At 29.6% G+C, this 144,179-nt stretch overlaps 17 protein-coding genes and 1 pseudogene across 21 annotated transcripts; 8 read left to right on the top strand and 10 right to left on the bottom strand.

The window, feature by feature from the left end:
• Nucleotides 1-11,716: 11,716 nt before the first annotated feature.
• On the top strand, nucleotides 11,717-12,163 carry LOC113873506 (ethylene-responsive transcription factor ERF098-like). Its single transcript, XM_027511654.1, has one exon. It carries the CDS (start codon nucleotides 11,717-11,719, stop codon nucleotides 12,161-12,163), a length of 447 nt encoding a protein of 148 aa, XP_027367455.1.
• Nucleotides 12,164-29,401: 17,238 nt separating this feature from the next.
• Nucleotides 29,402-30,101, bottom strand: LOC113873299 (ethylene-responsive transcription factor 1B-like). The gene has a single exon (XM_027511359.1). The coding sequence runs from the start codon at nucleotides 30,059-30,061 to the stop codon at nucleotides 29,402-29,404; it is 660 nt and encodes a 219-aa protein (XP_027367160.1). The 5' UTR covers nucleotides 30,062-30,101.
• Nucleotides 30,102-34,628: 4,527 nt separating this feature from the next.
• LOC113870718 lies at nucleotides 34,629-40,063 on the top strand (annotated as a pseudogene).
• A 10,460-nt stretch (nucleotides 40,064-50,523) lies between these two features.
• Nucleotides 50,524-52,056, bottom strand: LOC113870717 (ethylene-responsive transcription factor 1B-like). The gene is made up of 3 exons (XM_027507141.1): nucleotides 52,047-52,056; nucleotides 51,230-51,237; nucleotides 50,524-51,144 (listed from the first exon to the last, which is right to left on the bottom strand). Exons 1-3 carry the CDS (start codon nucleotides 52,054-52,056, stop codon nucleotides 50,524-50,526), a joined length of 639 nt encoding a protein of 212 aa, XP_027362942.1.
• A 2,532-nt stretch (nucleotides 52,057-54,588) lies between these two features.
• LOC113870715 (ethylene-responsive transcription factor ERF098-like) lies at nucleotides 54,589-55,014 on the bottom strand. The gene has a single exon (XM_027507126.1). The coding sequence runs from the start codon at nucleotides 55,012-55,014 to the stop codon at nucleotides 54,589-54,591; it is 426 nt and encodes a 141-aa protein (XP_027362927.1).
• Nucleotides 55,015-60,337: 5,323 nt separating this feature from the next.
• LOC113873240 (protein DOWNY MILDEW RESISTANCE 6-like) lies at nucleotides 60,338-62,186 on the bottom strand. Its single transcript, XM_027511286.1, has 4 exons — nucleotides 61,962-62,186; nucleotides 61,429-61,679; nucleotides 60,920-61,238; nucleotides 60,338-60,656 (listed from the first exon to the last, which is right to left on the bottom strand). The coding sequence occupies exons 1-4, from the start codon at nucleotides 62,160-62,162 to the stop codon at nucleotides 60,405-60,407; spliced, it is 1,023 nt and encodes a 340-aa protein (XP_027367087.1). The 5' UTR covers nucleotides 62,163-62,186; the 3' UTR covers nucleotides 60,338-60,404.
• Nucleotides 62,187-64,604: 2,418 nt separating this feature from the next.
• LOC113870711 (RING-H2 finger protein ATL16-like) lies at nucleotides 64,605-65,676 on the top strand. The gene has a single exon (XM_027507117.1). The coding sequence runs from the start codon at nucleotides 64,605-64,607 to the stop codon at nucleotides 65,646-65,648; it is 1,044 nt and encodes a 347-aa protein (XP_027362918.1). The 3' UTR covers nucleotides 65,649-65,676.
• A 1,423-nt stretch (nucleotides 65,677-67,099) lies between these two features.
• On the bottom strand, nucleotides 67,100-70,802 carry LOC113872979 (protein KINESIN LIGHT CHAIN-RELATED 1). Its single transcript, XM_027510902.1, has 2 exons — nucleotides 69,089-70,802; nucleotides 67,100-67,743 (listed from the first exon to the last, which is right to left on the bottom strand). The coding sequence occupies exons 1-2, from the start codon at nucleotides 70,708-70,710 to the stop codon at nucleotides 67,509-67,511; spliced, it is 1,857 nt and encodes a 618-aa protein (XP_027366703.1). The 5' UTR covers nucleotides 70,711-70,802; the 3' UTR covers nucleotides 67,100-67,508.
• Nucleotides 70,803-71,695: 893 nt separating this feature from the next.
• Nucleotides 71,696-79,373, bottom strand: LOC113871119 (autophagy-related protein 9). 4 transcript variants are annotated; one of them, XM_027507914.1, is made up of 10 exons: nucleotides 79,222-79,372; nucleotides 77,350-77,997; nucleotides 76,930-77,250; nucleotides 74,774-74,996; nucleotides 74,107-74,286; nucleotides 73,793-73,999; nucleotides 73,584-73,661; nucleotides 73,395-73,465; nucleotides 73,165-73,275; nucleotides 71,696-72,820 (listed from the first exon to the last, which is right to left on the bottom strand). In XM_027507914.1, exons 2-10 carry the CDS (start codon nucleotides 77,922-77,924, stop codon nucleotides 71,998-72,000), a joined length of 2,589 nt encoding a protein of 862 aa, XP_027363715.1. In that variant the 5' UTR covers nucleotides 77,925-77,997; nucleotides 79,222-79,372; the 3' UTR covers nucleotides 71,696-71,997. The 4 variants fall into 4 exon arrangements, with proteins under 4 accessions (XP_027363715.1, XP_027363713.1, XP_027363716.1 ...); XM_027507912.1 differs by having other exon boundaries at nucleotides 78,982-79,360; XM_027507915.1 differs by having other exon boundaries at nucleotides 71,697-72,820; nucleotides 77,350-78,027; nucleotides 78,982-79,373.
• Nucleotides 79,374-81,255: 1,882 nt separating this feature from the next.
• LOC113872651 (CDT1-like protein b) lies at nucleotides 81,256-88,222 on the top strand. The gene is made up of 7 exons (XM_027510358.1): nucleotides 81,256-81,589; nucleotides 81,672-81,791; nucleotides 81,990-82,224; nucleotides 82,369-83,232; nucleotides 83,760-83,955; nucleotides 84,045-84,135; nucleotides 84,241-88,222. Exons 1-7 carry the CDS (start codon nucleotides 81,264-81,266, stop codon nucleotides 84,296-84,298), a joined length of 1,890 nt encoding a protein of 629 aa, XP_027366159.1. The 5' UTR covers nucleotides 81,256-81,263; the 3' UTR covers nucleotides 84,299-88,222.
• LOC113870709 (WAT1-related protein At3g18200-like) lies at nucleotides 85,114-87,099 on the bottom strand. Its single transcript, XM_027507116.1, has 7 exons — nucleotides 86,894-87,099; nucleotides 86,585-86,647; nucleotides 86,368-86,484; nucleotides 86,021-86,249; nucleotides 85,615-85,773; nucleotides 85,377-85,528; nucleotides 85,114-85,300 (listed from the first exon to the last, which is right to left on the bottom strand). The coding sequence occupies exons 1-7, from the start codon at nucleotides 87,097-87,099 to the stop codon at nucleotides 85,114-85,116; spliced, it is 1,113 nt and encodes a 370-aa protein (XP_027362917.1).
• A 3,812-nt stretch (nucleotides 88,223-92,034) lies between the features above and the next one.
• LOC113870707 (CDT1-like protein b) lies at nucleotides 92,035-95,171 on the top strand. The gene is made up of 7 exons (XM_027507112.1): nucleotides 92,035-92,360; nucleotides 92,443-92,562; nucleotides 92,761-92,995; nucleotides 93,138-94,001; nucleotides 94,528-94,723; nucleotides 94,813-94,903; nucleotides 95,009-95,171. The coding sequence occupies exons 1-7, from the start codon at nucleotides 92,035-92,037 to the stop codon at nucleotides 95,064-95,066; spliced, it is 1,890 nt and encodes a 629-aa protein (XP_027362913.1). The 3' UTR covers nucleotides 95,067-95,171.
• An 854-nt stretch (nucleotides 95,172-96,025) lies between these two features.
• On the bottom strand, nucleotides 96,026-98,017 carry LOC113870706 (WAT1-related protein At4g08300-like). Its single transcript, XM_027507111.1, has 7 exons — nucleotides 97,812-98,017; nucleotides 97,500-97,562; nucleotides 97,283-97,399; nucleotides 96,935-97,163; nucleotides 96,527-96,685; nucleotides 96,289-96,440; nucleotides 96,026-96,212 (listed from the first exon to the last, which is right to left on the bottom strand). The coding sequence occupies exons 1-7, from the start codon at nucleotides 98,015-98,017 to the stop codon at nucleotides 96,026-96,028; spliced, it is 1,113 nt and encodes a 370-aa protein (XP_027362912.1).
• A 5,296-nt stretch (nucleotides 98,018-103,313) lies between these two features.
• LOC113870705 (transcription factor EMB1444-like) lies at nucleotides 103,314-108,688 on the top strand. The gene is made up of 11 exons (XM_027507110.1): nucleotides 103,314-103,408; nucleotides 103,987-104,157; nucleotides 104,244-104,328; nucleotides 104,439-104,480; nucleotides 104,615-104,674; nucleotides 105,553-105,669; nucleotides 105,880-107,013; nucleotides 107,116-107,236; nucleotides 107,788-107,909; nucleotides 108,085-108,210; nucleotides 108,602-108,688. The coding sequence occupies exons 1-11, from the start codon at nucleotides 103,314-103,316 to the stop codon at nucleotides 108,686-108,688; spliced, it is 2,160 nt and encodes a 719-aa protein (XP_027362911.1).
• LOC113873144 (1-aminocyclopropane-1-carboxylate oxidase homolog 12-like) lies at nucleotides 107,003-111,450 on the bottom strand. Its single transcript, XM_027511142.1, has 3 exons — nucleotides 110,812-111,450; nucleotides 109,983-110,304; nucleotides 107,003-109,653 (listed from the first exon to the last, which is right to left on the bottom strand). Exons 1-3 carry the CDS (start codon nucleotides 111,357-111,359, stop codon nucleotides 109,411-109,413), a joined length of 1,113 nt encoding a protein of 370 aa, XP_027366943.1. The 5' UTR covers nucleotides 111,360-111,450; the 3' UTR covers nucleotides 107,003-109,410.
• Nucleotides 111,451-114,790: 3,340 nt separating this feature from the next.
• Nucleotides 114,791-117,559, bottom strand: LOC113872587. Its single transcript, XM_027510256.1, has 5 exons — nucleotides 117,369-117,559; nucleotides 116,260-116,374; nucleotides 115,640-115,729; nucleotides 115,437-115,535; nucleotides 114,791-115,305 (listed from the first exon to the last, which is right to left on the bottom strand). The coding sequence occupies exons 1-5, from the start codon at nucleotides 117,434-117,436 to the stop codon at nucleotides 115,207-115,209; spliced, it is 471 nt and encodes a 156-aa protein (XP_027366057.1). The 5' UTR covers nucleotides 117,437-117,559; the 3' UTR covers nucleotides 114,791-115,206.
• Nucleotides 117,560-120,538: 2,979 nt separating this feature from the next.
• On the top strand, nucleotides 120,539-125,868 carry LOC113872490. Of its 2 annotated transcripts, XM_027510083.1 has the most exons (9): nucleotides 120,563-120,701; nucleotides 121,614-121,776; nucleotides 122,093-122,401; nucleotides 122,849-123,048; nucleotides 123,197-123,547; nucleotides 123,634-123,834; nucleotides 123,994-124,064; nucleotides 124,468-124,607; nucleotides 125,285-125,805. In XM_027510083.1, exons 3-9 carry the CDS (start codon nucleotides 122,140-122,142, stop codon nucleotides 125,629-125,631), a joined length of 1,572 nt encoding a protein of 523 aa, XP_027365884.1. In that variant the 5' UTR covers nucleotides 120,563-120,701; nucleotides 121,614-121,776; nucleotides 122,093-122,139; the 3' UTR covers nucleotides 125,632-125,805. The 2 variants fall into 2 exon arrangements, with proteins under 2 accessions (XP_027365883.1, XP_027365884.1); XM_027510082.1 differs by lacking the exon at nucleotides 121,614-121,776 and having other exon boundaries at nucleotides 120,539-120,701; nucleotides 125,285-125,868.
• A 12,120-nt stretch (nucleotides 125,869-137,988) lies between these two features.
• On the top strand, nucleotides 137,989-138,827 carry LOC113870704 (LOB domain-containing protein 29-like). Its single transcript, XM_027507108.1, has 2 exons — nucleotides 137,989-138,267; nucleotides 138,390-138,827. Exons 1-2 carry the CDS (start codon nucleotides 137,989-137,991, stop codon nucleotides 138,825-138,827), a joined length of 717 nt encoding a protein of 238 aa, XP_027362909.1.
• The last annotated feature ends 5,352 nt before the right edge of the window (nucleotides 138,828-144,179 follow it).

Below are 144,179 nucleotides of genomic sequence, written 5' to 3'. Positions count from 1 at the left end.
TCAGCATTTTCGACAGATACCTGCTTATATAACATCTATGCACACCATTATTACGGTATCTGTTTTCCTAGCATCTCTGTCCGCAAATAATTCTAATTTATGTACATTTTTATTCGAAACTATATAATATTATAAAATTTTATTAACTATAGAATATTATTAATTTTATTAAACACAAGTTAAAAATTAGTTACATAATATTATCTTCTCCAAAAGTTATCACATCTCTAATATTACGTTATGACGATATGACATTACAGGAGTTGGAGTGCAATGGTGTGTCTCTGAGTGCAATGGTGTGTCTCTGAGAGTTCCTTTCGTTCCAAGAACCTGCCTCTGTCTCATCCAAGTTAGTAAATTCCCTCTCCAAAACTTGTGGGGCCCAATAACACATGCCACGTCACGTCAGCCGCCGGCGTGCCCTGTTTTGCCCGTAATATCCAGGGCATACGATACAAGCTTTTTTATTTATTTTTATCCTATTAACTATTTCAATATTTTCTATAAATAACACTTATTGCAAATATAATATTAGTTACTTACACAGTCTCCTGTTAACCATTGTTGAATTTCAATATTTTATTTACATTATATATAGAGACAAAAAATTACTTAAATAATTTATTACTGTAAAAAAATAATAAAAAATAAATTGTTAGGTTTTATTTAAAATAATTTTTATAATATCTTATAAATTAAGATGACATTTTATACCTTTTTACATGTGAAGCAATTATTATAGTTAATTTTATATTAAATATGTATAATTGGTAATAAAACTTAATGGTCTATTTAAAAAATACAAAAAAATTTTAATATATCAGAGAAATATAATTTCTTTTGATTTAAACTTTGAAAAGCAGTATGAAAAAAGATGAGAATGATTCTGAAAATGGGGATGAATGATTGAAAGATATATATTATATTGGGGATATATGAACAAGTTGCAATAAAGCATTATGCCACTTGCATGATATTAAATGTATGGAAATGAGTAATAAAGGAAGAAGGTACATGCATCCATGCATCTCTGATCTCTACAACTTGCATTGTCCCAACCAACGGCTTATTTGACATTTGGCTTCTATGATAAGTACTCATTGTTTATCATTTTAAAATTGCTTAAGACAAGAATCGTCTACACTCAACTTCAAAATTCAAAGTCAAGAGGAATAACATATAGAAGCCTTTGTTGAACATATTACCTTTCTTGCATTATTTGAGAAGGGTGTATAAACAATCATTCTCATTTTTCAGAATCTCCTTCCAAATATATTCTAACTTTTAATTCATTAAACATTTTTAACAAAGCTTCTAGCAGTAAAAACAATAGTTAAAAAGTAATCAATATATTAAAACATATTTTTAATGTTACAATAGACCAAATAAGTTTCATTTAATCTGATTCTAAAATTTACTTTTCAACAAAATCTTGAATCCTAAATTAAAATACTATAACGTATAATAGAATCAATATTAAAAACAAAATAAAATCATCAATATTTATAAAAATGATAACTATATATAAATCATAAAAATATTTTAGAATAAAATTTTATATTCAATTCAAAAAAGAGTTTAGTCGCCTATAACGTCTATTGTAATAAGAGAAAAAAATAAAGAAAAATTCTTCAATTTCTAATGACTCCAAGGTATGTCTTACTATTTTTGTCTTCTTTTTTTACTTCTACACCTAACACAAGCCAAAAGAAAGCATTATCGTTTGAGTGAAAATAAGATAGAAACTCAAGTCTAATATACATTTTTTTTCTTAAGCAAAAAATTATTGTTTGAACAAAAAAGAATTTGAGTTAATTTTTTTATTTATCTTTTGTCTTCATTTTCATTGAGCTCATGTGAATCAATAAATTTGAAAAAAAAAATTAAAACAAACATTAATCTTAATTTCTATCAAACAAGTTACTTAAATTCAAATTTTTTTAATTAAAAAAAATTGAAATCTAAATTTAACTCATGAAAGTAATTAGATACTCAAATTCATGCAAAACTTTACTAAAACTTAACACTAACCAATTACATAACTTTAAATTTACTTTTAAATAAAATTAGTTAGGTTTTTAAAAATCATTAATATATAAAAATATCACTGTTTCTTTTTATTTTGGTTCTTATAAAAAAAATTCAATTTTTATCTATACATTTGACAAAAACGCATATATATATATATATTTATTTATTTATTTATTTCTTTTAGAGATTAATAATAAATAAATTTTTTATAGGAACTAAAATAAAAATATGATATTTTTAAAATTTAATTTTTTAAGTAAACAAAAATAATTCTATAAAAATTCGTTCATATTCAAGTTTAAAAACGCTGCTCCAAAGAGACAAATAGTTAATATTATGATAAACTTCATATGCCATATCTGCCGAATATTCAATATTTATATTATATATATGCAATTGCTATATAATATAAGTTAGTATTTAAAAAATTTTATTAAATGAATAACTATCCACGTAATCTAAATAATAATTGGATAATATATGTGAAGTGAAGCAGAGATGGTATTGAATACTTAAAAGATAAAATAATGAAACAGGTGTTTATTAATAAAAAGAAAATGCAAACAAATCAGCATACAACGTGAGACTTAAATATATTTGTCTTTTAACTTATTTCGGCAACTTTACTCATAATATGACAAGTTTCCACCTAATGTCATGAATTCAATAATTGATTAGTGTGGTGGGAGGCACCGCAAGACTTTATTACAGGTTAATTGATAACATTTTCTAGTTTTTTTAAATTATTTAAAAAAATGTCTATCATATGAATATGAAAGGGACAGATTGAATAAATTTTGAATCAAATCATAATTAACAGAAAAAAAAAACCATTAACCAATTTTAATCCATTAAAAAATTAAATATATCTGTAACCTATTTAATAAAAGTATATCTAACCTATTCATTAACCATTTTTGTACATAGAAACTCAACCATCAATTTAAATATATTGTATTTTATTTTATTTTAATAAAAATTTAATATTTATATATATTCATTGCTACAGAGTTTAGCATCTATCCTTTTAAAAATCTATGTGCAACTAGTAGATTTTGAACTACTTTATGTAATATATTATAAAATATTGTAAAATAATGATCTAATCCAACAATCCTTTAATTTGTATTTTTATAATTGAATAAATTAATTAAATTTATGCATGGATAAATTGCATGATTAATGAATAAATGAATTAAATTATCATCTTTAATCTTGCTAATCTCCATCAAATTTGTCTAATTATAACATGGTATATATGATACGTTAATAGTGTGTTTAACAGAATATTTCAACTAATCGAAAGTTTATTTTGCCAATTAAAAAGTTTGTATAATAAAAATACCTCAATTTGGTAATAAAGTTGAAATAGGTAGTTGCTAACATTTTTTACTATATTTTTTTAAATGCTATTTTAAGCTATTAATTGAGGGTGAGTTTTCATTTTTGTGCCTACTATTTTCTTAATGATTTCCCGTTTTCCTCTCAGTTTTCAAAACACCTTTACCTAATTCACACTCAACTTTTTAAAAATGTTTTTGTTGTAAATTTTATTAAAATATAATTAAACCACTGAATCGTATCTCATTTTATTTATAACAAATATTTTAAAATAAAAATAAATTTATAATTATTTAAAAATATATAATTTTAAATTTTGGAAAAATTAATGATGTGTCTTTTATTTTTTACTTTTATCAGTTTGTTCGATGACTAATTTTAAACTCACCATGAGTATCAATGTAATCCACATTGACTTCGGACTTTTCTTTTACTCGAGTTTCATTCAAAAAATCACTTGCACACAAAATTACGCTTTCTTACCTATTTTTACATTTATTAATTTTGTATAATATTTTAGATAATTTTGTAATTTTTTTAATAAATTTTATGTCAAATCATTAAAGTTATTCATTTTTAAGTTTTACATGATCTATACACTATATTTGGAATTCAAACAGCTTCCGTTGTGCCAAAAAATAATGTCTAATTCTATTTTTATTTAAATAAAAATGAAAAAAATAATAAATTTTTATAAGTAAGATTAATTTAAGCAAAATTGTTTGAGCAAATATTTATTACTTAAGTGAATTTTATATTTTAATCATTTTTTTATGTACTTAACACTTATTATTCAACTTCTATGTTCAACCCTCATTCTCTTCTCATACTTAATTCTTCTCTTTTTTTTCTTCTACCTCATATTCAACTCTCCTATTCTTTTTCTCATCCTCCCTTCATTTCACCCTTATACCACCTCTCTCTCGTTTTTTCATATCAAACTCCTCCACCTTCCTCTCCTTTCACCATCACCTTTATACTATTTACTCTTTTATCATCACTCATTCTAATATCTTCTTCTTTCATTCTTAATATCTCTTTTTTTAAGTGTATAAAATTTGCTTAAACCATTAAAATTTGCTAGAATCAACAAAATTTGTTTAAATTAATTTTATATTAAAAAATTATCAACTTTTTTTCATTTTTGTTTAAATAAAAATAGAACTAAAAATTTCCGTCACAATAGTCAGAAATCTGAACCTTACATTTGACAAAAGTTAGACATGATATAAGATGAATTCAACAAAAATTAACGAGAGGGATTGAAATAATTAGTTTTTAATAATTTTAAAGATAATGAGTGTTTATAATGTTAGAGTAAAATAATTAATTCTAGACATATTTAATAAAAAAAATTTTCAATTTCACAAACAACAATGTTTAAAGTTTAATATCTACTTTTAAAATTTTAGAAATAAATTACCGAACATTCATAATTTCAAACATTATGATAGTATATTACTCGTTGAAATCTACTTGAGCTTGTCACTATATTGTCTTTTTGCGGAGACAACAAAATCTAGTTATGGATCTAATGGTGCTTTGGTCAAACTGATTCAATATTGGGATCCTCCACTTTTTTATTAAGTTTTTACTAATCAGAAATTTGAGAAAAGACATGATTAATAATAATTAATACACAGACATAAAGAAATATTTGATACCATTAATGATGATTATATTTTAGATCTGCTATGAGCAATAGAAAATTCTATGTAAACATGATATTTAAAAATATCTTCCGTTCTGAAAGGCTTTGTTTTATTAATTCGGGAATAGAGAAAAAATTCAAGTTTCCCCGAATAATTAGGTACATATGATTGATTGTCTTCTGCATGAGATTTTATTTAAATCAATAATATAAAATAAAATCATATATGAAATTTAAGATCTGCTAAATTTTTTTCAAGAGAAATTATAATCCTTTTAGTAAATTTTCACGAACTTTGAATATATACTTAAAAAAAACCGATAAAATAGACCAATTTGACTGAATTAACTAGAGTAAACTTGCTACACATTGAATTAAATTTTTAAATTTTAAATTTTAATTATTTTAAACTTAATGTATCTTAATTTTTTCAATCAAATATGAGTTAATCACTTGATTTAAATATAAAATATAAGTCTGGTATAAATTTAAATTTTATTTTAAAATTGAAATGAAACTAATTTTTTGTTCCAACCTAAATTTTAAGACTTTGTTTAAGAGTTTAAATAGGAAAAAATTAAAAATGTTTGAAATATAAGGGAAGAGAAAAAAAAAAAAGAACGACCCGATACAAAATTTTTTAAGTTAGAAAAATTTAAAAATATGAAATAAAAATATTTATAGACTTTTATATTTTTATTTAAAAACTCTTAAATAAAAATAATCATCACATAAATCTTTTAATTTTTTTTCTCTTTTCTCATAAAAATTAACTCTTAAATAAAACCTAAAATTCTATATTTATAGTTGTTAAAAATTAAATGAAAATATATTTTTCCACTCTTAAAAAATGTCTCATAATATAAATTCATCTTCTGTGTGTTATAATTGAGTTTAAACAGTAATACAAACAAGTACCAAAAGCTTATTTGATAGGAGTGTAGTTGGATTTAGTTAGTTTAAATTGGAAGAAAAATAATGTTTAAATTTATCAAAAACAATAAATTTATATCAGTTAAATTTTTGTAACTACTTTTACAAATTCGATTGGAATCAATCTAATAAAATTTAAATTGGATCATTATTTTTTATTAAAAAATAAAAATACTATAAAATAGAAAAAAATTACCAAAATTATTAAATGTTACAAATTTTTTTAAAATTTAAAATTTACCACAATTCAATGAATTTATAAAAATTTTAATATTTTCAAATATAACTATACTAATCTTTTACAAAAATAAAATATTAATATCATCATAAATCTTAAGTAGTGTTCGTTTGAGATTTCTTTTATTATAAAATCATATAAATCTTTATTTTTTATTTAAATAAATTCAATTATTTAAACTGACTTGTTATTTTGTTATTAGTGTGGATTATATTGATTGAATATCTCTTTACCTGCTTACAACCTTATGGTAAGATACTACTAGTAGAGTTGGGGACTTCATTTTTGAATTACGAGCTCACAGAAACAAGATTCAAAGAAGGTGAAAAAAAAATTTAAAATATAAGTTACAACAAATAAATAAACACACTTTAAATTAAGCCAATTACCATTTTGGCTACGCTAACAGTATATATTTGTATAAATTTTGTTACAATGCAGACATTTAAAAAAATAAAAGTGATATAATGAATAATATAATAAAAAATTTAGCTATTATTAAAAATGATTATTAAAAAATTATAAGTTATAGCTCTATAGAAAAGTCAACAATGGAATAATGTGCTGTGGCTGTGAGTAGATAATTAATTAATTTAATTTGGATTGCAATTAAAGTCATAATAGTCTGTTATCTGCATAATCTTAATTATGGGCAGCCAAGTGGGTCATGATGATACCATATTGTGACGTCTATATATATGCCATAATGTTATACACTGAGTGAGATTACTGTTATCAATAATTTAAACATTATGGCCCTGCAATTATCATTTTTTAAATATTCTTCTAATATTTTATTACTCAATTGTTTGAAAATGATATAAATTTATGCTAATTTACTGCTTATTTTACACAATATAATTTTATCATTGTAGTTTGATACTTTTTCCATTTATTTTCTCTAGGATAAAAGTATTAAATTACTATTAAATTTAACATTTTCAAATTAATTTTAACACAGGAAAAATTAAACAATTCAAAAATAATAATTAATTTTAAAAAGTAAATTTTCTGTCGAATAAAATATTTTAATTATTGTAATATTAATGTAAAGTTGGAAAAATAAGTCTATCTAATTAGAATAATCTGAATCTACTCCATAAAATATAGAATTTAAACTTCAAGTTTTTAAGTTAAAGTAAATGCACATTTTTATAGTTAGATTAAAATCGGATGCGCATTAAGCTTCCAAATTTTTTTTTAAAAAAAATAAAAAATTAAATTTAAATATATTTTTTAACTCACTAAAATTCGTTGCCAGCACCAGATTGACCTAAATATATAAAATCATCTAGTTTGCTTATTCTATATTAATGTCCTAATTTATTTGAGAAATTTTAAGATTAATTTAAGAGTAGAGAAAGTTAATTGATCATATGTCTTGTATCAATTTTTTTTATTTGTGTAATATTATATATAAAAAATTATATATAATAAATATGTATTTAATATTATAACATTATATAACACTAATGCATTAAATTTTTTAAAATTTTAATAAAAAGTATTATATAGACTTTTTTAAATAAAAAATGTTTTTATATGTATAAAAAGGCTAGAAGCCTAAATGTTAATTAACCATTTTAAGATTGCCATATTTTTAAAGCTTTAATAAATGTTTGTAGAGATATTTTCATGTAAATATTAGGTGCAAACTTGTTTGATCTAACCAGTAAGCATTTATTTATTATTTAAAAGTTTTGATGGTACATTACATCCCATCTGAGACTACAGAACAGTAATATATTACGATAATTGTAAATTTGACAGAGTATAATATACCTTTTTAAAAATTATCAGTTATAAATGTTTTAATATTTTATAAATTAAAAAATATTAATATTTTTTAAATAAATCATAAATTGTATTATTTATTATACATATTAATATAAAATTAATAATTATTATTTTATATGTATAAAAATATAAAATATGTTCTTAATTTATTAGACACCGAATTATATATTCCTTTGGGCCGTCACATTGCCGTCACCTATTACGTTGCTCAGGCAAACGACACAGCGCATTGGCATTTTCAGAACACATTTTCTAGACTCTAAATTGGCTTTTTTTTGTTGTGGTAAAGCGTCATCTCTGCGTCAGCCAAAGCTACACTGTTAAGATTATTTTTATTAATATAAATTAATCCAACAAAATTTAAAACATTAACTTAAATATTTTGAATTTATATTTTTTTCTAAATCAAAAATATTTTTTACTGAAATTAATTTTATTGATTAAATTGAAATAATTTTTACCAATTAATTTACGTATTTTGTAATATTTTAAATTTATAATGATAATGTATTATATTATTATATTAACATTTTTTTGGGTGGAAATATTATATTATACCAACACTTAAAATATAGATAATATGGCTTGATATTTTATATTAAAAAATAAAAAATATACCACGTAAGAAGAAAGTGTATAATTTTTTATCAAAACGAAAATTATGTGTGAAGATTGATGAAATTGAACAGAGAACAATACGTTGAAATATTTCTATTAGATTAACAGTGATATGACTGATATATATATATATATATATATATATATATATATATATATATATATACTCTCTTTTTTACTATTTTTTTCTTTCTCTCCTCATTTGATACTTAAAATGAGATGAAATAAATCAATTCTTTATTCATCATTTAACTCATAAAATTATATAAGAAAAAATTCTAGTCACTTTCTAACCGTTCTAGTCACATTTTCTAATCTCTAAATTGTTTAGTTATGGCATGGCTAAGTGTCATCTCAGCATTGAATAGCCAAGAGGTGGTTTGATGTCATTGCAAATAAAATAAATAATGCCCTAGAATATTCTATGCATAATTTTGCATTAAATTTTTGTTAATGAGTGATTTTAAGAGAGAAATAAAGAATGAAAAAAAATATTAAAATTTATGTTAAAAATATTTTTTTAAGAATATGATAAGTATACGTTAATAAGATTAGTTTTAAATTTCTTTTTTTTTTCCCTTTCTAATTAACATTTGTCATTGTATTAAAATGAAATTTAAGGTAGAAGACCGATGGCATTGAAGTCTAACTAGACAACTAAGAGTTTAACAATAAGAATAAAGTGGATTTAAATACTAAAAAGAAAATCTAAGAAAATTCACTATTTTTTCCAATGTATACAAAGAAACTACTCTAGTGTGCAAAGATATATATTAAATTATAAATGAATGAATATAATACGAAATATTTTTATAAAGACAGTAAAAAGCTTAATCTTATATAAAAGTTCATTGTTATGTACTATTATTGATAAACAGTATTTCCATAAGACAATTATTGAGAGTCTAATCAGGAAAGTTTTAGAAAGAGTAGTTTATAATCTTTTGAACCAAAATCATATATCATTGTGGTTGCAAAGATTTTGATTTAACATTTCCCCCCCTCATTATCCATGATCTTTTAAAAATATATATAACACGAAACTTCATTTATAAGGATTAAGCATTTTTACTTTTTCTTATTTTATAAAGGGAATTAATTTTCTATTTATGTGACATTCTATTCTTTTTATTGTTTCATCGTAACAAATTAATCAATATAGAAAGCGCTAACCTCTCAGGTTTGATCATCTAGCCTCATTCACTCATATTTATATACACTTGTGAAACTCTTCTACTAATTTAAGCATAGATTTAATTATTTAATCTCTTTCACTCATATTCATATAAACTTATAAAACTCTTTTATTAATTTAAGCCTTAAAATGTCTTTGTAGTTATTGTCGTCATTCGCAACCACTAAATATTATAGAACGCATGATAGGAGTCACTTGGGTTCTAACACTCATAGGATTCTAGGTAAAAACACCAATGTCATTTAAGGAAACATGTAAACAAATCTCCTCCAACATGTATCACACCTGAAAAACTAACATTAACTAAAAAGAGACCAAAATCATTTGAACCCTATAATACTGAAAAAAGGCTAAGGACAATGCCTTTGAAAATGATTCACCTCCTTACAAGAAAAGAGAAATCTCTTCAAAGTACTGAATCCTTCAAAACTAGGGAGACCTTACAAACATTAATGTACTCGGGTCTCAGGCCCATCTGATAAGAATAAATTGACACTACATTTATGGTTTAAATTTATTCAAATATTTTCATTTTTTACATCTCATGGTTTCAATTACATTATAGATGACTATGGTGACACAATCTGAGCAATCTCCAAATAGAGCATTCCTTGTAGTGTTTTATAATTACAGTGGTTTGGGGAAAACTATTCCTTGATGAACTATATAATCTTTACAGTACTTAATCGCGCAATTAATAAAAGTCTGATAAAAATGATCGCGCAAACCACACGTCACTTATTTGGTTGGAAACTTGAAAGACGCCGAGTAACACTCGGCGCGCACGTAAATTTTTATTTATAATAAATAAATAATTTATCAAGATCAATAAATAAATTATATATTATAAATGTATCTTATACTCTAGAAATATTTATATTATTAAACATAAAATTAATGACCAATATATTAAATCAATAATTATATTTATTTATATAGAGATAATTGGTGAATGCTTCTTGAACATAAATTTTACAATATAATATTTTAATAAATAATAATGTATAATATTAATTTTTAGTGATAAGGATAATAAAATTTCAATAAATAAATAAAAATTTTGTTGGAAAACTATACTGTATTTTAAAGCTGAATGTATGATGAGAATGATCCAAATCAATTAATTACCTGAAGTCTGCTATTTGTTGGCAGACAATAGCTTTTATTGCACGTTTGAATGTAGACTTCAGCTGTTCCACTTAAAATTAAAGGTCCTGCTAATAATTATTTTAAAGATAATATTGAATTATTAAATAAAAAATTATATTAAGAGTATACTGAAAAAAATACAGAGAGTATAGTATTATATCTTTTACTAAAAAGATTTTTTTAAATTATTTTAGAGTACTGGTTAACATTTTTTAAAATGAACAAATTTGTCAATTTTAACTTGTAGAGTGAATTTTGAGCATTTAAAAATAATATTTATTATATTGACAATATAAAGATATAATAAAATTTATTTATAATAAAAATTAATTTGAAAATAACGCATGTTATTTAGTATGACTTGAATATGTAATCTTATTGTGAAAAATTGTTTATAAATACTCAGAGAAGCGAACTTAACGAATCCACGTGCGCGGCCAGCAACACGACAAGTGCGAATAAGCGTTGCGCCAAGTCTTCGTCATGCATGCATCTGTGTTCGTACCTAATGAGGTCAACTTCAACACACTAAATTTGATATATTATATAGTTATATGGAATTGATTCGAGTTGAATTCAAACCGTCACATGCGACCAAAGGTCAAGGCTAACCCAAAACGCATACATAAATATTGGTTATATCATTTGTCCCCATCCAATAACATAATTTATCAACTAAAAGAGTATACCAAATACACATATTCTGCAATAATCTTTTTCTCTTTGGTTCTTTTCTAGTTTGAGTTTCTAAGCAAAGGGTACAATGGAAGGTGGAAGATCAGTTTCAAATGGCAATGGAAATGGTGAGGTTCGGTATAGAGGGATTAGAAGGAGGCCATGGGGTAAGTTTGCGGCAGAGATTCGTGACCCTACAAGGAAAGGGACTCGTATATGGCTTGGAACTTTTGATACTGCTGAGCAAGCTGCAAGGGCTTATGATGCTGCTGCTTTTCATTTTCGTGGTCACAGAGCCATTCTCAATTTCCCAAATGAGCATCAAGCTCCTAATCCTAACTCTTCCTTACCTATGCCTCTCACTATGTCTCCTCCTCCTCCTCCTTCTTCTTCTTCTTCTTCCTACTCTGGTCAGGGACTTGTCATTCCTGGAGCAATGCAAGGTTGTGATGATACTGTTGAGTTGGAATACTTGGATAATAAGTTGCTTGAAGAACTCCTTCAAGTGCAAGATAATAGACATCTTTTTAAGTGAATAACAATTAGATAGAAAAGGGTACTGTTCCGGTAGCATGTTTTGCAGATGATAAACTTTGATGAAATAAGAATTTGTTGTTTATTTGATTTGTTTACAATAATTGTAAGAATTTAGTTAAAATAATAAGATGATGGAGTTTCTGTGTTTTGGTATGTTCACACCCATACCTTTTCTGATTTTTTTTCCCCCGTCTTACTAACTTGAGCAATGCATTTATTTCTATTAATCGAAACTAATATATAGGTAAATGTAGGTTTAGGATGTTAATTTAATTAATGTAAATTGTAAAATATGAATCGAGTGACAAAACAAAACTACTTCACAAAAATTAAGGAACTAAACTCTGGATTAATTTGGGATGTACATAAACAGAATCAATTACGCATTGCAATAACAATGGAGCCAAACAAAAAGGCATATCACATCAGCATACACGACAGCTATACTTTTAAATACAGTGGACAACAATTTTTTATTAAAAGAACACTGGATTAGAGCCGGTATCTATACTCAAAGGTCTGAATTTTTTATTTGGGAGTTGGGACACACAAACACACATGTTTGTTTGTGTCTACTCACTAAGGGCTGTGTGCTTGTTGTCCATCGTCAGCCATGGAAATCTACTCACTAAGGAGTGAAGTTTTAATTAGTTAAATTCTTTTGCTTAATAACATCTTGTATAAATCAATTTTTATTAATTCAAACATTGATGTAAGAGTTTTCAATAAATCAAGTTTATAAAATTTTATGAATTTTTAAAATTATTTAAAAATTTATTAAATAATTTATTTTAATATACAATATAATGTTAATAAATATTGGCTAAATATGTGTTTGAATGAGGAATAAAGTAAAAAGAAAAGAAATAAAAAGATGAGAAATATAATTTAAAAAATGTGTTAATTGGATGACTTAAAATAAGAGCAAAAAAAAAGAAAATAGAAAAATAATTAAATTCTATTAAAAATAATAAAATATTTCAATCTAAATATTTTAAATTTATTATACTATTATCAACATATTATTTAATAAATCAGAAATAATCTATCTATCTATATATATATATATATATATATAAAGTAAATCATTTGTAGCATTTTGAATGCTTTTACTGACTTCATTGGAATGAAATGTAAGATTGTTAGTTCCGGTGATTATCTTAATTTTATTTCATCTCTCTTTTGAATTACAAACAAACTACAAAAATATCCTATTAAATACCACTCAATTTTCGTATTTCATCCTATTTGAGCCTTTCTCATTTCATATCATACAAATGCAGTAACATAACATACATGATTAAAAAAATACATTCCATAATTTAATAATTAGATTAATAAAAATTAATATTATTAAAAAAAAAACCCTTTAGTTAGTCTTTGACCTTCAACTGAAAAGCTAACTTTCAAAATACAACATAGAAACTCTACCCAACGAAAAATTATTAGGTGATCTGATTTATGTAATTTCAGTCACTAATAATATATTATATGTCAAAATTTTATAATTAAAAAAATACATAAATATTGTTAACTGAATAGTTGAAACTATATAATCCCAAAGGATTCAAAATGAATGGGAAGCTTTGCATGCAGAGACTGCAGGAATCTAAACCCTTACATGTAAAGACAAAATGTTCTATTAGGCTCATATGTGTTACACATATATTCAATCATTACCGGCATGTCAATATCCGTACTAATATATTTGTGTGGTGACTATAATAAAATTTTTGGATTTAGATTTTCTAAAGTCAAGGTAAATGAGCAAATAAGCATATTTAATTTTTTATTTAAATTTAAGTATTTATTATACATAAATATTTTTTAAATTAAATATATGAAAAAATTATTTTACACATTTTATTTTAGAGAATTCAAATTTAAAATTATTTTATGAAGTAATAGTGTTTTTAATTTTCTTAGCGATACTTCGTTTCTTTAAAAGCAAATAACAATTAACAAAAAAATATATAGAAATCTTATTTTTAATTAAAAAATATATTTTTTGCTTTCTTCACATGCTGATTAACAAGGCCCATGATCTTAAGAAAAGTAATTTGTATAATCAATAAAATTTTATTAAAAGAACATAATTGACTATAGGTAAAATAGACAATTTGAATCTGTCAGTACTACGTCTAAGTAATGATATTTTATTTTTTGAGTAATTTTTTTGCTTTAATGAATAATTATAAACATTATAAATTTTTTTTTTAAACTTTAATGATGTGTATAGAAATAAGTTAATATTTTTTTACCATGAAATAAAATAAACTAGTAAAATAATGTTTTTGTAATTATTTATAAATTCAAGTTAAATAAATCTATTACTTTCTTTTACCTTTTTTTTTTCCTACCAAACAAAGACAAATTAAGTCAAGATCATATATTTGTGACTTGTGAGCATCTTTTAATGAAAAAGACAACCAGCTTCAAATAGAAAACAACCGTATCATGTGTCCTATTCCAGGGACACGGAGCCCTTAATTATTGATTTGATTTGTCCCAAAGAGTTTAGTAAATGGGCTCCACGGAGGAAATTTGTGATTAATTATACACAGATGTCTCAATCGTCTCCAATAATGATCAGTCCACGAAGAGTATTGTAGGATAGTGTAGAGAAAAAAATAATACTAGAAAAAAGATAAACAGTATTATAAAAAAAAAAATCAAAAGCAATGTGAGAAAAAATGTAAAAAAAGTCAAAATTATATTATCTTTGAGTATATTTTTATTAGATAAAGGATGATTATGAATCATGATGTTTAATGAATAGAGAAATTAAAAAAAAAAAGTAAATAAATAATGGAGGATGTGATGAGAGGGAAAAAAATACATGTAAAATAATATGATGTATTTAGTTAAGGATATTTAGTAAATATAAAATAAGAATCTGTCTAAATTTTATTATATTATATTTATCATATTTTTCATCCTTTTTTGTTGATCAAAATTTATCCTATGTATTGTAAATATAGAATGAAGTAAATGGACAAGGCAAAGATCATAGAAAGGAGACATAAACCTAATCAGTAAATGTCTTGAATTAAGGGACAATGACAAGTCTACTAATGGTGTATTAATATCCTCGTTAAATCCAATTCTTTTCAACATAGGAAGCACTAATTAGTAATTACTTATATTAATTTCTCACATATTTTCTCTCAATTGAGTGCCTTATACACTACTTTGCATGGATGCATGCCTTTTTCAAGTATTTTCAACAATAAACAACTTTTTCTTAAATACACACTTTTTCAAGAATCATTGGACTAAGTTACTTACTTGTACTGCACTTCAATAACCAACGTTTGTCAAAATACTCCTACCAATAAACCATTTCAATGAATTATCAACTCAAAACTTTTTAATCCAATCACTCTCTCTCACTCTTGAATTAGAGGCAGGTTCAAAACCTTAATACACTTCAAATAATCTTTCAACTAAGTGAATTCTTCACCGGAATTAATCAATATTATGAAGCCAGAACATTACCAGATACTAAACATTTAAACGATCTTAAAATTTGCTCTCTGGGAATCAAAATGAAGCGTAGGTGAAAGAAAACGAGAGGCTAAAAATGGAGTGTCTCCTCTTAGAAGTAGAAAATAGCAAAATAGAAAAGAATGCATAGTATCAGTCAATGCAAGTGAAACATGACTTGTTGGGCCTGGGTCTTATGGTAAACAATTTGGATTGGATCATTAAGCTCTGTACATTTTTTTTACTATCCTTTCGAAAATTAAATTTTATTTTACCCCCCAAAAAATTATTTTTATATTTTGTTTTTAAAACATACAAAAAGGCAGTGTAAATAAAAAATATATATTTTTCTGAAATATCCGTAAATTTGAGAAGATATTTTTTTTAAAGTTAATAATTGTAATTCTTCTAATATCTTAAAAATAAAAGTGTATTAATATTTTTTAATTAAATTACTAATTTAATCATCTATTTATATAAAATTAATAATTAAGATTTTTTCATGTATAAAAGAGGATATCAAACTCTTTTAATTATAAAAAAATATCATATATTTTATCTTAAAAAAACGTGAATTGACAATAAACATTTAAGAGGGGTTAAGGTGATGATATCAAAATTGTAAAAAAAAAAAAAGAGGAGGGTTTATCTAAATGTTATATGTTCCTTTTTTGTTTTATGACTGCTTGCTTTGTAAAAATTTAAATTAAGATAGACGTTAATTGAGAAAAAAAATTAATTGAGAAATAGGGCATTTTTCTCACTTTTTTTTTTTACTTTAAAATTAACCTGCATGATTTAATTATTTTCAAGAGTTAAGATTTAATTTGGGTTGAAAAACTAAGCACTTATTTTAAGGGAATAAAAGAGATAAGTAATAAAATATTTTATAATAATTTAATTTTAAGTGATCATTGTGTTCTGAAAATTATTTTCAAAACAGTGAACGGGATTACATTAAAATATTCATATATTACGGATCAAAGTGAAATTGTTAATATAGCAAACAAATATGGATGTAACCACCGTTAATTTATTAAAAGAGCGTCATGACTTTAAGATACTGAAATGTAAGTATAAATATTTAATTTTGACTTATTTATACTTTTAATTTCAATATTTTAATTTCCATGTGATTTTAGTTTTTTTAGTTTTAATTATTTATGTTTAATTTTAAATTTATTATTTATTATTTTGAAATTTTTAATTTTTAATTGTTCAAATTATGTCTCTCACCCTCAATATTTTATTAAATAATTAATAAAAATATAATTAAGATATAGCATATAATTGCTTTATACAAACTCAAAAAATAAAATATATATATATATATCTCAATTAAATAAAAATTAAATTTTTTTATTATATTTTATTCTTTATTTTTTTAAAAGTGTATACTTTTTTATTAATTTATACAAATCAATAATATTTTACATTTTTATTATATTGTTACTAGTTTTGGATGAAATTTTAGGATGAAGGATTTAATTTGAATAATTAAAAAATTAGAAAGACTAAATAGAAATAATTAAAACTAGAAAAAATAAAATCACATATAAAATAAAGTATAAGAACTAAAAAGATAATTATATTATTATTTTAGTTGTTCACGCTACATTTATTTTGAATTAATGCTTTTGAAATTTCGATTAACATGTAACGATTCATTTATAAGGAAATAATTGTTGTTGAATGTATTAACTATTTATTTTTTTTCATTTATATTTATTCTAAACTTATTATACTCAACAAATACTTTGAATACAGAGAAAATATACTAAGAAAGGACAGTTTTCTGAAAAGAAAGTCACGTAATCAGCATTTCTTTCAGAAAAAAGAAAGTCAACAGTGCAAATATTGATTGTGATGTTTGTTGACCAAATTAGTCGTGAATCTAGAAATTTTCCGCTCTCAAAATGCACATTTTTTATTACTATTATTTTGGCGGCTAACACCGTGTTTTATATCATTTTTAAAAATTGTGATTTTTTTAAAAATAAATTATTAATTTTACTATTTATTTATATAAAATTAATAATGATAATTATTTTATGTGTAAAAGGGTATAAATTACTTTCTTGATTTACAAAACAAATATATTAAAAACATTTTTTTAAAAAATAATGATATATAATATGATGTGTCGAATTGACTAAAATAATGTTATAGATTATAAATATTATAAGCATTAATAGTTTGAATGACAAATTTTATTTTGTTGATGTAAACTACAAGATTCATTTGTTATAGACAATTTTATTTGAGTAAAGTAAAATTAATATATATTAAATTTGAGATCACATATGCTAAGTTGAAATAGTTTTTATTAATTGATTTATATTTTCGATATAAAACGATAAAATTTATTTAAACAAATTATTTCATCAATTTAACACTTAAGTTATTTAATCTTAACATATTTTTTATACAATTTTCACATGATTAAAAATTATTAAATTTTATATTTAAAGTAGTTTTTAATTAGTTGATAGTATAAAAAGTTTTAAACTAAAAATATATTCAATTGAAATATTTTTAAGAAAATCTTAAAATATATAGTTTGAACAAAATATTAGTATATTCTACAAGTTTTGTCAAAAACAATTAAAAATTTGAAGATTCGAAAAACAAAATGAATCATGGGAATAAGTGTTGTTTATTTTCAAAGGTTAAATCAAACACGTGAGTCAAAAGAGTAGAATTAGTTATTAACATATTGAGAAATATGGTTGCTGATGCTAATATAATAGCGATTTGCAATTCCTTAACAGAACGTGGGTACAATGAACATGTCGAAAGTTCGAAACATTTTAAAGATGATTCGAACCAGATGCGCAGTATTGTGTCCATGTCACCAACTTTATTGTTTTTGATGTTTGTGTTCTTTCCATTATGAGTGGAGCAGCCAAAGGATCTAGTGCAATTGTTCATGTCTTCGTGTTCGTCCTTTTCTCAATACTTAATTATCTATTTATAACAAAATTATTAACGTCATCATTATCCATTAATGATGCAGTAGTATCCATGAATCTGGTCACTACATATCAATAAATTAACAAGATAAAGTAAATGGAACTGCGCACGTGAGCATTCAAATTATTTTATGCAATGAAACGAATCAACTTGCTGTTAAATAATTAACAACTTGCTTAATTAACATTAGTGCCTACTATGGTCTATAGCTTTTCATTAATCTCTCTTCCCACCCTCTTTAGTATTTGAATGTGCATCGTATTGTTTAAGAATCAAGGGACGCATGTAGATACTTAATTAGATACATGAACATCAAAGAAAGGGAAGCAGATACATGAATTAACATTTTCAATTTGTTATCCATTTCTATGCTTAATTCTTGCTTTTCTCGTCACTATTGTTTATTGCTTTAAGCTTTTGTTTAAAGATAAGCATTTTGGAAGTTCTTACGTTGCGTCCTGCACTGTTGGAAGCTCAAGTGCCATTGTTAACTGTATATATAATAATTATAATAAAAAAATACTTCAGATTAGAAAAGAAAGTATCAGACTGATAAAATAATATTTATAAACTTTCCTAGTTATAATAAATTTATAGTTTAGGGTTTCTCTCACATAAGAGTTAGGTAAAAATAAATTAAAAAACATATATTATCTTCTTTTATATCTGATATATATTGAGATAAAAATAAATATATTACGATTTTTTTTATATTGACTGTTTCTTAACTTAATTTATCTTTATGATATACAATTTACATTTTAAAATAATATAATAGATCCATAAAAAATTATTATATTCTACTAATTAAACAAGCATTAAAAATAAAAAACATCTTATTATATTTCCCTGAATCTTTAAAGTTTTTAATCAAAATTATCAACGGTAAATAGCATTATAACTTTTGAAAATAATGCATATTAAACTTAGGAACATTTTCCTATAAGAGAAAATTAAAGGAAACCTAGGACAATCGAAATTAGCTAGTCGAAAAATAATAATAAATAAACCTAGGATCGATGAACAGAAAACAGCAAGTGTTTGTTTGGATAACGCGGCTAAAAAAAAAATTAAAAAATTATTGATTAGTTAATAAGCAAATCCATGGTAGCCACAATAACTGTCCCAATTAGGAGCATAATCAGAACTACAGTGTTAATTAAACTTTCCCATTTCTCTTTCCCTGTCGAAAAGCTTAGGTCCAGTAAGGTTTCAACCTCCTAAATTTATTTCCTCTTCATGTTAAAATAATAAGCATGCATCTTATTTATTGCATGAATATTTTTTTCATTTAAGTAAGATTTTTAAAATTAAAATTAAACTTTTTACTATTCCTACCTACTTTATTTAATACTGATTTTTTATAATAAACATTAAACATAATTGCATACTTAAAATCACATTAAGACAGCATGCTATCAATTAAACTACTTTTAGAGATTTTTCAAAAAAATAAATGTTTTGAACATTTTGCATGCAACACATAAGTACATTTTAATTTTAAATCAAGTGCATATTTAATTTAATTTTCCTAAAATTATTTTTGAAAGTATTATTCCGGTAAAAACTTATTAAAAAAATAACTCTAAAACTAACCTGAACATATTCTAGTTTAGGGCGCAAAAGCTCTTTTGACAATTGTATTTTTACGATTTAAACTCGAGAGTATCAATTAAAGTTAGACTAACTTTTTATTAATTAATTTACATGTTTGATGACGATTTAGAAGGTATTTATATAATTTAGTGGCTTATAAATCTTTTAAGTTATTTTGTTTTAATAAATTTGACCAAATTCACAATATAAATCGTCATGTAAATTTTACTTAATCAATACTCTAGTAAACTATTTAACAAATTGCATCCTAAATCAATATATAAATAAGTGAAAAGTAAGCGAAGATCACAGTTACACAAAGTCACAAGTTAACCATAACCGAAGATTAAATATTATTATAATGCGACATTGTCATTGCCCAAGAAGTTCGTGCGTTTTGGGCCCTCCCCAAAAAAGAGAGAGTCCTAATTTATGTAGTAGTCCTTTCATCTATACAAATCGTTCTTCGTTTTGTCTTATAATTAGTTAATTAATATGCTATGCTGTCACAAATATACTTGTAAAAAAATGAAAGAATCCTAGTAACTTTCTGAAACAACGACTCAACATGTAATTTGTTATTTATTAAAAGAGAATCGAAGAAATAGGCAACCAAGATCACTCAGAATCTGCACACGTTTCAATAGAATTGTTAAAATTGGAGTTGAATACTGGAAATCTGGATACATTCATGGTACTGGGTAATGCACAATAATTCATCATCTCAGCATAGCTGTTCCACCTATTAATCAGTCTCAAATTAATCATTAATGGGGTTATTTTTCATTTTTGTCTTATTTAAGAAGAAATTACAAAATCAAATTGCATTACTTTGCAGGATTTACACCCAAATACATTAACCATGAGTCAAATGTATCTGGTCACGGAGAGAAGCGCAGCCTGTCATCATCACTGTCACATTTCATTTTTTCCAATGTTGGAGATGTATGCATGCACTTGTCGAATTACCCTTCTTTTCAAATTCATATAAGTGTATGTATATAACACCTCCGGTTATATACATTGGTTAATTTCCCTGAACTTGGGTGCTAATAACTTGTGCAATTGAGTGATATGAGAATTGAGAATGGAGAATTTCGTTTCTCTAAATGATATGTTTCCACTTTCGAGATTGATGCATGAAAAAATTTAACGAGGGCGCCAAAAAGGTATATTTTACTCACTACTAATCTCATATTGATGGCTCTTTAATTTGTCATCTCTCTGTCTTCTGTGCTTTACTAGTATATGTTAATTTGTCATAATTTTCAGCCACATGAAGAGAACCAACTATATGCTATACTGGGACCTGCACTTCCAGCACAGCAACAGTATAAACATGTAAGTGCCCAAGAACATTTGCAGAGTTACTTCTAATTTTATTTGTTTAGTACCTTCTAATTACTTCAAACCCTGTTAGATATCTCTGTAGGAATAAAGACATGATTAAGAGGGTGAGAAGTTGAGTCTATATGATAATATTTGTAATTTGATTGTGTTGTTGTTATTATTATTGTCACTAATAAATTAAATTTAAGAAGTCAACTGTATGTCGTATGCTGAAAACCCTATGCTGATGCATATTGAGTCCTTATAGAAAATTTGCTTGCCATATGCATATGTAGTCAATATGTAATGCCAAAGGAGTTTTAAAGCATAGGAAATGTGTTTCAGGCATGAATTATGATTGGAAGAAATTTCCTAAACATTAGTATATTTATAAGAGCTACTATTACCTTTTATTTAAGAGAATGTTTGGTATGTAATTTTTTTTTTATTGTTAACAATTATGTTTCTGAATAATTATATTTCATAAAAAATTATGATTTTGAAAATGTTATAAATATGTTTGATATACTTTAAAGATTCTTTAGAATGTTTTCATTAATAAAATTATATATATATATATATTTTAACTCACGTATGGGAAAGGGGATTAAAAAGGTTTGATTTAATCTCAAATCCTTAAAACTAACATTAAAAAAGAAAAAAACTATATTTTACCAGTTTAGTCCGTATTATGAAAAATGTTAAACAAAAGGATACAAGACACGCATACAAAATATTATGTGTGAAATTACATAATTAACCTTGAAAAGGGACTATACGGCTATACTCTCAAGCGTTTTATTTGTTAACAATGCCATTTTCTGGGGGCATATGAGGAAATTATCCTGACAACAGCATTGACTACCCTGTTGTGCTAAGCTAACCAGTAAAATTTTAAACAAGATACCCCTTTTGTTAGATCAATTTTCATCTTACTCCTCTATCTTTGGGGTTGTTTGGGGTCTCTAATCTTTGTTTTATTTTTGGTCGAACTTTGTCTTCTTTTTATTTCTCTGGGTCAAAGAATCTTTGTATTGTTTTTTATTTTTTATTTTTGGTCGAGAATCTTCGTATTGCTTAAGCAAGCTAATTTTACCCTAAGTTAATTTTGCACTTTTTCTTGGGCTTTTAGCCATTCTCAGACGTAGGTTTACTTTTCCTAATTTCTAGATAGAACTCAAGCCGGCCCTCGCTACTATTTACCCTATCTTTCATTTTCATTTCAACCATATAAAGCCCCTTTTTCTGTCTTCTTATGCTAATCCAAATTGCTTCAAATTTTACACTGATTCAAAGTTACTGAATCCCTCTCGTATCCGTGTGTTTTGGAGGGGGAAATAATTTCATGGAAAGATTGTGGATAATTTGATTTCATTCGATGAAAGAGGTATTTATGTGATTTCATTTTTAAACTAATTTAGTTTTAAATTTAAATGCCATTTAATTCTTAGACATTGTGGAGTGAGAATCCTAAGTTGAACAACTTACATTATTTATTTAGTTTGTATTTTTCTTTTAATGAAACCTAGTAGAACAATGTTATAGACACATTAGTATGCATCTGATAAATAGTAAATCAATAATTATTTTATATATTGAAAAATAAAAGAATGAATTTTGAATTGAAAATATTTCCACAGCATTATTAATTAACTGAAAATTAGAATATGAATTTAATTTAAAATGGCATTTCCATAATTTCTTTGCTTATTTTGAGGTTAAGGTTCGTTTTTCCCGTTTTGCCTGATTTCTTCCCTTGATCTTATGCTTTATAAGATGGAAGGAAGAAATGTATCGAACTATTTTGTGTCTACTTCGGCTTTTAATTTTTCAATTTATATTTGAAGTACTTGATACCAGCTTTTATATGTTATTGTTTAAAAAGAGAAAAAAAAGAATATTTTCTGGTCTATGATATGCCTAAAAATAAACAAGAGATTCATTGTTTGATTTATGCATTTTAGTTTTCAACAGATTGGCTATTTAATTGTTTAGCTGGAGAAAAACGAATATATTTTGTATGGTTTTTGGGGATCCATTATTAACATATAGCATTTATGGTATGCTTTTCCGCTGAACAATTTGGCTTTTATTGAAATGAAACTATTTTCAAAAAGGCTAGTTTTTATTTTTACCTCGATAAATGTTTTGATCAGTTGGTTCAAATTATGTCCTAATTGTGGATTAGAGCTAATTTTGAAGGGATTTTTTTTATTGGATTTTAAATCCTTGGATTTATTTGAATTTGTGTTGCTGATATACCAAATAATGTTACTCTTTGTAAAACATTCTTTAATGAAAAAAAAAATTACATTATGATGATTGTGGAATATTTCATAAGAAAAGATATGGCAATATATATGCACTCAAAAACAAGATGGAAAATAAAAGTTGCTGGAATTGGAATAGTAATGAGAGTCTTGAATAATATGCGTGAGGCAGTAAACTTCATTACTAGTGTTGTAAAATAAATAAAGATGCAAATGAATATATATATACGTGGCTTCAATTGATTCATTGTTTTATATTATCTTTTGGAAAATAAAAACAAAACCGTTCCATTTTTAATTAGTTGATATCCTGAGCCTTTATTTGAATGTCTTCTGTCTGAATCTTTGACCCCTTAAGTGGTACCTTATAAATTATGTATTAAACCAGTCTCATTATCTTCCAAAATTGCCATTGTGTTTTTCTTTTGCTTATATTTATTTATTTAAAACAATTGAAACTGATAATGCCCTTACCTTATACATTTAGTTCTGTGTATAAAAGATGAGTTTATGCTTCTTGATATATGTAATCCAAATGTAGGCAATGAGTTTGTTTTCCATTTTTTAAAATTAGTTTGTAGACAAATAGAGGAGAAATTTTACTCAATTACTGGATATCACATATCTGAGTAGTTAGAGGGCATTTATAGACTTGAAATTTTGAGCCGTTTCTGAAAATTTTATGATATTCTCTTTGATGCAGAATGGCCTTTGTGAAGGGGAAATTGTTGGACGAACTTCTTAAGCCACAAGGTAAGCAACACCTCCCCATATATAATTACTGATCAGTAAGAGTCCTGTAATGTGTTGCAAATGGTGAAAATCTTTGGTTTATTATTAATTGGCTTAATTAAATGTTTAGTCTTTACAGAATTGTATAATTTAAACTTATTTATTTTTTCATAAATTATTATTTTTAATTTCTTTAGCTGATACAGTACTTTGAGTTATTGTTAAATGCTAATTTTTTGTTAGACTACATTAATTAAAGGGAAAAAAATAATAGGTCGTTAAAAAGTAGAATTTATGTGACAAAACATTCAATTAAATCTTGTTAATTCTTAGTGTCCTATTTAAATAGTTTTTGAAGATTGGAGAATGTAAGTAACATGCCAGGGAAGAAAAGCTCAAGGGCTTATGGTTGTTGGAATGTAACTTCTTGCCCACAAAAAGTAAATAGTTGTACTTCTTGATGATTGGAATGGGATAAACACTGTTTACCTCTGATTTCAAGTATTTAACATTTTACCTTTACTGTCTTGTCTGTGCAAATTAAATGTCTCATGCATTGCATTAATGTTCAATATAGGTAAGAGCACACTTTGTTTGACCAAAGGGAAGCTATACTTATACAGTGGGTTAGGCTTCTTAAATCTCTTTCAAGACACAGTCTGATTTAATGCCTCAAACGAAAAATGTAAGTTGTTTTGAAATGATCTATATCTGTTTGTTTTTACTACTATACATGCAATAGCAAACATGGATGTTTCAATAAAGGAATTCAAAACTTTTTTTTTTCTCGTTCAGTTACATTGAGTTCGTGTTGTATATGTAGAAAAACTTCATGAAATTACATATGTTAAAGATGAAAAAGGGATTATAGTTAACAGCCAAAAGGAAGAAAAGATAGACGACACATAAGATATTCATAAGAACTTATGCTTAAAGAAAAAAAAAATAATTATATTTAGAAATCAAATAGTTACGTGTAAGAATTATTCCATATAATTTCAATTTTAATGAGTTATACAACAGGGTGAGTGATGGTGTACTTCCCAAACAACAAATACTATATGTATCAATTACTTTTCAAACTATAAGTTGTTCTATTATTATCTTTAGCGGTGTAGTTTTGTTCATGAACAGCCAATCAAATTATTATGCAATTTATTTATAATATTGCTAAACTTTTCCTTCACGTCAATGTCATTCGTGTCTTAGGTGCAAACGTCAACAGTACAAAGTGGATACATTTTGGTTTTATTTGAAATGGGTGATTTTGGACACTTTGATCCTCGATCTCCTGCAGATTTTTTATGCCGTCAACATCTTACAACAATTTCAACTATTAATATGATTTTGCAGAGTAACTAAAAAAAGAGAAAATATAATATATATATATATATATATATATATATATATATATATATATATATTTATGACTTTGGCTGCAGAGAAAAAATGTTGCAGAGGCTGAAATGGAATATCTAAGAATGACTTTGGGGAACGATTCTAAAGAAATGAATATAAAGGTGAAAATATCGAAACCTTGTTAATGATTTGGGAGCATAAAAGGGAAGAAGTATTTTGGATAATTTTTTTAAAATACTTTTTGTGGGTCATGATTATTACAATAGATGTCTTTTATTTAAAGATAAAAATATTGATTAAATATATAAAAATTTAATATAACTATTACGTTATGATGAAACCTTTCATTACCGAATTTTTAAAACATTAGAAAATGAGAATTTTTATGTTCAATCCATTCTATATTGCAAGTCCAAACAAAAAACAAATAGTAATATCAAATTTTTCTTCTTTTGTTTTCCCACTTTCTTTACTTTATTGTCACATACTCTTCGCTTTCTTGCAAGTGTTGGCGAGAGAAGTGTGGAGAAAAGAAAGTGACAGTGAATAAAATAACAGAAGAATAAATGATAAGCAAAGTGGGATTTTTAGTCATTTTGTATTCTGAGACACAAACATTGTATTTTGTTGCCTTTTTTAACTGTCGGATTCGGACACGAAACTTGCTCTTCTCTCCCTTCCTCTTCCGCCTCCTTTAAACCCTATCCTTCACACCCTCAAAACACAATTTACTTTTCCATCAAAACTAAAATTAATGTTTAAAGTTTATACTGTTTATAGGTTGTTGGTCTCCAGTTTTCAGCTGAATTTTTGGTAAAGGAAGATATTTCAGCAAAAATGGTGGAACCGGAAACAGTGTTTGATAGGTATGTGTGAATTGTGATTTCTGTCTGTCCTTTTTTTTTTTTTTTTTGTAAAATTTCTATTGTCTGGCATTTCTGGAAATGGAATTACCTTGATCACAACAAAGATGAGGTTGCATTGTCTTTGTTTAGGAATTGTCCTTTTGATTCGGATGATAAGAATGTGTTGGGTTTGATTGATCCTTTGTGTTGTTTTAGACTTCTTACTCGACATAAATGCTATAAATATAGCAGTTAAATATCAACTTATAAATTATTAAACACTAGCATTAATGCTACGGATTTATCTTAAAATGTATTGTATTGCACGATAATTTGACAAATATGGTGTTTAATCTGGATGTTATAAACTTCAATTCTCTTCTGTGGACGAGTAATTTTTCATATATGCCTTCAAATGTTAGACCAACTCTCCACTTCAAGTATTATATGTTTAAGCTTTCATATATTCATTTTTAAAAAATAGTACTAAAACCTTGATATGTCTGTCTTTAATTCAGCAAGATTAAGATCATTAGAACGTCTCTTGACGAAATTTAGGTAGAGCAAATGATTGATGTGATAATCTTGCGTATATATACACGAGTGTTCAAGATCAGCTCATTCTTATTTTCCCTAGAAACTCATGAGACTAGGATAGGGAAGGATAAAATAAAAACGTTGCATCTTGCAAGGAGTAGAACTGTAGAATGGCTAGTGCTTAACATCAATATCGCTTTTCCTTTAAAAATTTCATTCTTTATCTCTTGTAAAAATATACTAGAAATAATTTTAGCTTCAACTTTTTCCACATTAAGTGACAAACTGACAAGTTGATTACCCAATGTGGTTGACAAGTACAATATGCATACGTGAAGCTTGTGATCTATTTGCCTTTTTGACCAAATACATGTATTGAATTACAAATAGTGTTGCTTATATATGTGATATATGGATGAACTATCTTTAATTGCTTCCAATTGCAGCGGCGCCCCTTAATAGACTAGCATTGTCAAATATATTAACAACACACTTAAAATATGACGTCTTTGCTAGTTATTGTCATATGTAGTTTTAGTCTCAGGTACTAAGTCTTAACACCTGTGAAAATATTTTGTTTTTATCTTTTATTTTAATAAATAATCGTAAAAATGTTACTTGATTGTCATTTTTTTAAACTTATACAAAATAATAAAGTATGTATTATCATTTAAGGACACTAAAGTTGTAGTTTGTCAAATATGGAATCACATGTTTTTTTATGAAGTTACGACTTTTGTTATTTTATGTTTTTGGAAGTGTAATGAACGGAATATTGTTAGTGTGTGTTGTATAATTTCAAACTGAATAAGGTATTTGTGGTATATGTATTGAAATTTTTATTGAAGATAGTAAATCACTAGTTATCTGTATCTTTGTGAGACAAGATTTTTTGTTTCTTCAGGCAGGAATTCAAGGCTTCCTGTGTTACATTTGATGTATTTAACGAATTTAAAGATTCTTCTCGTATTTATGACTTTTTTTAATTGATCTATATTGAATGCTTTTCTGGTTGCTGTGGTTGTAAAATCCTCATTTGCTTTTAGTGACTAAAAGTGCGATGTAAAGAAAGGGGAAGAGACAGACATGAGATATAAAACAAAGAAATTAAGGTTCCTGATTGTTGGTATAAATTACTATCTGCTATCTTGATCTAAATCTTTGATCGTATTTGTGACGCTGTATGATTGTATCAGACAATACGTAGATATGCCAAGATGAGTGTTGCTATAATATCCAGGTCGTAAGCGATGTAATAAACTTACCTTTTTTAGCATTTCTTGAGAATTTTTAATGGAAGATAATGTTCAAAGATTAATGTGAAGAAAATGAAGCTCTGCAGGGTATGAAGGACATTATTTGGTGCAAGAATGGATTCAAAACACTTGAACACAAAATCATGAAAAATGATTTACCGCACAAATTAATTTGGGAGAAAGAATCCAGGCTCAACTAAAGAAGACAGTCAACAAGTTGATACACTTCTAAAGGCAGAAAAATTCATAAACTCTTAAGCCTCCACTTGTAGCATACTTGACAGCCTAATGATTCTCAATTGCTCAGGTAAGAAAGGAATCAGTTCAATTTATTGAAAAAGCTGATGTGGTTTTTTGTAGGGTGGTATATATACCATCATAGGAATCAACTGACTTCTTTTCTAATGCTATCAGTTGAATCCTCATTCAAAGCATTCATTCACCATTTTATGAATGCTGTTTAATTAATATTCGTGTTTCATTGCAAATGTTAGTATAACAGTTCTGAAGTTTTGTTGAAAACTGTATCACACGTGTACGTGATTAGACTTATTTGGTGGGTGGGATAGATTTTCTGTTACATTAGGAAAATTAATTTGTTTACTATAACACAACGTTAGAAAGGAAAAGGGATTAGCAGTATATATCTTCATTTTGTTTCATATTTCGTAAAAAAAAAAACTGATTGACCACATTTTCTTTCTCGGTGGATCTAACATCATTAGAGATTTTCTTAGTGGATCAAAGAAGAAAAATGGTGCAAGGCTTATTAAAGACCACAATTACCTACAAGAAGTTGTAAAAAAAGCTAAAAATAAACAAAGAAAGAAAAAAGATAGTAGCACAGGTTTAATTAGTTGAAGTAGCTAGGGCTTGCACTTTGGTCGGATATGCTGAGAAGTTGCTCTAAATATTCAACACCCAAGTCCTCTAACACCACCATACACGAGGTTGTTGCCTCTGATTTCTCTTTTCCTTTACACCTTTTAGCTTTTAATGACAACTTTCTCTGGACACAGTGCCTCTCCTTGAGTGCAAGTGCGGGTGAAGAGCCATTGCAGCAACTATATTGAATCTCTTGCAAAGATTCTTTGACCCTTTTGACAGGAAAATTGAGAACAGCGTTATGACCTCTCATGGAGAATGCAGCTTGATCATAAGCTAAAGCAGCAGCTTCAGCACTGTCAAAGGTTCCAAGCCAAACCCTTGTACCGTTTCTTGTTGTGTCTCTAATTTCAGCTGCATATTTTCCCCATGGCCTTTTCCTCACACCTATATATGACCTTTCCTTACTCTCAGCTTGTTTTGCTTCAGACTTCACAACCAATTGCTTTGCCTCGTTGTGGTTTTCTTCTGTTGGTAGAGATGAACCGGTGGAGAAGTCAACCATGTCGAAGGAGAGAGAATCGTGGATAGGGTCATTGAGAACATTTGTTGATGATGATTGGAACAAGATTTCAGAAGGGTCTTGAAACATGTCCCAATCTGTGTTCTGAAAGAATGGAGAAGTCATTTTAGGCAACTGCTTTCTGTCGCTTCTTCATCTGATTAAGCATCTTCCCACTGCTGCCTATAAATTATTTGCGTCAAACCCCACCGTAGATTACTGTTCAAATATCAATTTGGGTTAGGTTATTAATTTAATGTTGAGTTCTTAATTTATTATGAGCGTTGTTGTGAAATTTGTGATAGATTCAGAGATCTTGTTACAATAACTAATTTAATAAATAAAGGTCTCTCTAAGTTACAATCTGCGGTATCATAAATAATCATATTTTAAAAGTAAACTAGCGGAGTTAAGATACTCCATTGAAAATTGTATTACTTATAAAATTTTATTACTTCACTTAGGATGAGTTTATTTTATTCTATGTTTTTAATGTACACTTAAGGGTACTGTGAAAATTTATGCATAATAATTTTTAATTAAAAAACATAAGATATCACAAAATTAAATTATTAATATAAATGTTACAAATTTCAAAAAAATATTTATTGATATTTTATTGTGTATCATTGAATAAACGTTTAATATATATATATATATATATATATATATATTTATTTAAACTATTGATAAATTTCTAATTAATTATATTGCAATGTAATCCAATATTAATGTAAATAAACTTAACGGCAACGAACTATTATGAATAAGGTTTTATGGACAATTATTTTAGTTTTTTTTTATAACTTTAAATATTACATGAAGGTAGTTAATTTTGAACGACTGATTATTAATTTTAAGGCTATAAAAAATGAAGTAGCAGTTTGAATGCCTATACTATATAGACTTTAGAGCCCCGTTCAAAAGTACTATTCCAATTATAAACTTAGATGATAAAAAATAGAAATTAAAAAATATTTGTCAATAATGTGTGGATCGCATTATCTGAACGATATATATACCTAACTTGTTTGTTTTATAATAAATTAGAGTGTAACATATATTTATTTTTCAAGAACATAACATTTAAAATTAAAAACAACACAACTCAAGCATCTCTCCACTTAAAATGATTTTATCTATAAAACCCATCATACAAAATTAGTTCTTTTAAGATTGAAATGTAAATATGTGTATGTTGAAATTGACAATCATATTAAAAGTTTAAGCGTCAAAGTGTATGGCAAATTTTACATATAATAGAATATTAATTTTATATTTTATATCTCCAAGAAACAAAACAATTGTTTTGGATGGTTAAAGAAATAAAATAAAAGAATGAAAACTATGAATTAAGAAAAGTGGCATATGAGCCAAAAAAATGTGTCATCATTACAACCGACCTCAACAGCGACTCAACCGAAATCAATGGTTTGTGTACGCTGTTGAAGATTTTGTCAAAACATTTTTCTTCGGTAATATTATTAAGACTTTGAATCTTCATTTATACGGCGATAACCAAAAACGAATTTTCATTCAAATTTGGGATAATAAACATTAAGATACTTTAAATGAGATTATATTATATATATTTATTGGAACTGAATATTTTAAATTTAATGTTAGAATAAATTTATGAGAAAAATAATTTTAATATTGGGTAATAAATTTTTATAATTTTTTGAAAAAAAAAGAAAAATTATAGATATCACTTAGAGGAGAGGAGACAGCGGGTAACTACTGTTTGTGGCCGCCGCCCTTGCTGACGTTCCTAATCCAAACAAACCACCATATGCCGACACCTTTCTGTCTTCTCAGATGTCGTACCATTTTTTATTTTTTATTCAAATTTAATATTATTTTTACACTTTTTATAAATTATTTGCTTAGACATGTCAAATTAACATAATAATCAAAATAAATCGATAACTCTTAAGTATTAGTAAAAATGAAATTTATAATCAATAAGATACAAACAAATTATCATCATAAAAGAAAATTAGTATTTTTCATATTACTTTAAAATAGATTTATTAGCACCACAATAATCACTATCATTTCTCAATTTTATATTTAAGTTGACAAAATGCTAACAAGTATTTTTAAGAAACTGATTAAAGAATTTAAAATAAAATCATTTTATTAAATAAATAAATAATATTCACCCATTTTAATTGCTTTAATAATGCATTATAATATATATATATATATATATATTAATTTTGTAACTAATGTATTTAAAACTTATTAATAAGACCCTTGCATGCTTGTTCGAGTTCATCCGATAATCATTTTTGAGACAATAAAGAGTGTATTAATACAGTAAAACGTGCATCACTGCACAATACACCATGATCATCCATGTAGAATTTAATTTCGATTACAAAAACCTCTAACCTTAAACCAAACACATCCAAGTTATTAGCATATTATGTTAGATAAAGATTAATTGAAAAATAAAACATGTATTAATTCTAAATTCCTTTCTAATTTTAGTGAGTATTAATATTGATGGTATTGACTAATTTTTAAAATTAAAGGTATGAAAAGTAAAAATAAAATATAATTATCTATTAATTAGAAATATTAAATTATATAAAATTAAATTACTTTTTAAATGCATTAATTTTCTTTAAAAAAAATTATAGATAAAACCTATAGTTGTTACATCTGTTTAAAGAAAAACTTTAAAATTAAATTACTTAAATTATATTCAAGATGAATTGTGTTGTAAGATTAATTAAATGCATATACCCTCACAATTATCGGAGAAGACCACAATAAAAGAAATGTTAACTTATATCGCAAGTATTTTTATTCAAATCACAGTCAAAGAGTGTTGTCCAGTATTTACGGCCTTGGGAAATTATTTTTAATTGAGTTTTACTATATTCTTTTAGGGTTTTGATATACTGAGAATTTCATTAAAAATTTCATTGAAATATACTGAAAATCATAGGAAATTGCATATTAATAATGTTTTTTATAATTTTTTAAATTTCTTAACTAGTATCGATAAGACATCATTTCTCAGTCTTTTATATAATTTTTTAATAATTTTTTTGTTACTTTATAAAATAATATACTTTTTTCTTTGCTTTGCACAATCAAACAATGAAGCGTTCAAGAAAAGAAAAAACCCAGTTGGCACATACAAATTATGAGGAAACAACTAACTACTCTCCATTAATAAAAGAGCCATTTTTTTTCTATTGAAAACTAAATAATGGTATAATTTTTAATTAAAATTAAAAATTTGCATTTAATATTTTTAGAGATGAAAATATCGTGTAAGAGAATTGTAGGGATTGAAAAACAAGACAACTTGAGGAACTGTTAATAGCTTTCAAAATTTTCACTTTAGGCTATAAATGAATTTCATATTTAAAAGAGAAGAGAAAAGAAAGAGAAGAGTTAGTCAAACTTAATACTTATTTAAGAATTAATTAATTAAAAAAATGATTAAAACTTTTTCTAAACCCCAGTCTTCTTAATGTTGGTTTTCTGAATTTTTCATTATAGGACTATTTCTATTTTCTATTCTTTTGTACTCTTTAATAAGTAGAATTTTTTTTTTAAGATATGTTAGTTTTTAAAGTGAAATTTTTTAAAATTATAAAAAATAAAAATATTAATTTTTAGAGAGAAAAATGTTTAATTTCTTTTTTTAAAAAATAAAAAAATAAAACTAAAAAAAAATACAAAAGACAATAATGTTATTTACATGGTTAAAGTGGCCCCTCCTCTATATTAAACATTCAAAAAATATAAAAGCTTAATCATCTTTTCTCTTCCCTTTTTTTATCTTTCAAATCATTTCCTTCCCTTCTCCACTAAACATTTCAACAAAGATTATTACATATAAATGTTTTCAGATATTTTTTAGGGATACAATTGCTTTCTGAATTTGTAAATAACTTTGTTTATAATATTTTAAAACAATAATTAACTTATATGCTAAGATTATTATATATAAATATTTTCAGATTTTTTTAAGGAAAAAATAAAGAGGGATTAATTAATTAAAAATAGTTAATTTAAATAAATACCTCTAATAAATTTTAAAATAAATCTAAATTTTCCTACTCTTTATTCTTAGGAATTTTTAATTACTAAATAAAAAAATTATTTGATGTGTTTTATATTTTTAACACAATAATAAATAACTACTTTTATTTAAAACTTGTTTTATAAAGTAGTAAACGATTGTTACATAAGTCTTAAATTTTATGATTGGCACAACGTGAGCTAATATCTTTAAGAATGTCTCACCATTGACATCCCTGAATCCAAATTTAAAAGATTATTGTTATTTGACACTGACATTTTTATGTTTATTGTACACCAAAAACAAATTTTTTTTCATCAATTTTATATACTTCTAAACTCTAAACCCTAAAACTCTAAGTGTGAAATAATCAAATTCCAAATTTAAGTAAAGAAAATATTTCATAAATATTTATGAAGGGATTTGTATTTGAAGAGAAAAATAAAATAAATAAATAAATATCATAGATAATATGATATGATAAAAAAAAAGTATTCTATTACACCCACGAATTTAAATTGTGGAGGTTTTGATTTGAACCCTTTGCGGTGTTGAGCAATGGAGTCTCTGCAACATTTTATTTTCTTTCTTTTTTTAATTTGCATTTTTTTCGGTGTTTTCTTCATAAACTTGATCGTGTAAGTAATGCTTGGATTGAAATTGGCGAGTTTTATTTTGTTTCTTTTAGTTTTAGCAGCACAACCACAACAATCATCCAATGCGTCTAAGAAGAGGGAAAGGAAAACTGTGAAGCGAGGTGTGGATGATGGGAATCCTGAAGATGACGTTCATCCCGAGACTCCATTTGGTGATAAGAAAAGCATGTCTCTCCGAATGGAAAAACAGTGTAGTCCAGCTGATGCGGAGAAATCGTGTGTGTTAATTCCGTCTTTGTAAAATCATCTTTATGATTTTTACATGTTGATTATATGAAAAGCTTATGTTTTATGTTTGGCGCAATTTAGGTGGCATGAATGGTGGGAGAAATCAAGGTTTTTTGTGGCGGATGCTAGCAGCTCTAAACCACCTTTTGTTATTTTGAGTGTCTTGTTGAATCTATATACTTTGGTTTCTGATGGCATCTGATGTTGATTTTGATTCAATTTTTGCAAAGGTTGGTCTTTCTTATTACTATGAACTACAGTAGAAGCCAGTTAATTGGTAATGAACTTTACTAAAGCTAGGAAGGTTCAATTTTCTGATTTTTGCAGAAACTTAAAATCTGCAGAACTTAAGTTATAATAACCCGAACAAGGTAATTCTTGTAGCTATAGAAAGCTTGTGTAATGTATTTTCTTGTGTTAAATTGCAGATTTTAATTCGAATTGAGTTGAGAGTGGTGTGTGTACAAAGTTTTGACTTTGCATTGCACAAAGTTGTGTGATTGAACCAATTAGTAATTAAACTTTGGTAAAGTAACACGTGACAATTTCTATGATGTTGGATGAATCAATTTAGCTTTAATGTAGTATGAAGGTGTGTAATGTAAAATAAATGGTTAGGATCTTTGACTTTACTCTCAATTGTATTAAAATTCATTCTTGTTAATTTTTAGTGCTTCATACGAATCTATTTTCTTTCTATTTGTTCTCTATTGTTTGTTTTTTTAATGACCAGAATAACATTAGTTGTACGAAATTGTTAATTGTTCATTTTCTTTACTGTCTTGATATTTAAATTGAAGAAATCATCTGGATACGATGTTGAAGCTATCCATCTATATATTCTGTTTGGCTTCTTTTGCATGTTGTCATAAGCATATTTTGTCACACTTCGATGTCTGGTACTCTGGTTGATGAGTAAATTGAATCACTTAGGCCTTTATGGCGTTCCGATTGATTACATGAAATTTTCAGTATGATTTGTTACTCTTTTATGTTATGTTAATTGATATGATTAGACAAGCCTTTAACATCTATAGTTTTCACCTGTCAATTGCAATGATATGGCAAAACAGGCTCTTGATGCTGCCTGGAATGAAGAAAACAAAAAGCTAGAGATTATTCCAAAACAGTATTTGGCTGATTGGAAGAGGTGAGTATAAATTCTGTTTGCCTTTTGCAATTTCTTATTATGAACAAACTTATGCTTCAGAACACTCCAAAAATGTGTCTTGGGTTTTAAACCACAACTCAATGAGTTCCTCCCCTTAGACATTTTTTAGCATTGCTGGATTCTGTTCAATAATAGTATTATTATCTTTGTAATTATCAATGAGAAATATTTTGAGATTGAGTTTGGCTGTGTTTGTCTGAGCTCAAATTCAATTAATTGTCACTCCTTTCCTTATAACAGAATAATATTCAGAAAATATCACAATATCATTATTGCATCATAAAATGTAGTATAGTAACTTAGATGATCTCTTAGTGTGGTTTCCATATTTAACTATATTTCATGATATGTTTCCTCGTTCAATTAGGATTTGGAGTCCGTTATCAATATAAATAGGAGTTAGTGAATTTCATTTGTAACACATCGATACACATCATGTATCAGTATTATATTTTATCATTCAATGTTTGTTCTCTCTTTTCTTCCTCTCCAATATCTCATAACTTCAACACCTTTCAATTTATACACTCAACTGAGTATTGGGCGAAACAGAAGGCAAAGTGTTGAAGGGTGCAATTGTCATAAATGGATTGAGAGTGGGGTTAATTTATCATTAAATTAAACACACTGTTATGGTTGGCATGCTGTCAATCTAATTTTCTTCTCATTTTCCTTAATTGCTCTTGTAAATGTATGATATAAACATGTCTCAAATCAAGGTGTTATGTTTTACAGATGGCTAGAAAACATACGTGATTGGTACATATCACAGGAGCTATGGTAGGCTCACCCAATACCTGCATGGTATGTCACTTTAGAGGATTGAATTCTGCAGGAATTTGGGGTTTACAATGATCATTGGGTGGTGGCAAGAAATGAAGAGGCGGCCTGATACAGACCCAAATGCATATGGGCCTAATGAGCCATTGATCCAAGAAGCTAATACACGTAGATGGGGAAGGATGTATGAGAGGAAGAAAACTTGAAAAAGTGACGTGGCAAGCTATAAGAAATAGGTTGGTTAGACAAGAGAGAAAAAGAGAGATCTCCATTGTATTTAGGATCAGGTGTGGGGACCAATGAGAGCATTCTGTTTTGTTGATTGTTTTGGGTGAAGGGCCATTGTGGTTGCTCTAAAGGAGCTTACACTCTAGGCAGTGAGATTTCTCATCCTTTTGTATTTCTTGTTTTCAATCAAATAGAATCAGTTCGTCATTTCTTCTCATTTGTCGTGCATTCTCATTTTTATTGCGTTGAGTTTCCTATTATGGCCCAAGATGAGGCTAACCAAAGGTGCTTAGGAAAAGAGTTTCATATAAGCTGTGATCCTGAAGTTCTTGATACATGGTTTTCTTCTGGTCAGTTTCTGTTAACTGTGCTGGGATGGCCTGATGACACGGAAGACGTTAAGGCATTCTATCCAACTTCTGTTTTGGAAACTGGCCATGATATCCTCTTTTTCTGGGTTGCTCGTATAGTGATGTTAGGAATGAAGTTGGGTAGTGATGTGCCTTTTAGAAAGGTGAGGCTACTATCTTGTGCATAATGAATTTTGTGTGTGATACACAGCGGTGTTCTCACACAGTCAATAAGAACTATGGTTTTTGGTCATGCATTCCTAAGATTTTTCTTTTTTATAAAATCATAAATTCATTAAGACAGAAGAAAATTATAAAGAGGTTGAGGGGATACGAGATCCTCTGTAAAAAACAACACCAAGAGCAAACAATGAAAACATCAATGAAGTATAGTCAGTCCCTCATCTATGCCTAAAAAAATTCTGATCAATGGCCTTCTCACAGACAATTTTATGCAGATTTATTTGCACCCCATGATTCTCGATGCTCATGGACATAAGCTGTCCAAATCCAAGGGGAATGTCATTGATCCCATTGAAGTGATAAATGGGATATCACTGGAAGGTCTTCGTAAGAGGTTAGAAAGTAGTAACCTTGACCCCAAAGAATAGCTTTTGCCATAGAGTCAGAAGGACTTTCCAAATGGTATTGATGAATGTGGTGCTGATGCTCTCCGAGGTTTGCACTGGTTTCATACACAGCTCAGGTGTCAATCCCCAACCAATGTTCATATGGCTATTTTTTTTCATCATTTTTGTTTTTTGTAATTTAATTCTACTGTTTTCATTCATTTTAGTCTGGCATAATTAACCTAGATATTCAAAGGGTGGTTGGGTATCGCCAATGGTGTAATAAATTGTGGAATGCAGTACGATTTGCTATGGGCAGGCTTGGAGATGATTATATTCCGCCTGCAAATTTGACTTCAGAGGTTCTCCCATTTAGCTGCCAGTGGATACTCTGTTGAATAAAAACCATATGCAAAACATTGAAGTCTATTTGAGTTCACAAGCTACCACTGCTGTGTATTCTTGGTGGCAGTATCAATTATTTGATATTTTTATTGAAGTGATTGAGCCTTACTTTACTGGTAATGATCCCAAGTTTTCTTGTGAAAGACGCTTCAACCAAGATACTTTGTGGTTTTGTCTGGACAATGGCCTGCGATTACTTCATCCTTTTATGCCTTTTGTCATGGAAGAATTGTGGCAACGCCTTCCTTCACCCAGGGAATGTAAGAAAGCAGAATCTATCATGATATGCAATTACCCATCAGCTAAAGAGGTGTTTGTTTTAATATTTTTCACTTTCAAATATAAGGTACATCTTTGTTTATTTTCAGATCATTCCTTGTGTATATTCTCTTTAATTTACTCAGATCGAATGAGTACTAACAATGAGAAGGCTGTTCACCATCAAATGGATTTGGTTAACTATCCACAAAAAATTGTTGGTGTTTAGGTGTTGTACTTTTAGTCTTTTTTTTTAAAATTAATTTTAGTTTTCAAATAAAGTTTTTTTTTTTTTTTTTTAACTTGTAATAAAGGAATACACGTTAAAATGGATACTTGCTGTAACTAAAAATAGTCGATACTGACTGACTGGGTATGGATAGGGGGCATGAAAATTGTTGGTAACGTGTTTGGTAAGGTACGTCTTTTTTTTTTTTTTCCTCCTTAATATGGGTATGAGCCAGGTCTTTCAGTATCCTATACACTCTGTCATCCCTAGGAATATGATATATGTAATAGAATTGCTTATGCCCCTTCCCCATACAATAAAACATTTAAGGAGGTTATGACCCCTGCATTATTTTGTATTTGTTTACTTCGATATGCTTTGTAATTCCAAAAATGATGGTTATGTTGACAGGAGGCCAGCTTTTGTTCTCTGCTGAACACGGTTGCAGAGATTATAAACAGCCATCAAATGGAGATTATAACTCTTGCTAATTTAGTGTCTTTGACTGTAAGTTGCACAAATTGCTGTATTGTGTTCTCATCTCATGCATTCCTTGTATTTTATCGCAAGATTTTGTCATTAATCATGCATCCTGTGTTCACTTCACTTTGATTAACACGTTTTTCACATTGATGCATGATATGATTCACTAGGTAATCACTGAAATTGAAGCTGTTCCATGTGGATATGCTGATACTGTGGTGAATGAAACCCTTTCTGTCTATTTCGAGCTTCAAGGAATTAATTCTGCAGAAGCAGAGTCAGGAAAGATCAAGAAGATAGATGGTCTGAAGAAGTATGTTCATCTCAAGTTGTTTTCGAGAATACATTTTAGCATAGCTAGTCATAAAGTATATATGTCTGTGCATTTTGACTTATACCAACTTTGGCTAATAAAATTGTTATGTATGCTTAGCTGGTAATTCTATGTGGAGTTTCCATATTGGGTGCGAAACATCTGAATGCACTTGATTTTCTTTTACTAAAATTGATTGTCTTTTTTGCATAAAACCTTTTTTCCTTTAAACACTAGAACTGTTTAATGACTGGAGCATTTATTATGCAGGCAAATAAAAAATTGAAGATTATGAATGCTCCAGGTTATGAAGAGAAGGTTTTACCAAATGTTCGAGCCAAGAACAAGGAAAAGCTTGATCTTCTAAGGAGCGTTTATTGCTTGAGGAAGCGGCTGGACCAAGTTTCTAGGTTCAAAGTAATGAACTAGATTGATCATCATTCACTCCTCTTCAAAATATCGATATATCTTTAAGTATTTGTTATTTAAACGAACAAAAAAATTATGTAATCTCGCCCTCTCTACCAATAGCCAAGTATTTGAAGCAACTCTCTTTACCACAGCTTTGAGCATGGTACTGTTTTTACTTATAAAAAGAGGTAAAATAAATCACATGCGGCTAGAAATTGTACTCTTCATCCTACCAATAAATATCCCCAATCAATTTTTCGCATTAAATTTAGAAAATAATTAAACAGCCAATTTTGCTGTTAAATCTTGGGTGCATCATAATATTTACCCGCAAATCCACGAGTCTCATTCACTTTCTAGAATGTTTTATTGTTATTTGGAAATCATTTGAATTTTTAAATTATAATATTTATCCACTTCACATTTACAAGATATTTAATTGAACCAATGTTTTCATATTTCATAAAAATATCAATATACTATCATACATCTCAATTTAATTTTTAATTTTACAGAAAAATAAAATTAGATCTAATAATTGTTATAGTATAATATATACTATTAACAGTGCGACTTGAACTTCAACAAGGCAGCAACGTACCAACTTTCTAATTACTTGTCTTAAACTCTAAAACTTCTTAACTGCTCATCTTTAAACATCAAATATCAAGGAACAATCAAAATAAGCATAAGAAAAAACAAAATTAAGCATTACTATAAATAACAAATTCAAAATATTAATTCATGTATTTGCTTTCTTTCTTTGATGTTCATGTATCTAAATATCTGCGTGCGTCCCTTAAACAACACTGCGCATATTCAAAATGCGCACGTGCGTGAGAAGTTGGATTGATGAATGCAATAGACCAAACTAGGCCCTAATGCTGGTTAAGCAAGTGGTGCATTATTTAACTAATAGTTGATCAATTTTACAGGATAAAATAATTTAATGCTCACATGCCCAATTCCTTTTTTTTACTTCTTTTAAATGATATATAGTGACCAGATTCAGGGATTCAATTGCATCACCCATTGGAGATGATGACGATAATAATTTAATGATTATATAAACAAACAAGAAGACATGACCAATTTCACTAGATCCTCTGGCTGCTACGCTGAAAATGGAAACAACACAATATCAAAACCCAAAAAGTTTGTGATACGGACACATTGCTGCGCATATCTTGTTCCAATGACCTTTAAAATGTTTCGAACTTTCGACTTGTTCATTGTACCTGTTTTTTGTTAAGGATTTTCAATTAATTCAATTAGCACCAGCCACCCCATCTTTCTAAATAGTAATAATAACTAATTCTATTCTTTGACTCACGTGTCTGATTTAACGTCTTTGAAAATGAGTGGGGGAATAACCTAGTGAAATTAATGTTTGGACAAATATTATAAAAGATAGATTCATGTTCAAACTATATTTTAAAATTTTATGATACAGATATGGGAATTCAGTAATTTTCAAAAATTATAGAACACAACATGATTATAATACAAAACATAAATTTAGTAAAAAAATAATATAAAAACACAAATCTTAAAGTAAATGAAAATTTTAGTTTTAATATAAGTCATATACACATGATAAAATAATATCATTTCCATAATTATTATAACATTCTTATCTCTATTGATATTAAAGTTCATTTTTTTTAAAAAAAATTGCAAAATATAAATAAAAGTGTTTTCAAAGTGTCTAACATAAATAGGTATCCGATGCAATACAACATGGATATGACTACTATTTTGAAGTATCCGTGCTTCCTATAAAAACATTGTGGCTTTACCACAATATATAGTAGTAATAAAATATGCATTTGAATAATTATTTTGATTTAAACAATTTATTATTCTTTATTTAGTTAACATATTTTAACTAACATTAGGTGTAATTGTATATGCTTAAAAATCACCATAAAATAATTTTTTTGATTAAATTTTTTAAAATTTTTTTAACATTAAAATTTTGGACATATGATTTTTTTAAAAATGTGTATACTTTTTGTAAAATTTTTTGTTGATTAAACTTGAAGGGAGTTTGGACCAATTTTTTTTTCTTTCAAAACTCTAATGATTTTTCTAATATTTTATATTTTTTTGTATTTTTTATGTTTTTATGCTTCATAAATTTTGTAGAAAAATAAGTGTATTAAAATATTTTATAAGTGTTGGTTTCATATTAATTAAGATTTAATTGATGTATTTTTTATTATTAAAAATGAACTAATATAAAAAGTCATAAATTTTATATCAGTTCAAATTTAAAGTGATGTATAAAATATTTTTTATATCAGTTTTCTGGTAATCAATTTTTAAAAGTTTATATTATTTTAAAAAACATCACAACTTTTTTGTTAGATTAATTAATTATTAACTATTGTAAAAAGTTAATGTACATAAAAAATATCAATAATTAATAAATTTTATTAAAAATTATAATACTTAATATTATCAATGCATTGAATTTAATAATATCATATACTTTTAAATAAAAATTTATCATACATAAGTTCCTGTGAATTTAAACATATGTTAAAGAATCTATTTTTTATAAGAAAATTTCCCATTTTTATAAAATATTTAATATTTTTTGTATTTATTTTTAATAAATAAATTTGATGAAAGCTTTAATTATATTAAAATTGACAGTGAGGTTAAGTTTAATGACATTAATTAAAAATAAATTGTTATATCTTTATATTTTTTAAAAATAAAAATTGAATTAATTCTAACCTTTTATTAATTAATTTATATAATTGAATTAAATATATATTGTAAAAAAGACAAAAGTGTATAAGTTATTAATCCAAAAATTTTGGTACGAGTGTGTGGGCTTTCCGCGCCATAAACTCCCCAAAAGAGAGTAGTAGTACGTTGATGAATACAAATTGTTTTTCTTTTCGTCTTATATTAATTAATGCGCTGTCACAAACATACTTTATCTTATTATAAATGGATGAACACATTATTCAAAGAGAATAGCTACTAGTACAACGTTTTCCAACATTGAATTCTGCATACATGCATGGTCAATATTTCATCAATTCAAATGGGATTTTTTTTCCCTTTTGTCATTTTTAAGAACAGATTATAAAATCAATTTGGTTTGCATTGCAGGGTTTGATCCTGAATACATGAACCAAGAGCCAAATGCATCTGGACATAGTAGCGCAGCATCTCATTATCACCATCATATTTCATATTTTTCAATATGTTAATTCTAGAATGCATGTATGCATATGATCACCTGTCTTAATACCACCCGTTTTCATATTCATAAAAGTGCATATCAGACTATTGGTTACATTAATTTGCATGAATCCGAGCAATGGAATGACATGAGAATTTAAAACGATATCTTAAAGGAAGCAAAACAACTTAGACGAGAGAGTCAAAAGGGTATATACTATAGTTCTAGTCTCATATTGCAGGCTCTTTATGATCTGTCTTCTTCTTTGCTAGTAAATGTTTGTCATAATTTTCAGCCAATGACAGTTACTTTGTGTAATGAAGACACTTCAAGCACAGGATGAAGGCCCTGGCAACCGTTTATTTATCATGTAAGTGCTAATTAACAAATTACAAGCGTTACTTCTAATTTTATTTGATTCAACACCTTATAGTAGTTCCCTTGAACCCCGTTTGACATTTCTATTGGAATAAAGGCTTAAGAGGTCATAATATATATATTTTCAATCTGATTGTGTTGTTGGCTTTTTATTATTATTGTTGTTGTTTAATCATCCAACTATAGGTCATAACTTGTATGCAGAAAACCTTGTGGGCTTATAATTTACCAAATTTTCCACACTGACTTGTTCTTGATCAAATTTGCCCCACATGCATAATGAGCCAATAGATTAACAGAGGAAAATGGAAGAAAGTGTTCTTTTTTAAGTAAATTTGTTCAATAATTTTATGATCCGTTTATAGGAGAGTCCGTTGCTTATAACATTATGCTAGAGGAAGTGGGTTTTGCTGTTCTTAGAGAGGACCATATTGAAACTCAGCCACACATAACAATTGATCCACAGAGTAGAGAAATTGTATGAGAGGAATAAGTGAAGAACTCTCCATCTGTTGCATAAGACGGATTTGATGTCGTTGCATTTAAGATTCCTCTTCTCAAAGATTTGATTTGGTATGAATCCTGTTCAATAGAATCATCCATGCAAACACGCTATCACTTCAGAGAATATAGATTTAGCCCAAAATTTCTTTAATTACAGAAAGCCTTGTCAATTGGTTCAGTCTTTGTGGTGAAGAAGTGAATATACTGATTTTAGGTTAAAAAATATTAATAACATATTTTTAATACACTCTTTGGCATATATGTTTTTATTATAGGATAGAGTTTATTAAAAATTATAAAATTGTGAGTCTTAATATTAAATTCATAATTCTTACTTGTATTTTTATAAATTTTAACCAATAAAAAAAATTATGTTTCTAGTGATCCTCTTTTACAGTATAAGTTCCTGAGTTTCCAAGAATCTCCATATGAATTTGCTCAAGAGGCACTGAGTTCATCAAATTCATAGATTAAAAGAAAATTTGACTTTTTCATACAAATAGATTCCTACTCCAACCTAATTTCCATAATAGCTGAGGCAGCTGATATCTACTTGTCATTTTCTTAAGTTGTATGTCTTTTTTTTAATGTTTATTCTGCACGTATAATTTTGAGTAACACACACAAGGGACATTAGAGCAGTTAATCTTAATCATTTATAAATGATGAAGGTTATTTCGTCTATTTTAATTATATAATTGACTCATTTTTTATGCTTTTATTTACTACCGATAACACTAATCTTCACAATAAACAATTGTAAATTTATTAAAAGTTTTGATGTATTTTTAGTATACTTTGAATCAGACCAGTATGATTAGATTCCTCTATATTAAAAGTAAAATTGATAACTAAATAATATTATTACATAAAAATTGTTCTCATTTTTTTCTTTTGCTACATAAAATAGTTATGTCAATTTTAAATTTTTTTCAACGCACATAGAGATGTACCAATGAAGTATGAATATGCTTTATACAAATTATTTTATTATTATTATTATTATTATTATTATTATTATTATTATTAATCTAATTCCATTAGAATATATTGGTTTTAAAACAAAATTTTGTTCACTTTACAAAAAGAAATCTCATTTTCATTTTTGTGTGGGTAAATACTAGTTTTTTTTTTCTCATAAATATTTGGATAACGAATTTCTCAGAATTCAAGTGGGATTTTTTTTCTCTCACTCACGGGGAAGGGGATAAATAAAGGCAAATTTTAATCTCAAATCCTTACACTTAACATTAAAAAAAAAAAAAAAAAACTCGTTGAGTCAGTCTATTAAAAAGAAAAAAACTTAAACAAAAGAATACAAAAAACATATACTAAAAATTTATATGAAGTCACTTAATTAAACTTGAAAAGGGGTTTGTTTATAAGTTTACTACTTTCTGGCTTTTTATTTAGATAGGTCTAAATATATGAGGTGAGAACATCATGGACAAATTATTTCGATGACAGCATCGACTATCCTGTTTTAGTTAGTACAATTTTAAACAAGATAACCCTTTTTCTCTCTCTCTCTCTCTCTTTTTATGGGCTTTTAGCCATTCTCACACATTGGTTTATATTTCCCAATATCTGTAAGGAACCCAAGCCGGCCCTCGCCACCCTTTCTTTCAGTTTCATCCATACCAAATCCCTTTTCTATCTCTCATACGCTAATCCAATTTCTGAGTTTTACACTGTTCCAAAGTTAAGGAATATCTCTCTTACATGTGTGTTTTAAGTGGGAAACCATGGAAAGATGGTGGGGATGGAAAGAGGTATTCATGTCACTTCATTTATATTAATTTTTATTAATGAAACTCTCATTTAATTCTTAGGAATCTTATTTATTACTGTTATTGAGTGGATAGATTCCAAATGTCATTTGTATCACATTTGTATTTATATTAGTTGAATATTTGATTTTCTTTTAATCTTTCTTAAATGAAAGCCCAGTGAAAATTTGTATAGCTATACTGCTATAGACACCGTAGTAAAAAGAATGTAGTAATTGTCTTTATATATTGGAAAATGGAAGAACAAACTTAATTGTATTATTCCACAGAACTTAATTGTCTTTATACATTTTCCACGATTTTGTTTGTGTATTTTGAAGTAAACGATCGGCTTTTCCATTTTGCCTGATTTCTTCATCTCATCTTATAATTTATCTCAAAGAAGGAAGAAATATGTGTCGAAATGTTTTTTAAAGTACCTGATTAGTTTTTAAAATTTATTTTTCTGAAGTATTGAAGATTTCCGTATAGAATGATGCCTAAAAGTATATATAACATAGATTCATTGTTTGATTTATGCCTTTTAGTTCTAAACAGATTTGCTCTTAATTTTTAGCAGTAGAAAAACATATTTCGGGTGGTGCTTGGATATCCATTTCTTAACACAAATTAGCTATGATACACTTTTCTGATGAAATTAATGTGCCTATTGAATTGGATGCTATTTTAATTAACAACCTCGCATATCACTAATACAAACACATGCAATTCGTGAATTCTTATATCTGATTGCTGGCCATTATATTTACCTTTTAACTTGTATGTCCTTGATTTTCTTTTTATTTTTTGATAGGAACTTCTGAATTAGCTAACGTGCCTGCATCTGTTAGTTATTGGTGATATCCCTTCTTTGGCCATTCACTATTTAGCTACAAGTGACTGCAATCAGAATACATAGTAATGGGACTGAATTAGTTTGAAACTTATCTAGTGAGAACATTAAATTTACACCATACAATCATCAAATATTAGTCATTTCTATATAACTATGTATAATTTATATTTGAGTTTATGCTTTATGATATATGTAATTCAAGAATCAATGATGGGCGTCACATCTTCATTGTAAAGTAATTTGTTGATAGATAATTTGTCTTAATTACTGGACATGACCTGCATGTTTGCGTATGCCAGTTAGCCATTAACAGATTGAAAACTTTGAGCTGTTTTCTGAAATAAATTTTCTGATTTTCTTTTTGATGCAGACTGGTCGTTGTGAAGGGAAATTTGTTGGACAACCTTCTTCGTCCACAAGGTAAGCAACACCTCCCCAATATATAACTATTGATAATAAGAGAAATCTGTAAGCTTTTTCGTAACATATATGTGCTGTAACGTGACATAAAAATGATGAAAATATTAGAGAAAAATAAATTAAGTGTATTTATGTTTATGAATGTTTCAATTATCATACATTTATGTTTATTTTAATGTTATTTATATTTAGTGATAACTCAATTATGGGTTAATATGCTTTTAAAGCTCATTTAAACTTGGTTCCAACCAAGTTATAAATATCTCATGCATTGCTTCAATGATGGATAATAATGATGCACTTCCTTTGATAAACCTAAGAAACTAGTTATACACAATGGGATTAGGATCTCTTGTATTTCCTTTAAGACACAATCATGGTTTAATATCTCAAACAAAAAAATCACGAAGAAAGTTGTTATGAATGGTCTTTGCTTGTTTTTTTTAAAAGTGCAAGCAAATACTAGACCTTGTTTTGAAATGCGGAGCAGTTTTGTTATTTTTAAAATTTTGAAAAAGTATTTTTGAAATGTATATATAAAAATATAAATAAATAAAAAGTATATATAAAATCACAATTAATTGATATTTAAATAATGCAAATATTTTAATATGAATTCCAAACAAAAAGTAAAGAGTAATATCTAATTTTGTTTTATAATTTTATTGTCCCATTTTCTTTCTTTCATTGTCATAATATTATTCAACTTCTTTATTTCCAGTGGAACCCAAGTGTTGGCCAGAGAATAGATGGGGGGGGGGGGGGGGGGGGGGGGGGGAGGGAATGACATTGGTTACAATAATAGAAAGAATAAGTGATAAACAAAGTGAGGCACCTTCACATTTGGTTGGGTTCTCTTCACTGTTGGATTTGGTCACAAAACCTACACTCCTCTCTCTTCATTCCTGCTCCGCCTCGTTAAACCCTATCTTCCTACCACAGAACAAAACAGTACACTATTTACTTTTCTCTCAAATTAATGTTGTGCATAAATTTATATTATTTTTAAGTTATTGGTCTCTATTTTTCAGCTGTTTCTATCGTATAGAGGAAAATATTTCAGGGAAAGATTGTGGACAATGGGTACAGCGCTGCATAAGAGATACGTGTGTGATTTCATTCTTTTGTGTTCTTTGGGAAAAATAATTCTGTCGTTAGGCATTTGGGAAATGGAATTGCTTTGATCATCATAGCGAGCAGTTTGCATTGTTTTTGGTTGAGATTGTGGGGGGTATTGTCTTATTGATTCAAATGATGAGAATCCGCATCAGTTGGATCGGTGTATTTGTTTAGTTGGATTGATCCTTTTTGTTGTTTTTGTTTTCTTCTTACTGGACATAAACTTTATGGATACAGCTTTCAAATAGCAATTTATATATTGTTAAATATTAGAATTAATACTAAAGATTTACCTTAAAATGGATTGCTATGCCTAGGCATCATGATTTGAAGATTTGGTGTTTAACCTGAATACTATCATCTTCAAAAAAAAAAAAAAAAAAAAATTCTACGGACGAGTAGTTTTTTACTTGAGCCTTTAATCTCAACATTTTGATTTCTGAGCAGACTTTAATGATATATCTATTTCTTTATAACAACAAAAAATATATACTTTTGGTTAAACCGTGCCACTGTTCAAGTTTTATTTCTCAAGCTTTCATATAATTTTTTGGAAAGTTCTATAATCTTAACAAACACGTGTTTAATTCAGAAATATAGTATTATTTCCTTAAGTGTTTACATCAAATCTTTAGAATGTTTTTAACGATATTTAGGCAGAGCAATTGATCGATGTGATATTCTTGAATAAATGTGTGCTCAATGTCACGACCTCATTCTTATTTTCCCAAGCAACTCATGAGACCATGATGCACAGGATATAACAAATAAACTGCATCTTACAAAAGTAGAACCGTAGAACAGCTGAGTGTTGACATTAATATCGTTTTTCCCTTAAAAACCAATATCGGACATATATTTAGTTTGAACATGTTCCAGATCAGGTGACAAAGTTGTGATGCATACTGGTTCATATGTGTATTTGTGTGAAGTTTCGACATTTGTTATTAATTTCGTACTTTGTATGCATTTCTGGTATGTAAATATGGTTGAAAATTTATTCGAAATGGTAAATAACAACGTCTATCATTGTTAAACAGGACTGTTTTCTTCAAGCAGCAGGCATTGAAAGATTCCTATGTTATACTTCTCTGAATTTAAGGATATTTCTTTGATGTATCATGTATTATTTTTTATTATCCTTATTATCTTCCCCTAATATTGAATGCTTTTCCGATTATTAATTGTAGCGTTTTCAATCTTCATTTCCAACTTCCAATGCAAGTTGAGTGGAGGGAATGTAGAATGTGAAACCAATCAAGCCTGTAAAGTTCCTATTCGTTGATTAATTATTGTATACTATCTTGTACTAAACCTTTAATTCTATTTGTGATGCTGTATGATATTAGACAATATATTAGCCGTATTTGCTTGCAATTATTCGTTGTTAAAAAATTTAGAAGTTTCTAACTGCAACTTGAAATCTTATATAAAATAATTTTGAATTTTTATAATGCATTTTGCTTTAAGCAAGTTTTGAAGAACAATAGTTATATATTTAAAACGGTACATATACAATTGTATATATTGTGTAATATATGTATCTCAAGACTAATGAAGTTAAAACACTATATAAAAATTGTATCAAATTTTTATTTAACTCTTTATAAATACAATTTACTAGTTCGAAGTTAGCTTAGACAAACCTATATTATAAATATGCCAAGATAAGTGTCATTATAATATGTAGGAAGTGATGTAATTAATATAAAACTTATCCTTTTTAGCCTGTTTGGTAATTCCTTTTTGGCAGATACCGTTCAAAGATTGTGAAGATAAAATGTAAAGCAACATCAAGAATGAACCTCTGCAGGTTGAAGGAAAATATTTGGTGCAACAATAAACAGATTGAAAACACATAAAGGAAAACTAGTACGACATTTATAATTGAATTTAGCTTGGGAGAGAGAATACAACTGGTTTAATCTAAAGAGAAGCGTCAACAATTTATTAAGACACACCTCAAGGCAGCGAATTCATGAACTCTCCGGCTACGGTAAGAAAAGAACTAATTCAATTCATTGACAACATTTTCTCTCTGTGAGTGGATCAAATTTTATTAGAGATTTTCTTGGTGGATCATCAAAGAAGAAAAAGGTGCAACACTTATTAAAGATCGACACACGCGCCCTAGCTGGACATTGATGTTGTAAAAAAGCCAACAACAAGAAGGAAAAGAAAGGAAAAGTAAATAAAAATAATAACACAGGTTTATTGGTTGAAGCAGCTAGGGCTTGCACTTTGATCTGATATGCTGAGAAGTTGCTCAAGATATTCAATTCCCAAGTCCTCCAGCACCATCACACTTGGCGTTGTTGCCTCTGATTCTTCTTTTTCTTTACACCTTTTAGCTTTTGATGACAACTTTCTCTGAATGCAGTGCCTCTCCTTGAGTGCAAGTGCGGGTGAAGAGCCATTGCAGCATCTATATTGAATCTCTTGCAAAGATTCTTTAACCCTTTTGACAGAAAAATTGAGTACAGCGTTGTGACCTCTCATGGAGAATGCAGCTTGATCGTAAGCTAAAGCAGCAGCTTCAGCACTATCAAAGGTTCCAAGCCAAACCCTTGTACCGTTTCTTGTTGTGTCTCTGATTTCAGCTGCATATTTTCCCCATGGCCTTTTCCTCACACCTATATATGATATTTTCTTACTCTCAACTTGTTTTGCTTCAGACTTCACCACCAATTGCTTTGGCTCGTTGTGGTTTTCTTCTGTTGGTAGAAATGAATCGTTGGAGAAGTCAACCATGTCGAAGGAATGAGAATCGTGGAGAGGGTGATGAACAACTTTTCTTGATAATGATTGGAACAATATGTCCCAATCTGTATTCTGAAAGAAAGGGGAAATAGTGTTAATTATTAGGGCAGTGCTTTCTGTTGCTGCATCTTCCTCCTTTTTCCAATACTTTATTTACCTCAAAACCTACCACAGCCCACAGGTTTTCATTAAAATATTTGTCAATGATAAAATTTAGATGCAGATTTCTAAATGTTTTTAGTATTTTAAAGAAAAAATTATTTCAATAATTTATTATAACTTTAAATATTGATCTTTTACTAAAAACTTTAATTTTGGCTAAAAACAAAAATTAAATGTAGTTAAAAAATTATTTCTAGCTAGCTTTGGTCTATTTACTAATTAGTTTTTGTGAACTAATTTTTATTGTAATTTTCTTTTGTTGGCTACACCCAAGACTTAATTGACACATTATGAGGACAGCATTATTTTGTATACTATTTGATGTGATATAAGATAAAGTTAAAAAAGTTTATATCAAAAATATAAATATTTAAGTGAGATTTTCAAATAACAGAATTAATGAATAAATTGAGAAAAGTTGCATAAGTGCCAAAAATATCTGCTGTCGTACACAACAGCGACTTAATCGAAACTAACCAATGATAAAGTAAGCTAATGTTTTTTAAAACCATTTTTGGCAACAATTATAGGGCCTTGAAGCATGCATGTTACACACAGGAAAATTATTTTATCATATTCTATTTTTAAGTAAAAATCAGGTGAAAGAAGAGAAAAATACAAAAAAGACAAGATTAATATGCCAAATAATACAAGAAAAATAAAATAAATATTGATAAAAAGGGAATACAGCTCTAAACAAAACACCATGTGCCTACAGCTATGTGCCTTCTTACGTGCCATACAATAAATTATTAATAATTAAAAAACTCCAATTTATGGTGTATATATGATGATCTAATTATACATACAACCTTGAACCATTCAAAGTTAACTGTTTTTGTCGGGGCATTTTCAATTTATATAAATAAAAATGTTTTATAATATTTTTTTTGGGTTTTATGCTAATGAAATATAGGAATTAAGGAGACATAAATTTTTAGTTTTTTTTAATAAGATTATTATAACTATCAAAATTCTCCTTGAAAATATTTAATACGGCTGTATTTATTAGAATTTAAAATTACATATTAAACTAAAACAATTTCCTATTAGTTTATATGATTAAAAAAGAAACAAACATAATTAATAAAAATTTATTTTAAACGAGTGTTGATATTGTTTGTATATTTATATATCAAAATTGTTATATAAATATAATTGATTTATTAAATGTTTGTAACAAACAGAAAATTATATGAAATACAAATTAATTGATATAAAAAAAATTACTATATATTAATAAAAAAAATAAAGAAACTTGTAACGAAAAAAAACATATTTACTAATGTGAAAAAAATTGATAATATATATATAGAGAGAGAGAAAGAAAGACGTATTCCTTATTTCAAGATCTTGATCACATGCAAATTTTCATTTCATAAGTTTACTTTTGAAGTTGATTAAGATAACATTGCTTTGTTTAGAGATAAAACGAGAAAAAAAATAAAGAAAAACATATTTTTCTATATTTTTTATAAAGAAAATGGAAAATAGTTAATTTTATTTATTTATATTTAATTGAAACTAAAAAAATAATCATATTAAATAAAATTTTTATTACTTCACTATAATAATCTGTAAATAAATAGCTGAGTAAATTTATCATTTTAATAACTAACACGATTTTTTCCCTTTCAATCAATGTGATACCAACTAATGGCCAAGATCAGTCGATGAATTCCTCCTCGTATTATATGTGATGCTCCGAAAAGTTCACGGATGAACTTTATTCATTTACTTATTTATAAGTTACTGTGTTTTTTAATTAAATATTATTTTAAAATATAATGATTATATAATTACTTAAAGAAAATACACATTTATATTTATATTTTAATTATTTAAATAAAATGTAATAACTTATATTTATTAATTTCATTAAAATTTAATTCTAATGCATTATTAATATAAAAAAAATTGTGTACAGATAAATAATTAAAATAAAATATAAATAGCAACAATTCTTACTTATACATCGATTCATAAATAATTTTTACACAGTTAATGTATTTAAATAATTTTTAAAATTTTACTGTATGTTTATTTAAATCTATATTTTATAGTAAAGAAATTATTTTAGTCTATGAGGATAATTTAATCATATTTAATTTATTTTTTGGACGCATAATTTTAGCCAAATGTTGGGACTTTGAGTGAAGAATGGGGTCTCAGACCCCTAAGAAAAGAAATATGAAAATGGTTACAACTTTCTCACGTGTGCTAACAAGATTTTTATTGCTATTTAGTCCTCAATGAAAGATTTATTATTGGTGCTTTCGAATAGTAGAATTTCATCCTAGTCCTTAAGAATAATTGCAAATTGTTTTGTTATCATCCTACTCATGATGTTCATCTTTTCCTCGTCATGCACGCCAATAATATAATAACTATGAATTTTTATATTAATATATTTTATGGTAGATATTAATTTAAGCATGTCAAGAACTTGAAACATGAAAAATGTTAGATAAAACCAGAAAAAAAAGGGGGCATGCCTGAAAAGTGAGTAACGAAAACGAAATAACGGAATGATTTGATTACATGTCGAAAAAAGTTAATACAATTCCTTAATGTGGCTTACTTCAATATGATGCTGACCTCTGAAGTGACTGAAATGATAACTAATCGATTCCTTCCACATTTTTTATATTGTTTTTTTTAAATGAAAATATTAACCTTAAGATTAAATTTAAACATTTAATAATATTTATTATATTTTTAGTATAATATCTTTGATAAAAATTTGTTATTTTTTAAATATTTAAAATTCAATTTTCAAATTAAAAATAATTAATATATATAAATGTTGATAAGGTAAGCATGGGATTAATAAAAGCAAGAACCGGTTACCGGTCTTAATTGAATAATAAAGACCATTGACAAGTGCTTTCAGTTGAACTCTCAATTTATTACGTATTCCAATAATAAAATAAATTATAAAAAATACTGTATAAACATCTTTAAGATTTTCGTTGTCTTTTTATTTTTGTTTTAAAACCTTATATACTTCCTTATTTTTTTTATTGATTAATAAACTTTTAAAACTGACAGACAAATAAAAAAAGACTTTCTTTGAAATATGGAAAATAAAAAACAACAAAAGAAATACTAAACTAAGGAAGATACGGTATAATTAAGAAAAACAAGACAAAAAGGATAAGCTTTTTATATTAGTATTTGCAGTCCTATTCATAAGGAGACGTAGACCAAACTAAAAAGTATGAATCATATCTTTCTCAATTCTTCTTACAAACCATACTTAGAAGAAATTCACACTACTAGTTTTGCTATGAGGTCAATATAAATTCAAATGCGATCATATATATACCAAATTAATGTTCAATTCTAATGAAGCTACTTAGGGAAGTCTTTCTCGAAGGCATTTTCATCACAATCAAGAAGATCCTCTAACAATTTGTCATCCAAACACTCCAATTCAATAACATGTTTACCATGATCACTTTTAACCATTGAAGAAGAGGGCATTGATGTTGAAGTGGAAGGTGGCAGTGACGAAGGGGAACTCATAGAAGAGCATGAAGGATACTCATTTGGAAAATTGAGAACGGCTGTAACACCTCTCATTTGAAAAGCAGCACGATCATAAGCTCTTGCAGCCTCCTCCGCCGTGAGGAATGTCCCCAGCCACACTCGGGCACCGTGCCGAGCCGGGTCTCGAATCTCGGCAGCGAACTTCCCCCACGGCCGCCGCCGCACTCCTCTATACCGAGCCTCCTTTGGTGACTCTTGCTTAGTGTCTTTCTTTGATTCCTCTTCCATTTTGTGGTTAGCAATAATACAATTAACCTATGCTCCTATAGCCCATTAATTTATACTTGTTACACACTAAGGACCTAGCTAGTTAGTGAGTGATCACGTGCCAAATTCACCATAGGTTCAATGGATGGAAAATTTATCAACATGCTGAGACCCCATGATGGAGATTGTTTTTGATAGTTCAACGAATTTGGATATACCAGAGAGTTTGGTGATGGCTAAAATTAAGGCCTGCGGAGGGTCACTTCAAGAAGTTTTGTTTGGAATTATTTGTAAATTATGTCTCCATTTTGAATCTTGATTCTCAACCAGATTGAAGATGAGGTCACAAGGATATTAGATAGCATGGTTATGCCACGCCATTCTCTCTAGGCAATACTTAATGGAATGTTGGAAATTTAAAATTAACCATTTATCCTCTTTCGGCCACTTGTTGGAAGATCAATTTTGCTTTATAGTTTTCATTAGCTCACCCTTCTTATGTGTTTTTCTTTTGTTAAATATATTGTTGTGAATTAAAGGGTCGATAGAGACCAGAAATTAAAATAATAACTTTGATTCACCACGTGGGTAAAATATTATTCTAAGGTGAAACATTGAACGCTTCAGTAGCTGTAGCATCATGCCTTACATCATTGGATTTGGGTTGAAACCGGACAAGTGCTGATCGTTTGTTGTATTTGGAGACACCACAAAAGCAAATTAATATGAAGCTTATCTTGCTTTACGCAACCATGCAAGGATAACAAAATGGTCCTCCATTTTAAGAAAATCGTAGCAGAAAAATATGGCTTGTGTTTTTATAATGAAAGATGAGTCCTCATCATTTTATTACAAGAAAATATATTTTTTAATCACTAAAACTTAGTGATGAATATAAATTTATCATTAAATATATAGCATTTATATATAAAATTAAGAGAAAAGTCTATTTACCCTCTTATATGTTTGATTATATACAATTTAAATCTTAGCTTTTGAAAATGTGTAATGTTGCAACATAATATACTTCTATAAATATGCAAAGAAATATACTTTCTTTCATTTTTTAGATAAAAATACTTAAAAAAATATCTATCGTTATAAAGAGGAGAGATTAAGAATTTGAGAGTATTTTTATTCAAGAAATAAAGAAATTAGACGTATGAATATCATACTGTCTTTTTTTTAAACATTTTCAAGAACATTATTTTACTTTGCACATTTTTAAAAGTCAGAGTTTAAATTGCACATGATAAAACATTAAAAAAAAATGGATATGTTTCTAAAATTAAAGTTGATAAATATATGACAATTTAATTAAATAAGTTAAGAAATTTAAAAGATTTCACCAAATAAATATAATAAACAAGTAAATTATTTCATACTTAGGAATTAAATTATTGTTTTATTTTTAAAAGATAAAAATTATTAAATTATAACAAATAAATTCTTATTTTTATTAAATTTATTAATAATACTTTATTGATTTTATCATTATTAAAGGATAGAAATTAAATTATACCGGTGTAAGTTATATTGTCTTATACCATTAATAATTTTATATGAAATATAATTTTTATTAATACAACTATTAAATTATATAACTATATATTGTCTTCATTATTTATGTTAAATTTTTAAATTTTATAAAAAAAATAATTATAACAATACAATCAAATGGTCCTTATTTTTATACAAGTCAAAAGTATATATTATATTAATTTTGATGTATATGAATAAGGTAATAAATAGTTTCAGATTGATTTAAAATTTGATTGAAACTTTTACTTTAAAAGTTAGTTTTAGAATTAAATTATTTAATATAAATTATTAAATTATGTAAAGATAAATATAATTTGTACTGATGTAATTTAATCTCTTTTTATATTAAAAATATTTTTAATTGATCTCCAAAATTCTTAGTAACTTAATAGTAATTTGAGTTACATCGATGAATAGTAATATTTTAAAGTATCATCACCAACTTATCACAGCAAGAACTTTCAACAGTTATTATCTTTTGAAGTCATTTATCTCAGATCAAAATTTCCTATTGAACATAAAGCAACTAAAGATTAGGTGTCCATTTAATTTAACAATAGAATTGATTTTAAACAATTGAATATTTTTAAATGTGTCATAAATTAATTTAAATCACATATATTTATTAATATAATGTGTGTTTTGTCTTAAAAAGTGTGGTATTAATTCTGTAACTCAAACAAATAAGACTATAGCAGAGTATTGATTTTTCCCCTCTTTCATTGCATATGCAAACTTCTGTGTAATTTATAAACTATAACGTGGAGTAATTTATTTATTTTTTGCAGGAAAGAACAAAACCAAAGTATTTACTGAAGAAGATTCCATAGTTAGTTATAATAGATTAAAAAAACCCTTTATGTAACTTCAAGCACTTGAAAATTTGTGGTTTTCTTTAAGTCAACCTTGAAAATTTATAGTTGGGATTAAGGTGACTTGTAGGATAAGAATTGGGCCACATATGCAAAAAAGTGCTTCATTCAGTCCTTGCAATCGAACCTCCCATTCTCTTTCACCTTTTCTCTTTCCATGGCCCACAAGCCTCAAAGGAGCCCAACTATAGGGTGCCTCCATCAATCATGTCATGGGATGTTACCCTAAAAAGTGAAAAAGGAAAATAAGGAAGAAAAAAAAAGGAAAATGATTAGAAAATATAAATCATTTAATGAAAGAAAAGAATAAAAATCTAAAAATTATTTAATAATTACTTTTCAAATAGGGTTTTTAATGTGTATTTATAGGTACATAACATGAAGATATTAAACACATTTTATTAAATATTTTAAATTACTTGAAATTTTATATAAAATAAATTTTATAAAATAATGGAATTTTTTAAATTTTTATTTTATTTTTCTTGCTATTTTATGTGCATTTTGGCTTGTTAAAATGTGAAATCTACATACATAAGAACGTTTCTTTAAAGTAATTAAAGTTATTTAACAAAATGTTAAATATTTCTTAACTAGCGTTTCATTAACTAAACCCAGAGAAATTTATGAGCAAAACATGATTATATGAACAAGTGATGCTGTGTGGTAATGTGTGTGATTCAAGAATAATTATTGTAAAAGCATAGTGCAAGTATAATTAATATGAAAAAACTCAATATGCATTAAAATACTTAAAAAGACAATAAAATCAATGTAACAGTTATTTTTATACTATCTAAATCTTTTAATCAGTTACATGATTAAAAGTTTTGATGTTCAGCCTAAGTCAAAAACTATAACATAGAAAACTCTATTTGGCACCAATAATGTTATACTTATTGCAACTTTAATAGGAAATTTCAAACCATCTTCAGTTGCATCTCTTCTCCCTTTTCACTTTTTTTGCATTTGATATATTAAATATAGTATCTAAACTTATTGTATATTTTTATTTTTTTCATTTTACCCTCAATGTTTTAATAAAATTCTTACTTTATCCCTCATTGATTTTAGGGAAATCTGCAAACTCACCTTTACAATACACAGTTTTCTTCAAGCTGCTGTTGTTTATTTTTTAAAATAATGAACTTTTTATTTTAATTATTACATTATTTATACTATTCATTTTGAAGAAAAAAGTTTCTGAATTTAACTACAAAATATAAACCTATAATTGCTTGTATTTTTGTCTTCAAAATAAAATTAAAATTTATGTGAAAATCATATTAACATTTCCCTCTGTAACCACAAAATTAGAAATTATATATGAAAAAAATTTACAACAACGGATATTAATACAATAATAATTAACTATAATAATAACAACAACAAATAACAATCATGATTATATTGAAGTCTACTCAAATTTTAAATCAATAATTATAATTGTGTAGCTTATGTTTTAAAATATACTCCTCATTTTGTAGAAACATTCATCAAGATATCATATTGATTACCCCAAGATCACCGGTAACAAAATGTTTTCTAACATTTTTTTTTTCTTTTGTCAAGAAAAATGGAAGATAAAAGTTATTATTATATGATTTCTTGGATCATATTAACATTTTTTTTTCTTGACCAAAAAAAAATCATTGAATAATAGTGTTAAAAAAACTATATTGGGAATAAATAAATAAAAATTAATTGTAGTTTAATTATTTTGGGTTTAAAACATCTTTTTATTTGAAGTTGTTGAAAAATATAATCCACTTCCTTGGATTATTTCTTTTAACCCAATTAAGTGGATTATTTCTTATGTGGGAGTTGCTAAAGAGGGTCCATTTCTTGCCAAATACACTCTTTGGGAAGGTTTATGCAAATTTTGTGGCTAAAATTGGTGTTTCTATCTTTAGAAGATGGCTCTTCATCAATCATCTCCCTTAGAGTTGCTTTTGGGAGTTAAAGTTGGTGTCTCTCATGACATTGTAATTTTGTTATGTTTTTTCTTTTCCTTTATTAGGTAAAACAAAAAAAAAAACCCAAAAAACTAAATCCTTCCCAATATCTGCTATAGCATCCTAATTGCCAAAAATATATGTTGTCTCAAAGCAAGCAATCAAAAGTGGTCTTTGGCCCAATAAAAGCGAGTCATCAAAATCAACATTTGATTTGTCCAAACCTTTATAAGAAATTTTGTCCAATTCACCTATTGATGTCGGCCCGTACTCCTGTTTCATAATTACTAATAATCGATAGTCATACAATTCATAATTATTTATATTCTTTCTTTGTACATCATTAAATTAAATTATTTTTTTAATAAATGAATAAAATAAATAGTATGCTTATTTAAAATTTAATAAAATTCAAAATGAGTAAATATTAATATTAATAATAATAATAATAAATATTTTTATTGAAAATAAAGTATAATATAAATTTACAATGTAAATTGAATTACTTAATATAATAAAAAAACTAATCCTTAAAGTTACTTTTGCATAAGAATAATTTCAAAAATGGTTTTGTTTAATAATTAATAATTAATACTTATAATTTACGTATAAAGGATGATATTTTAAAAACAGTTCTGATAATAATCATGCATTTAAGAGGTACTAATTTTTTTTTAAAAAAAGTATGAGAAGCGAGGAATTCAAAATTATTAAACAAGTTATCCATTACCATTCGTAAAGTTACTTTCATACTATTCATTATTTCAGATTTATATTTATATTTAGGCAATTTATGTTTAATATCAACACTAATATAATTTGAGAATCATGGAAATATTGTTCACCGTTTTAGTTATCATGCTTAAATTATCATGGTAATCGTCTAATAAATTGCACATGATATGGAAATAAAATGCTTTAAAATAGGTGAAATTGATGGTACCAAATGGGAAAAACAATGGAAAAGATGGCAATGGTTGGCACCATTAATTACATCAGTGATAATGAAATCATAGCATGCCATTTGCTTTCAACATTTGGGTTAATTTCTTTGTGCCTCAAATGATTTCAGCACTACTTCTGTGTCACCATGTTTTTGAAAATAGTATGCATGGAAGTCTTTGTATTTGAAAGACTTAAAAAGTGGTGGATGGTGTTCATCAGTGAGAGCTTCTGCTGGTTCTATCATACTTTCCTCTGTTGGAGACACGAAAAAGGCAACGGATGTGCGAGCATCGCGTGAATTTGTCACTGCCCTGTGCTCTGCACTTCGTAGCTTTCCATTACTCATTATCTGCAAGCCAATGTCACCCACCATATGTCACTAATTTTGCTGCCAAAACCAGTTATTCAACCTTTGTCTGTATAAATTTAGTTTCTATTTCAAGGTTTATCTCACTATAAAATACAAGTTTAATGAATCATTTTAAAAAGTTTAAGGATAGCTTATAAAAATAGTTTGAGACTCTTGTAAGTATTTTTTTTTAGCTTATTTTAATACAATTGAAACTGAACAAATGAAATCAATTGCTTTTGGTGCATTGAAATGAAATATACCTGTAACTGGTAGCCTATGTTCACCACAAAAGCATGGGGAAGAGGCTCAACAGCGATCCACTTTGCATCCTTGAATACTTGAAGTCCACATACATCATCTTGCATTAATATGGTTATGAGGTTAGGATCTGAGTGCTTAATTATTCCTAATGTCAAACTTGGTTCAGGGCACGCTGGATAATAGTTAATTCCCAATCCCATTGATCCACTAAGATCGTTTTCAAAATATCCACACTTCAGACCAAGCCCTTCACTAATCAAACTCAAGATCCTTGAAGCCAACTTTTTCACTTCAACTGAACATGCCCCAATACACTCCCTGCCAAAAAAATATATACTAACTAGATTATTCGTGTCAAATTTTGTCAAAATTCAAAGTCTACAGGATTGTTGTCAAAGGATTTTTATTTTCATAAACTGCACAAATACTCTCTCTCTCTCTCTCTCTCATTAACAAGTAGTATAAAATAAATATTCATCGATCGATCATTTACACACCATTCATGTACCTGTATCTAGTTGGATTTTCAGGCCACAGGTGCTGCCACTGCTCCAAAGGATGACACGGGTGTCTAAAACTGTCTCGCCATTGATGAACTTTCTCAGTTGCATAATTGGCACTGCTAGTAAGCATCCTGCATTGCTTCGAAGGATCATCTGAACATAATTTTTGCTTTTCCTCAGCCGGCAACTGAAATAACTCCTTTATAACACTCCTTGTTTCATTCATTAGATTCATCGAGATTCCATGATTGATAACCTGCTTCAATCACACTTCAATTTCCATTTAACATATAACCATACATAGCAGGTTCATTAATCTATAAATATTTAACTTATTGTTTGACCTAATAAAAAAATGTTAAGGTTGAGCTCTATACTGATTTTAAACAACTAAAAATATTAATTTTTTTTGTTAAAAAATATAGAAGTGTAATAAATATTTTTTTAAAGTTATTTTTATATGCTTAAAGTTAAAGGGCTAATAATAATAATAAGAAGAAGAAGAAGAAGAAGAAGAAGAAGAAGTAATAGTATGAACCTGAAAGAATCCAAACTCCTCAGAGGCCTTGATAATTTTCTGAATTGTGTTGGTTCTATTGCTCTGTGCTTCATTGAGATCAATGATTGGGATGTTACTGCTGAAGGGAATTTTGATGTTCCCTGGTCTTGATTCTGGTGGGAATATATAATCCTCAGGGATAGATCCATCATTGAACCGGTTTGAAAGAAGTTTTTCCATCACCTTTTTTGTGGCTTGATTCTGCTTCACTAGCTAGACTAGAGCCAAAAATGGACTAGTTTCTTCATGCCAAGGAGAAAGGTATATGCAGTGCATTATGATAATATTCTATCCCTTTTCAATCCAATATTTTAAGGTGCATACTTTACACGCTGATGTCCAATAAATAATAAAAAGAGTGCACCAATGATGTTTAGAGTTAATTATATTATTTAACTAGATTAGTCTCGAGAGTCAATGACAGTATTATAGATTAAAACCAAGGAAATGTGTATTTTTAAGAGCTAATGCGTTAATTTTTATCTTATATATGTATTAAAATGATTGATTTGTTCTTTATTTTACTGAAACTAAATTGAGGGTATCTCCTCTTATGACATTTGCCGGCTCCCCATTATCTAATTATCAATAATTATATTAATTTATGCTTAGAAACTACTATGATAATGTCATTAGTAACGTGTATTTGATCAATATCTTATCCATAAAATTGTCTCTAAGTTATTCTTCAGCCTTCAGTTGAGGCTGGCCGGCCCAACCCATAAGAATTTGGAAAGAAAAAAACAAAATTGCTGGTTGTAAAAGTGAGGAAGGCACGTGTGTCGTATCCTTAAGACTGTATTTGGAAATACAATATAAGAAAATAATTATTTTATTTTTGGATTAAGAAATTTTTATAATATTTATAAAAACAATTAAAAAATAACACATCAAATTTTAAAAAACATTAAAGTGAAAAATATTTTCCTTTCCTTTGAAAAGCTTATCCTCAAACATATCACTGAGAAAATTTTCTCTGAAACGGGAATAAGCTGGGGAAAATAAGAATGAGCCTTGTTATGTGATAGATATAATTAGAAATGTAATAACTAAATTTATTTAAATCGTGAGTTATATTGAACTAATTTGCCACGAGTCAAGTTCAATTTATCTTTTTATAAGGTTAAGTTTGTTAATTGTTATTTGGTTATTACTTACTATTATGTACTATTGGCTATTAAATACTAATGATACATTTATATGAAGTTTCTTTCTTATGATTTTATTACAAAAATATTTTTTTATTTTTTTCATACTTTTTTCTTGTGTAAAAATTAATCTGTGATGAATTAACTTGAATGAGTCAAATTATTTGACAACTCTAAATATCTTATATAATATATGGTGTTTGTTGAATTTTAGATTGAGTTTTGCATTTAAAATTTCTATCTTTTTGAAAGTGGAATGTTGGTGCTCGGGTGAGTCGTGATTTCTATTAAACTATCTTTGCATTTATAAGAAAAATAAAATATAATTTTGTGACATTATTGCTTTAAAAAGATATTGTCACCTCATCAAAAGAGGAGTACTCGTGTATTACCTTCATATTGATCATCTTATTATTTTATAAATAAAATATTACATAAAAAATATAAATACTATTTTTAAAAGTATAAATTATTTAACATTTTTATTTGATAAATAAGAAGATTTATTAGAGAATATTATAAGAAGATTGACATGATTTTAAAAAAGTCATCGTGGAAGTCATGTTGCTCCTTATATTGTTAAAAAATATTAAGTAGTGAAAAATTGTTGATCATTTAATACTTTTTTTAATGTTATATTAAACATAAATAACTTACAATACAAAAAATAATTGTTAGTTACATATGAGATACCCAGCATGTACCTTTTTTTCTTTTCAAATTTGTATGTTATTTGATGTTAATGTAATCAAATTGATGTGACCACAAGTTCCATGGTAATAGTAAGGTGGTAGGGACATCAAAGATACAGATCAGATGTGAGCTGACTAGTGAGGATTGTGTGGGAGGCAAAGTTCAGATAGGAGAAAAGAGAAAATTTCAAGAGTAAGTAACACTTTGAAAAGATTAAAACATGCTACAACTACAATATTCCAAACTCCTCATTGTACACCTTCCCATTAAGTCAAATATTGACCCCTTGTGTTTCTCTTCAAGTCACAACTTGTCTCTTTTCCTTGTAATCACCACATGTCCCAACAAGGTTGTTACATTGGACTAATCCATTTCATTTCTAACTTTTTTACTTTCCTCAATTCTTTCTTAACTAATAATATAATATTATCTTATTAATTTAATGTGTTTTTTTTCTTCTTAAACCATAGACAATTTTTATAGAAGACTATTTTATTCAAGTTGAAAATAACTACACCACAATGATACCTCTCATGGTGGGTAATATTTTTCATACTCAGTTTGAATTTAAAACCTTACTTAAAAAGAAATTATGAATATACCACTTAAATCAACAACTCCTTGGTATTATTTTAGTTTGCTAGCATGACTCCTTTTTATGTCCAAGACAAGATGATTTTTTATTCACTGAGATAATCTCATTAGTCAAATCTATTTATTCCTTGCACCTAACCTTTTTAACATTGAAGACATTCCATATCTCCCATTCACATCTTTGCCTATGGCACAGAACAAGAACCACTCCTACAAGCTCGGTTATCAAGCTTTCCCACCCATCAAAACCAAAGCTATTACACTCCATCACCCACCACAGACTGCTTCCTCAGACTATGCTTTTCCCATATTTGTCATTGTTGTGCTAAGCATTTTGGCCACAGTTTTGTTGCTCCTCAGCTACTTCACTTTTTTGACAAAATATTGGCATCAAGTTAATCCAATTAGATGGATTTCAATCCTGCGAGCTAGACAGAATGAGGATCCCTTCATAGCATTTTCTCCTGCAATGTGGAACCGGGGTCTTGATGAGTCCGTCATCAGAGAAATCCCAACATTTCAGTTCATGAAAGGAGAACGTGAGGACCAAAGTGTGTATGGTTGTGTGGTTTGTTTGACTGAGTTTAAGGAACAGGATGTGCTAAAAGTTCTTCCCAGTTGCAACCATGCCTTTCATTTGGATTGCATTGATATTTGGCTTCAGACCAATTCCAATTGCCCTCTTTGTAGATCAAGCATTTCAGGCAACACACACTGTCCAATTGACCACATTATAGCTCCAAGTTCTTCTCCTCAGGATTCTCAGTTGCTCTCTAACATGGGTAGTGATGAAGATTTTGTGGTCATTGAACTGGGGGGAGAACCTGGGGGAGTGATGCCACAGGTGCAACAAGAGAGATATGACTCAAGGGGAAGCATAGGACATGGTAGAATTCACCCTACAAGGAAGGTGGAGCAGCAGAAGCTTGGTCTTGGACACTTGAAACCAAGGAAGTGCCACCGTGTTTCAATCATGGGAGATGAGTGTATTGATATCAGAAAGAAAGATGATCAGTTTTCTATTCAGCCCATTAGAAGATCTTTCTCAATGGATTCTGCACATGATAGACAAGCTTACTTAGATGTTCAAGCCATTATGCAACAAAACAGGCATCAGAATGAGGCTAGTGCTAGTGAGGATTGTAATAGCAGAGGTCGAAGAGCATTCTTTCCATTTTGTTATGGAAAGGGATCAAAAAATGCAGTCCTTCCTTTGGAAAATGATGTTTAATGTGAGATGATTTCCCTCTTTTCTTTTTTCAATCTCTTTTGTTTTCTTAATATGCAGTCATCAAAATGGAGATCTTCAAATTTGGGTACGCTCAATTATCCAAATGAATTAAAGATCGTTGAATCTTAGTGGTGATAAATGAGAGGGGAAAATGCAGACTGTAGAGTGACTCTTGTAATGATAGTGACTTTGTGAGTCTGACACTGGAATTATTGTGAGGGAAAAAAAAAAAAAAAAAACGAAAAAAAAGCTTTGCTTTAGACTTTAGTACCTCGCTTAAATTACAAGGTGTGAATCTTTTCCTTTAGTTTCGTTTTTACTCACAAATCAATGTAAATGATTGTTAGCAGAGTATCACTTTCACACATTCTTTTTTACTGGGTACTAGCACTTGAGAAGCTGTCAAACATTTTGATTCCGGGTCCTCATTCTTTTCACATGCTATGATGCTCATGATTCCTCTTCCTTTATTTCATTTGAGGGTACTGTATTTGGGTCCGGGGAATGTGAAGGTAAAGGGGTGGGGGTTAGAATGTAGAGACAAAACAACAAGGTGTGATTAGATTGGTAGAAGCTATTTATTGGACGCCAGAGAAGAGGGACCCAAGCAATGAGAAACCATAAGTAGCAGCATGAGAAATGTCTCTTTTGAATATTATCACTAGTTCCTTTTTGCCTCACTGCAATCATATGGATATTGGGCAACTAGATAATACAGCATTAAATTTGGCTTCATTTTGACACTATGGTTGGTATTCTACCTCCGTCCGTGTCTTTCTCAAGTCTCAACTACTTCATCCTTATAGCTATGCATTGCTAGACCTTTTCAAATTACCTTTTAATCTAGCATTCCATTTGTTTTCTTTCTATACCCCAGTTCCGCTTCTTTTTAGTTGTCTCTTTTGAAGAAATTTTTTGTTTTCATTTATCTGTCACTATAAAAATTTAAAATAACATTAATTGCTATTTTTTCAATTATACTCTTGTCAAGAGAGAATAATGTATTAAATATCTAAGTAATTAACGAAAGATAAAAATACAAATAATTTTAATATAAAGAAAAAGATTAATTCGTTTTCTTAATTTGTGCATTAGTCTTAATCGACAAATTAAAAAAATGGAAAGAGTACTTGTTACTTTTATTTACTTAACCAATAGCTTAAAGACACTTGTCTTTAAATTAATCTAATAGTCCACAGTAATTGTTTCACTCCACTGACAGTTCTGACACTATTTGAAACGTTAGAGGCACAGAAGAAATAGGAGTCAATATTAAGCAACAAAGTACGCAATTAATCTTCTCACTCTCAACAGCCTGAACCAATTACACTTCAGTACCTGTAGAAACTTACTTTATTGGCTTTACAAAATCTATTGTAGCCACAAAAGAACAAATTTTAAGAGCATTATACCAAACTTTAACTTCGCACTTGCCATCTTCAAAGGTTAACAATCATAAATCAATTTCAAATGCTATCTTCAAAGGCTAATCCATTTCAGTTCACAAATTGCAAGGTGAAGATAAGCAACTCTAATAATGTAAAATTGAAGAATTTCCACCATCGCATAAGTGGGGGTTGCTTGCAACAAGGTTAGAAAACAAATAGGGAAAGTATTACACTATCTGAAGAGGAAATTCGAAATTATTGAATTACGACAAACCACTGAGTTCTGATTTAGAAATTAAAGGAAAAATGAAATCTGAATAATACAATGACAAACCCAAAATATATGATTGCGGTTTAACTACAACTTATTTTCAGTATTACCTACATAAATATGTAAGGAAACCACAAAATTGGTGACCAATTACCAATATCATAGATATTCATTAGAGTTTGCAACAACAGGGTAAGTATGCTAAACTGTTCGGGATTGCCGTAATGGCATGTCATGCTGGGAGCTTCTGGATGCCGCATGTGTATGTGGCAAGGGTAAAGCCTTCATAGGAAGCTCATTCGCAGAGGCACCACGAGCTTTTTGCTTTAATTGTTCGAGAAGTCGGTGGGCTTCTCTAAGTTCATCTTCTGCACTTGCTCCATGGCTTTCCCAAGCATCGATAACTTGCTGTTGAAACTCAATTGCAAGGACATAACTGCAATTCCAAGATTCATTTTTTCAGAAAGACATAAACTTATCCCTTTGGCCAGATGTGTATCAGTCAACAATGCCAGGACAAATAATTTAAACAGGTAGAGAATCTAGAGATAGTTTCAGATACTGCCCAGAGAGACAGCAGAGAAGCATAAGGGACATAAACATGCATGCCCTCCTTCATTAACCTAATAAGAGAGTATTGCTACATTTAATTCCTCTGTTATGGGAGGCAGAACAGCCAAGAGAATTCGGTAAACTTTATTGTGATTCAAAATAAATATTATACAATCACTACAATTTATGTTAAGCAGAAGTGGGCAAATATGTCTATATGATAGAACAAAAAAGCAAACAATTTTAAGTATCTTGGATAACTATGAGTCTAAGACAACTAAACCAAATTGTTTGGGTTTAAATATAACAAATCAAGAAACCAACTCAATCAATCAACAAAGAAAATTTAAACATAGAAGGTAGCTTACAAAAATAAATTGACAACTTTTTATTTACATAACATTTTCATGTTTACGTACAGAAATATGGAATAAGTATAACAAAGGTTCTCTCTCCTACATGAACTTGAGATATGTACCTACATCTCAAGTTCATCAAACAGCAATGACTGCATCAGATAGAATAAAATTCCAACATATTTTCCAAGGACAGATCAGTACATAACAACTTTACAAAAGAAGTTTTTGAAGATTGCAAAAATAAAAAAACATCTGCAATGAGCTCAAAACGGACCAAACTCAATCATGAAATAAATTAGTCATAAAAAATTCTAAAAAAGAAGCAAAACTTTGATGGCTGTCTACATTTGCAGCATTTCTTGACATAATTTCTTATACTCAAGATCTATCCTCAAGTATTTCTGTCTACATAGAACTCTGTGTAGTGGTACCACCAAATCAGAAATCCTATGGTACACGAGAGGATAGTGATTTACATTCTAACTCATTTTTGGGAGGCAATAAAGTATAAAATTTAGTTTGAGTAATGGTTATGAGATGATGACACACTAAGTAAAAGGACTAGGAGCCTTGCATAATTAATTTTTTTGAATCAGTCAATAAACATTAATGAGAAAACACATGAAGACATATTAATCATCATACACCTTTACTCTGTAATAAATTCTTAAAGTTGACTGCACGAGAATTCAGCCATCTGAATTTCACAGCAATGTAGTTCACATGGAATCTGGATGTCACACTAATGGATATATGTTAAAAAAGTTATGTGTTTAGACCACTATTTGTACATAGGGTGAAGTAAATCATATATTAAAGATATGCAAAACAATATCCAGATATGAAGTCAAACCAATAAACAATCCATACCTTCCCATCTCACCATAAGCCTTTGAAAGGTTCTGACATGCTTCAATAGTATCCACATGATGTGGACCAAGGGACACATCCATGATATCCTTTGCTACTGCAAACATCTGCGCTGCTGACTGGGGTCTATCCAACTCTAAATATGCTGCCCCCAAATTGTTGTAGATATAACCCACCCCAAAATGCTTGGGACCAAAGCTATCTTTCAATCTTTCAGCAGCACTTTCCAAATAAGGAATGGCCTGCTGAACCTTACCCGTCAACAATAGTAACCAACCTATTCTTGCAGAGACACTTCCCTCTGAGTGCTGCTCTTGTGGGAGCTTCTCGAGCAAAGCTAGCGTCCTCTTCAACAACGAAATTGCAGTTTCAAACTCATTCATGGTTTCATATTGCATCGATATCTCTGAGTATGCCTCAGCAACTTCCACAGGGGATATCTGTTCTCTCTTGTCAAGAATCCCAAGAGAAATCTCTAAACACCTTTTGCACTCTGCAAACTTCTCCTGATAGCATAATGCCTTGGCCATCGATATGAGCACAAGTGCTCGAGTCTCACTGTCCTTTTCTGTCTGCAGCACAACATTCTTCAAAGTACCAACAGCCTCATCATATCTTCCCAAAGCAATCATCATATTCGCAGCATCAATTTCAGTCCGCAACAAATCCGAATTAAGATTCCAATTCTTCAAAATCCTCTGCGCCAAAACATTCTGCTCGAGGGCCTTCTCATGTTCCTCCAACCCACTGTACACAATCCCAAGAAGCTTCCTATCATGAGCAACCTCCACAGAATTCTGCCCCAACTGTTTCACATGTATCTCCAATGCCTTCAAACAATACGGCAGTGCCTCCTTAAAGTTCAAAACCGCAACATAAGCTTCGGCCAAGTCACGATTTGCTTTACCCAATTCTTCACTCCCTTCCTCAAAAGTCATCTCTTTGATCTCCAAACACTTCTTAAGATTCTCAAGCGCCTCTTCCCTCCGCCCCATGGCGGTCTTAACATTCGCCAACTCAAGCTGCACAGCATGAAGCACAGGCCTAACATCATCAACACTAACACCCTCACCCTGCAACCTACCCAAAATCCTATTAGCCCTATTAAGGTACCCTAAACTATCACTAAACCTTTTCAAGCTATAATTAACAGACCCCAACAACTGCAAAGTCATGGCAACAGGCAAAGAAAGGTTGTTATCTTTATCCAAGGCTTTCAAAGCTCTGTTAGCGAAGGAAAGAGCTTTTTCAGGGTCCTCACCTTCGTGATCAAGTTTGAGGCCAATTTTCAAAGAAGCCAAACCAAGCTCTCTCTCATCAAAAACCTCTTCCATGGCACTGAATGCTTTGAGCATTTCCTCAGTGGTTTCTGAAGACTCAAAAGCTTCTTCAAGTTGAGATTTTTCCTTGATTTTGCGATGTCTAGAGGGGATTGGAGTGGGTTTATGGACGAGGGTGTCCATGTTTCGAAATGGGGCGCCCACAAACTTGTTGGGTCGGGTAAGTAATGCGTGGGTTTTGATGCAGCGGTTAAAGGGTGCATCGGAACTGTACGATTTGGAAGAGAAAGAACTTGATCTGCGACGAGCGAGGAGAAGGATCGAATTACATAATTTTCTCATGTTGAATTGAGGAGCTTTCGTTTGCGTTCTGTTCTGTGTTAAACCTTCGCAAAACCCTCCATGGAGCAGAGACAGAGAGAGAATGTAAAGCAGGGGGTACGGAAACGCTGTCGTTTCACCAGTGTTACTGAGTTATATTTTTCTTAAAATTTTATTTCCTATTTCGAACTTTTTCTTAATAGATTAAAAAATGACCATGTGGATCATTTGGCCTTTCCTTTGTCTTAAGTAGTTATATAAACAAATCAAATAAAAATTAGCCTCAAGGACATTTACATTAAATAAATAAAATATATCTATGTTAAAATTTTGAAAAATAAAAAAATAACATCAATTATCTTACTTGACTCGATTTAAAAATTGAAATAGTCAAATACTGCATAAAATCTCGGTCATTATAGGATGAAAGAGAAATTGGATTAATATCAACGTAAACCTACCTGCATATATGATTTCTCTAAAATAAACTTTAGAACATAAAATATTATATTATAATCGTTAAATTTTAATAAATCAATACTTAATTACATATTTTTTTTATTGTTATTTTTTAGATAATAATTCAATATTTTACCTATTCATTTATCTCCTGACATACACTGCCCAATTCTAAATACAATGTAGTTAATCCCATCCCATGACATTGTAAACATTTTATACCTTTTTCTTATTCTTATCCTTTAAAAATTATGATTTTATTAGTATAAATAATAAAATTGCAATTGCACGATTAAAAAGTTATGAATCATGAGAAGAATTACTGTACTATTCAAGTAAAATTTATTTTTAACTCAAGAAACTTAACATAAAAACAAAAATATAGAAATCTCAGCTGCCTTAGGATTTCAATGTGAGTTTGCAAATTGAAATCCCAAAAAATTGACAGTAAAAAAGCTAAAGGGTTCCCAAAGTTTTCTGCGAGAAGGTAACTTCTCCCGGTTCTCATAAAGGTACTAAACTGAACAGAGAACATGCACAAGGTGTCCAGAAAATGGGGAATGGATTAGAACGCTGAATAAAATGAATTATTGGAAAAAGATTTAAAAAAAAGGTTCTTAAAAGTTGAAGGTTGGCCCAGAACCACCACCCTTTTAGCCTATCCGGGTCCTTCTAAAAACAAGCTGAGGCTCATAACAATCTAACCTCATGTCAATGAATCTATATACAGCAAAGAATAGTTTCCACTTTCCACACAAGTAATATAGACAGGACAATCATGAGTTGGAAACTCCTGCATTCATGAAGCAAGAACCACCCAAATAAATAATGGAGGACAAAGCCATCATTTCAAAAGCTAGAAGTTCTAGGATTTATAGTGGGAATTTCTGGAGGTCTGCTATAAATATCATCAAAAAGAAGATTGAATCCTCCTGCTTCTAAATCATCCGTGTGTGCTGTACTAGACAATTTGTTAGAATCTCTCCAGTGCAAGTGTTGTTCCTGATCTTGATCCTCAGATCCTCTATCAGAAAATTTATCATAGTAATTGTATGATCTTTGGTGATTGAAATCTGGTGGCTCAAAAAAGCTTGTCTGACCGTGTCCACTTGGCGCGTGACTTCTAGCCCACCAATGACTCCTGTTAGTGCGTGGCAGATCATTGGAAATTTGATCTTGAATTAGGATTTCCCTGAAGATGGGAGCTGATGTGGAAGCCTCAAGATGGGAAGTGGCCCGTTCATCACAATACTGTTCTTCATACACATGTTCATTTTGTTGCAAGTTCCAATTGGGGGGGTGATGCTCATGTACTTCAAATGATTCAAATGGATCTGTTGGAGCATCTCTTGAAGTCGTTGCGTTATGAGGTTGGGAAGTATAGTAGCAATCAAGAAGGTAGGGATGATTGTTTTGATTGTTGGATTCAATTAGCCACAATGAACCCAAGTGATTGCCAGGAACAAAAGAACTATATGGCATGTCCCTGGATATAAACCTGTTTCTCTCTCCATTGCTTCCCATGTTGGGACTACCTCTCCACAGTCTGAGGGGGGAAAATTCATGTCTGTTTGCATGTCCTGCTAACTTTTGCTCTCTGAATGTTCTCAAATTCAGTAAAAATTGCTTCCCCTGAGCATTTGGTTCCCATGAAGGGTAACTGCTCTGAAAGCTGCAATGACAGTAGAAGTTAAACAAAACAAATAATCATAGTTGTCTTGGAAGCTTTATTGGTATACACCAAAATCCAACCACAGGGCAAAAACATCGTTTTACTTTTATTCCAAATGATATGACATGAAACTTTCTTACTTTCTTTCTCCTGCTTTTGCTTTTTAACATTATGATCGTTGACTTTTTAGTTCTTGCACAATCTCACTATACACAGCATATCTATAAGTAAAGACCTGAGAGGTTCAAAAACCTCAATGAAAATAAATTGTTATAGAACTCTGTCGGATTGGTCTAATGACTATGATGAGCTCTGTCATGAAGACTCATGAATATAGAACATACCTCAAAAATGATTTCTCCAACTTCCCCTGGGAACTTCTCTGGTTGCGAGGAGCATTAAATGGGGAGCCATAATTACTGTTTCCATGATCTTGAAAATTAAAGACGCTGAAACTGTGATAATATCATACAATAACACATTATTAATATGGCCTACTTGCCATTAACAAATTAATATAAGAAGCCTAAAGAATTGCTAAGGGATTATAGGTAAAGAATGAATGTATGCCAACCTGCAAACATGACCAACACCTTCAACATCCACAGTAAAATCTGAGATAAACTGCAAGATATCATCAACCCTCTACAAAATGAAAATAAAACATACTTAATACATTACATTAGATGATGTATAAATAAAGTTATAATCCCAAGTTCTGCTGTCAAAAGTAGAGGAGATTATGCCAAAATACAGCAATGACCTTAGGGACAACCCACAGAAGTAAGTATGGTGTAAGGAAAATCGAGGCCATCTCCTCAAGTAACATCATCCCGGTATACTGCACCACCAAAAATAAAATAAATTACCATAAGTAGTAGTAATCAAGCCAATTGTACAATGGAACAACAAAGGACATATAAGGGTGGGTCTAGTTGAATAAACGTGTTAAACCAACAGCTGAGAGAGTACCTGGAACAAGGTTTCAAACTCAATTCGGACCATTTCAGTACTTTCTTTGCCCCGCCATCTCTTTGGCATATAATGTGTATGCTGAACTACCATTGACATTGCTCCTTCAGGGTCTAATACCAGAAGCTCATTTGTAATTGCAGCCCGGCTAATAGCAGTTATAGTTCCAAAAACAGCAGCATACCACAGCAAGTTGCGACCAAATATCTGCATTGGTTTTTTGTTTTATAAAAAAGAAAGGAAGAAAAACTATTAATGACTTCCATGACATAATTGTATAACATTATTTTGCAAAAGAATGGAAAAATCATTACATGACCCTCAAGCAGAGACTCCTCTAGAAAAGCAATGATGATCAGAATTGCAGCAAAGCCACCCGATACAAATGAAATGAATTTTGCAATGATAGATATGATAGGTGAAGGAAATTGCTTGAGATAGTCAGAAGCATGTAATACACTGCTATTAATCCGATGTTTGAACAGATGATCCACCTATAACACAAGTAAAATAATTTTGTTAAAGAAACTGAACCTTCATTTCATCCATTAATGTTTATCGAAGAAGTGAAGGCCAATTTCAGAACCAAAGTGCTTTTGAGTATGAAGATGCATTCATATTGCATGATTCTTAAACTTGATAGGCTGTTAATTATTTAATAATATTTTGTTTTCCCTCCATTCACACAAATGCGTCCTGATTGGTTATTTTTGAATTCGTAAAATTTTTTGTACAGAAAGGCTTCATACTATTTAGCAACGCTCATTTCAGAATATATGCAAGGAAAAGAGGGCTGATAACAATGGGTGATATTTCATAACTTTCCAACAATGTTTATTCTGATGGCCAAAAGGCAAAGCCAACATATTCATTAATAATTGTCCACAACTTTAAATAATTCTTGTATCTTTTTAGATACTAACATAAAACCCATGCAAATAAATGAGCTGAAACAAAGGACCAAAAAAATAACATATATACCTCGTTGAATTCCCTAAAGACCCATCTTGACAAATTTGACCATCTTCGAGATGATGCGGTGCTTGGGTGGTTATAAAATTGTTCAGCATGCCTCAGAAAAAGATATACCAGCATGAATATGACAAGAAATGGAGAAAGTAAAAGCATCACAATCCCAACTACCATAAGTCTTTTCTTTAATGTCTTTGGATTTGACACAAAATCCCGTCTGACACAAAAGTTTCTGCAAAGAAAATACGTTCAAAGTAGAAAATCATTACTAGAAACAGAATAGTATGATTAACATTAGTCTTAAACATGTTTTTGGTTCCTGAAATATGTTGTTTTTTAAAAATTAATTCCTGTTTAAATTTAATTTATTTTTACTCAAAAATTACAAAAATCATGTATTTGTGGTTCATGGAGAGGGACTAAAAATGCTCTGTTTTTGTTAAATATAGGAACTAAAACCAAAAGACTTGCATTTTCAAAGTCCAAAAAGGCAAAACAAACTTAAGCCTTACCATTATCATATTACTTAACCAAATCATCATATAAGCCTACATGTATTCGCATGAAATACTAATACAAGATAAAAAGAAGAACCAAATAAAAGTCCAAAATTTACCCTCCTATTGCATAACACTCTCCCTGACTTCCTAAATGGATGCATAAGCCATCATAGCATTCTTCGTCTCTTTTGCATCCCGTAGCATTTTAGGGAATGAGAATATGGTTCAACTGTTTTTGAACTAGTTGAGTCTCAATAGTCTACAGAAGTGACATTCAATAAAAATGCAAACATGATAGCGTCTATTTCACTCTATTTGGATGCCATAGAAATAGGGAGGCAGAAAGTTACTTTCTATGTTTGTTTGGAGGGAAGAGTGGGAAGAAATTTTATTTTAATGAATTTTTTCCATAAAAAGATCAAGTGCTTACATTGTAAAATAATCTTTTAACATATATATTTTTTTACAAGCTTATTATTATTATTATTAAACAACAAAGTATTACTGGTTTTTATATTTTCAAGGTAATTAATGTATGTACTTTTTCATTAGGAGGATTATTAGACAGATTTGTAAAAAGATATAGCCAATCTCTTATTTATACCTATTTTTTAAAATCCTTAACCTATGAAGTATGAACTATAATACAGACATATAAAAAATATAGGATACAGAGACATAACACCTGCACACACACTAACACACATATAATAATATTGATAATAAGCTTCTCAAAAATATATTAAAAGGCATTACTTTACAATGTAAGCACTTGGTCTTTTTACGAAAAAAATCTCAAAATAAGATAAAATTATATCTTTAAAACAATGCATATTCACCTTTTCAAACCTATTCACTATGTTTTATATTTTATTTTTCTATGATAATGAGCTTTAAAAAAATTAAGGGACACTTAATAAGGAGTGTCTAAAATGTGTCAAATAATAGTTTAGGATGTTGGTGTGAGAAAAGCATTTGACGCTGTGTCACTTCAAATAAAGTAAGTGTTTATGCTTCATAGACCTTAACAAGTACACAAGAAGACTTGTTAGCATTTGCTTACAAGAAATTACTCTAATTCACTTTGTCCATCTTTAGACTTCACCAAAAAAATTGTGTCACTATTTTAACTAAATTTAAAAAAAAAAAAAAAAAAAAAAAAAAACTTCTGGCCCCATCTTTGTTTTAGCAGCAGTTATGCAGAATTCAGATTGAGCAAACCCTGTGGCTTTAGGCACAGTCATTCACCATTTTAATCATTTGGTGCCTCCTTTTACTTTTTTTCTAAACAAGTCCTCCAAAAAATGGAAATTCACAGCTTTACATCAAATGGATGCTAAGATTTTCAAAACTGTTTAAGGCAATCATGGTCAACCACACAATAAATTTCAAGCTTAACATCCATAATAATGTGAAATATTTCTCTTAATAGTTTCAAGCATAGACAACCAGATAGTTATATTTCAAGTGTATTTTTTATCAGTCACACCATCATGCACCTAAACAGCACATCCTTCAAACCAAAACATCATTGCTCAATCTGATTTGAATAGAAATTTTAATAACTACACCTGAGATGATGAAAGGCCATATATTTACCAATTACACAATCAATGATACTGAATATAACGATTGTACAATAAAGGCATATGATGATTAACTTACCGATCAAACATGCTTTGCAGGATGCACCAGTTCAAAGTCCACTCAAGGGGCTTGGTTAGTATTAAACGATATTGTGTTCCATTAGTACCAGATTTTACTGAAGGTCCAGCACCTGGGACCCACTGAGAAATGGGGAAAGCAAGCACGCCCTTGTTGAGCATTCCAATCAAGTAGTTTTCCTTCCGCATCAATCTCATCACCATGTCATGAGCAGAAAGATCCTTTACCACACAGAGTTGTCGTGAGCTTTGCACAAGAACAACCTTTTCAAGAATTGTAGCCCAGGGCATAGTTTGAATTTCACTATCAGTAACATGAAGACTGCAAGAAGATTGGGGTAAATTATGGCAAAAAGACTTGAGTAATGCAAAATTCATCAATTCCTTAAATACAATTTATTTGTTTATAATTCATACTTACCTATTGTAATAGAATTGTCGGATTTCCAAAGTATCCTTTAGCTGAGCAAAGAATCTCAAGAAGCAAAATATCCAATATATAGAAAATATTCCCAAGTATCCAACAATAATTGCTTTGCTAACTGTTAATGGGGTCAAAGGGTGTGGATGAAGAGCTTCCTTAGCAAGATCACAAGGCTTCATTCCAGATTCAACAGCATCCATCCCACACTTTGCATTACGGAGCCCATTCCAATCAACATATAATAAAAAGAATCCTGAAAAACATATGGTGAATCCTAGACTCAGAAGTTCAACAATCCACTTTATAATGATGCACCAGAGCCCTTTCTCACAGTAGTAGCTGTAAAGTCTTTCGAAGAAGAGATCCAAATCAGCAATTGGTTCTACATTTAGGCTTTCACCATTAAGAAGCCCTGAAGGACTCTCACTACCTGGACTTGGGATCCTTCTATAATCGGACAATTCAATCTCTGGTGGAACATCCTGAAGTAAACTTGTTGTCACTGATGATTCATCTTGACGTTTCCATTTGAATATATTAAAAGCACTAGCATCTCTTGGCCTGATAAACATTGTTCACAGACACTGACTGCTGGCATAAACAGCCAGTCCATGCCCCAAAGACCTAAATGTTTATGACAAGGTTCTACAGACACGACAGAATCAATATTAGTATCTTGCAAAGGGAGTACAGAAAGATAAATTAAGAGATAGTATTTCATACTTTTAGCCTAATGAACTATAAAATTGAACAAGTGGAGCACAAAAGTTAAAGCTTTGCGCTGCTACCAATGCAATTGTTCCTATTAACAAACCCAACCCAAAGTAACGAAAGCTAAAATTGCAAATCACCAACAGAAATACAGTCAGCTCAACAGGACCTTATACAAATAGTTGGAGTGAAAAACATTGCTAATGTTTCCTATGCCAAACTATCAACCAATAAACCTAACCACTATCTATCTCAGTTCCTCACTGGCATCTCATAAGAACATGGAGGGTGGAGGAGCAGACCTCACTAACAAGCAAATTGTATAGAGACATCATGCTAACATATCTATCTATGATGTGAAAGGCCTAAACCAATAGAAGCAATCAATCATATCAATATCCACACCAAACTTCAACAGACACATGGAAGTTACAAATTTCAACTTCCCTATCCAAGTGTAAGCACAGGAATATTTTCCCCCTTTTTTCTCAATTTCACTTGCAAAAGCAACAGGTGAAAAGCAACAAGCTTTTTTGTTTGCACATGAAAAACAAAAATCCAGAAAGGGAAAGCTGAGTCATAATATATCCAAATTGAGCTGAATAATGCAGTGATGCATCAAAGTACAACTACATTACGAAACAACGTATTGCGCGAAACAAGAACGATCAAAACAGCACGATTACATACTTATATCATAATAATAATAAATAAATAAAAACTATTCTTGGCGACACAAGCAAATTAAGTGAAACAAAAACTAGTAAAACATAATTACACAGATAGATAGAAACGCTACTTGAACCCCTCCCCCCATAATAAAACCGTGTGATCAGCGAAAAACACAACAAATTATGCACGAAAAGATGGGTTTTTGCGCAGAGGAAAAAAAAAAGTGATGGAAAGAGAAAAAGTTACCTAGAACTAAGGAGAAAACATGGGAGTGAAGGATACCCAGAAAGAGAATTCGCTGAAAAGGTAGAGAAAGTTGAAGAATTTGAGAGGATGAGACAAGTCGGGGAAGTGATTGAATAAGCGGAGAAGACAAAGAAGGAAAAGGAAGGGTTTTTGTTGTTTTTGGTTGCGTGGAGGAAGAGGAAATTACAGTGATAATAATTTCATATGAAAAACATGCGATGATTCTATTCAGTTTCTCACCCTTCTCTCTGCTTCTTCCTCTTTCTCTTTCCTTCCAATTTTGTTCCTTAATATCATCAACAACCACTAGCAAGGACTAGGGCAACTTATCACTCTCACAAGGATGATTCTTCTATTTTCTCCAGGTTTAAATAACATTCTTTTTATTTTTCTCATTATCTTCTTCAAATACCCATCTTTATATTTTTACTCCTCCACCTTTTGGCTAATCATTTTGATTTTTTGATAACAAAACAATTTTTAATTTCTATTAAAAATCTGAGACCCAAGGGTGACCAATTCCCAAAGTTTAACAACTTTCAATGCTTATCATAATTAACTAACAAATAGTGATTTGACAAATTTAGAACTTGACTAACTAAATTAGCACTATTCTTATTCATCCACAACTTTTAATTCTACAATTCGTAGTACAAACACAAACTTTCTTTCCTTCTTGGTATCGTGAAAAGGGGGGAAAATGCTAGACAAACAAGAATTCTGATACGTACATGATTTAATCTGAAAAATATATTTACGCAAGTATTCATTCATTCTTGTATGACCATATAATATATTATATATTAATTTAATATGTTTAAGAAACGGCATTGCGATTTGCAAGGTAACCTGTCCCACAAGTTTTCGTTTCTTTGCTTTCAGCTTAGGCACACTCAAAAGGAATATGATAATATCCTCTTTTAATGATTATGGTCTGGGCTTTACTAAGTCAAGTGCGTTCAAACTAGGCCCAAAGAAACAGAAACTCGTGTTATCTGGGCTGGGCTGTGCTTTGCTGTGCTGGGCTGGGCTTTGTCTTGGTTATCAGTGTGTGCATTGAGCCTAACCCAACTTCAATAGTATTGGGTGTTCTTTGTGTGTTTATGTTTCACTTTAATCCCTTGCATGAGTAGGATTGACATTAACTGTGCCTTCTGCAGATTAGGGAAATGGAAAAAATGGCAATGGAGGAAAGAGATCCTTCTATCTCAAATAAGTAAATATAAATCCATATTAAATATGTATTTTATTTAATTTATTATAATTCATTAAAAATATTTATTTTACATAACATGTTTTTTTACTATAAACTTACAAATAAATAAAATTGCTTAAAAATAATTGAAGAATGATTAAATTTATATAATATTAAATATTTGAAATAAACTATTATTATTAAATAATATTAAATAAAATATAATAATTTATCGTCAAATTAAGTTATATATTTATTTGAGTTGTGTATATGATGACGTCTTTTACATGTAACACCAAACGCTTTGTACTTGTTTTTTAATTAAACATTTGCGGTGAGTTTCGATTTAATAAATATTGAGCACATGTTTAGGTTGATTTATTTCACTTTAATAAATCTTATAATAAAATTATTTTAAAGAAAAATGTTTAGTTAAAAACTTCAACAAAAAAATAAATAAATTCAAACATTTTTTTTTTGTCTCAGAAGATTTAAGACTTATATTTAAATTTTAATAATTATGCAATTTACTTTCGCTGTATTTGCTTATAACAATATTCAGAGTTTCTTTTAAAAATTTTGCGATATAAAAAAAGGTTATAATATTCTTCATTATTTTTGGGGAGAGTTTATTACATTCTTTTAATTACAAGTCAGGAAATTTTTTTCTAAGACAATATTTTTTATAGTTGTCATATTTTTAAAACTTTAAAGAATCTAGCAACAAGCCAAAGAGTAAGGAGAGTTTTTGTCAATCTCAATACTGATTGTGAGTATATATATTTATTATATAAAAAATATATTTTATTAAAAACACTTCAAATTAATATTAAAGATTAATGATAATGTTTTATTTTTTTAATTATGAATGTCATGGAAATATTTATTAAATGATTAATAAATAAATTATTTATTATTTCAAAGCATAATGAACTATATGTTGATAATATTTGTAATAAAAATAATTAATGTTGCGGGTGATTTTGGCGGGAACCAACGTATCAAAGCACGCGCCAAAATAACCCTACTTTATAGGTGTCCACTCCAAAATCTCAGTGTCACAGAGTTGCATTGCAGATCCGAAAGCATGGAAAAATCCTTTGAGTCTCCGTCTCCATCTTGCAGAGGCAGATCCAAGAAGAAGCTTCATCTCCGAAGCTCTGAAGTTGAATCGCCAGATTCAGTTCAACTGAGCTCCAAGACGCCGGAGAAGAAGACACTGCAGCGCACGCGCAATCGCGGCGTTGCGCTCTCCGTCGCGGAAATCAGGAAGGTCGCTGAGCGCTTGCAAGATCGGAAGCAATGCAATGATACGACTTCGTCGCAGGTTAAATCTGCTAGGAGGCAAATTTCTTTGCCTTCCCCTAGTAAACCCAAGACTACTTCTGATGAATCACTCAAGCTACCCGAAAAGTATGTATTTGATGTTTTTCATTTTGCTGTTATGGAAAATTTATCTTTTTTTTGAATTTTTTCATTTGGGGTTTTTGTGTAGGTATGAAATTTTGGGAGAGTTCTTCAACAACTTGGATAGTTCGATTCGATTATTGCGTTTGAAGGGATCGATGCCGTCCTTTACAAATATCAGTCCCAAGATTGAATGTTTAACTGATAGGTATGTAATATATATTTTTTAAGAAAATATAATAATAATAATATTATTATTATTATTATTATTTTGTATTTTAAGGTTAGTATTCAATCAATGAATTGTGTTTTTGACATGTTTAATTATTATTATTATTATTATTATTATTATTTTGCATTTTAAGGTTAGTATTCAATCAATGAATTGTGTTTTTGACATGTTTAGGAGGTTTACGCATGGCCATCTGGCCCAGATGAAATTTGTCTTACCCGAGGCTATTGTTATTAAGAAGGTGTTGGTGTTTGATGAACGGACAAGTTGTATGAAGCCGGATCTTCATGTTACTATAAATCCTGATGCGGTGGAATCTGACGCAAAGGCGTTGCCTCAATGCGGGAGTGTGTCGCTCAGGAAGTTGTTTCGCACACGGCTCAGAGATTTTTGTAAATCTCATCCTGAGGTGGGAGACTATAATTCAAACTTGCATTTCTGCTTAATCAGATTTTTATTATGCTAAAATTATTGCTGATTTTTGCTCTCTCTGCCAAACATTACCTTTTTAATCATGTGTACTATTTGGTCTAAAAAATGCAACTCCGTGCAGGGTGATGAAATTCCAGAGGAAACACTGCCTGAGCCATTCAATCACCCAAAGAAAGACAGTATATTGGACATGTTGAAAACACGGTCCTCATCTCTGGCTACAGGGACATTATCTGATGCATGTGAAGCTCATTCTCCAGCAATTTTGACTCCATGTATGAAGAATAATGACGTTGCCAATGATGCAGAACCTGGTAGCATAGAAGAAAATTTGTCAGTGCCTATCACGACATCGGCTGAATTGCTTTACCAGCAGCCGGCAATAGCCTCTCATGTGCCTCAATCTTTTCGAAGGCAATTTTCTCAGAAATGTAAAGCGAATGGAGCAGATAACGTACAGCAAAAGTCTCCTTTAGATTCATTACCACCCCTGGCCTTTTCAGTTTCAGTGTCTAGCCCGAAGAAAAATCCGTCTGTTGATGGTACTAAATCTCATCTGAGAGCTTTCCCATCTAAGTTGGCTTCGGAAACAACTAGTAGTGGAAGGTGTATAGCTATGTGTGCCTCTTTGGAATCATCCAATGCTCCCCCTTGTACTCCAAGCAAAACCATTGAGCATAAAGAAAACAAAGATGGGTCTCTCGAAAGCATTGATGCCATGTCAACTCCAGCTAAATTTATTTCTACTCCGTCCAGGTTGATGACTGCCACACCTGCCTTGCCTTCACCCAAAAGACATTATATGAGCCCAAATGACAACTCTACTAGTTCTTTGAACAAGTTAGTTAGGCGTCCACCTCGTTCTAGGTCATTGAAATTTGACTCTCCAGTGAAGAATAAAGAGACTGTGAATGAAGACACTGCTGGTGCCTTACCAATAGATGATGATGTTTTTGAAATTCTCCCAGAAAATCTTATAAAATCGGTATGGCCTTTCTTTTACAATGCTACCTGAATAAAACTCACCTGTCCCCTTTTAATATATATTTTGGTAATAACAAATCATTTTGTTTGCAATTTCCTGTATAGGTCCACTAGCTTGAGTGCTAAAGTTTTATTGCAATACTAAAAGTCTAGCAGTCATGGCATCCATTTGACATCAGACCTTCACTAGGAATAAAAATTATTGTTGAAATCTTCTTAAATAATAAAATTGGACTAATAAAAAAAATATGAATTACTTGTTAGTAGAGAAACAATTGAAATAAGGCTTTCTTCTTCCTTTTTAATCTGTTGTCCTATGAAGTATGGTCAAATTTCTGTATCTTTGGCACTAGTGCGTAAATTGTGCCTGTGGCTTATTTGTGTCTGCACTGAGCCTAACCTAACTTATTGCACCCTGAGTTCATCTATTTCTTGAGTAGTTTAATAGTATTGGGTGTCCATTATCTGTTTAGGTTTTACTTTTATTTCTTGCATGAGTAGGATTGACATTAACTGTGCCTTCTGCAGATTAGGGAAAAAGAAAAAATGGCAATGGAGGAAAGAGATCCTGCTATCTCACAAGCAAAGAGACGGAAAAAAATTATTGCCAGCCTACCTAAGCTGTTTAACATGATTCACCTCTTGTTTCACAAGCGTTCTGTTATCACTAAAGAGGAGCTTGTGAGCAAGATAATCTCAAACCACTGTGATATTGTTGACAGAAGTAAGGCACTGTTCTATGCAAAAATGATTTAAATTAAGCCTATAGTTTATAGTTATCTGAAAACTAAAATTTGTGGTTTGTAATCTTAGGTGAAGTTGAAGAACAGATGAATTTGTTGCAAGAACTAGTACCTGAATGGATTTCTGAGAAGTTGGCCTCTAGTGGGGATTTCCTAGTCTGGTAAGTTTCTTTGGTTTAAGCATGTTTTCTATTCTACACTTATAATTTTAACAATGTACCTTACCTTTTCCTTGGTTTTGATTGTATCATTTGTGTTTTTTGTAGCATAAATAAAATGTTGAACCCTGAAACTGTACGAGCATCACTTGAAGAAGCAAAGTGAGCAAGGAGACAAATTTATTTAAAAGTACTTGTAGAGGTTTATGAAGCCCATGATGAAAATTGTCTTTTGGGCTGCTTGTAGATGTTCAATTTATTTTGTCGTGGGTTTCTTGTAGCTGTTCAATCTATTTTCTTCTGGGTAAATTCATGAGAGGCAATATTGCAAATCTACTCTTCTTTGTACATTGTAAGTATCACATTACAGTCAGTCCATGAAATATAAATCAGAGGCAACCGCCTTCATTTACCTAGGGTGGATTGGCAATGGCAATGCTTTTTGTACATAAGATATCAATTATCCTAATTTAACATAATCAATATTTATTTCTTACTAGTTTATGGCGCAGTTGACTTTATGATTCTTGGTAATTGCTATTTTTTTTAAATTTATCTTAAATGTATTTAAATGATTTTCTTCACGTTTGGGGTGAATTCCTGAAGGGGAGTAATCATTGGTCACATTGAAATTCTTTCATCAAACTCAGATGCAGACAAATCTGGATGTCTCTGAAACATGAGACTTTTCCTTTTTAGTTGAAAATTGAAAAGGAGTATTATCAAAGCCCACACAAATTGATAACAATTTAAGACTAATTGAATGATAAAAGTTTGTAGATAAAATAATATGATAAAAAAATTAAATTGCCGTTTTTTCTAGACCAATATTCTATTCATGAGGGCTCATAATTCATTAGAAGTTACATTTTATAATACAGTGAAGTTCTCATAGTCATAAAGCAGAAATCAGATTATTGCCAGAATAATCTTTTTCATAACTGGGCTTATAGCTTTGCCATATTCTTCTTTCAATATATGTTAATTGGTTTCCTGTATTACGTTCCTTGGTGGCACCTCTTGCTCAGCTGATGTCTCTGTATGCATCACACTTTCTTTCTGCTCAACATGTGTTGGAATAGATTGTTGGGACTTATAATCTTGATCACTTTCTTTTCCCCATAATAGCAAGTACAGACCAATTATAACAATGACTACTCCCAATAAACTGAAACAGCCAAACATTTTTCAGAACTGTAGAAACAATGGGCTCAATTGTGCTTAAAAAGAGAAATATAGCGTACCTGCCAGTATGTAGTTGTTCCCCAAAAACCAAATATGCTAGGATTGCCACCAAAATTGTTCCAAGGGGACTAAACATACTCACAAAGACTGGCCCTTTTCGTTCCGTGGTCCAGAACTGACTGAAGATAATAAAACCCCCACATATGACTCCCTGCCATTAATCAAGTGTGATTCTGTTAGGATTTTATTTAAAATTGATTTTACTTTTTAATTTCAGCCTCTTAATTCTATACTTACTGCATATAAAATGCAAAAGATTTCAATAGTGGATGTGATGAACCATGCTGTAGGTTTGTCTTGCACAAGTACAGTAAAGACAGCAGACTGTGCTGCACCCATGCAATTTATCCATACTGTTAGCGACAGTTGTGCTGGATATTTCTTCACTACAATTGCCTACAAGCCAAGCAAGTAATGCTATTTATGGGTTGGGGAGCTGAAGTTGTGATGATATTACTCAATTATAGATAAATAAAAAAATGCAAGTAACACACTCTTTTAAATACACTATTTGGTATTTACTTTGTTAATTAACAACTTTTTTAAATTTCTTTGACCTTTTTAAAAAATTGAATAATTACATGAAGTATATTAAAAATTATATTAAATAGTGTGCTGTTAGCATTTCTCTAAATAAATATACCTGCAGTATGTACCATAAAGACCATGACATGCAACTTGCAATAGTCAAAATTGATCCTTTAATCCAGTTATTATGAACCAATTTGCCTTTGATATGCAACGGGGCACCCTGTAAGCTTTGTATCGTATGCCCTTTGTACAAAGTCATTATCAAGGCACCAACCAATGATAATACAGTTCCTAAAATTTTGGCCAGCCCATGAGGCTTCTTCACATCAACAGCCTCTAGCCTGTTTAAAAGAATCATGAACAAAATAGTCAAATGCAGAACTCTTGTTTTGTAGTGAGACTTAGATTATTTAACAAAATATTATCAGTGTTGAAAACAAACTAACTTGAGCTACTCACCTGAGTCCAACTGCGATTATAAATGTAAGAGATGATATTGCGTTAATCATCGATGCTGCAAAGGAAGGAGTGGTATATTTCAAACTTGCAAAAAACATGTTCACGGCAAGACTAACCCTGTTTTTCATAGTGAAGGAAAGTAAAGAGCAATGTAAGTTTCTTCATAATTTGATTACTAATGTATTTATGTTAAAAAAATGTCACTTGAGGACAATACCCGAAGAGGGAAAGAAAAAATAGCTCCATGAGCATTGTCATCGTCAATTTTGGCCATACTTTTCTGCAAAGAAGGAAATCAGATATAATGAAGTCGACACTTGGAAAGTGAAAATGGTTCTTCTAGCATAACTGAATCAAGGAAATCAGAGCATATGTTACTTTAATCAACATACAATGTCGTTGGTCTAGCATGAGTACTTTTACATGTGCATAAATTGCAGCACTGGAATAAAGTAAAGATATGTAGTATCAAGTATCCACTAAAATCGTTTTCACAAAACTTTTAGTAGGTGGATATAAGATGTACCTTTCAAGAACATAAGCAAAAGGAAGCACAACTATGCCCCCAACAGCATGCCGATAAGTAACAAAGACATGAGGGTTCATCCCTTTGTTTAATGAAGCCTCTACTAGGAAATAGAGAAAAGAAAGAGATATCTGAACAAGAACCATGATAAGGTGAGGCTTGAATTTCCTATACATCACCCCAAATGCACATTCACTGTTAGACATAGCTTAAGAATTTTGTGCTAAACTTGGCTTCTCCTTGATTGATTGTGAAGTTGGGATGCAAACTCCTAGGTTTATATATACAGATGGAAGATCTTTTTCCTCATATTCTTGCATATTAGCCTCAACTTCTAAAGGAAACTGACTTGGAAAGCTGATGACTGACTGGATCAAATACCTTATAATAGTTAGTTGAAAGTAATACACATGGAATACAACATAATATCACAGATATTAGTTAGCTTCGATCATTGTTTTAGACTTCAATCTCCAACCACAATTGTGGTTGCATCAACAGCATTTATCCGCAATCTTCCACAATATCAAGAATCGTGACATGTCTGTGACTGCAACCACAATTTAAACACATGCTGTGATTCTTTCACCTACACCCTAACTTCTATCTATATACCGTCTAGGAGTAAGTCTTTTCTTGACAAGACTAATTTCCTCAAAGGGACCTAATTAAAATCTAAAATTATTACTATATCCTTCAAAATGATTGACATCATTTTAAATATATTTATAAGGGTATCACTAACCGGTACCGTTAGTACACTGGTTAAAGCAATTGAAAATGATAAGTTTTTACTGAAACTTACGTTAGATTGCTTTGAAAATCACAATAGAAAGTATATTTATTATATTTCTTACAAGATTTTCACTTTTGGTTCATTAACCGGTGCTCTAAGGGAGCAGTAGTTAGCATTTGCCAATTTATCCTCTCAGAGAACTAATTCTTAAACAGGTAGGGAGAAAAAGATGAATAAAATTCAAAATGTTTAAAACTGTCGCTAGTAGGACACAGAAATTGTACACGTTCTACTTAGTGTACATACAACAATATTGACCCGTTGCACCTTTTCCTTTTTCATTTTTTTTATTATTTCTTTCCCCTTCCCCCTTATTCTTTGGTAAAATCTTGTCATGAAATGAATTTCATAGTACGGTGACATGCTGGAAATTCTTCAGAAAAAAAGAAAGAAAAAAAGTCCTTTTGTATGTCTCTTGGTTCAAGTGTATTACCATTACCTATTGAGCCGTATTTTATGTGAAGCAAAAGATATTTTATGCCCAGAATATTACTTATTTCCTAAGTCTAAGGTATAGACGGGGTAGAGGAACTCATGATACGAAAAAGAAAAAAGAAAAAAAAAAGGAGAAGCAAATTCCAGGCGCTTTACAGTTTCCTGATCAGAAAATATCAGATATGCATGGCTAGTAGTTAGAAGTAAAGGCTGTTGAATGTGTCTTCAATAGATGCAAAACAATGAAAGATCTATTCCATGTCATTTTATGAACTTAGCACTTTCCAGTTTTTGGCCATTGATATTTCTTCTTAATGGGAATATCTAGGCTGGAGAACTAAAATGAGAAATGGGTTCTTTCTTTAGTGCATCATTGTCATCTGCACATATTTTCAACTTTAAAAAAAATTCTAGTGGCCAGAATTTAAGCTTTGTGCTTAAATGTGTATTCTATCTTCTACTCTTTCGTTTCCCTTCCCTTTCTTTTCTTCCAAATTCTGCATTTCATTCCTTGTTTTATCTGTAGATTCACTGGAATATGTTCCTCTTTCTTCTTCCGTGCCAACAAGTCTTGGTTCATTTGAAAAAATTCTCCCCTTTAAGAGGATTTCTTGTTGATAACATGCACTTGAAAGGAGAGGGACCAAAATCCACCAAGCATGTTTCAAGAAAACTATTATTATCAATTATCATGTGTTATAATTACATATTTACAATTACATGGATGTTCAGCTTATCAAAACAAATAAAGAAACAAATTATATAAGAACTTTGTTTATTCCATGAATTAAATTGACCTTATTTTACATAACAGTCTAATTCAAATGTACGTATACATTAAAGCAGTAACCCTTTAGTAAGTCTCTTTCATCCTCAAAAGTTTAGATTCTCACCTCTACTATGGCTACCCAAGCTAGATACCTTAGACGGAACAACTTACTCAAATGGCATTCCCTCGAAATCAAGCAGTTTGAGTTGTCTTATTGTCTTAATTGAGATTGGATCATACTTTTAAAAGATGTTACACCATTCAAATGACCATGTACCACGGTTAGCACTTAGTAACTATGTAGCTACAAAGTACATGAAGTTTGAAAAATATCATATTCCTTTCCCACATGTATACACACTTTATGTCAAACGCAGACTCAGCAATTCAAGATGCATATTGATATATCAAATGTCCATGCTTCCTAGGTCACAACCTTTATGCTCTAGCACATGATTTTACTTCTCTACAGGCTGCAAATCTTTCAATGAGAAGCGTTGGCTCAAAGGTTTCAGGCCTTAGTACATTTGCAATTTCTTTCATATGATCTCTCAATTTGTAGTTTTTTTTTTAGACAAGTCGTGTAAATATTTTTTTCTTTTTTATATGGTATCTACCTACGTGACATCTAACTTTACTTATATAATATGAAGTTAGCATGGATAATACATAAATATCTACACTTTCATTATTTTCAATTTTTAAGTCACATTTTCAACTGCCCTAACTTTAGAAATTAAATAAGATATGATATTGTTAATGACATATATCGTTTGTACTATTTTCCAATCAAGTTATATAATCAACTCGTATATTGTGTAAGAAATAACAATCATTAACAAAGGACTTAATGAAAATAAAAATGAATTTTGAGGGACTAAATAAAAAATTTTAAAAAAAAGGAACAAGTAAAAAATCATATTTTTAAAAAATAAGATCTTATTTAAGCCAAAACTGTTAATTATACAACACAAGTAAAACATTTTTGTACAAATGAAAAGAGATTAAAAAAAGAAACAAAAAGAAAGAAGTATATGAGATGATAAATGATATGATAGAAAGAAAATAATGTTATAGAAAATGTTACAATTCTTTGTCAAAGAAAAACTATAATTAAAGCTTATAGAAGGGAAGTGTCTTGCAGTCAAGCTCCCTTCTGTTTTTGCACTCGAGGGCCAATCTTCGTCTAAAATCTATCTTAAGAAAAAAGTTTTACTAAATGGATACCGTCCGTTATTCGAAAGGCAGAATTGAAATATAGTGTCGAACAAGTAAGTGTAACTGTTGAGTTCTTTCAAAGAAGAAAGGACGGATTATTCACATTTCATTTAATGGTCAGAGGCGAATTGAAAGCTAAGCAGTGATAATTCTAAGAATTCATCCAGAAAAAAATAGAGATGTCTCCTACGTTACCCATATCATGTGGAAGTAGGTAAAAGCAATAATTTGTATTTTTTAAATGAATTATTTTTGTTTGCTGAAATTAAATACATTAATATGAATGGAATTGACTCGATCATCAAATTATAAATTATAAGTTCATAACTCTAGCTCATTCCTGAAAGAATTCGGTCTTATACATATATAAAAAAGATAACAAAAAAAGAAAGAAGAACTCATCTCGACTGTACAAGATAAGTTAATTACTTAATCTTGTCTTCTTCAAGAATAATTAAAAGTAACATTGATAACTATGTTGTATAGTGATTTTGCATTGAGGTGATTTGCATCATATTAGAATTTACACAACTTAATTTGAGAAAAAATCCTACAAGCACTTTGAAATCTTCAGCGTATATATTCTTCTCAAGGTTCCATTACAAATGCCGGTTGTGAAATAAAAAGAACCAAATGAAGTCTCAGTGTTTAGAAAACCTCAACAATGCAAAGGTTGAGATTATTTGGGCACAAGTAACTCGGAAGGTACATCTCCTTTTTTGGTAAGGAATATACCAAAAATATCACTTGAATAACATTGTATAATATTTTTTAATAATTTTATATTATAATAAATATTTTATCGTTTTATTAAATCCTGATCTATTATTATTTTAAGCAATGAATGCTGGTGAAATTTAAAAGAGCTTATATCTAAATGATTTTGTATTTTTAATGCACTTTTAAATAAAAATATATCATAACTTAATAGTTTAGACCACAAGGAAAATTATTAGGGGCAAAAAAAATTTTTATAAAATATTTAACTGCATTAATTGAGACTTGAACTTGTGAGTATAAGTTAAATTGGAATATATATTATATTTTAATAAAATAAAATTATAACATTTTAATAAAATTAAAAATTAAGCTTTTTTTAAAAAAATTGTTATATATATATTTTTTATAAATTGAATTAATTTTTTATTAAAAATAATAATATAGTAATAAATAAATATAAACATTAAAAAAAATCAAAAGATAATACTTTAAGAACTGCAAAATAATTTTTAATAAGATTCTGCAGATAAAAGTAAGTTAAAGCTTTATAAGCCTAAATTTTTTATGAAATAATATAAAATAAAATAAAAAATTTATTAAAAACTATATATTAATAAATAAATCAAAAGTTAATTCCTTTATGATGATAACTTTGATCTGATCAAAGATAAAAAAAAAATAATTTGCAGCTCTGTTGAATGTTTTAAATATTTAAAAAAAAAATCATAGCTTCGGACAAAATTATCTTCGATAAAAGATAATTGTATTAAAAAGAAAATAAAAAACAAATTTATTTGAGATAAGCTGTGAGAGGCTTTGAGCTTACCCTTGTACAGTGAAAATCTTGTTTCTCATAACGAAACCAAAAACACTTTCCCGGATAATATTTTTTAGTTTTTTTAATTTTTCATTGTCATTTTAAAATACCAATCTTTATATTTTTACTCCTTTAACGTTTGGTTAATCGTTTTCATTTTTTAAAAACAAAACTATTTTTAATTTCTATTATATTTGGGCTTTACTAACTCAAGTGGGTTATAAAATGAGGCCCAAAGAAACTGGGCTTTATATTAATGGCGGGAACCAACGTATCATCGAAGCACGCGAGAAGCACCACATCAATTTTCCCGCCAAATAACCCTAGTTTATAAGTGTCCAACTCCCAAGTATGTGTCTCGCAATTACATTGCAGATCTGAAAAGCATGGAAAAATCCTTCGAGTCTCCGTCTCTATCTTGCGGAGGCAAATCCAAGAAGAAGCTTCATTTCCGAAGCTCTGAAGTTGAATCGCCAGATTCAGTTCAACTGAGCTCCAAGACGCCGGAGAAGAAGACACTGCAGCGCACGCGCAACCGCGGCGTTGCGCTCTCCGTCGCGGAAATCAGGAAGGTCGCGGAGCGCTTGCAGGATCGGAAGCAATGCAATGATAAGACTTCGTCGCAGGTTAAATCTGCTAGGAGGCAAATTTCTTTGCCTTCCCCTAGTAAACCCAAGACTTTTTCTGATGATACACTGAAGCTACCCAAAAAGTATGTATTTGATGTTTTTCATTTTGCTGTCATGGAAAATTTATATTTTTTTGAATTTTTTTCATTTGGGGTTTTTGTTTAGGTATGAATTTTTGGGAGAGTTCTTCGATAGCTTGGATAGTTCGATTCGATTATTGCATTTGAAGGGATCGATGCCGTCCTTTACAAATATCAGTCCCAAGATTGAATGTTTAACTGATAGGTATGTAATATATATTTTTTTAAGAAAATATTTTAGTATTTTGATTATTATTATTATTATTATTATTGTTGTTGTTGTTGTTGTTGTTGTTTTGATTATTATTATATTTATTGTTATTGTTATTATTATTATTATTATTATTATTTTGTATTTTAAGGTTAGTATTCAATCAACGAATTGTGTTTTTGACATGTTTAGGAGGTTTACGCATGGCCATCTGGCCCAGATGAAATTTGTCTTACCTGAGGCTATTGTTATTAAGAAGGTGTTGGTGTTTGATGAACGGACAAGTTGTATGAAGCCGGATCTTCATGTTACTATAAATCCTGATGCGGTGGAATCTGATGCAAAGGCGTTGCCTCAATGCGGGAGTGTGTCGCTCAGGAAGTTGTTTCGCACACGGCTCAGAGATTTTTGTAAATCTCATCCTGAGGTGGGAGACTATAATTCAAACTTGCATTTCTGCTTAATCAGATTTTTATTATGCTAAAATTATTGCTGATTTTTGCTCTCTGCCAAACATTACCTTTTTAATCATGTGTACTATTTGGTCTAAAAAATGCAACTCCGTGCAGGGTGATGAAATTCCAGAGGAAACACTGCCTGAGCCATTCAATCACCCAAAGAAAGACAGTCTATTGGACATGTTGAAAACACGGTCCTCATCTCTGGCTACAGGGACATTATCTGATGCATGTGAAGCTCATTCTCCAGCAATTTTGACTCCATGTATGAAGAATAATGACGTTGCCAATGATGCAGAACCTGGTAGCATAGAAGAAAATTTGTCAGTGCCTATCACGACATCGGCTGAATTGCTTTACCAGCAGCCGGCAGTAGCCTCTCATGTGCCTCAATCTTTTCGAAGGCGATTTTCTCAGAAATGTAAAGCGAATGGGGCAGATAACGTACAGCAAAAGCCTCCTTCAGATTCATTACCACCCCTGGCTTTTTCAGTTTCAGTGTCTAGCCTGAAGAAAAATCCGTCTGTTGATGGTACTAAATGTCATCTGAGAGCTTTCCCATCTAAGTTGGCTTCCAAAACAACTAGTAGTGAAAGGTGTACAGCTATGTGTGCCTCTTTGGAATCATCCAATGCTCCCCCTTGTACTCCAAGCAAAACCATTGAGCATAAAGAAAACAAAGATGGGTCTCTAGAAAGCGTTGATGCCATGTCAACTCCAGCTAAATTTATTTCTACTCCGTCCAGGTTGATGACTGCCACACCTGCCTTGCCTTCACCCAAAAGACATTTTGTGAGCCCAGATGACAATTCTACCAGTTCTTTGAATAAGTTAGTTAGGCGCCCACCTCGTTCTAGGTCATTGAAATTTGACTCTCCAGTGAAGAATAAGGAGACTGTGAATGAAGACATTGCTGGTGCCTTACCAATAGATGATGATGTTTTTGAAATTCTCCCAGAAAATCTTATAAAATCGGTATGCCCTTTCTTTTACAATGCTACCTGAATAAAACTCACCTGTACCCTTTTTTATATATATTTTGGTAATAACAAATCATTTTGTTTTGAATTTCCTGTATAGGTCCACTAGCTTTAGTGCTAAAGTTTTATTGCAATACTAAAAGTCTAGCAGTCATGGCATCCATTTGACATCAGACCTTCACTAGGAATAAAAATTATTGTTGAAATCTTCTTAAATAATAAAATTGGACTAATAAAAAAATATGAATTACTTGCTAGTAGAGAAACAATTGAAATAAGGCTTTCTTCCTCCTTTTTATCTGTTGTCCTATGAAGTATGGTCAAATTTCTGTATCTTTGGCACTAGTGCGTAAATTGTGCCTGTGGCTTATTAGTGTCTGCACTGAGCCTAACCTAACTTATTGCACCCTGAGTTCATCTATTTCTTGAGTAGTTCAATAGTTTTGGGTGTCCATTATCTGTTTGGGTTTTACTTTAATCCCTTGCATGAGTAGGATTGACATTAACTGTGCCTTCTGCAGATTAGGGAAAAGGAAAAAATGGCAATGGAGGAAAGAGATCCTACTATCTCACAAGCAAAGAGACGGAAAAAAATTATTGCCAGCCTACCTAAGCTGTTTAACATGATTCACCTCTTGTTTCACAAGCGTTCTGTTATCACTAAAGAGGAGCTTGTGAGCAAGATAATCTCAAACCACTGTGATATTGTTGACAGAAGTAAGGCACTGTTCTATGCAAAAATGATTTAAATTAAGCCTATAGTTTATAGTTTTCTGAAAACTAAAATTTGTGGTTTGTATTCTTAGGTGAAGTTGAAGAACAGATGAAATTGTTGCAAGAACTAGTACCTGAAGGGATTTCTGAGAAGTTGGCCTCTAGTGGGGATTTCCTAGTCTGGTAAGTTTCTTTGGTTTAAGCATGTTTTCTATTCTACACTTATAATTTTAACAATGTACCTTACCTTTTCCTTGGTTTTGATTGTATCATTTGTGTTTTTTGTAGCATAAATAAAATGTTGAACCCTGAAACTGTACGAGCATCACTTGAAGAAGCAAAGTGAGCAAGGAGACAAATTTATTTAAAAGTACTTGTAGAGGTTTATGAAGCCCATGATGAAAATTGTCTTTTGGGCTGCTTGTAGATGTTCAATTTATTTTGTCGTGGGTTTCTTGTAGCTGTTCAATCTATTTTCTTCTGGGTAAATTCATGAGAGACAATATAGCAAATCTACTCTTCTTTGTACATTGTAAGTATCACATTACAGTCAGTCCATGAAATATAAATCAGAGGCAACCGCCTTCATTTACCTAGGGTGGATTGGCAATGGCAATGCTTTTTGTACATAAGATATCAATTATCCTAATTTAACCTGATCAATATCAATTTCTTACTAGTTTATAGCATAGTTGACTTTATGATTCTTGGCAATTGCTATTATTTTTTTTCAATTTATCTTAAAATGTTTTTAAATGATTTTCTTCACGTTTTGGGTGAATTCGTGAAGGGGAATTATCTTATGTTTCATATAGCTGAGCAACTTTCACAATATGTGAGCCGCAGTCGGTTACAAATACTTGTATGTGTATAAACCATTGGTCACATTGAAATTCTTTCATCAAACTCAGATGCAGACAAATCTGGATGTCTCTGAAACATGAGACTTTTCCTTTTTAGTTGAAGATTGAAAAGGAGTATTATCAAAGCCCACACAAATTGATAAACAATTTAAGACTAATTGAATGATAAAAGTTTGTAGATAAAATAAAGGGATAGAAAAATTTAATTGCCGTTTTGTCTAGACCAATATTGTATTCATGAGCGCTCATAATGCATTAGAAGTTACATTTTATAATAACTAACTGATCGTGCCACCTAGTTATGCTTTAGATATCGCGATGTTCTCATCCTCATAGAGCAGAAAGCCGATTTTTGCCAGAATAATACTTTTCGTAATAGGGCTTATTTTCCGTTAGGATGAATAATAGCTTGATAGCCTTGTCACATTTATCTTTCAACATGTTAATCGGTGTCCTGTATTACGTTCCTTGGTGGCAACTCTTGCTCAGCTGAAGTCTTTGTATTTGTCACACATTCTTTCTGCTCAACACGTGTTGGAATATATTGTTGTGACTTATAATCTTGATCACTTTCTTTTCCCCATAATAGCAAGTATAGACCAATGATAACAATGACTACTCCCAATAAACTGAAACAGCCAAACATTTTTTTAGAACTGTAGAAACATGGACTCAATTGTGCTTAAACAGAGAAACATGCTGTACCTGCCGGTGTGTAGTTGTTCCCCAAAAACCAAATATGCTAGGATTGCCACCAAAATTGTTCCAAGGGGATTAAACATACTCACAAAGACTGGCCCTTTTCGTTCCGTGGTCCAGAATTGACTGATGATAGCAAAACCCCCACATATAACTCCCTGCCATTAATCAAGTGTGATTATGTTACAATTATATTTTAAATTGATTTTAATTTTTAATTTCAGCCTCTTAATTCTGCACTTACTGCATATAAAATGCAAAAGATTTCAACAGTGGATGTAATGAACCATGCTGCAGGTTTTTCTTGCACAAGTACAGTAAAGAGAGCAGACTGTGCTGCACCCATGCAATTTATCCATACTGTTAGCGACAGTTGTGCTGGATATTTCTTCACTACAATTGCCTACAAGCCAACAAGTAACTTTGCTATTTATGGGTTGGGGAGCTGAAGCTGTGATGATATAACTATATTATAGATAAATGAAAAATGCAACTAACACACTCTTTTAAATACACTATTTGGTATTTACTTTGTTAATTAATAACTTTTTAAAAATAAAATTGACCCTTTTAAACAATTGCATAATTTCATGAAGTATATTGAAAAGTATATTCAATAGTATGTTGTTAGGATTTCTCTAAATAAATATACCTGCAGTATGTACCATAAAGACCATGACATGCAACTTGCAATAGACAAAATTGATCCTTTAATCCAGTTATTATGAACCAATTTGCCTTTGATATGCAACGGGGCACCCTGTAAGCTTTGTATCGTATGCCCTTTGTACAAAGTCATTATCAAGGCACCAACCAGAGATAATACAGTTCCTAAAATTTTGGCCAGCCCACGAGGCTTCTTCACATCAACAGCCTCTAGCCTGTTTAAGAGAATCATGAACATAATAGTCAAATGCAGAACTCTTGTTTTGTAGTGAGACTTGGATAATTTAACAAAATATTATCAGTGTTTGAAAACAAACAAACTTGAGCTACTCACCTGAGTCCAACTGCGATTATAAATGTAAGAGATGATGTTGTGTTAATCATCGATGCGGCAAAGGAAGGAGTGGTATATTTCAAACTTGCAAAAAACATGTTCACGGCAAGACTGACCCTGTTTTTCATAGTGAAGGAAAGTAAAGAGCAATGTAAGTTTCTTCCTAATTTGATTACTAATGTATTTCTGTTAAAAAAATGTCACTTGAGGACAATACCCGAAGAGGGAAAGAAAAAATAGCTCCATGAGCATTGTCATCGTCAATTTTGGCCATACTTTTCTGCAAAGAAGGAAATCAGATATGAATGAAAGTCAACACTTGTAAAGTGAAAATGTTTCTTCTAGCATAACTGAAACAAAGGAAATCAGAGCATGTGTTACTTTAATCAACATACAATGTCATTGGTCTTGCATGAATACTTCTACAAGTGCATAACTTGCAGCACTGGAATAAAGTAAAGATATGTAGCATCAAGTATCAACTGAAATCGTTTTCACAAAACTTTTAGTAGATGGATGTAAGATGTACCTTTCAAGAACATAAGCAAAAGGAAGCACAACTATGCCCCCAACAGCATGCCGATAAGTAACAAAGACATGAGGATTCATCCCTTTGTTTAATGAAGCCTCTACTAGGAAATAGAGAAAAGCAGCAGATATCTGAACAAGAACCATGATAAGGTGAGGCTTGAATTTCCCATACATCACCCCAAATGCACATTCATTGTTAGACATAGCTTAAGAATTTTGTGCTAAACTTGGGGTCTCCTTGGTTGTTCTTGAAGTTGGGATGCAAACTCCCTACATTTATATATACAGATGGAAGATCTTTTTCCTCATTATTCTTGCATATCAGCATCAACTTCTAATGGAAACTGACTTAGTTATGGAAGTTGTGTCATTGCTAGTTTGCTAGTCGGTCGTGGCTGAGACCATGGCCATGTGGTCCAGGAGTGTTCGATCTCTCTCCTTGCTCCAAGAAAATAAAAAATGAGAAATTTTAGAAAAAAAAAGAAAAAAGAAATCTTATTTTGTTTTCTTTCATTTCTACTTTCTAACATTTACGCTTGATATTTGACCAAATAATCATATCAAATTGTTCAAATACTCTCAATCAAAATGCAATTGGTTAATCATAGCATTCTCCACAGGCTATTGTATGATGTAATGCAACGATAGCCTCTAAAAGCATAGCAAAGAAAAAAGTGTATTAAGATGTTTGAATGGAGTAATCAACCTATCTGATACAACTTAAATGGGATACGGATATGTTGAGAATTTTGAAGTATTCTTGCTGTCTTGCATTATATCTAAGAAAAGTTGTAAATCATATACAATCATTTACTATGCTAATGAGGATGTATACTACTAAAGAGATATTTTAACTAACTGATAGCTATTAAGAATCTTTTTAATGGCCATAGACCATTGGAAAGTCTGGTTTTGGTCTATTATTTAAAAAAATTTATTAGTGATTTGCTTTAATTAGAATTGCACAAGATCTAAACTTGTGAGGCAAAATATCAATCTCATCATCTCATGTATTTATATACTTTATATTAAATTGCTCCCTCAGTACATATTCTTTTCCTCTAAACATTGGTGTAATGTTAATTTCGGCAGAGAAAATAGGATGAGAGTAAGAATTAAAAAAGAAAAGAAAGGCAGATATTTATATCTTATAAAGGTACAAGTTTGAATTTTACTCGTAAAAATTTATTAATAAACTATTCATAGATATCCGTAGAGATACTATTTGAATCTTAATATATATATTTTTTAAGAAGCCTCTTAAAAGTCAATTTAGTTAAATTTTTATTTTAAAAAATTAAGTACTAATAAAATTTCGATAAAAAAGAGTTATTCTAACTTAATTTATATTTTTAAGTTTAAATTTCAATAAACACAAATCCATTGCAAAAGACAAATGCCACTAAACCTAACTTATTCTCCTAGGGCACATATTGGATTAAGCACTTTATCTTGCGAAAATTAGGTGTAGTTACTGTAGTTCTACATGGTGGTAGGAATAACCTCTTCTAGCCCAAAGCTTGTCAATTTTTAAACACATAATGCTTGGCTTTACTTGCAGCAATATCATTTAAGATTACTAGCTGTTGGATGTGATCAATGTCTGCTTTGTGCACAATCTAACAGAAATCAATAAAAAGTTCATTATTTTACCCGAAATTAATATACCTTTGCTGAAAGAGACAACTCCATTTTGGACCATATTAACTGTAGCATTATCATCATAGAACATTACTATAGTGGTCTATGAATGGAATACCACATTCTGCAAATATAAATTATATAACTGTTATATATTCCTTATTGAAATTGGAAACTCAATTTTATAGAGTTTAATTTAGATGAGGTGTTAATAATTTTAATAATATATGAAATATCAATTTTATTAAATGATGTAATATTTATTTTAATTAAATAAAAGTATATTGATAATACATTGAAATTAAATGCCTTCTAGTAATAAATCACAAGTCTACAAAAAGTTTCAGTTTCTTTTTCTATCTTCTTTTCCACTCAAAGATTGAAATATTGTTACTTCAAGAAAGGGGGATTCAAAGGAATTTAATCAAGCCAGATCATTATCATCTTTGGATTCCTTATGCCTTGTTTGTCATTTAGTTGGGATGACTTAATGAGCATCCAGGAAAGGATACGAGTAAAAGTTCAGATATTACTTTAAAGAGATATTTTAAAATAATCTCTAAATTAGTTTTCTTAAAAGATTTAAATTATTATCATATGAATCATTCCAAATATTACTATTTTAAGAAAGACTCAAATAATAATATAAAAATTTAACTTAGTGATAAATATTAAATCTCTAAAGAAATCTAAAATTTTATCACAGCAATCCTTATAAAGATTAATTTAATGATTTTAGAAAACTAATTCAATAACAATTAAAATTCGTATGTACTGTCATTTTTATACAGTCACTTTTGTTCAAAAGATCTTTTTTTAATCTTTTATTATTATATTAATAGTAAGATTATTTTAAATAAAAATTACTTGAATAAAAAATGATAGAAGAAAGTTTCAAACTTAATCAATAACACTTTGGTTTTTAAAAGACTAAGTAAAGATATTTTTTCCTATTTACTTTATGCATCTTGGCAAATTCCCAAAGCAAGTTACAGTATAAAAAAATAAAAATCATCCTGCACATTTTTGAAGTGTAAATCTTAGTTGTTTCACTTCTGGCTAAAAGATAATTCACTAAGGTAGTGACCACTAATGTCATTATTTAATTCAATAACTCGCATATATAATTAAAGATTGAGTAATTGTTAATTTTCACGCCCAACTTATATTGACTAGGAGAGAGAATGGGGGATCAAACTATTACTCATCACTTTGACGGCTAAGGAGTTAACCTTAAATTACGTGTTAGTTAAAAGTTTAAGGTACAAAATCTATTTGGAGGATTTTGGCTGCTAATTAATTCCATGTCAGGAGAATCATTGTTGTTTGTCTCTTAGCATTCATGATAGTAACAGTTTTCTTTATCACAGCAACAATGATAATAGCAGTTCAGAGTTTTTATTCATTCGACGATTGAATAATGAAAGTAATGATAATATTTTTTCTGGGCTTGTTTTATTTTTTATATATTTTATGGAATAATTATTTTGTTCGTGGCCAAATAAGATTTTCAAACAATAACTAGACACCCATTTGATTATCATCAACATTTATCCTCCTTAAGTTAAATTTGGAATGATAGATGCTGGACCATTATTATAATCGGTGATCGATAATTGAGGAAACCAGTGTCTACTGAGATGTTTAAGCAACAAAATATAAGGTTGCGTGATTTTTCATTCCTTAATACTGATTGGAAACCAGGTAAATTGCTATTAACTACACCCGACAGATTGAATATTTAGATCATGCATTTATTACATTAAATTTTATAATTTTTATTCTATATAACATTACACATGTTAAGAAAAATTGTAGTAACGTAACCAAAGCAACAACATATGATAAGTTTAACGTTAATGAAAATATGGGTCGATTCTCTTTCAACCTCAATTAGTTTGTATTTATCCATTATGATCAGTAGTTAATGACTAAATTCAACACAGCTAGCTATTATTACTTCCCTTGAGATTACTCTCACAAAAATGGATTAATCAACAACGTAATAAAGAAAAAGATAAAATGATTGAAAATCAATGGCAATAATCACTCTCGAATATTGCAGTGTTAATCAAATAATGGGATTCCAAAAATGATGTTGAGTTGGTGCTGGGCAAAGTAAGGTACATATTTTAAAGTGGTGGTAGGACAAAAAACGTCTTAGCATAAAAACTATTGAATAATATCACAGATATTATTGACTTATCCCATATGAAGGAAGATTAAATTGTGGTTGTCCCAGTAAAGTGGCGCATGATATGATCACTAGGCATAGCTGTGCCTTCCAATGGAATATGGCAATCCCAAAAAGAACCCATAAGAAAAAATTGAATTATACAAGACTGGAATCGTTAAGGAATATTAATTATAATGAGGTATAAAGTAGGAAAAGGTTACAAGTGATGAAAAATTTTGTCACAACTTTAGGGCAATACGCATCATTGTTGAAAAGGACCTAAAGACTTAGAGGAGTAATTAACTTCACAAGGGTTTTCAAAAAATGGATTAGAAATTTTGAGGGGAAGGTAAGCACTGAGGATGCATTTTTTTTTTTTTTTTCAATTTGGTATGATGTTGTTGGCCACATCTATTGACACCATAAAACACACATAATCCAATTTGATTGTTTTACCTATTCATTATTTTCTCTTTTTTCCTCTGGTGTTTTGTCCCCTTTTAAGTAACTCTTCAATTTTAAATATAAAGTTGTTCTATTTATTGACCAATGTTAAGAAACTTAAAAAAATATTAATATATTTATTAAATTTATAATACACATCCAATATAATTTTTAATAAATTTTGTATTATTATTTTTTAATCAAAATCTTTAAAACACTGATTAACACATCCTTATTTATATAATATACTTATATAATTTATTAATAATAATAATATTAATTTCTTTTTATCACATGAAATATTTCATCTCATGTTCTTTTTTTTTTTTCTTATCTTTTTTCTGTATTTATTATATATAATTTAAAAAAAAAAAACTCATGGACTAATACAATTTAGCCTGTACTTACTAATCCCCTATTGGTGTTCCTTCAGAGGGGCATGTGCCAAATGTCTTTTCCCTTTGCTAAAATGGGCCCCATGCTCACATTCCTCTAGTGAAGAGCTAAACTAAGTGTGCATGTTAACTCCGATATAAAATCACTCTTCTACTTTGTCGATTCCACCGTTAACAAACCAACACAAACTCTCACTGCTATGCCCACGAGTGCATGAAAAGCAAGCTACAAAGAGAAATTGTTTCTCTCTCTAGCCGTGAATAAGAACAAGAACGAAGCTCAAAGATTAAAAGTTTATGGATTGAGTTCCCACAAAGCCTTAAACTTTGTGATTTCTTTTCCAACTTCAGCATACCCCTTTTTCTTACTTGACATCTTTTGGGTTCAGTTCACATTCTTATAGATTCACCCATGTCTTCAGATACAAGCTAGATTGATTCTTCACGAAGCAATTTGGAATCTTCCTCCATATAGTAACATTCCATAGAAACATGCAATGCTAGTGTGGTGGGAGTGGTTGAATCTCTTATGGCAATGAGTGAATGATGGTGCTTTCATAAGCTTCTGAAGTAGCAAAGTTGGAAATTTGGTGGTGTGAGTAGTGATGGGTAGGGATTGGTTGCTATTAGTCACAGTGGAACCGCCATTAAAACGACGAACAAGGTTGCAGAGGAAGCAGGCTGGAAGAGGGTCTTATAGAGGAAGCTAAGGCAAAGGATGGTGGTGTGGAAATTGGAGGCTTTTGTTGTTGATGATGTTCTTGTTGTTTTTTTCTTTGGAGGAGTGATTAAAGGGTGCCAAAGTTTTGATTTTGTGAATAAGAATTAGGATAAAAAGAAGAAGATGGGTACCAACTTACACGAACTACTTAGAAGCTTCTGTTTGGGTACTGGTTGGAAGTATGCCATTTTTTGGAAGCTCAATCATCGTCCTCGGATGTATGCTTTTATGTTCTCATTTTTACTTCTTCTTTTTTTTTAATATGCATTGCCTTGCATCTTTTTAGTATGAACAATGTTTGTCCCTCACCCCTTTATTTTCTTCTTACAAGTTTGTTTATTTCATCTTTATGCTTTGTTTCTTCAATATAGTGCTTTCTTTCTAGATTTGAGCTCGTGTGTGATACTTGTTACAATTATCCATTTTAGATTTTGAACCAAGAAGCGCAGGGCTTGAGTTTTAGTATCTAGAATCCATATAATCATGAAATGAGACATCTTTTAAAGGGGAGAGGGTTGCTCTTGGGTTTTGTTATTTTGGTTTAATGGAAAACAAGTGTATTTCTAAAGCATCTTATTTAGTGGATTGTAATATTTCTGTCTGGTTAGAGTGCTACATGGTACTATTTTTGTTGTGTGTCTGTTTGTTAATTGTTATTATTGTTCTGTCTTCTGGGTAATTGGTCATGTAACACGATACTATTTTTGTTATTATTATTTTTAGTCTCACATGTACTTAGCCATTAAGCTTCAATGGGTTTTTTTTATATTTTTTTTATTATGATATTTTCTTGCAGGACTTTGACATGGGAGGATGCTTACTATGATAGTTCTGATTTTTATGACTCTTCTGAAAATAAGTACGGCCAAAAGACATTGGAGAAGATTGGCGGTGCGAATTTCTTGCATGACCCTTTAGGGTTAGCTGTGGCAAAGATGTCATATCATGTATATTTGTTAGGGGAAGGGTATAACTTAATTAATGAATGCATATTCCATTCAAGATTAAATTTATATTTCATGTAGCTCTTAGCTCAATGTCCTCTATTTGCAGTATTGTTGGACATGTAGCCATTTCTGGAAAGCATAAGTGGATCTGTGTAGATAATCAAGTTACAAGTTTTGGCCCATTGTTTGAGGTGAGGACATGTTCTCTCAACCTTGTTACTATTGTATATTATGATGTATTTTATATGATTAATATTTCAATCTATCTCATTTCATTCCTCCTCTTTGGTTTGATTTTCAGTTTGCTGATGGGTGGCAATCTCAGGTTTCTGCTGGAATTAGGGTAAGTTAATTGCTAATATTACAAAATTCATCAACTGTCAAGGCAAAATAAAGTAAGAATTGATGGTTCTCTTCTAGAAGATGATTTGTTTACAATAAGAATATTCATTAACAGACCTTTGCTTTGCATTGTAGACCATTGCTGTTGTAGCGGTAGTCCCACTTGGAGTTGTTCAACTTGGCTCTTTAAATAAAGTAAGATGACTATAGTTTTCTCCCTTTTTTTATATTAAATTCCATGTTGTCAGTGAGTGTGGTTGCTCATGTGGTTCTAGAATGCATCCATCATCATCCCATACTACGCATTACATTCTGTTTTAAGCATTTGAAAGTTTATTTGCATTTGTTTGCTATCATAAAACAACTGTTCAAATAATATAATGTGCTTGTTATTTCTTCATCTAATTTTGGTAATTGCATGTTGATGATTGAGATATTGGTTGAATACTTGTCAATCCTAATTCTTATTTATACAAAAAGGGTAAGTGAATATATTTTATTTGGAGAAGTTCTAAGAGATATCCATGAGAACTTAATAGTCCATGTCGGGCATAGAATATAAGGGATTTTGTTAGTTATGATTTTTCAGGTACAATTTCACATATGATGCCACTAATGTTACTGTGATGAAACAATATTTGCTCAAGTGTTCACTTACAAGCATGTTGGAGACATTTTTGGTAAATGTTGACCTAAATTATAAAGTTTAGGTACTTTTGGCATCTCTTTGTTTTGTTTTTTTTTCCTTTTGATATATCGGTACCAAAATTGGCAGAAAAGTTGTTTATATAATCTGGAGAATGCTTTTAGTTTTTATTACAGATTTGTGCCTAATTGCTACCTTTTCTCCCCCAAATTACTTTTATGCTCTATATCTAGCATGTTAACATGCAAATGTTTTTAGTAACTTTGTAGGTTTTGTGCTTAATTTTCTGTTTAAATTTAGTTGGATTATTGGATATCAGTGATAGGTTAGAATATTCTTGGATATATTTTGAATCTTTTTATGTGGAAATCCATTTATCGTTAAGATATTTAATTATTTCCTCCTTTTATGTCATCCATGATTGCAGGTTATTGAAGATATGGGGCTTGTAACCCATATTAAAAGTCTCTTTTCTACTCAAGATTACACAACAGGCTATGTTCCTAACCAAGTACAATGTAGTGTGAAGAGTTCTCCATCTGTGGTAACCTTCTTCTCTCCACTTCTTTCTACATGCATCTTCATTTTACATAAATGTGCTTGTGTGAGTGGTGGAGTACAGGATGGATGACCACTGGCATGTACATCTTTTCATGCAATAACAGAGCAAATGGTGCTATGATACGCATAATTATTTTTAATCCAGATGCATTGAGCATAATCATAAGGTTTACATTTCATTTTTCTCTTTCAGCTGGATGTATCCATAAAAACTTTGTCATTAGAAAGTATGCCTGCCAACTTACATGATACAGAGAAAACCATGAAATGTGAAACACTGGATGTTTCAATGCCCGTTCAATACTGCGGGAAGAACTATGCCCCTCATGCTGTTTACCAGGAAATGGCTGTTGATGTGGCCAAGAATGAGGGCCTTGAATTAAACAGCGATGAAAGTTCCATTTTGCCACAGTCAATGTCAAACATGACAAACAATAGTAGCTACAAAGATACAAGTTTGGAATCAGAAAAAAAGGTTTCATCATTTTTACACAATTTGGTTATGGACAATAATAATGTCGATGATTTAATATGTCCATTGGAAAAATTTGAAGTTGATTCTACATCCTTCCCTTTAGACTTTCTTGATCCAATCATTTGTGAGAGTGATAAGTTACATTATGTGGATATCAACCAAAAAGGGGTGTCAAATGTGCCAAAACCTTCATATGCAAACTCCCTAAAAAGTATTGAGAAATTAAAGTTTCAAACTGAAACTTGTAACAAGGATACCTCATATGCATTGAAGTTTCCTGCTGGCTATGAGTTACATGAAGCACTTGGACCAACTTTTCTGAAAAGGAGTAAATATTTTGATTGTGCAGCATTGGCAAATCAAGATGTTAAAACTTCTGAGTTGTCGGACGAGATTAGTTGTAGCCAATTGACTTCTGAATCTTGCCCAGAAGATCTTTTAGAAGCTATGGTGGCTAACATTTGCCATAGTAATAATAATGTTAATTGTGAGTTATCATTTTCTACATCATTGGAAGCTACAATGGCCTCAGGAAGAAATCTCATAAGTTCTATTCACACTCTGCAAAATATTAATGCAGAAGACTATGCAATAGATCAGCACCCTCATGCTAGAGAGGAGACACATCATAGTCTGAGTTCACCAGGGATATGCTGTGTGGTATCTCCAAAAGATTTTTCTTCTACATGTCGTAGTTCATGCAGTGAACAATTTGAGAGCTTTTTCAAATCAACTAAGAACTGCAAGAAGAGAGCTAGGCCTGGTGAAAGTTGTAGGCCTCGGCCAAGGGATAGACAACTGATCCAAGACCGTATTAAGGAGTTGAGGGAACTGGTACCAAATGGAGCAAAGGTATCTTGCTGTCACATATTTGTTAATCCTGTCTCAGTTTTGATTTTGCGACAGTTGTAGTTCCTACTCATGTGACTAAAATTTGTATGCTAATGTCAACAGTGCAGTATTGATTCACTACTGGAGTGCACCATAAAACACATGCTCTTTCTCCAGAACATTACTAAACATGCTGACAAGCTAAATAAATTTGCAGATACAAAGACGAAGGTGAGGTTTAATGGTATTTGAGAAGACTGCCTCTGGTTCGTGGGTTATAAAGAAGTTAACTGATTCTATTTTTGATCAATTAGGTAATGGGTATTGATATTTGATTACTACAAATACACTGGTTTCTTTCTCCAGATTAGACATAAAAAATGTGTTTTCCATAAAAAGATTTTAGATTTTGTTAAGGAACAACTAATTGGGTTTATGTACTAAAAACTTGGTTTTATAATTTAAAATTAATTTGAATATTTTAAAATATATTCATTAATGTTGAATTTTACCTTTTTTATTGATTTATGCATTGATTTTTTTAAGTTACATTTATTTTGCCACAAAAGAAAATGTATTTTACTGAGAACAATGACACTTCAGGACACTTGAAAACCTTAAGATTTTATGTATTTGTTTCATTATATTAAAGAGAGCGAGTTTTTCAGTATTGATTTTGAAAACTCTATTGATTTGCTCCATTTGAACAATTTTTGAATACATAGTTTTTATTAATATTATATTATCTCCATTGTTTAATGTTATTGCAAATGCAGTTTCATCACATGGAAAAAGACATCCATGGATCATCTAGTTATCAGCATGGTTCAAGTTGGGCAATGGAGGTAGGAGGCCATCTTAAAGTTCATTCAATATCAGTGGAGAATCTTAGTAAAAGTGGTCAGATGCTTGTTGAGGTATGTAGGAGTTGAAAATTACAAGCTTGATATATTCTTCTAGAATACCCAAGTAGGAGAAAACCCCCTCATGATAAAAAATGAAGGAGGTTGGAAACCCTTCTTAGAAGTACCCCATACATAACATCGGCCCCTAAGTGTGCTCCTTCTATGCTAATTATGATTCATGCTGCAGATGTTATGTGAGGAGTGTTGCCATTTTCTTGAGATAGCAGAAGCCATCAGGAGCTTAGAGCTGACAATTTTGAATGGTGCAACAGAAGCTCATAGTGAGAAGACGTGTATATGTTTTGTGGTTGAGGTAGGATCCGAAGTAAGATTTATTTCTTATTCAGTTAAACAAATTCCATTGTTTTTACATACTAGGATAAAAAATAACAGAATTACTGGAAACATGTTTTACAATGAATTAAAATGTTATAAAAACTATTGTGTATCATGATAATTCATGGTTTAATAATTTTTAAAAATATAAAATTAGATCATGTTTATTAAAAACCAAAAAGTTGCTCTCCTTTCTCAATTTCTTTATAACTTAAATCCCAAACACGCTCTGATAGTCATGTAAATTCGAAGGGATATTATATGTGAACATTGATGGAATAGAAGGGTGTAACAGTTTGTAACTACAATATTGTCTTTAAACTCAACTATCAAGCGATTAATACTGATCAATGAATTGTCTGTCACAGGTCCAAAACAATAAAAATTTACACAGATTGGATATCTTGTGGCCGCTTGTTCAATTACTGCAATCCAAGAGCACAACGTTTTCATAATAATTGTTTGATTCTTGGAAACTTCTAAAGCTACTTAATTGACAACTGTAACTTGTTCTTTGAAATGTTCCAATTTCAAAATGTTGAAGTTTTCTCCCCTCTTCTCCTTTGCCTCAAAACAAAGAAAATAATGAGGCAAGGAAAATTATAGGAACTTGGAAGTAAAAGAAATCACCCTTACCATTTGTTCAGGCCTATACCAGAGGTTTCATCGCATGTTTAGTTTTGATAATTTTAGAAAAATTAAATTTTCATTTTTTCAAGTTCTTTAAGGAAACTGACAAAAAATATTTCTCTGAAACAAGTCAAATCAAATATACACTGTAGTATGCAAGGCTTCAACGTTTGGTTTTTCTTGTGTTTAGGTTGGAATGTTTTGACATTGGAAATAACACAAGGCGTTGAACACATTGTATTACCACTCATTATGTTCCAAACATATTGCATAATGCACAAACCATTAGTGACTACTCTGACTCTACAATTGCAATCAACGACAAGAAGTTACCGTATATTAATTAGTAGCTAGCACGAGCAAGGCTTTGTAGAAAAGGCATGAAGCTCGATTTTTATTTAAACCTACCAACATAAGCATAAAGTTACCATACACCATATAATGCTCAATGAGGTTCTAACTATAAGTTTTGTTGACACCATATTACATACACTGTAACTAGCATTCTTTATTTAATTTTATTTTATTGTCAAACTTACCCAGCATGTTATAACCTAAATTGAGGGAGGGCTTTGTAGCCATCTAGTCCTTTGGACCTAAAATGAGCAAGATATTCCCCAATATGGGTCTCTCTATATTTGGGTGGGTTTTCATTGGATGTAAACTCCTCCATTGGCCCATATTTATGGCTCATCCTAGGATATATATGGCATGCAACTGAGGCCCGAGGCCCAACTCGTCCAACCAGCACACGATGCTCCACACTTTTAAACTTGTCATTGGTAATAAGCTACACAAAAAAAAAAAAATAGTCTTGTTATTTGAATGACAATAAGTTTACAACATAAAAGATATTTATTTTTATCTTTTGTGTATATATGCATCCTAAAAATATGCCCAAAAAACAAAGAAAATAATCCCAAAATTGTATGTATGCATCTAACAATATAGCAAAAAAGCTGTCCGCCGAAATTATTCAAAAAATATTTTTGCCGAGAAATGACAAAAAGGAATGAGATACTTTACTCACTCGACAAAGAAAATGAAGGATTCTTCTATGGTTTATTTGTCATGAAAATGTAATATGTAGTATATAAGAAGGAATATCCATGTCACTACCTGCATAAAATCACCAATGTTGACCACTAATGCTCCATGGATGGGGTTTATGTCAACCCACTGATTTTGATGGAGAACTTGGAGGCCACCAATGGTATCTTGCAAGAGAATTGTTAAGGATGATGGGTCTGAATGCTTGGTGGCGCCAAGTGTCAAGTTTGGCTCCGGACAAGATGGGTAATAGTGGCACCCCACCGTTTCACTTTTCATGCATTCTATGTTTGTAAGATAGTCCCTCTTCAGTCCCAATGCCTCTGACAATAATTGTGACAATATCTCCCTCAGTTTGTGAATATGCTCCATGTATTTGCCCACCACATCCCTGTTAGGGAAACAACTTTCATGAGTTTCATTCATATCTAACAATCTAAAGCTTTATCAACAGTCTTAACTCAACTAGTTTCTTTCTATCCAATTGTGATACACATACATGTAACGAGTGATTATAATAATGCTACTTTCAGATTTATCTCTGAAATTCACCAGTATTAGTTATTAGTTCTCAATTACCAGATACTTTATAAATGTATATAAATATAAATCTAATAAGGCAAAAATTACAGCTAATAGTCTGGAAGTAAACGTGAGTTTGTAATTATTCAGACTTGAATTTAAATACACACTAAATACATGTTAAATTTAACTTATTTAAAAAATGATTACTTCTTTTAACTTCCTCACAAAATTTCTAAAAACTGAGCAATTATTTCTTTAACGCTAAGTTGAACTAAACATGCTATAATATGGACAAGCAATTATGATCTTTATGGTTTAAAGTATGTTGCTAAATAAATTTTTCAGGACATGCTTGCTCCCTTGCTAGTGATACCTGCATACCAGGGGAAAGGTCTCAGAATTCAAAGGACCATGTTGGAAGTCAAACATTAAGGTATCCCTCCAATTTGCTGCTTTAGATACAAGGAGATCACCATTGCAAAAATACCTCACTGTAACGTTATGATCACGGGAATACCACTCTTTCTTTAACTCCTTTGGTTGCTCATGGAATTCTCTAGTGACCCTTAACATGTCATCCATAACACAAACTGGAACTCCATGATTCACCATTTGAAAGAAGCCCCACTTTTCAGATGCTTCACGAATCTCACTCACTATCTTTGACCAACGGCACCTTTCATTATGTCCTGTGAAATCTATCACAGGAACTTGGAAGAGGCTCAAAGTTGTGCTTATTGATGCTGATGTCCTTGGAAGAGCCTCTTGTGGATGGATAAGGAACCTAGGGAGCTTGAGAATACCAGAATCTATGAGTCCTTTCACTCCAGCTTTGGTTTCATCAAATTCCTTCACTTCCTTGGCTCTATCATAGCATGCATCCTCTTCTTTCTCAGAAGGTATCACTTTCATGCTAGACATAGCTAAGCTCTTTAGATTTTTAATGAGAAGGGATTTGCTTCAAATTTGAGATTTGGTAGCCACGAATTAAACGAAGAATGGTATTGGCTATGCGACACATTGAACGTAGGAAAAAATAATATATAATAAAAAAGAAGACAATGGAAAACTAGATGTCCGTATTAATAATTAAACTTCAATTGCATTATTTGTCTTACAAAATATTACGTACAATTGTGATGATCTCTTTTCGTAGGTTCATGCTGTGTATGCACATGAAAAATGTAATATTATATATATATATATATATATATATATATATATATATATATATATATATATTACGGGAAATTAAAGAAAATGACGCCAAAGTGCGAGGATCCACGGAAGACTGTCGCGTCTACGAGGAAACGTACTAACGGGTCATTTCTTTTTCGGATAGTTTAAGAATTATGTTGGACAAAAAAAATTCATAATATTATATTATTTATGTTCTTATTTATTTTTTGAAAAAAATTACATAAATTATCTCTGACACAAGATTCTTTCAGTTTAATCTATAATCTTAAATTCAAATCTGAACGAATGTAGTAGTCTAGAAAAAAAAACTACATAAATTAATAAATGTTTTAAATAAATAAAAATACACTGATAAAAATGGCAATAACCTGATATATACTTTAAAAACAAAAATCTGGTTGCCTATCTACATTGAAACTGTGCTAAAAATATATAAAAAGAAATGAAATTTATGATTGATTCGTGATTTACACTTCAATAAAACTAAAGAAATTTTTTTAAAAAAATGATATTTTTTTGCTGAGGAAAATGGTTTGGTGATGATAATGATGCAAAAAAAGACAACAGGAAAAGTGAGTTACAGATAGAGTTGAGGGCATAATAACATCCCACAAAAACATTCATGCAAAAACAAAGACCTAAAACCAACAAGCATTGCAAACCAAAAATTAAAAAAACATACAAACATTAATTTCATTCTCTAAATATATCAATGTCACTTTCTTATCCTTTAATTACACCTGCTGTTATCCACTTAGAAAATAATAATAATTACGTTTACATGGCCGGACGACGACCACACAATAAAATGCAAGAAAGGACGAAATCCAATAGTCAACAACAAGAAGCACAATATTCACAATATTTTTATTTTTATTTTTTTACTTTTTTTCCTTAAAGTAGAGCCAATCTAATTTTAGCTTTGAAAGCAGTGGTCCTTTAAAATGTTCGTCTGTTCGAACTTCGAAGTACTGAAAAAATCACAGACAACCTTACTTTATTGATGTCATGGGAATCCTTTTCTTTGGTGTCTTGTTTCTTTCCTTTTGGACATTTTTCTTTTCCTCTAATTAAACTCACACCTCAATTATACGCTATTAAATAGTTTTAGAATTATAATTCAATTTAAATAATGACTAAACATTAATTCTATAATTATTTAATGGCACACATATGAGGTGTAAATTTTTTGTCAGATTTTTATTCATAAAATATTATCTAATCTAATATTTTGTTAATTTTGAGGGACATTGCCATTTATTAGAAAGTTACTGGGCTCGTGTCTCTTTAAACACACATTAAAAAAACATTAATAAATATTTCTTGCAAATAGATTAGAAGTGATATAGCTAAATTTAAAGTCTCTTTATATATGTAGATTATTAATATGATATGATTATACTTAAAAAAATACATCTTTTATCAAATAAAGATTTGTCTTAAGTAGTTATAGATTTCATTAAATAAATATAATAAAAAAGACATTTTGTTAATAGGATTATGTCATATTACTCTCAAAATCCTATATTAGCCAAGAAAAGACTAACCTTTGTAGGGATTGAGCTTCAGTGTCTAGAAGAATCCTTGGTTCGCAGAAGCGAGAGTGAAGCATTAATTTAGATGCAACAAAAGGAAGAAAGTAATTCCTGTCCTGATCAGATGAAAAATACTACAATCTGGAAGTGAATCTCCATCAGTTGAAGCACGTAGAGTTCACTCAAAGCCCTTTATTAGAAAAATTTTACGATTAAAAAAAAAAAAACACCAAGTGTTTTATGATCCTTTATCGTGTACCCTGTCTTCTTAACAAAACATCAAACCAAACAATTATAAAATAAAATAAAAAGGATTGTTTTTTACAATGAATAAAAGCTGTGAAGATAAAAATCTTACAAAAACTAATATGACCTATTTTTATTTATAAACAAAAGATAAATCTCAGAAAAATGACCTAACACACTACTGATTATTTTTCGAGTAACAAGTTAAACATCTTTATCATCCATTAAAACATTCACATATCTTATAGACTAATGAATAGTTATAATGTCTTGGATGTCTCTATTAACTCAATTTGGATTTTCTCGTGTTGCTAGTGCATTCAGCCTTCGTAAATATATTATTCTCTCACCTACTTGTTTAATTTTTATCTCTCTTTTGATTCCCATTAAGGGGTAACCTATCCAACCATTATTTGTTTATATTTATTATTTGAATAAAGCATCGCAAAATCTATGCACTAAAAGGAGTGATCACAAATCAAGGATGGCCCGTAAATTTAAGCAATTGAACCCAATCAAAACCACAAAAAGTATAAGTAGATTCAATCAAAAGCTTATCAAATCATGTACGTGTGAATCCATTGAACCCAACTAAACTTGACCTCATTTTTCTTATTTATTCTTCCAATTTTTATTTAAAAAAATGAAAATGATACTTTGGAATTTTCACCCTGCTTTTTATTTTAAAATTTTCATTTTATTATTTTACAAATATTTCTTTTACAATTGAATAATATAAAATTTAATTGTAATTTCTGTACCATTTCAATCTATAGATAAATTTTTACTCCCTTTTTAAAAATTGTTACAGAAAAAATTATATTTAAATAACTAGAGGGTTGAAATGTGATTGAGTTTGAAAATTATTCAAAACAAAAAAAAATCATTAAAATTAAAAAATTGTAATGTGCAACTGTTTAGGGTCATAATTTCAAAAATGATAATTTTTTTAATGGAAGTGTTTTAATTGATAAGTTTTAAGCATAATATAAAGCATTTCTAAGGTAGTTCACATAAATTTTAAGAACAAAATGGGTTCAAGACAAAAAGAAAATTGATGAAAAAACATTTTATTAGTTAAAAAAATAAAAGAATTTAATTGTAGGCAAATAAGAAAACAAGAAACTAAATTCAATAAAAAAATTACTGGATTAAAATAACACATTGTCCGTAACTAAAAGACAACAAGCATAAATAAGTTAAAATATAAATATATAAAATTAAATTAAATTTATAAAAATTAAATAATTTTTTTATAAATTTAATATAACTTTCACAACTCATCTTTTAAAATCTCCTTCATTTGAAATTTTATAAATATTTTAAAAAATAAATTGATTATAGGTAACTAGAATACGGATAGAAAGAAAATAAAAACAAAAATAAAGAATAAAAAGGTGCAAAAGGGGAACACAAATCCAGGAGAACCTCAGTAAAGTTAAATAGTAACTTCACGTGCCAGACTTTGAAGATCTTACACGAAGATAGAACAGAATGAAATCGGTACTCTGAAGTTTAAGCGCAAAGGCTTCTTCTGATCCTTTGGTTTTCCCCTTTGACAGACAAGTTTAGCAATTGAAATGAAAGATAGTTCCTAACTCCGTGCTAACAGATCATATTAAAATAATAATAGCCAGTAATTTAATCCGAGTGAAGCCAAAACTACAAAACTCAAACTGTGGAAGATTGATTCTGAATCAGAGTACCCAAGCCAAATCCTGGTAGATTGAAGAACCGAGAAACAACCTGCATTCCTTGAAAGGGCCCTCCAAATCCCAATGCTGCTACTAATAGGTTTTCGTTTTTGGAGCCTTCTTGGGTTGCCTTTTGGGGATTGAGTTTTTCATCCCAATGAAAAACAACAGAGCCCCAAAAAGAGCCATATTCTGCAAGGAGTAATTATATTTGATGACCAAGTGCAAGAATGCATTGAGTAACATTGTAACAACAGCTCGAATATGGGCAAACAAACATGAAAATAAATAAACAAACAATATATATAACTCAATCCTCTGACCTGGGTAAATTTGATGAAAAGTTGAGTAAATTCTTTGTCCTCACTCTCATAATTGTAAAAATCATAATGGATTGGAGTGGCAATCATCTGATGCAGGAGCTGCAGGAAAAAAAATGTAGAAGGGCCCATAACTTAAAGTGAGCACATGAGAAGAATATGGCATCCAATATATTCATAGAAAAATTTGACTAAAAAGCACAAACCAGAAGGAAAGCTCCCAAAGAGCTGCCAAATATGAAAAGAATCCCTCCAACGCCCTTCAGAGTAACAGCCCCAGCAATTAAAAATTTCATCTGTTCATGACATCAACTAGATCAGAGAAATTCTAACATACAAAATAACGTGATATTCATGCAAGAGAGAGAAAAACTCAATTTATGTACATTTTGATGTGGGAACCGAGTGCTTGTTTGGTTTAGATTTTAGTATAATTTATTTCGATAAAATGATTCTTAAATATCAAATATGATTGGGATGCGTGCACAATTTAATCTCAACCACATATTTTACATTAAGAAACATGTCATAATGTGTGCAGCAAACGTTATTGAACTTGCATGCGTTTATTGAAAGGGTACATTCATATTTCAGCACACATTTAATAATTTCTATGAGATAGTATTACATATACATATTTATTAGTGTAATTGATAAAATCTTCAACTGAAGTCAATGGCATTGTATGATCCATGTAACTGACCTCACCTAGTGAGATAAGGATTGGTTGTTATTGTTGTAATAGATAAAATCTTCAAATACTATAACATGAAAACAGGTAAATACCTAGTTTCACTGGAAAAAAAACACACAAACACATACTAACCTCAATCTCTGGAATTTGAAAGCCAACTTGAGAATGCACTCGATGAGTAAAGGCATCAAACTTTGGTCTGAGTGATTTTGCGGCAGGTCCCCCATCAGCTCCAAATTCATTAAATCTATAGTAAAGAACAAAAGACACAGCAAAAAAAAAACATCCTTTCAGCAAAAATACAGGGGAAGAATCATAAAAAAGAAAAGAGAAGCAATCAAGAAGAATAATTAACAATAGAGTGTTTACACAATTAAAAATGTTAAGTTGAAATAGCTTAATTATTAGCTTCTAGTCTCTAACATCATACAAAAAGTAAACAACAGTAACAAACGCCTTCAACCTCCGAACCCACTTGAATAATTTCTAGATCTAGTATGATTTAGCGAGAATGAAACATAGTACAGTAAAAGCAGAATTTCATGTTAATTACACGGAATGGATATGGCAAGCACTAAGTATTCAATATATAGACATAAATATACCATATTCCAACTTAAAAATGATATTCCTTCACATCAGTGCACCGGTCATGCGAGAATATCTAACCACTACTACCATAATCAAGAAAATGACATTCCTTCACATCCTTGGCTTCCGTGTAATTCCAAAAGCCAAAAGCAACTCACATATTCCTTCTATAGTTAGTTCATTTCCTACTTAGCAATATCAAAAGAAAAAAAAAATCGGATTCCTTGCAATTCAACCAAATCACATCTCCTTCAATTACAATAACATGACCAATTCCACACAAAAAAAGCGTACGAAGTTAAAGCAAACAAGCTCTCGAGTGGAAGCTTTTAACTCCTAATTTAGCATTAATGTCAGACAAAGAAAAAGAGAAAATGCATCTAGCTTCATGATAACGCAGTCTTCGAAATCTTAATAAACCAAACAAGAAAAAGCAAACACAGATCTACGCAGTTGCTTTATTCAGACAAGCGGTTTCAAAACTTCAAAGTAACGGATCCAACAAGTCAACCACCAAATCTATAGGCAAAAACTTGCGGAGAATCTAGAAACTTCCTATAATTCGTTTATTAAATAAAAATCACAAAAACAGCACTGCGTGCTACAAATCAACAGGAAAAAAAAAAGCATGGAAAAAAGAGTGCACTAACTCTTGGTAAGCAGAGAGAATGAAAATGGAAGCGAAGAGGACTCTGCCGAGAAAAGAAGCGAAAGCCATTGCGTTAGCGTTGTTTCTCTCTCTTACTTCGGACTCAGAGAAGAGCAAATCTAGGGCGCTCTGGTTTTACTATTCCTTGTCCTGGACAGAGGCAGTGAGAGAGAAAGAAACAGAAAAGATTTGAAACTATAAGAGAGACAATAAGGGTAATATGGTCCATTCTTTCGCTCTGCATTTCTTTCGGGGGTCTATTGGGCTCCTTCGCCCCCGACATGGCCCAACGGACCGTGTTTAATGCGCCACTCGCTTTTTTTATGGCAAAATTTGGAATTTTCTGGAGAGTAAAATTAATAATACTTTTTTAACCTATGGGAAGCATTAAGCATGACATATTTAATATTTTAAATTATCATTAAAAGTATGTATTAAATATTTTTTAATTTTAAATAATCAATATTTTGTTTTCTTAACATATATTAAAAAAATTAAATTAAAGGTTTATTTTCTAAAAATAAAATACAATGCAAATTCATTTTTCTATTTGCTTTTCTTAGTTTTTGACACTATGTTATATATATATAGTGAATGTACTATATTTGATAGTATTCTATTTTTAAAATATTACAAGAAAAACTTAAGTTGAATGTTGTTGGTATTTTATGTTATTCTCTTATTAAAATAGCAGCTTTTTTTTATAATTTATGTGATAAATATCAACATTAAATATTGACATATATTATCATGGTAAAATTGTAATCTGAATTTAAAAATAACATCAATATAAAAAATATTGATAATATTGCATTTGCATTTTGTCTAATAGACAGTATGCTTTTAATCTTTGTTAGTTTTGTATTACTGAAAAAAAAAATATGCAGAGAATTTGTTCAAGTTACTTGTATGGAATAAAATTTCAAAGAGCATTATTATATCAATCCTTTTGCTGGTATGGAAGGATGATAAAAGAGTGGATTTTTCTTTTCTTTTTGTTTTTTAAGGAATGTGAAATCATGTGTGAAATTAACAAAAATTGGGTATGGAGTTGGTACGAAGAATTTCAGAATAGAGTTTGAGAGGATTGAACTGTGATGACATGTCATGGCTTTTGATTCTTTTACCTTAGTGGCTAAGGAAGGACATTCTCGGTAGCCAGGTGTCTTTCTTCCTTGACTCCACTATTGCTAAAGATATCTTGAGGTGTTATGTTTTAAGTTTTCTTTTGGATTCAAAAAGATATCAATGTTTCGTCTCATCCGACCAAGATACTCGAGTTCGATATTAGTTACTCTAAGCAGTGTTTAGAACAAGTAATTAAAAACTCTAGAATTTTAAATTCTAAAAAATTTGAAGGTTACTATTTTCAAATATTTTATTTGAATAAAGTGATTGAACTCTTTATTTCAAATAAATTTGTTTGTGTGAAGTAATTAAATTACTTGTATTTTTTATAAAAAAAAATTATCAGTATATTTTATAAAATTAATTAAAAATATAAATTTTAAGTTATTCAACTAACTATAATTAAATAAAATAATAATTTCAAATTTTTATTATTTTGTTAAATTTATAATTCTTTCACTTTAATCTATTGAAATTTTTTACTCAAAATTATAAAAATTTAAATTATTCAAAATTAAACATCTAAATAATAAAATTTAATCTTTATAATTATATATTCTTTTAAAAAAATATTTTCTTACAAATTAATATTTTTCTTATATAAAAAATTAATATTTTTCATATTTTTTTATTTGAGTGTTTAATATGTATGGTATTTATTAAATTTTAAATTAAGTTAAAATAGCTTCACATGAACCACATATTGAATGTTTGTCACCTGACTACAAGCGAAAAGTAAGATCAAGATAAGGGAGAAAAAAATTGATAAACATAATAAATAATATAATAAAAAATAAATTTAATTTAATTTAAACATATTAATAGTATAATTTTTTTATATTAACATCTTATCATAAATTATTATACAAATAAAAATAGTTTTTAATATTAACTAATATAAAAATTATATATAGTATATCTTAACTAGTTGATAATTTAAACACTAACAGAGTATTCAAATTAAATTCTTACATTTTTTTATAAGATAAAAAATAAACATAAAATTAAAATATAAAAACAATAACATTAAGTTGGCTAAAATTTTTAAATATTAATTTCATTTCTACATACAGTTTATTTATAAAATTTATTATATAATTTTATCTTTGATTTTATGTTTTATTTTATCAATAAGTTTATTAAATGAAAATTATAAACACTATCGATGAAAAAACATACATAAAAACATATTTTTTTAGATGATTGCAAAACTTTATTCACTAAATTATAATAATAGTATATTAATAATTTGTTTTTATCCATTAATTCATCATACTAAACACTCCCGATTAAAGATCATTGAAATATTTACGTTAATGTGTACACAATAAGGAAAAAAAATTATGATACCTACTGTTTATTTATGGAAAAAACGAGAAAAAAACAATAAAAGAAAAAAAAAATGTAAAAATTAAACATTTTTCATACGTAGTTAAAAAAAAAAAAAAGGTGAGACTCACACTTTCTTTTACGTAAAGAGAAAAATGGAGGGACATAACTTTTTTTAGTATGAGATATATATTTTTTACTTGCTCATTTATTTACCATTATATTAAAGAATCATATATATATATATATATATATATATATATATATATATATATATTCTGACAGGTTTTTCTTCTAATCAAATAAGAGAAAAAACACTTTAATTTTTTTTCATAAATTTTATGTTTAAACATTTCAATTTATAATATAAAATATCGTGTTATAATATTGTATTAAATACATAATTAATTAATTAATTAATCTAAATACATTATAAAAAATATTTTTTCTCTTTTCTTTTCTTCCATCGTTTTCTCTTCCTATATAAACTAGGTGTAAAGTACGAGATGGTAATGTTATTTCATTCAAAATATTTATTCATTTAAAAATATAATATTTCATCACTTGCACCAATTTATAACGACTGTAAAAAAATTACTCAATAAAAATTTATCTAATTTATAAAAAAAAACATTCAATAGGCGAATTTAAATAATTACAAAAATTCAATAAAATGCATGGAATTAGAAAGCATGACCCTACCCTTATTTGATAGACTCATCGCAAAACCTTCGGTAAGATTTGTAGAGTGTTCCTGAAGCGGTGCCTATCTCCTTCTTCCGAGTTCCAGCTGTGAGAGCTGAGACACATCGTTTTTCACTCGGCTTCTTCTTCCAAATGAATACCCGATACGTGAAGCAATTGCTCCGTAATATATGTATGTTCTTTTCTTTTTTCTGCTTTCCCATCGTAATTGCTGCATTTGATACACTGCAAGGGCATCCTCAAAATTCAATGTTTGTAATCTGTGCACGATTTGTTTGCATAATGATATGTGTCATTGTTACTACTGATTTTATTTCAAAGATGATTCCACGAAGAATTCTGAACCATTTGTCAAAATTCAAATCGTGAATCCATTTGGTTGAAAGGAGTCTGATTTATTAGTTATGATGCTCCAAAATGGTAGAGTACCCTTATTGATGAGACTACTAAGTGGCTCCCAGTTCTTACCAACTATAGGTGGTTTATTAAACATGATAAGAGAACATAATATAATATCTTTTTCTATCCTATTTTATTTTTTATGTTTGTTGAACTAATAGGATACGGTAACACTATTTTATAGCCTTATTGTGAAATGACCTAAGTTAGAAATAGATAGGATATGATTATACAATGTATCTAATTTATAATTTGTAATATGATATGTTTGGAACAGTGTTCATTTTCCAAGAATACAAATGTGGTTGTGTCAGGAAAAAAAAAACAGGTTGGTTCTTTTCAACCAAATGCGATTATATTCTTAAAATCATATTTTACTACAAACTTACTTTTGGTATAAAGTTTGTTTCATAAATTACTTCATTTCAAATTCAATATTAACCAAAATCTATTTTAAAAATTATGATCATTGGATATCAAGTTTGAAAATGCCCATCCAAATAATACACACTAAGCTGCTAAGACAAAAAGACAAGACAATATTTCACTGATTTTAAATTGTGAATTAGGAATTATTATGAAGTATGTAATATTTTTTTACATTTTAATTTAATATAATTTATGTACCTGTGTCTTAATTTTTAAAGAAAATGCTATATTGACATATATATTGGATTTGCAACAGTTTGCAAACGATCATTTCATATGGTTAGTGGGCACCGTTGAGTACTTTTTTATTTGAAAAAATTTGTACAAGGAGGGATCACCACTGATTTGAAAATTGGGGAAGCCCTGCAGGGAGGGAGAAGGGGGAAAATGATTGGAAAAGAAGCATGGTGCATTGCGAGGTTTGAACCCACACACTATTGTTACATGTGCCTATCAGCTCGGCTGTCTGAAGAGGACAATAAAGATTTGTTTACTTGTACAGTACATATCATTTATGCAAAAGAATTGTTGGATGATGCCTGTTGGCCTGTCTTCAACATGAGATTTTGTGTTATCTATGTGTTATGGGGCAATGCAGTATATGTTCATGTAGAACTGATATCACCAAATGTCTATAGCCTAGTATTTAACTTTCATAGTTTGTGTTAATACAATTTTCTTGCTAATAAATACTATCTGAATATTCATATCTTTTATTTTTAATTGAATGTGCAGATTCTACCAAATTTTTTCTCAATAGAGAAGAACCATATCGGAATTATATGCATAGTGTTTTTAACCGGTTTCAATTGCAAAGGTCAAAAACAGAGAAGGTAGAAGAAGATAAGCTAAAAGAAGATCAAGAAAGACAACAGATTTCTTTCAAATCTGAAGTAAAGAAGAAGGAAGATTACAATTATGGGATTAGCAAATACAGTTCTGATGATGAAGATCCCTCGGATAGTAAGTGGAAGTTAGAGCTGGCTTGGCTCACAAAGGCACTTGAACCAGCTCTGCAATTCTGTAGGTGGGCTCTGCCATCAGGTCTGTTAAGTATTAAGCCATAACATATTTCATCTGATGAAGTTAGACAGTGGGTATGACTATAAATTGCATGTACTTCCACATAAAATAATCTGTTATAAACAAGTTATGAGTCGTACATGACTCAGTTACATGATAGAAGGGTGACCTAGTGCCCATGGCTTCTGCTTGGTGGGGTCTAGAAGGGGTAGGGGTACACACTACACAGCCTTCCCTTCACAAGTGGTGAGGTTATTTCTAAGATTTGAACTTGTGGCCCCTAGGTCACAAGACAACAACCTTACTTTGGTACCAAGGCTTGCCCTCATGACTCAATTACATTCTGTTGTATAAAGTTTATTTATATCATCAGCATATGTTTTTCTTGTGCTCCATAAAAACCTGATTATAATCTTCCACCGTACTTTGTAATAATATGAGGCTGACTCTGTTTTTCATGTTTTGCAGGAGATGGAATTGGAAAGAAACCCCCACCAAGCAATCGATCCCTTATGGAAATAATTGCCTGCATCCAACGGAGCAAGATTGGAATCCAGGATTGGAGCTTGAGTGACCTTACAATTGGCTTGTATCTGATCTATCTTCGTCAAGCTTCTACACATCCATTTGAAGATATCAAAGCCATTCAGATATCATCAGAATCAATAGTAACTTCTGAAACTGCATTTTAGAGGCCGGGGCATATATTATATGTTCATGTGATATTGTTGTCTTATACTGTTAATGTTATAGCTACAAATTATTGTGGTCCACTACATGCTTGATTCTTATCACGATATCTTACTGGATTTTCAGGTTCAAGATCTCATTTATCATATTGAGTTGGCTAAAGGGGCTTATAAGGATAGCCCTGTAAGTCTTTCTAAGAACAGCATGCTACGAGAAAGTAATGTCATAAAATTTGTTAAAAACTCCAGTGTTATGAGGCCTGCATATTACATAGGGGTTGATACCCGTAAAAGGCTTGTGATTTTGGGCATTCGTGGCACACATACTTTATATGACCTTATCACTGATATTGTTTCCTCAAGTGATGGTGAAGTCACCTTTGAAGGCTATTCAACCCACTTTGGCACTGCTGAATCTGCACGGTGGTTTCTCCATCATGAGATTGAAATCATAAGAAAATGCTTGGAGAAACATGAGGTGGGGATTTTTCTATTTTGGTTTTCATGTTTTAGTTTATCTGTTTTTCTTATTTATGGTGTGAAGTGTGGCTAACTCGTTAACAGGGATTTAGGTTAAGAATTGTGGGTCATTCTCTGGGAGGTGCTATAGCTTCTTTATTAGCAATAATGATCCATAGAAAATCATCAAAGGAACTGGGTTTTAGCCCTGAGATTGTAACTGCTGTTGGATATGGAACTCCACCATGTGTCTCCAAAGAACTTGCTGAAAGCTGCTCTGGCTATGTAACGACAGTTGTGATGCAGGTGTGATTGCATTTGGCATTGTCTGTTTAACAATATTTGATATGGAAGAAAATTAATTATATCTATGGGTTCCTGAGACGAGAAATATTCTTTTCCCAAGTTCTGTCTGTATTTATCCTTCGTGTTTACTTATCACTTTTTTTTTTGGGATATGTACAGGATGATGTTATACCTAGGTTGAGTGTAGCTTCTCTAACAAGGCTCAGAAATGAAATTCTTCAAACTGATTGGTGAGTGTCATATACTTTATAATCTTTAAGTAGGCACACCCCCTCTTCTTTTCCATTAATAGGACATGCAGGAAAGCACTTAGAAGTTAGGAACCAATTGCATCTCTGCTATAAAAAAAAGTATTTATATACTATTGTAATTATCTTGTGCATGTAAACTTTTGTTTGGTATACAAAATGGGGAACTCATTGTTTGGGAAGTTGGTATTAGCTAAGCCAGATATGGGGGTGAAAATGTGTCGATGGTGACTGAGTATTCTAACAGAGAATTTCTACAAACACTTTAATGCTTAAATATCTAAAATCTAGTAGGTATAAATGACTCCAAAAGCTTAATAACTATTTGATTATTAACTGTCAAAACTCAAAAAGTTTTGATTAACTGATATGATACTTTCTTCAGGATGAGTGTAATTGAGAAAGAAGAATGGAAAAGTGTCACGGATTTGGTTTCAAATGCAAAGCAGGTTGTGTCCTCTGTGCAAGATGTAGCTAGCAAACTTGCTGATTATGCAAATTTCAGGAGAAACAAAAGTTTAACTGGTAAGCAATTTTTGTGCTGGTTCAAAGCTTAATTTTCTCTGAAAAAGTGAAGTTAGATTTTTGTTATGAAGTGCCATCATTTCAAACATCTAATATCCTACTGGTCAATGGCCTATAAATTTTTTTTGTTCTTTGTGGTATAATCATGGTTTTTCTTGTAATAGGTGAATGCATCATAGAATTTGTGCTATTGGTGGCTTCTTCCATCTTTAACAAAACCTCTACTCTGAAAATAAATAAATAATAATAAAATGTTGAGTGAACTTGGTCATCCTCTCTTGATTCTTCATCATGCATGTATTCCTTCTTTACTGTCTCTTCCTTGGGAAGTACTTTTCCTGCACCTTTTAGGCCATGTACAGTGGCAGAACTGCATTTCAACCCTCCTCCCATTGGTAAGGAGTTGCCAATAGTTTTGTCAGAGAAGCGATCAAACTTCATTCTTGTGCTCAAGATAAAATTTATGGTGCATGCAGTAATGTTTAGAAGTCAGCTTTTGGCTTCTTTGAACATTAAAAAAAAATAACAGTTATTTGAGATATTGCATTACATTTAAACATAAAAAATGAAGAAATTTCAATTAAATTTGTGCTTGGCATTTAATGCTTATTTGTGCTCTTTAATTGCCTTTATCGTGTTAGATTTCTATCATCAGATGTTTTGGGGTGTGTAAACAGTTGGTACCATTGACAAGGAGTTGCCGGTTGCTACAGAAGGTCCTCTGCCCCCCAAAGTAGCAAAGGAGAATTCAGTTGTTGTGAAAGTCGAGGGAACTAAACCTGCAGTACCTGAGGAATTATTTATACCTGGGACTGTTTACTATCTTAAGAGGAACATGGGATCCCAAAACGACGTTGGAAAGGATTTTTTCACCCTTTTGAAGAGGGAGCCTGGTGAGCATTTCCAGAGGATAATCCTATCGGGCAATTTGATCACAGACCACAGATGTGATAGCCATTATTATGCTTTGAGAGATGTTCTTAAAGGATTGCCATGGTGCGGCAAGGAAGGTATATTTAGATAACAAATGTTAATTATTTCTTTTTAAATTTTTTCACAATGCTATTTGATTATAATAAAACTGTACATGTATAACTAGTTTTCTGTGCTTAGGGGGGTGCCTTAGGCTTACAGTTAGCAATAGCATAGTAGATTATACGTTAGGCAATTTATGTGAAACACAATAATTATGGATGGGTTGTTCTATCCTCAAATAAACACTGAATTAGTTACAAAGCAAAATATTCAATTGTTGTTGTGTCAGTTTCCTCGAGGAGCAACGTGTTGTAGTCATGTTTTGAATTTGTATATGCTTGTTTTAGATCCCAACTAGTGATTGTTGTAACTTACTATTTTTAAGAGGTGTCAGTCTTTGAATTTCTTCATCCCTGTCTTATTATCTAGTTTCTTATATTAAGTATTTCATTTTCTTTTCAGTCTCTAAACTATTTATGCCCTGTTAAAAATCAGAGTCAAAATTTCAACCCATACATTAGAATAAATTTCAACCCTCGACCAAGATTTCTGGGAAATAATTATTGTGTGCGCGATCATTACCCATTTTCAGTGAGATACATCAGCAGGTGGGAATTGGATACTTTCATACTCCAATGTGACTTGCTTAATGCATGTCTGGTTCCATGTCATCGTGTCATTCTTTTAACACTGCTCATTGTTGTGCTGAAACAAACTCACGTTTAAGGTAGAAAAATGTATAACTAAACATGCAGTTAACTTCGATGATCTATTGATCATGATTTCTTTTCACCTTGTTCTAGTCATAGAGTAAATTAAATGCATAAATTTACATTTTTAATTTATTGAACGTCCTTTGGGAAGTCCAATGGAAAACTACACTCACCCCACCTTTTAAAATTTTAAATAGTTAATGTCTTTAGTTATTTGTCGTGCAGTACCTGACCACTTATGTTGCACTTTACTTTTTGCTAATGACAAATTGCCAATATGCACTAGAATCACTTTTTTTTTTTTTGTTAAGTTTTTTCTTACAAACATGATCCCTCGGCCAAATAATGGAAGCATAATAATGCAAAGGAAAAGCACGTTCTCTGATAGGCGTGTAATCTTTTGTTATTGCCATAATAAGAAATTCCCTCTTTATTACAAACCAATTTTTGGGAGAGCATGGGGACCAACCTATAAGCTTCATATGTGGCGTTTTTTTCTTAACCTCAGAAAGATGTCTACATAAATTCTGGCTATACTTGTAGTCCCGGCAAGGCAGGCCCTTAAGTTGGATATCATGTCATAGCATCTAAGGTTAAATACATATTTTTTTATATTGTTTTGTATTTTGTTTTTGTTTTGTTTTTAATGGCCATCAAAAGCTTGTTCTCTTGTGCCATAAAAGACACGTTTTCATTCCATTGCATAACTTAAGATTTTCTTTTGCTTTTCACTATGATACTTTTTAGCAAATCTATACTAGACCTAACCTAGTTAATTCATGTGAGCTCTCAACTGCTATAACTTGGTGTCACTCCTCGATTGGTTTTTGATTACTTAATTCTTAAAAACTTTTCACCTATTCGATCGAATTAATAAGGTGGTATTAATCTTGGCTAAGAAGACCTACATATATCATTATTTCTTTTATTTGATTGAATGAACATATATGATAGATTGCCTGGGCTTGGGGGGGTTAATCCGTGTGAATTAGAGCCCTTAATCAAAAAGCAAAGCAATACTTTATTGAATCTTTAGACTGGCCCTAATTATAGGGCCGGTCTATACATACTTAATTTTGTCTATTCCTCTAAGACAAAATCTCAATTTTTGTCAATTAATTAATTATATGAAAAATTGACACAAAAAAGTGGGCAGTAATTATATCTACTCACGACTGGTGACTCTCAAGGGGGAACCAACAATTTATGGAGATGTTAAATTTTAACCAGAAAGGTTTAATTGTTAGTTAATTTACCAAAAGAATACGATACATGACATAATTGTAAGTTTATCCTTCACGTTCTAAAGAAAATATTTCTTTCCAGTAACTCTACATTGAGAAATTACGTCGTTTAGTTTCAAAAAAATATTTTTTTTATTTTAAAATTTTTAAAGAAAGCTAAAAAGTAAAAAATAAAATAAAAAATAAGATAAAGATGTTAATTTTATAATTAAAAGTGAAAATATAAATCTAGTACGCTTTGTGAAACTAAACAGTTCCTAATATTGCATCTCTTTTCTTTCACTTTTTCCACGTTTGTGCTGGTTTGTATGCAAACCAAACAAAGTGTACATTACTACATTATCTTATGCACTTATATTTTGCCAAACCGATCATGATTAACTCACAAACATGATGATTCAGTCATAAGCAAGGTTCAAAATTATTACAACAAATAGTTTAGGTAAATAATCAAGACATGCAAATTTATGATATATACGCACAATAATGATGTTAAATATAATGTCTCATCTTGGTTTTGCTTTACGTCTAGTAGCTGGGGAAAGACTTCCCTCTGAAATTTTCAGAATTCTATCAAATCACAATTTCGAGATGATTAAAATTTAGGTGTATCTTCTTTTCTTAAGCTAAAACCAAATATTTGCCAAATAACACAGTCATGATAATACGATGTATGCTATTTAATTTGATTTTAAGTTTAAATATTGAGTTAGTATTTAAAGAAGTTTATTTCTTTTAATATCAAGAGTAAAGATAAAAAAAAGTCAGACAATTCTTCAATTGGAACTTATGATCTACCCTTTTAAATCTTTGCCAGATTTAGCCTATTTTAGTAATAACGTTTTTAAAATACTTAATTAATTAAATATATCATATTTAAACTTTAAAAAAATCTATTAAATATAATAAAATAATTTATTTAAGATTCATAAAATTTAAAATAACATATTAAATAATTTTATATAAAAATTATAATATCTATTATATTAAATTAATTATTTTTTAAATATATAAAATTTTAAATTAAAAATTTTATCCTTTTTCATTGGAATTAAAATGCATAATATTAATATGCATTTATATTTATAATATATTTAATAATTTATTTATTTATTAAATATGTGGTTTGAAAATAATAAATAAAAATATATAATTTTATTATAAATATTCAAAATTCTAATTTTTTTAATATTTTATTTATATATAAGTATTATAAATTTTATAAAAATATTTATTTAGATTTTAATAATCTATTTATAAAAAAATTTAATGACCTGTTTTCAATACAAAATAAATTATTAAAAAGATTAATAAATTAAATTAAACTTTTAAAAAAAAGTCAAATCCAAAGCTTCAAAATAAATTATAAAATGGACGAAACTTACTTATATAAAAAATATAGCTTAATTCCATACCTAACCAAGAATTACCGATAAAAATTGTTTAAATTAAGCTTTTCTCACCGAAAAGGTTCGCGCTTAGCTATGCACTTAATTTCGTTCATAGCATCTCAGGCTTCTTTTCAACATGGTTGCTGTAGTATGTGGGGCGTGTCTTCAGAAACAGACCACTTTTGAATGATGTGAAAGTTAGCTATAAAAGCATATTTAATGTAAAAAAAAAAAAAACTATTCAGAAGACTTATCAAAATAATTTATAAATTTTCTAATTTTTACTTTTATTTTAATATAAATTTTTAAAGATAAGTTATTTTCATTTTATTCTGATAAATATTATAGTTGAATTTATAACATAAGTTATTATATAAATTTTTTAATAAATTAACATTGAATTAAACACACTCAAAATCATCGTGAATAATAATCTGTATATGGTCATATCAGGAAAAACTGTTTCCTCATCCTTAAAATGAGCAATACAAATTTATTTCTTATAATTTTGAGACTAAAATATTTTTATATTGAAATAATGTACTCTCATGTCACGTTAGTGCACGAGTAGGCTCCTTGTCATCTAACTCGAGGATCAAAAGCTCCATAAAGGCACGCAGTAGTTAGGTCAGGTGGAATGCGAAAACCAATTGATCCCAAGAAAAAATTAGAAGTAGGGACATAAATTGATGTGACATTTGGCCTCTATAGAGAGAACACTTAAGCTCTTCCCCTTTTAAATTGCCACCTCGTTACTAAATCAAGGAACTAATGTCTTCTAGCTTTAAGAAGATGAAGTTTAAAGTCTATGTTAGTAGTGTGTGTGTATATATATATATATATATATATATATATATATATATATATATTTGCGTATGTGTTGGCAGGCGCGGCAGTAATAACTTTATTTGTAAGTGGGTCGGCACCAAAATTTTAGGTAACTTGTTTGAAACAAAACCTGAACGAGGGAAAGGAATGGTTTTATTCTTAGACTTCATATCGTGTAAATGCAATGACAAAATTTGTAGGACCAACCTCTTTGATCAATTAACATTACATATGTATATATATGCAAACAAAAAATATAAAGTGTTTTGTTTCAGTCAAATGACACACTCTAACGTTGAACTGTGTTTATAAATATATGTATGTACTATGTCTTTGAGCTTTTTCCAGGTTGTCTCCACCTGTGATCACAAGGCTTTGGTCATACAAATTAAAGTTCTCTTCACTGCTTCCATCACAAGCAAGGAAAAAAAAATTATTAGCAACAATCATGACAAACTCCCATCTCTCTCACGAGATTTCTCTATTACTGTTAACCCTTTTGAAATGACAACCTAGCTAACCCGTGTTGCTCTTGTAATTTATATGAATTAATATAGATTTAAACCGGTCCATATTTCATGGCTTAGCTTTGAACAATTGCCCCCTGTTCAAACTACATTTGATTTTATTTTAAATTGGAAAGTCTCTTGTGAATAAACTAGAGAACGTAAAGTACCGGAAACTAACTATATTGTATTTTCAATATCCTCTTGAAAACGAAGCTTTCTTCAGATGTTTCTCAATCATTAAGCAATGCCATGTTCTTTTGTAGTTGGCATTATTTAGATCTCAAAGCCCCTTTGGTCGAACGTCTAGAGGTAGTCGCTTTTGAGTTGCATCATCATGGATTATTTTGAGATACGATTATACAATAACCCATTAAAAGTCGCATTAACCATGTTGCACAGTGTTAGTCGTATAAAATAATGCTAGTTTAGTGACTCATTTAGGCGAGTTGCTTTAACACATATATAATTACTTCAATTTATTAAGGAAATAGATACTTCTTAAGTTAAATAAAAATATACACACAAGAGATGGATTCCAACCCTCTCGTGCAATTGCACGCTATAGTAACGAGAGAGAAGGACATTAGAGTCTAATGAGATTCACATGCCATGTAAAACATTTTTTAATTTGTGACTTCTCCAAAGATTAAAGAAAAATATGGTAAATTACCCCTAATTTTATATTCATTTTTATTTAATTAATATTTAATACGTCTCACTTATTTATTATTTATCATGAAATATATATTATAAGATTGAAATGTAATATTGTTATGTTTGAAATTTGACATAAAAAAATTACCGAAAAATATTAATTAATTTATAGGGATACATATCAATAACAAGGAATCCTCTGAGGTTACTTATAATCATTTTGTAGATTGAAGAAAATAAGGGGAACATCCAAACCCTAGATATCTGGCAATCATCCGTAAACATGGTGGCCCCGTATGTGTCGCTTGACTGGTCTTACCAAGACACTTGTCAGCATCATTTCCAGCAATCCCTTGTCCATGCAACAATCATGTCCAACCTCTTCACCCTCTCCTCTTTCAGAGTTCAAATCAGACCAGACAGCAATTTTCATAACCTGGCTAAGAAACATGATTGAATAAGTATCTTGTGATCTTGTTCAACCTAGATTCATATAGCTTCCTAGCTAGACCCTAGCCATTTTCCATATCTGATAAATTTTGAGTTCTAACCAACACGTGCACCGTTTTGTCTTATATGTATATATGTACACTATATACCCCGGTTCTTTATCTTGTTGTCCTATCATTCATCTATGACTTCAGAATTTGAGATCCTTTATTATTAATCAGTTTAAACATCCTTGACTCTAATATATTGGAAGATAAAAATTAATGTGAATTACCCATTTTTATTAAAAAATGCTAGAATTGATCATTTTATAATTTTAAAACAAGTAAATCTTAAAAAGTCCAGTTATAGTAAAATCTTGCTTCGTAATTCGTAATAGATCAAATTACAATCCATAACTAAAAGTTAACTACTGCATGTAAATTCATGTTCACACTCATAAAAGAAAGAAATAAGGGTATATTTCTTTTGAGTTGGAATATATGAATTAAAAAGAACACTGGTTGAAATTGTTGAATGCTTCCCTGTGAGTCTTTAATATATTGTGACGTTTTGTCATCTTTGGTTGGGTTTGTCTTCCACAATTCATGACCTTATAAGAAAGCCCGACCCTTATTTTATCGTTTTGCGATGATTCTGCCTTCTAAATTCTGTTTATATTTATCGACATCCATCCATTTGATTATTTCTTTAATACAAGACATTTGTTTAATCACAACTCGGTGTAATTTAGTACAGCACGAAACACTACAGGCTTGTTGCTTACGTGGGATTGGCCAGGCGTGGGGCTTTACGACACGGTCAAAAATAAAGAATAGTACCACTCGTGCGGCGTCTAACGCAAGGGCCATCAAAAGTGTGTAATGTTTCATATTTTAAGTTTAGCCTTTTTTTTAATATTATCATTAGAGTATAGATTATTGTATCATCAAAAGAGTATACGATAAACATGAACATGTAGATTACCTGACGGTGAAATTGAATTTGAATTTCAATAAATACAATTTATTACATACTCAAATAAAATTATTTTTAATAAAAATACACATAATTAAAAAAAAAAGCATGTGATAGGAAAAAAAAAAAAACTTAAGTACTTGAACTACTATTCTCAACGATTAATATCTTATTTTATAATACCATTATATAAAAATTGATGATATAATATTAAAAAACATTTATAATACGTGAGGAATGCCTAAAAACATTCCATGTATTTCTCTGTGTGTTATTTTTTAAGCACATGATAGTTTCTTAATAGGAAATAACAATTATTAGAGAGGTTAAACTTTTTCTCATAATGTGATAACTAATGATAATGTAACTTTTTATCTATAAATTAAATTCATTAAGTTGGTGTATGTTTTGTTAGACATAGGGATGTTTACGACTCGATTTAGCTTGATCTAATGAATAAATATCTTAATAAGGCCTATTTCTTGAATCTAGACATAACTCAGTGGCATGATTGGCTTGGTCAGACTAGATAGATTTCATGTTTAAACAAATATGTAAATTAACATATATAACGTATATTTAAGTAATAAATTTTACAAGTAAAAAAAACTAAACAGACTAATATTCTGTCATTTTTATCATAAAACACTTTATATCATTGTAAATTATCATTATATTATGTTAAATATATTAGTTTAAGTTAATATATGTCTTATATGTATATGGAGTTATTAGTAATATTTAAAAATTATTGGCTAGACTATTTGGTTTTGATCAACCCAGATTAACGTCTGATTAGAGTATAAACAGCCGTATACTCTTATTAATAAAAAAAAATCATTTGTTTGGTGATTAAGAAGAAGAAAAAGAATAAGGGGAAGCGAATAGAGGATATGGATGCCTCTCTGGACACTATAGTTCCCCTTCCAATTAATTTGCAAGCACATTAGTTGGAAGACATCATCATCTGTAAAGGGTTTCCATTTTCTTGCTTTCCAGTATGCTGACAGAAATAAAAGAACTCAAACAGATTCGAGCTTTACACATGCGCTCAAAATTATGCAAATAAGTATCCGTACTTTTGTTTTTGGGAAGGGATTGGGGTGGGGAACATGCATTGCACTTTGTCTAATTTTAATTAGCATCAGAGGAAAACAATGGTGGTGGGACATTATGTATCAACGAAAAACATACGAATGTATGTGGCATCTTCTGGCCATGTTATACTCTTCTTAGATTAAAGAATAACTGATTAACTAATAATGTATTATATTTAATTTTTCTTCTGTCAAACAGTACCGACAAATTCGTACAGGAAGAAATAGATAATTAGATTCAGACCTGCTCTTTCATATATTGCATGTTAAGATGTTTCATTCACAACTAATTTAATTTTGTGGAACGGATATAAAGCAATTATTGTTTTTAAAAAATCATATCGTTCACCCTTCTTTTTCACTTTTTTTGGGGGTGTTGCTTTATTACTATAATGAACTAATAATATATATTATTAGTTTAATTTTGATATATTGTTAATATAAAAATTATTAATTAAAATATATTTATATAAAATTATTATTATAAAATTAACGATTTTTGTTTATGAGACAATTTATGATTAGATAATAATATAAAAATTAATGCTTTTCAATTAAATTAATAAACTATTACAACATGAATTAAAAGGGTAGTTTCCTAGTATCGCCTAATGTTCAAATTAATGAGATTGTTAATGATTCACTTCAAGGGGGTCATGTGATCTGGAGGAGAGAAAAAAAAGAAGCATAAGAACTAGTTAAAAAAGAATGATATACGCATGTCTGAAACCTGTAAGCTAGTTTATGGAGTGTCTGAATAAACATGGATTTGAGAACAGAAAATGTGAATTTAAATATACGAAAAGTCAATATTTTTGAACTAATGTATCCTTAGATTAGGAAACCCAATGGCACAATTCGCAACCATACATACAAACTATTAGAACTAATGTCTAATTAGCGATAATTTTTAACTGTTATTTTATTTAAAAATGGAAATTAGAACTGAAAAAAAGTAATTAAAAGTTTTGGCTTCCCAAATTTAATTATTAAAAAAGTAAATAGTTAAATAAAGATTATTTCAAAAGGGTATAAATATGTAATGTTCGGGGAAATGGGTGTGTATATTACCACTGCTGTCTTCCTCTTGTGCAATAATATAGGTAGTAGGAACCCCTCTTTGAATAATAATGCTGAATGGGATTAATTATAACTTAATTAAATAAATCAGTGCCCTGTTGGTGTGCATATGCCTTCTGTCTCCTTCCTACAACATTCTTTGCTGCTATTCGATTGTAAGTGGCAAACAAGTAGTATATATATGGATGACACAAAATCATTCCTCTATATGAGGGATGATAATGGCATTCAATATTAAGGGGTTGAGGACCATGCAGGAAAAAGTTCAGGTTGGTCTACAAATGGATCTTTCTCATCCACTGCCACCCATAGGGTAGACTCATAAACCCTATTTATATATGCTAAAGTTTACAGGAGGATTCCAACTTGTATATTCCTTAGATATTTTGACTCTTTCAATAGATCAAACACATAAAATACAGTCAGCTCATTTAAATAAACAATTAATTACATTATCTTTTTATTTAGTAATTAAATCAGTTAGATAAATAGTTAATGAATTTGTATTAATTCAGTTTGACATTTAATTAAATGAGTTTGTTTACGACCCCCCTCTGCGGTAAGGTACTTTCATCCAATTTTATGTTTTTTTTTTTCGTGTTATTTCTCTTTGTAGGATTCTACAAACTATTCTTAAATTTAATGGCTAATTTTGAAATCTTTTAGGATATAATTAATATTTGGTATAATGCTAAATATCATTTTCTCTGCGCGGTCAAAATGTTACAGATGAATATGTGGCCCTAAATAAAATTTTCTTTCGATTAAATTCACCAATCCCCTCCCCATAATTGGTTCTTTTTTTTCTTTTGTTAAATTTTATACTACTCGTATTATTTGTACAAAACAACAACATTCTTGAAAATTATAGTGGAGAGGTTTAAAAAGGTTTACGCTTCAAATTTGGAAAGCCACAGAAGCAATTTTCATGGAACATAAATGTTTTTGTCCTTGCAAATAACAAATCCCTTGGTTGCATATCAACTTGATCAACAATTCACAAACCTTAGATTAGGACAGTTTAATTTGTCCAACACCCTCCTGCCACCACCACCTGCCCCAAAAAAATAAAATCACTATATTTCCATTTTATGGCCTTTTATTGAGGTGTTATAATTAGGTAGGGTTGAGTGTGGGGTCTCATTTTACATTTGGGTGAGGTCTACATGTTGGTGCTTACACAGGACAGAAGTAAGTGATTGAAAGTTACGAATGAGTGTATGCAATATTTCTTAAATGATAACTATACAGTATTGCTAGACAAACCGTGACCTCCAAAGCTTAAACAATTCCAAGTCTAGAAAGGGCAACAAAATCTTCTCTGCCCTCTCTCTTTTAATTGGCTTCTTTTGTGTTCTAAACTTGTGTCACTCTTTTTTTTTTTCACTCATTGTTGGAATCTGCTTCTCTTTTTTTCCAAAACAAAAAAAGTTGCTTTATGCTTAGATTACCTGTACTTAAGGGATAATTATTCTTATAGCAAGAATCCACCAGCAAATGTTGTTACTTTGTTTCATATTTAATGTTAAATGTCAATCTCATTACAGTTTACAACATTAATTATGAGTGCTTGTTAAAAGATACCAATCCCCCACTTGTTTGTTAGAAAGTCTCCTAAGAAGCAAATTTAATTTTACAAGAATAATATTAGTAACATATTATTTATAAAACATTTTTCGTTATTAATTAAAATTTATTGAAAGTTACAAAAATTATATGAGTCTCACTTCTAATTTAATATTTTTGTCTTATATTTTTTAATTTTTAATAAATTTTAACATTAAAAAGAATGTGTTGCTAGATTTCTTAATTTTAACAGGATAATTATCAATTTTAATTAACCTGCATTGAACTGAAATATATGTGCCACTAATTAGAGGTATCACGATAATTCATACGCTTAATGCCATTAAAACTATCAAGTACTCTTAGTATTACCGTACATATTAAGAAAAACAATTAATTTTATTAATTATTATAATAAAATAAAATGATTTTTTTTAAAAAAATTAACATATATTTAGGGAGACATTAAAAATAAAAAATATTTATTTATATTAAAAATTATAATATTTAACAATAATGCATTAAATTCTGTAATATATTATTATTTTCAATAAAAAATTAATTTATATAATTTTTTATTATGTGCCATTGAGTAAATTAAAAAAACCGTTAATTAAAATAATTTTAAAAGTATTAAAATTATTGCAAGAGTCATTGAATCTATCTTATTATAAATATCATTTAGTATTAATGCACACGGGTTAAAAAATATTAATTTTATAACTAGTTATTATGATAAAAAAAAATTGATTTCACTCTCTATTAAAAGTGTTGAAATTATTGTAATAGTCAGTTAATAAAAATAATCTTACAGTAATTATAATTATTCTAGTAGTTAATGGTGAAAAGTTATCTTTAATAAATAAGGATATAATTAAATAATTAATTAATTATTTTTTATATTTTAAAATGACAAAAACAAAATAAATAAAAGTACTCAAATAATATTTAATATGAAAAATAAAAGAAGTAATTTACGTCACTAAAAGTAAATTAAATTTTAATTTTAATTTATATTAAAAACGCATGTAAAGAATTAAAAAAAAATACAAAAAACTGTTATTATGACAACTATGTTGATGAAGAATAGTGCTTGGTGACAGTCTTCACTCTACCGTTACAGAAGGTAGTAGTAGTATGAGCTATATGTCATCATTTAACTAAACAGTAAATGACTGTAAGGAAGTACAAGGGTACTTCAACCCAAGGATTGAGTATAGCAATTATGGTACGAACTTCAAAATTATAAGCTTATGATATATGTTAGGAAACATGGGAAATGAAAAAATGTGTGGGTAATAGTTGGGGCATTCTAAGAATAATTAATTCTGTTGTCGCACAATGTTAGATAATCCTAAAAGCTTTTTGAGAAAAATCATATACTGTGCATTAGTTAATACATGCGTACTATGTTGCAGTAAAGCTGTAACAATAAGTTGATAATTAGTAAATTATTATTAACTCGGTTCTGATGCTATATATCCTCATATTCTCTGGGTCAAGTATACACATAATCAGTCCAATAAATTTGCACTTGCGGCTATCACTTAGCTATAAGGAAACGATGAACATTATAATTATCCTGAAAAGAAAGGACAAGAGCAGATGGATCCAATCATCAATTAAACAAAATGGGTTTGGTTAATGCTACCTCATTTGTCGTATAAGGATGCTGAATGGAATCTCATTTTTGTGACAAAAATAAAAACTTATTATAAGGTATGACACTGTTTTAAATAATGAACACTGTAGGCCATTAAGGGAACCTAACGTTATTAACTATTCATTATTCTAATATATCCCTTCCTCTTGCTCCGGTGTATATAAAGATGGTGATGAATGATCATGTTCAGCACAAAGCTGAAGAGATAGAGGTAGAAAAAACAACAAAAATTCTCAAACCCCAAAAAGGCCAAGATGACTGGTTCTGGTTCTCCTTGTGGAGCCTGCAAATTCTTGAGAAGAAAATGTGTGAGGGGTTGTGTTTTTGCACCTTACTTTTGCCATGAGCAGGGTGCTACTCATTTTGCAGCCATTCATAAGGTCTTTGGTGCAAGCAATGTTTCAAAGCTCCTTGCTCATCTTCCTGTGAGTGATCGTTGTGAAGCTGCAGTCACAATCTCATATGAAGCTCAAGCAAGACTTCAAGACCCTATTTATGGCTGTGTCTCCCATATTTTTGCACTCCAACAACAGGTTTGTTTCCCTTTCACAATTTTGTAACTGAAAGCCCTACGTACTCAACTGGTGCTTTTTGTGTATACTATCAAATTTACTAATCGGGTCATGCACTTTTGCGTTGATCTTTGTATATATAGGTTGTTAATTTACAAGCACAACTAGCTTATCTCAAGGAACAAGCAGCTCAGAGTTGTGTCAATGTCTCTGCCCAAGAAAACCCTAGTGAAAAATTCTTCGAAAAATCTTATACTTTACCCCAAGATCTTCAAAGTTGGTTCCAGGTGGAAAATTCAAACCTGGGGCAGGATTTTTTTCCTAATTTGGGTACTAGTTTATCCTCAGCAACACAACATTATGGGAACAATGCTCTGATGGATGATCTTAACCCTATTAATGGGATTAATTATGAAAAATCTGGAGCCATGGAAGAGAGTAGCTCATTTTCTAGCTTTGATGATAGTTCTAATTACTCCATGTCCTATGACATGCAAACTAATAGGAGGACGTGGGGGTATCATGAAGTGGAGGATCTACATTCTGTGGCTTTTGGATACAGTACTGGATCACATTCATAAAAGAATTGGGGAAGACAATTTTATCAATTTTGAATTGCTGCTGCATATTGTAAGCATGCATGATATATAATACTCTGTTGCTATAAATAAGCTAGGAAGTATAGAAATGTTGATATTATATAATTGGAATGAAAGCCCATCCTCTTATTGTCTTTAATTTAGTTTAATCCTTTTAAGTAGAATAATAATAGCCTATTTCTGACAGATAAAAACTCTGGTTTTTTTATGAGGCTATGAGTGCTGAATTGGTTTGTTTACAAACCTAGCACACAGATCCTAAATTTTGACCTAATAAATACTATACCTATATACCTTAATGATATTTTTAGTTCCCTTTCTTAAGTACAACGGGTTTGATGTGGAGTATTTGGAATATTACTGAGTGATGGGAACCCCAAACTAAAGTAACTGAATGTACCACAAACATTCAAAGTATAATTCAGAAACCTTGTAGGGATAATGGATCACTCTCTTATTCCTCTGAAATAAATCCATCAGGCCAAGACAAATACAGAGAATACACGATTCAGACTAATTGGCGCAAATAAAATTTATATTCCCTGAATGAGTTTTCTGGGCAAGCTACCATGGTTGCTCAATGACATAAAATACATGTATTTAGCAAGATGAAAATAAGCTAGTGTAAGAAACATACGGTTATAGTATGTTGAATTCTACATGTAAAAGAACAAATCTGTCTGCACTCTGCTGTAGTCCCTTGGTTTTAATTGTAGATAAGATCCTGAAGATATATACACCAACTTTCTCAAATATTTCTTGGTAAGTGGAAAAGCCAACTTGGTCTTTCTTACAGTACACTGATTGAGATTTTCCTTTTCTAATATATGTCTCTTGGTTGTCTAATATACATATTTATGAATGCTTTAATGTGTCTACTTATTTAATTTAATTTCATGACGCTCTAAATGAAAATAATTTGAGGCTTATAGAATTAGGTTACTAGTTATTTGGTATGTAGTTTCCAAGTCTGATTGCGGTAGTGGCTGTTAGCTTATGTTTTGTAATTCAAAATAACATACAGCCTTAGGGCTAACCTGGACTCAAACACTTCATTAACATTTACGGTATATTCTTAGGATAAAGATACTCTAAAATGAACTTATTTCTAAAGTAAGCAAATAAAAATATATTTATTATTCATTCAATTTAAAATGTATCATGACATTAATCCCTTAAAATTCAAGGATGAATAGCTGTTGTTTATTTATTTTACTGGATTTTTTCCCTTCCACACAATGACATAACAAAGGAACAAGTCGAAGGCTAATGAGGATTGATTCAATTGAGAGCTAGCTCCTTCTTCCATCCATACAAGGCAAATGTCTGAATCTTGGGGGTTCTTTGTTGGCACTATTTCTCCATGTTGCCAATAAAGTTTTCTGAAACTTGCCTCCGTGACCCTTGTTTTGGAGTAATGTATTTTAGAACCCAAGAAAAAACAGTTGATCAGATACACGGACGTTCTTGGACTTGATTAAAACAAAGGTGAATGGCGTTTTCTATTTTTGTTGTCGTTGAACGGTACAACAATCTTAGTAAATGTATGAATGTTGCAGTATGCTGAGAAATAATTTAATTCTATAATATTTAAATGGGTTGAGAGTACTTCTTATAATCCTTTTACTGAATCGGATAAGGTTAAAAAAGGTAAAAATATAGTTGATGAATATACATTACTAAAGAAAATCATATATACTCTTAGGTAGTAGTTTTCTCTTCTTTTTTTTCGTATAAACCGTTTAACGACAATTAAACTATACAATATTCTAAATCTACACAAATAATATAACATATTAGCAATATTAACAATACGGTGTACTGATAATATATATTAATTTTATACGTCAACAAGATTATCTATTAGCATGATGTAATATATTATAAGTGTAAAGTTATCATATTTATATTTTGTTATTTTATATTTTATTATATTATTTATCATGCTTATTATTATTATTTTTATTTCGCTCTTCTTTCACCCATTTTACATCTCATTTTAAGAGTATGAACAAATTGATTTCCTTTCTTTAAACTGAGTATGTAACTATATCAATGAAGATAAACCTAACGACTAATCATTAGTATAAATTTTTGTTTGGTTGAGTATCTAAAAATGATGCATGAATAGATTGATATATCGTCAATTTTGATTCTCTCTGTCCTTTCCTTGTCTTTTAATTCTAATTGCTTTTAACATCGATAGCATTCTCTATGTAATATATGTCCTATGTACTGAAAATTTAGCATGATAACTTTCAAAGTCTAGCTCCATCACTCTTTTTCTTGTGGTAAATTTAGTGTTTTAATTTGAATCGGTATATAATTTAAGTCACCACTACAAATTTCCAAGTTTGGAATAAACGCTGGCCAGCCCCCGAATAGCAAACACACAGAGATACACGAAGAAAAATATCCAATACTTCTATACTTCCTTAACCAGGAGGCCAAATTAATGAATATATACTTAGTTTATAAACAAATTAGTGATGTGTAAGAAATTATTGACTATTGTTTTTGGCCAAAAAAGAGAAGAAAATATAGTGTTATAATCGTACAGTAAGTTCATGTTTGAGTATATAATAATAGTCTGGGATGGAATTTCATATCGCTTGCATCCGTTTTATTTTCTGCAGTAGTTCTGGTGCATTAGTGCATGTTTGAGAGGAATAGAAAAATGATTTCTTTGTTATCATCATGACTCTTGGCTCACATTGTCTTTCATCATGATTATCAAATATATCGGGATTCTCTTTTCATTGGTTTCAGCTTCTTCTCAATGGTGGTCCTCACTCTCTTAATCAGCTGTTTTTATTGTGATTTAAAAGTTCTTCTCTTCTCCCCACTACTTAATTCAAATGCTTTTTAATTAGTACCAAAAGGGTTTATAGTAGTGTAAATGCTTCCACTTTTTGAAATATATATATAAGAATTCAGAATTTGTGAAAATTTGTTGCAGAAGAACATTCGATTATTATGTAAAAATTTGAATAACATCATTATATATATCTTATGTATTGGTTAATAAAATTGTTGGAGAAAGCTTTAAAATATTTTTCAAAATACTTTTCAAATGAATACATGACCTGAAAACATCTGAATCTTTATTGTTTATATTAAAAAATACCCGTGTAAAAAACTATTTCGTTATAGCATTCACACAGGCACAAATATATTAATCTATCAGTTGTGTCTGCCTTTGTTAAAAATAGAATTTGAATTACATTTTAATAATGCATTGCCCTTTCATTTATTGTGAATATTAAACGTTAACATTCTTTATAATGAGTTAATTTTTTTGTGCTGTTAACTAACATGAGGTGATTATGTTAAAAAAATAATTTAATTTTTATCGAATAAAAACTTATCATGATTAGTTGTTGGATTCAGTAAGTAAATTTTACAATATCTTAAAATTTACGAAAAATAGATCGATCTTTATTAAGGTGAAAATAGAAAAGGGAAAGTTTTTAGAGTGAAGAGTTTATTAGATATACTTAAACATTAAAACAACAGCAAGGGATTAAGCAACTTGCATGAAATATATTGTCCCCTCCCCTTTCCCCCACAAACTTTCACACGGTTCAATGAGCACCTCGGAAAAAATATAGAGTTCTTTTGGTTTCAAATTAACCATTCTTATACTCCTTTGAAGAGAGAGCAAAGTAGGCTTTCGACAAATCACAAAGACAACTATATGTGTTGTGTTGGTGCATACATGTCTTTCCTTGTGTTTCTGTCAAAATCCAAGTTACTCAATTCTTTAAGTTTCATCTATCATATCCCAATGGGTATAAAAATCTTAAGAAAAATATTAATCCCCGTTCTTTGAATATCATGATCGATGAACTTTTAATTAGAGCATCATAGAAGGGCTTGTGATTAATATGTATAAATTTTAATCATAACTTTCCGTGTAAGAGTGAAAAAGTATAGTAATATTTCCACACCACTTCAATGTGAGACTAATTCTCATTAGACGAGAGACTAATTTCTGTTAAATATAAAATGACATGATTAAGTATTTTCAACAAGTAACACGCAAAATTTGACTCAATAACTTGCAACGATGTTTAGTTTTCTTAAAACGTATTTGACTTTAGCATTAATTGTTATTCCCCTCGGATGCCAATTGTTAAGATCTCTTATATATGCTCTTTAAAAAATTAATTATGAAAAACACTGCTAGGGTTTTAGGTATTGTAAATGTTTTGAATAATCTCGAGAAGAAAGTGTACTGATGCAAGCATTTGGGGGCTTTAATGGCTACCGTCATATTATTGGTTCAAGATTATAGGGATGCAAACACGGTTTGGTTCGCTTTTGAAAGAAACATTAAACCAATTAAAATTAATTAATTTGGTATAAATTTGAATTTTTTTAATAAATTCGAACTAAATTAACCCAATAAAAAACATGTTTAATTCGTTTAAATTATCGAATAATATATATATATATATATATATATATTAAATTTTAATTAAAAAATATCGTGTATGTTGTTAAAAACTGCTTGAATTTTAATAATAACTCTTGAATTTAGAATATTAATTAAAATAGAAATGTTTCTCAAAACATAGAAAAAAAATGAAAATATACAAAATATAGAGTTCGATTCAAATTAATTCAGTTTTAGAATATCTAAATATTCAAATCAAATCAATAAAATTCAAGTTTAATTATTTTGGTTAAAGTTAGAGACAATTATATATATATAAAAGATTCAAATAAATTTAGTTAATTCAATTCGTCCAACTTTTCAAATTGATCCAATCTAATGAGTACATTTAAAAGCTGAAAGCACGTCAAATAACAAGGAGGAAGCCAATAGGGGTACGTACCTTTATATATAGTTTGACTCATTAAATAAACAAAAATAGTTTGACTCTTTAATGCACCTACATGTAATAATTTCTATTGATAAATATAAAAAAAAAAAAGTCAATAAATTAAGTGTTAATAAAATGCTAAAGTCAGAAATTAAGTAAATAAAATTTAAATATGTGAAAATTATGAAATGATTGAAGATTTATACGAATAATATATTAACTTATGATCTCCATTTTTAATATATAGAATTCAAGTTAAAAACATTTTATTATTACTACTTGATTAATACTTTGTGCAGTATTTAGTTACATATTATTTGTTAATCTCACTACATTGCATTAATTTCAAATATAAAATGACTTGATTATTGTTATAACTATCTCTTGTCAACTTTCTTTAGAAACACTATGAATAATTTGTTCAAAGTCATCTCAAGCATGACAATCTTACTTTCAAATTATATGTTTGCATTTTGTTTATTTGTAATTATCATTAAATTACTTG

This window comes from Abrus precatorius, unplaced genomic scaffold (genome assembly GCF_003935025.1).
Source record: "Abrus precatorius isolate BTA unplaced genomic scaffold, Abrus_2018 Scaffold7, whole genome shotgun sequence".
NCBI lineage: Eukaryota > Viridiplantae > Streptophyta > Magnoliopsida > Fabales > Fabaceae > Abrus > Abrus precatorius.
Note: the sequence above shows the minus strand (reverse complement) of the source record. Positions and strands in the feature narration are given on the sequence as shown.

Bases quoted from the DNA above. Each gene is read 5' to 3' on its own strand.
- LOC113873506 (XM_027511654.1), top strand. From the start codon at position 11,717: ATGGAAGGTGGAAGATCAGTTTCAAATGGCAATGGAAATGGTGAGGTT.
- LOC113873299 (XM_027511359.1), bottom strand. From the start codon at position 30,061: ATGACTTCTCCATTCTTTCAGAACACAGATTGGGACATGTTTCAAGAC.
- LOC113870715 (XM_027507126.1), bottom strand. From the start codon at position 55,014: ATGGAAGAGGAATCAAAGAAAGACACTAAGCAAGAGTCACCAAAGGAG.
- LOC113873240 (XM_027511286.1), bottom strand. From the start codon at position 62,162: ATGGAAAAACTTCTTTCAAACCGGTTCAATGATGGATCTATCCCTGAG. The intron at 61,680-61,961 runs GTTCATACTATT...TGATTGAAGCAG, and splicing joins AGGAGTTTGGATTCTTTCAG to GTTATCAATCATGGAATCTC. The intron at 61,239-61,428 runs GTACATGAATGG...TTTTTTTGGCAG, and splicing joins GAAAATCCAACTAGATACAG to GGAGTGTATTGGGGCATGTT.
- LOC113870711 (XM_027507117.1), top strand. From the start codon at position 64,605: ATGGCACAGAACAAGAACCACTCCTACAAGCTCGGTTATCAAGCTTTC.
- LOC113872979 (XM_027510902.1), bottom strand. From the start codon at position 70,710: ATGAGAAAATTATGTAATTCGATCCTTCTCCTCGCTCGTCGCAGATCA. The intron at 67,744-69,088 runs GTATGGATTGTT...TTGGAATTGCAG, and splicing joins GCTTATGGTGAGATGGGAAG to TTATGTCCTTGCAATTGAGT.
- LOC113871119 (XM_027507915.1), bottom strand. From the start codon at position 77,924: ATGTTTATCAGGCCAAGAGATGCTAGTGCTTTTAATATATTCAAATGG. The intron at 74,997-76,929 runs GTAAGTTAATCA...TTTTCTTTGCAG, and splicing joins CTGCAAAGCATGTTTGATCG to AAACTTTTGTGTCAGACGGG. The intron at 74,000-74,106 runs GTAATGATTTTT...AAACCAATGCAG, and splicing joins AGTCTCTGCTTGAGGGTCAT to ATATTTGGTCGCAACTTGCT.
- LOC113872651 (XM_027510358.1), top strand. From the start codon at position 81,264: ATGGAAAAATCCTTTGAGTCTCCGTCTCCATCTTGCAGAGGCAGATCC. The intron at 83,233-83,759 runs GTATGGCCTTTC...TGCCTTCTGCAG, and splicing joins CAGAAAATCTTATAAAATCG to ATTAGGGAAAAAGAAAAAAT. The intron at 83,956-84,044 runs GTAAGGCACTGT...TTGTAATCTTAG, and splicing joins CTGTGATATTGTTGACAGAA to GTGAAGTTGAAGAACAGATG.
- LOC113870709 (XM_027507116.1), bottom strand. From the start codon at position 87,099: ATGTCTAACAGTGAATGTGCATTTGGGGTGATGTATAGGAAATTCAAG. The intron at 86,485-86,584 runs GTATTGTCCTCA...TATGAAAAACAG, and splicing joins TTTTTTCTTTCCCTCTTCGG to GGTTAGTCTTGCCGTGAACA. The intron at 86,250-86,367 runs GTGAGTAGCTCA...TCTTTTAAACAG, and splicing joins ATAATCGCAGTTGGACTCAG to GCTAGAGGCTGTTGATGTGA.
- LOC113870707 (XM_027507112.1), top strand. From the start codon at position 92,035: ATGGAAAAATCCTTCGAGTCTCCGTCTCTATCTTGCGGAGGCAAATCC. The intron at 92,361-92,442 runs GTATGTATTTGA...GTTTTTGTTTAG, and splicing joins ACACTGAAGCTACCCAAAAA to GTATGAATTTTTGGGAGAGT. The intron at 94,724-94,812 runs GTAAGGCACTGT...TTGTATTCTTAG, and splicing joins CTGTGATATTGTTGACAGAA to GTGAAGTTGAAGAACAGATG.
- LOC113870706 (XM_027507111.1), bottom strand. From the start codon at position 98,017: ATGTCTAACAATGAATGTGCATTTGGGGTGATGTATGGGAAATTCAAG. The intron at 97,563-97,811 runs GTACATCTTACA...CCTTCTTTGCAG, and splicing joins TTTGCTTATGTTCTTGAAAG to AAAAGTATGGCCAAAATTGA. The intron at 97,400-97,499 runs GTATTGTCCTCA...TATGAAAAACAG, and splicing joins TTTTTTCTTTCCCTCTTCGG to GGTCAGTCTTGCCGTGAACA.
- LOC113870705 (XM_027507110.1), top strand. From the start codon at position 103,314: ATGGGTACCAACTTACACGAACTACTTAGAAGCTTCTGTTTGGGTACT. The intron at 104,481-104,614 runs GTAAGTTAATTG...TTTGCATTGTAG, and splicing joins AGGTTTCTGCTGGAATTAGG to ACCATTGCTGTTGTAGCGGT. The intron at 107,014-107,115 runs GTATCTTGCTGT...TAATGTCAACAG, and splicing joins TGGTACCAAATGGAGCAAAG to TGCAGTATTGATTCACTACT.
- LOC113873144 (XM_027511142.1), bottom strand. From the start codon at position 111,359: ATGTCTAGCATGAAAGTGATACCTTCTGAGAAAGAAGAGGATGCATGC. The intron at 110,305-110,811 runs GTATCACTAGCA...TTTCCCTAACAG, and splicing joins ACCTTTCCCCTGGTATGCAG to GGATGTGGTGGGCAAATACA. The intron at 109,654-109,982 runs GTAGTGACATGG...TTTTTTGTGTAG, and splicing joins ACATTGGTGATTTTATGCAG to CTTATTACCAATGACAAGTT.
- LOC113872587 (XM_027510256.1), bottom strand. From the start codon at position 117,436: ATGGCTTTCGCTTCTTTTCTCGGCAGAGTCCTCTTCGCTTCCATTTTC. The intron at 116,375-117,368 runs GTTAGTGCACTC...TCTTTACTATAG, and splicing joins ATTCTCTCTGCTTACCAAGA to ATTTAATGAATTTGGAGCTG. The intron at 115,730-116,259 runs GTTAGTATGTGT...TGTCATGAACAG, and splicing joins TTCAAATTCCAGAGATTGAG to ATGAAATTTTTAATTGCTGG.
- LOC113872490 (XM_027510082.1), top strand. From the start codon at position 120,662: ATGAATACCCGATACGTGAAGCAATTGCTCCGTAATATAT. The intron at 120,702-122,092 runs GTATGTTCTTTT...TTGAATGTGCAG, and splicing joins GCAATTGCTCCGTAATATAT to ATTCTACCAAATTTTTTCTC. The intron at 122,402-122,848 runs GTCTGTTAAGTA...CATGTTTTGCAG, and splicing joins TAGGTGGGCTCTGCCATCAG to GAGATGGAATTGGAAAGAAA.
- LOC113870704 (XM_027507108.1), top strand. From the start codon at position 137,989: ATGACTGGTTCTGGTTCTCCTTGTGGAGCCTGCAAATTCTTGAGAAGA. The intron at 138,268-138,389 runs GTTTGTTTCCCT...TTGTATATATAG, and splicing joins TTTTTGCACTCCAACAACAG to GTTGTTAATTTACAAGCACA.